Here is a 141,500-nt window from a genome sequence, read left to right as displayed (position 1 = left end):
GTGAGTGAGTGAGTAGGAAATTCTGTGGAACGAAACATTAGACAAATTCATCTGACTCAGACTTGACCTAGATGATGCCAAATACTCACACAGAGGTAACCTGATTCTGCAGCCCGCTGTAATTGATCGGTTCTGAAGGAGGATTTGGTGTACTAGTCACTCCAGACAAAGATATTTGTCTTGTTTCTGAGCCTGAGGAACCATTTGAGGTGAAAGTGTCAATTTTGGAACGTGAACAGCACTGAAAACAGATGTAGACATGGAAGTACGAGGGCAATGATGGTAGACCATCCATCCATTTTTTTTTCAAACGTTTTTCCTCATTAAGTCACACACATGGCACATAGACAAACATTTTTGTTCATGAAATAAAATGAAAATGAAAATGCTGCCAAAAAAAACAAACAAATAAAAAAAACTGAAACTACAACTCACATTTATAAAAACTAACTAGTATAATTATATAAATAAATATCCTTTATTTCATTCACTTTACTGCACCATATTTAGAAAATGTTTTTTTAAATTATGTTACTCTGCATATGGAGTAAATAAAGAACTCATAGAAAACTAATTAAAAAAAACCTAAGTTAAACAGCATTTTTGGAAGAAAAAAACCTAACAAACTTGCTGTAAAAAAACAACAACAATTAAACCTAACTGGATTTAGAAACAAAAGTCAAAATGAAATAAAAACTAACTATTAATGGAAAATCCGAAACCACAGGTGTCAAAGTCAAAGCCCGGGGGCCACTTCTGGCCCGCCACATCATTTTATGCGGCACGCGAAGGCAAATCAAACATGGCAACTTCCATGATGCTTGCTAAAATATGGACCAACATTTTAAGTTCTCATATGTAATAAATAAGAGAGATATTGGAAGCATTTTGTTGTTGCCAAACACCTCATTACAGTAACTTAAACAATAGTTGAATAAATTGTTATTCTTGACTTATTCATATGATTTCAGTCAAAATGGCCCTCCAAGGGAAACGGGAACTAAAATGTGGCCCACAACAAAAATGGGTTTGACACCCATCTCCTAAACTATAATAACCCTTGGTTGTACTTAATTATTTTGTCAGGTAATGATTGTTTTGTGAGTCATTTTGAGGCGACAGTAAATGCACAATACATGTGTGCTATCCACAAGATGTAAGCAGACGACATTCTCACAAAGTGTCATTTCTTCACTGTCGTTCCATATACCTTCCAAAAAATGTACCCGCTTCTAGCTGATAGCGTATGTCCTTAAACAAGCAGATATCCACTGACCTTCTCTTGTCCCCGAGGCAGGAAGTGGCCTAGCTCGCTGGGCGATGTTGAAAAATTGCTCTAGGTCAACGTTGTGTGGTCGTTTGGGTTTCAAGGGAAGGGGTCCATCAGGGGGAAGTGGCTTTCTCAATGGAATGACATTGATTGCGCTCCTCAGTCGCGGTGGGGGGAGAGCAGTCAATCTTGGAGCTGGAAGAGGGACTCTGGTACCCGCAGCCCGCCTCAGCATCAAATTTTCCAGCATCTCACCCGTCTGTTTAATCTTATTACCACGTGAAGACTGTACCACTTCTCTGACTCCTGTATGAGAAGGTGAGTGAGAAAATAAAACTGGCTCGGCCTGGGTGGGGGCTACCGTTGCTACATCTGGATCAGCCACATGTGGAAGCACTGCAGGAGACATTCTAGGCCGGAAAATGTCCTTCTCTGGTGTTGGTGGCATGCCTCTGCCAACACCACGCCGCGGAGATTTTGGAGAATTACTTTCCCGGCTGCTCGTGTGCGACGCGCTGGTGCTGCTGCTGAACCTGGCCCTCAAAGCCTTGACGTCAACATTGTCCCCCTGAGAACAACAAGCCAAAACACATTTGTTTCTCGAGCAGGACGGTAGCCGTTGCATGAATGCCCGCCCAGTGCACTGAAGCCAGCAAACACGTTTGAAAAACAAGAACGCAACAGGAGAAAAAGGAATGCGTCGACACTTTACACCCAGTCCAAGGATTGTGTCATTAGAAGAAAAAGAAAGATGTTTTGAAATGGCCCAGCCAGAGCCCAGACCTAAATCGAACCTGTGGGGTGATATTATGACGGTTGTGCACAGAAGATGCTGTGGCTTTAATTTCTACAAAGGAAACGTGAGCAAACACTATATTGTCAAGTCAGGATGTGGCATACTTGTCCATTTAAACTGACAGACTGAATATTATAGCGAAAGGGGTTTAAACAAATTCTTAGTTTGGTGTAGGTACAGTACCCTACACGAACTAATTTGACCCTTTTGCACATGCGCAACAGATCTTTTTGAATGAGATTGTACTAAGTCACAATAAAGTTCAATGTGGTTTAATTTGGCGGCCCGGTAGTCCAGTGGTTAGCACGTCGGCTTCACAGTGCAGAGGTACCGGGTTCGATTCCAGCTCCGGCCTCCCTGTGTGGAGTTTGCATGTTCTCCCCGGGCCTGCGTGGGTTTTCTCCGGGTGCTCCGGTTTCCTCCCACGTTCCGAAAACATGCGTTGCAGGTTGATTGGACGCTCTAAATTGTCCCTAGGTGTGGGTGTGGGCGTGGATGGTTGTTCGTCTCTGTGTGCCCTGCGATTGGCTGGCAACTGATTCGGGGTGTCCCCCGCCTACTGCCCGAAGACGGCTGGGATAGGCTCCAGCACCCCCCGCGACCCTAGTGAGGATCAAGCGGTTCGGAAAATGGATGGATGGATGGATGTGGTTTAATTTCTCTCACATCAACAAACTTGACCGCAATTTAACATGGACGTGTTGCCTTTTCTTCTTCTTTCAGCTTAATGGAGGATGAGTACATGTTAAAGTGTTAGCTGACACCCCAAACTTAGAAGAGGTAAATAAGGTCCCGTGTAAGGAATCTTTTGTCTGAACACCTAAAAGTTGCAACCTTTAGAGAGCCAGAGTGTGAAGGAAGTGTACGCAACCACATACTTCTTCACCTCAGCCGGCATCCTGCACTGGTTGCTCTAGTAACATTTGTGTGTACTGGAAGCGTTGCACCAAAAAGCTGCGAGATTCGCGGCGAGTCATCTTGCATTCAGAGAACAGAGGAAACAGAGACTGACTTTTCTATCAGTCTACTTGGAAATGAAATTCTAAGCTTTAAGTTTGAGTGGATGCACTCACTGTGGACAGTTCATTAGCGACATCTCCACGATAGGATGAAATGAAGCGCTGGCCAAACTTTCATTTGCAATGCTAATCTTTCGTAGGTGGTCCCAATATTTTTCATTGTTGTGGTTTCTCGTAGCACTGAATCTTTTCATCATTTCAAAAGGCAATTCTCAAGCAGTGTTTTGATGATCTTGTTCGATGAAAGTATGATGCAATGCAGCTCTGTTCAGACTGAAGCTCGTTCTGGTCTACCTAATTCCCCTGTGTGCTTATTTCAAGCAAAATTGAATAAAAATGAATGCATATATTTAAATGTTAGACATTTTAAATGAAGAACACCTAGGAATAAATCATTGCAAATAAATTAGACTGACATTCAGATGTGCTATTTCAAATAAAAGCTTTTTAAATAAGGCAAAATCTTAAACTAAGAAAATTCAAATATTTATTAATTTAAAAAATGTGTCAAAGAAACAAATCAATAAATGTTACCGTATAGCCTGGTTGAGGATTTTCAGCCATTCACGCCCCATTCAGCCCCTTGATCAATCAGGCAAAACATCTATGTTGTATTAGAAGATAAAAACATTGCAAAGTGCTCTTACCATCATTTTGTTCAGAGATTCCAGAATTGTCAGAGCAGGTTGGTGGCAAAGTGCTCTGAGTTGGTCTCGCCAGACTGATGCGACCTGTGTCAGTGCACTTGTTGAAAACCAGGAAGTGACAAACACAAACCACATGCAGTTCCATAACATAGCTAAAAATAAAAGTAAAAACACATAAAAAGACACTTCAACAGGTAGCAAACTGTACTATGCATTATTATGTGTATATCTGTCTAACTATCTATCTATCTATGCATAGATAGATAGATAGATATAGTTGAAAGTAAAATTAATTATAATTAAACTCAACTTCATGATGCTTTTAAATCAAGTCAAACGATAAAGGAGAAAAGAGGCAATCGTGTCAAATGGGGTCATCTGTTAACAGAGTGATTCATGGGGGTGTCCTGGCGTACAGATGTCCGACAATATTTTCTTTTGAATGAGGTTTAGTGAAGGAGGGGGTGGTAGTGTCACCTGGGAGCTGACAGTGTTGAACGGGTGTCTGGCAGACCATAGCAGGCGATGTCATGCCTGCCGATCACCACAATGAACGATTCTCCAGGTGGAATGGACAATGGGTGCCCCAAGTTGACTAGTCCGCCTGTATGTGCGCGCGTACACACACACACACACACACACACACACACACACACACACACACACACACACACACACACACACACACACACACACACACACACACACACACACACACACACACACACACACACACACACACACACACACACACACACACACACACAGCAAGTACTAAATCAATACTGTACTATATTTTGCCCCCTTCTTCATTTTATTAATTCCTCTTCAGCCCTTTCCAAGTAAATCGTGGGAATTGCCCAGCTGAGCAACACAGAAACTGGCCTGTGTGTGGTAACCCAAGCAGGTGTACAGTGGATAAACTTCATGGTTTCGGTTTGCAAGTCAACAGAAATGTTTGTCATGCGACTCACTCAGGTTTGTTGATCCACAATCTGCAAGCCTCGGGATGAGACTTTCAGCCAAATGTTTTGCTTGCCACTTCTCCTTGCAGGTGTTTCCATTTGCTGCAAAGCAAAAGTGACTTTCAATGTTCACACTTCATGCCAGTGGTGTGTGGAATTTGTTTTTTTCATGGGCCGCAAACTCTGTGCTTGTGCTTGTGTGTGTGTGTGTTTTATAGTAAGGTTTTTCATAACTTGAAAGAGTAACATTTTTGAGTTTGGTGTATGACAATTTTTTTGGAGGTAACGGTTGTGTATGAGGTGATTTTTATTTGTACGTCTGAGAGTTTTTTTTCTGGTGAGTGAAAAATAAGTGTGTGTTTTATTTTTTTTTGTGCGTGTGAAATAAGCAATTTATTTATTTTTTTGCCCATAAAGAAACTCATCCCAATAAAACTAATAGGCTTTCCAGTGGTATAACATTCATTAGCAAAAAGCACAGTTAAGATGGAATTATAACCCGCTAAACATATGGTACGTAAAGGTACATTGGTGTTACACTCTTGCAAACAGTGAGTTAAAAATCACCCAAAATGTGTAAAATAGCTAACCCGGTGCTGGGGCCAAAACAGGTATGAGTCAGTGCTAGGGGTAATCTCTACCTAGCGCATTGGGTTGAGGATTTGACAAGCATGTTGAGTCAAGATTTTGATCCAACACGAGGTAAAAAGTATTAAGACTCATGTGAAGATTTCCCTCCTTCATCTCATTGTCTTCAGCTTCACGCAGTTTTCCTTTTCTGCCTTTGCTGACATTTCTCTCAGTGCTTTCTCTTTTAGCTCTTCAATAAATGACTTAGCAAAGCTTAGATACAGACTCATATTCCAGGAAGCTTTTACAATGCTCGCTCTCAGAAAGGATGACCTCTGCGAGATTACTTGGACACAAAAACAAATTCTACTTTTTGAATCGTCACCGCTCATGAATACAAGAGCTTAGCTCGTGTGAAAAGGAAGGTCAATGATCATTCAAATCTCCAAAACATCACAAGAGAATCAACAGCAACGGAACATGCGTTCAATGGTGTCCATGCTTCCTTCGCATGACTTCACTTCAACTAAACAGTTCCAGCTGAGCCCAATACAAAGCTTCCTAATTCCAGTAAAGCTATTCTGTAGAACGTCAGCGGTCGAACAGCTGGAACACATGAACGCAAATACTGTCTCAGATCTGACAAACACCCTGCAAAAGACGGTCAATTAGCTCCCTCGCCACAACCTTACGCACGCTTGCATAGTCCAACGAGGCCCAAAACAAGACTCAGGATAAATCCAAAATTCCTTTGCAATAAATTTCATAGATAATGATCCATTTTCATTTGACCTGTCAAAGAGGTATTCATAAAAAATATGGTTATTATTGTGGTTGTACAAGTGCACTGCAGCATGCCGGGAGTTATTTCTGATACAGTAGTTTGTATCACCGGTGGCTGAATGAGGTCATCAAAATATTAGTTGCGGTGCAGGATGCATGCAAAATCAAAACATATTTTTGGTCAATTCCAGGCAGCTGGAACATTACGACAATGTTCACAGCGACTTATTATCAGCTCTGCTTGTGTTGCTGGTTACAGTATGACGTTATTGTCGACGGCAGCCACGGTGTACCTCTTCTGTTGGGCGGCAGCCATGTTTGGACGTCGGTTTGTTCCAACACAGGACATCCCCCTGCAGACTGCGACGTATCCATCACCACGCGTCTTTCTGGGAAATCCTCAGCCGGTAGTTGCTGGAGAAAAACAAAATCATCTCGAGTTGTAGATATTGTATGTCATAATAATTTTGGGGGAAAAAATCCAGCTTCTGAATTTGTAATTAGGAAGCCTGAAAAAGATAATACAAGTAATACGTTAGAACAAAGTTTGTTTGTTTCACCTGCTTGGAGAAAGTCTGCGGTACTTGTCTTGCCGCAAGGCTTAAATAGCTCGAGGTCAAAGGTTGTCTGAGAATCATTGGTGAAGCATTAACATCCGCTGGGAACTTCACATTCATGGGACCTCTTTAAGAGGATTGGCAGATCATGGTCTGGTCATGTGTTTCTCTCAGGGACTGGCTGGGAAAGGAATCAAAGCCAATGCTCAAAAATGGGGGGAAAAAAATAATAATTGTAGCAAAACAGCATGTTTGTGGTTTTTATCTTATCCATATTTAGTCCAAAATTGTATTTATTTAATTTGATTGTACGATGGCCACACAGAAAATTAAAAAGAGAACATCTGAATTGTATTGAGTGAATGTTGGAATTCCTACCAGGACAAGAGCACAAACCGAAAACAATAAATAAAATGTTAAAAACACTTCTGTTTATGATGTTGTACAAAAAAACGAAAGCACTGTTTCATTGTTTGTGAAACTTCTACTTAAGTGTTATTTGACAAGGTTCTTCGTGTCCGACGTTACAACTTTATTCTGTTGACTTTTTTTCCACGCAATTGTCATTACTTTATTCTCAGAAAAATCCAACATTCTTCTCATCGTTTCATTTTTCTTCTCTTATTCGGTGCATCTCTAATAACTCAAGTTTGGAAGGAACGAACAAGGGTATGCTCGCGAACTCACGAGGCAGTTGCAAAGTGTCCTTTAATTTAAAGGCAAAGTAGTAAACACAATTGATCAGCAGGAAGTATGTTTGATAAAGATATACTGCTGAAGCCTCGAACATTATCTGTCAGCTTCCCTGCACCAGCTTTGTGGCTTGTGAGTCATTTTAGGAGAAGAGAGTGCAAACTCTGCACACAGCTCTTTCTGTTTAAGGAGACGATGCTACATAGGGGGTAAAAAGAAAAACAGTTTCAAGGGTGACATTAAACAACTTTTTTTTTTTTGGTGTGTTTTCTTTAAATATTTTGCTCGAGCATCGGAAAAGTTGAGAAAATGCTTGTCACGTTGAGCCCGAAGCGACAGAATAATCGCTTCGTGCACAACTACTAGGTAAGTGGATCCCCGAAATAGCAGACACAGAAAAAGAATTTTGTCATAAAAAATGAAATTTATTATAACACAAAATCCCCGTCTAAACGGACAACAGAAAACGCTGGTCAAAAGAGGACCAGGAAATAATAACGAAGCAACAGAAAACGCTGGTAAAAAAGAGGACCAGGAAAATAACAGAAAACGCTTGCGAAACAAAAACGGCAAGGAGAAAGTTCTTAAGTAAAATATCAATCAATCACGAGAGAAATATCAAGGCACGCAATATAGTCATGTAAGTCAGAGTTTTAAGCGAGAAGGAATAGACGATAGCAAATGGCACGGCGTGGAATACTCCGGCAGTGAGTTGACTGTCGGAGTGCCTAGATATAGCAGGTGCAATCGTCAACTAATGGGTGGCAGGTGTGCAGGCGGCAAGCAAGAACGCCTGCCCCCTGCTGTCAAATACGGAACGTGACAATGCTAACATTGAGTTGGGCCGAGCTCCACCCCGAGTTTTCATGGTCACATAAGCCATAGTTTTTCACTTGCATGAGACAGAAGCGCCTCTTAAAAACGGGTGTGACAAGTGGATAAGTGTACCGTTATTCTTTATCCCGTCTGCATTTTGTTAGGGGAATGTCATTAAAATAGCTGGGAACGGTTTTAAGTTCCGAAAAAGCATCCTATGTTTCCTTAATGTTTAATAACACAGAACGAGAAGTCCTGTTTACGGACCACTTGTGTGGCGACATCCGGCGCTCCGAAACACTTGGCTCAGAAGAAACAAATGCTCATGTTGAACTCTGTTGAATGAACGTTGCCGAGGAAGACTACCATTCTCATGTTTGTGTTAGCCAAGGGCTTTTCCGCCACGTCTTCTGATGAAACTGAGTTATTTTGTCGTAAATTCCCAGGCAGAGGAAGATGTTTGTATCAGATCATCCACAAATCTTCTCTAAATGAGAAGGATTATCCTTTAATTGAAATACCAAGCAGTGGATATTTGCGCCACTCTGACGGGAAGGCAAACGGAAATGATGCACAACAAACAGGAAAACATTATTGTCATCAGTGGAAAGAAGTCAATAACAGTCAGATAAATACTCGGCAAACAGAAAAAAAACAAAACTTGACGGTGAACCAGATAAAAATGCAACTATGAAGATTTGAAAGATGAATGCAAAGAAAGCAACTTGTTTTCATCATCCCAATTGGAAGAGCACTTCGAAAGCTTTTTTTTTTTACCCATAAAGCCCACCCATCCATCTTTGATCCACTTTATTAAGCTCTTCCAATCAGAGGACATAGTCTTCCATGTATGTCTGGGTCTTCCCCAGAGCCTTCTCTACAAAACTCCGACATCAGTTCTACAGAGCCCTCTCGACCTGTATCAGGGGGTATAAGTCGTGTATACTCCTGGAGAACCCCCTGCAAGACTGTGCGCGGGTCATGGTCAAACGCCTTCTCAGAGTCCACAAAGCACATGTAGACTGGTTGGTGGGTCTTCAATGCATCCACGAGGATGCTGCTTAGGATTTAGAGCCGGTCCTCTGTTCCATGCCGAGAATGAAAATCATAATGCCCCTCTTGAACCTGCGTTTCGATGGCCTACTTCGCCAAGCAAGCAAGAAATGTGCCAGTTATCCGACGCTAACACAATACTGTACAGTCAACACAATTTCCTGCAGCTCCGTTTCGATTTTGGCTTTGACATAACAGTGTGGGAGGTGTGGGGTTTTCAGTGTCTCAGCAAAAAATAGTGTGCTCACATGAAAGTGACTTAGTGGTACAGTATGTTCCATCTTTTAACCTACTTTCCCAAAATGTTTGAGCTCAAAATAAGTGTTTACATTGTGGCATTTCGTTATACGACAGGTAGGCCTGTTTTACTACCACTTTACCTTTCTTCCCTGCTCCTCTCCTGCTTGGAGAGTGAGCTAGTTGGCAATGACCCAATCTGAGGCTGTTGCTGTCTGGATTTTGCACCAACCATCCAGGCGCCAACACTTGCGTCGCCGGGTATAGGAACGGAAGGCAGTAAGACCAGGCCTTTCTGGTCCTGCGGGGTCCAGTATAGGTCGGGTGATTCTGTCACGAAAGCGGTGGTGGAGGACCCCAAAAAGCAGGCGGGAGGACGGACGGACAAGCAGGGTGAACTTGACAAACTGTATTAACAAAACACTGAGAAAACTAAATCCAGACCAAACAAAGTCCTGAAAAACAACAAGAATCCAAAGTACAAACAAAAGCCCACGGCAGAAGCAAAACACTAACAGGAACAGAATCAGCAACAGAAACAGTGACGGTCAGGCCGCGATTCCTTTTAACAGAAAACGGACTAATAACATGATGACTAACAGGTGTGCCGCTGTAGGAGGAGCCCTACAGAGCCACCTGTTGGTCCCAAACAGATCAACCATGACAATCCCTCAATCTGTGGTCCCTTTTCAAGGTGTCTTCATTTTTCCCTCAAATGGGCTTTCAAGTTTTTCCTTGCTCAGTTTGGGCCTTTAGCTCAGGGGATGTGGCTCATCTTTGTCAACTGTGGGCTACTGAAGCCCTTGGAGACTCTTTTGAGATGAAGGGCTATCCAAATAAACTTGACTTGACTATGTCTTGGCAGAGAAACTCAGTATGGGGTTTATAATGTAAATTAGCACCACTGTTGCATAACAAGGGTGGTGGTAGTGAAGAACGGCTCGCTCGTGGAAACATTTTCAGAAATAGGCAGAAAAAAAACGATTTTTCTTGATTTTACAATTCATTATCTTTGGATTAGCATGCACTCCAGAGACCCAAGGATTGTATCGAAGCAATTAGAAAGTAATGATAGTCCCCTTTAAATAAATGAAGCACAACCTGAAAATACACACACAAACAAGAACACTGATGCCTAACAGATGCAAACGAGATTTCTCTGATAACATTTTGCAATCTTCTCCCACGACGGGTGCAACAAATTAGCTAAGATTCAAACTTAACATGGATGACTAAACGGGAAACTGTTAGCTCCAGTGGCATGCCCTAACCTCAGTTGACTTGTCCATGTGCTTTTATAATTTATCCATGGCTGTCATGGTGTGTCTCTTATTTATAAACACACTTTGGCTCCAACTCTGAAAGTTATGCTGAACCATCTAAAAGTCCTGCCCCCTCAGCTTTGGATTGTCTTGGGATTCCCCCATCATCTTGATTTACGTCCTAGCGTGAGTTGTTTGCCTTCACTACAAACCTCAAGTGCCACCAAAAATGTCATTCTGCACGACTGCACAACATCAAATGCAACTTGTTTGCATCCATTTTTATATATGTGTCAGAAAAGCACCTCATATTTTATGTCAAACATCTGTGACATAACTGTTTTGCAGTTCTGTTGCCAGGCTTTGACACAATTATGCAATAAATCTACATTATATTTGTCAAAAAGTGAATTAAGAAGAAGAAAAGAAGTTCACTTTTCCATGCCTTTGCTTTTGTGAGGGATTTGCTTTCATGCTCTTATTGTCACATTTCGGTGCTTTTGGTGCATGTTTAAAAGGTGATTCATAACAGTTGTGGTGCCTGTTTAATGCAGTGTTAAGGCTGGTTTGCACATACCGATTTTTAACATCATAACCATCCATCTATGATCCACTTTTTAAATGGCATATCTCCACAGGAAAAACTCGACAAGTGTGTTCTCACAATTCATGACGTACTCATTGACCGGCAGAGCACACCAGGAACATAATCAATAGGTAAAAAGGAAAAAAAAAATCACTCTTGAGCACACGCAGGAAAGCAAACACAAGACAGTTTAAAAACAAACATGAAGACATAATCTTTGCAAAGTAGAGAAATTGGGAAAAGACTTCCAAAATATGCAGCTATAAATCACTAGAGAGAGAGAGAGATAGAAAGAGATGCATTAGCTATTAAAGACTACCTTTGCAGCATTGAAGGGAACTATAAAGCAAAGCGGGACAGCTTGTTCATGCCATGATTCAATGTTGTCTCTGGGACATTCCAGGTAGCAGTGGAGTTTCCAGGCTTTGGCATCACTTAAGTGCTGCGTTGTCCTAAAACAGGCTGCCAGCTCACTTGTGTCTGGAGCAAAGAGAATGTGAAGTTTACGTCTCGGGTAAGACTTCGATGTGGTCTTTTAAGGCCGGCTGTAGACAGAGACCCTCAGCGATGCTCCTCACTCTAAACATAAGTCACAGCGTATAAACGTGTGATGGCCGCAGAGTCGCACCAGGCTCATTTTGCTGACTGCTCCTCATGCGTTTACTGTCAACTCAGTTATCTTACTGTTCTATGTCGATCCAAATATATGGAGTGCTGCACACTTGCATGTAGTGTATAACAAATGTGAAAGACACTTTTATGTATGATAATATTGATGAGCATGACATGTACTCTTTGGTAATAATTTCCACGTCATCAAGTTTCATCAAGCTTCATCTCCATGACATGAACCTTTAGTCACAAAACGCATGTCATTATATTTATGGTTATTATTGTGGTGTTCAAATTTTTAGCTTTGAATGCTACAAAAAAAAGAAATTCGATTTGCGCAAAAAGTTGCATGTCTCATTCGGTCGGGATCTTAAAACGGATATTTTTCCCAATTGTTTCAAGCTATCACAGTGTTAGATCACATCAGCGCACTTCAAGGTTGTCACGTTGGGCCCGAAGCGACAGAATAATCGCTTCGTGCGCAACTACTAGAGATAAGTGGATCCCCGAAATAGCAGACACAGAAAAGAATTTTGTCACAAAAAATGAGATTTAATATAACACAAAATCCCAGTCTAAACGGACAACAGAAAACGCTGGTCAAAAAGAGGACCAGGAAATAATAACGAGGAAACAGAAAACACTTGCGAAACAAAAACGGCAAGGAGAAAGTTCTTAGGCAAAATATTAAATCAAACACGAGAGGAATATCAAAGCACGCAATAATAGTCAATAGTCATCAAAATCTGTGTTTTAACCGAGAAGGAATAGGCGATAGCAAATGGCACGGCGTGGAATACTCCGGCAGTGAGTCGACTGTCGGAGCGCCTAGATATAGCAGGTGTAATCATCCACAAATGGGTGGCAGGTGTGCAGGCGGCAAGCAAGAACGCCTGCCCCCTGCTGTCAAATACGGAACGTGACAAAGGTGTTTGTGAAGTTCTTATACAGAATAATATGACTGATAATGTTTCCTTCTACTTGAAATAGAAATAACTGCATGCTATGGTATGAAACCATAGTGCACCTCACAAAACCTCCATTTTATATTTTACAGTGGTTAACTTATTTTTACACTTGTGTTATAATTATGGATGTGAAAAAGGATATTCCTCTGACAAAACTGGTCAAGGCTCTTTATGACCCACTCCATGTTTTGTCTTTTTGACATAAAAATCTTTTGTTAGTTTTTTTTCATCGACCAAATACTGTACATACGACAGACAAGAAAAGAACATCCATCCATCCATTTACTCGTCCGCTTTTTCCTCAGGAGGGTCGCAGGTGTGGTAGAGTCTTTCCCAGCTGTCTTCGGGCCGTAGGCGGGGTACACCCTGAACTGCTTGCCAGCCAATCGCAGGTCACACATTAATGAACAACCATTCATGTTCAAATCACAACTAGGGACAATTTAAAGTGCTCCATGAACCTGCCATGCATGTTTTTGTCGTGTGGGTGGAAACCACAGTACCCGGAGAAAACCCACGCAGGCAAGGGGAGAACATGCAAACTCCGTGCCAGAATCGAACCCTGCACCTCTGCACTGTGAGACCGATGTGCTAACCAGCTGCCCACCATGCCACCTAATTTATATTGTTCCAAACGTAAATGTTATAACTTTTTGACAGATTCCCATTGCCCGAGTCTTTGCAATTATTTTTTGCGTTATATATCCAAAGGAAAACTTTTGGAAGGAAGAAAGTGTCCCTTGGCCCCCATAAGACTTGTAGCATTTTCGTACACAACTAATTCATCTGTGTTTGTTTCCCCATTGCTTAACCAGAACTACGAGGCGGGGTACGGGGTTGGGGGGGGGGGGGGTGACGTAATCGCAAACGGATGCCAAAATGAGCCGGAAAAAGGAAAGCAGGGAAATTTTCACGTCCAATCAGAATGCTGACTGGGAGGTCTCCTTCAAAAGTGCGTCCTGCCCCAATCGCGTAAAGACGCAGTGGCATGTGCATGAATGGAACCATAAAGCGCTCACAGTCCCTCAGCTCTTACTCCTCATTACTCTGCCCAAGTGCGAACCTCTCCAAGTCCACGTTGGATCCGAAAGACATGCTCTCAAACGCGAGCTTCTTGGTGCATTCGTACACGAAGAGTCTCAACTTGACGCACGGCTCTCATTTCAGAAACGAGACTTTGCTGGCTCATGCCTGGAAAAAAAGAATTACTTTACCAATATTTATGTTTGCTGGAGGCGCCATTGGGAATATAATAGCAATCGTCGTTCTGTCGATGTCCAGACAAGAGAGGAAAAGTTCCGCTTTCTACACTCTGGTGTGCGGTCTGGCAGTGACCGACCTGCTGGGCACATGTCTGGCCAGCCCGCTGACCATCGCCAACTACTTGGACCGACAGGTGCTCCGAGGCGGGACCCTGTGCGACTTCCACTCCTTTTTGCTGCTTTTTTTCAGTCTGACTGGCCTGAGCATCATTTGCGCCATGGCTGCGGAGCGCTACCTGGCAATCTGCTGCCCCTACTTGTACCAGCGGTGGGGGGTGGACCGCCGATTTGCGCAAACCTTCTTGACGTCCATGTACGCCACTAACGTCCTTTTCTGCTGTCTCCCGATGACGGGCGCGGTGAGGAGCAGGTTGCAACCGTCCCAAACGTGGTGCTTCATTGACTTAAGGACCCCCGAGCCCGTGGCCGCGGTGTACTCGGTCCTGTACGGCGCGGTGAGCGTGCTGCTCATCGTGGGCACCGCCGCGCTCAACGTGGCCGTGTGCGGCGCGCTGCTGCTCATGCGTCGGAGGAGCGTGCGGAGGAGGACCGAGAGCCGCAGGAGCAGCGTGCGGGACAGGTGGAGGGCGCTCTCCTCCGCCGCGGAGATCCAGATCATGACCGTGCTGGTGATGACATCGCTCGTTGTGGTGGCCTGTTCGGCTCCACTGGTGGTAAGTGGTGGGAAGTCCGTATTTACACCTGAATCGGATACTTGAATAAAGTAGGCTACACCAACTCTTTCAATGCCAGGTATTTTCAAATAAGAGAACCTTTTGATCGCCACCCAATTTAGAGAATTCTGATTGATTTTTCGGGGCTCACGGATTATTGTTTTTTATGATGATGCAAACAGAAACTAGCAAGTGAATGACTAGACCGGGGGTCGGCAACACGCGGCTCCAGAGCCCCAAGTGGCTCTTTAGCGACATCTAGTGGCTCCCTGGAGCTTTATAAAAAATATTTGAAAATGGAAAAAGATTTTGATAGTCGTCTAATATAGCTCAAATAGATATAGATACATGTTGTAGCTCCGAAAAAGGGAACTGTGGTGTTGTTTTTTTAAAACCGTACACTTTATTTATGCTTTTAACAGTCTCGACAAACTAGCAAGTGAATGACTAGACCGGGGGTCGGCAGCACGCGGCTCCAGAGCCCCATGCGGCTCTTTAGCGACATCTAGTGGCTCCCTGGAGCTTTATAAAAAATATTTGAAAATGGAAAAAGATTTTGATAGTTGTCTAATATAGCTCAAATAGATATAGATACATGTTGTAGCTCCGAAAAAGGAGAGCTGTGGTGTTGTTTTTTAAAACCGTACACTTTATTTATGCTTTTAACAGTCTCGACAAACACAGACACGTTTGCTTCCGACTCCGTGCCTTCTCTCTACAATAGCGTTCGACTCGAGAGGCATTCAAAGACAGCCTCCGAAAAATGGAATTTAATGATCACTTCACTGACACTAAGAAAAGCGAAAATAATGCACCAAAACAAAAAATCTAAATCAAGCGAGGAAATTACAAAATAAATTCTATGGGGGCGTTTGTGAACAACAAAGGAATGAATAACATAAACAATTCCGCTACAGTCCAGTCTCTGACATACATACAGCATGTGTTTCCTTCATTGTAAGTTTTATAGAAGGCTTTTATTTATTTATTTATTTTTGTGGCTCCAGACATATTTGTTTTTTGTTTTATTTTTTTGTCCTATATGACTCTTTCAACATTTTGGGTTGGACGAGACTGTCTTCTTTCAACACACAAAAAAGTTTGTTTCTAACTTATTCCGTTTTTTTAGTAATCAGCAGTAAAACCTGGGTTGTTTTACCCCCCGCCCCACCCTCCAAAAAAATCAGAAAACAATCGTTTGTGAAAAGATACTGTATATTTAATGGCAACCATCTCAAACCTCCGAACAGTCCTTTTTTCCTATAATATGGCTCTTATTTCATTTACTGACTGATCAGCACATCTGTCTCACAGTTTAGAGGGCTTGAATGTGCAGTTCTGGTCCTCCTGTTTGGAGTTTGCATGTTCTACCCATGCTCGTGTGGGTTTCCTACTACTTTTACTGGAGTCCTTCTCTAAGTATCTGTATTTAGTGCGTGTGACTACTTAGCAAAGTATTCCTTAAAGTTTGGAATGAGACTTTCTGGGGGGCCTCAAGCCTGTATTGAAGCATAGTGGGGGCCCACTGTATTAGAACATCGCCATGAGATTCCAACTACAATAATGTTTTTTTTTCTTTCAGGTCCGTGTGTTCGCCAACCGTCTCATGCTGAAAGATGACTCGGAAGCCGACCTGGCCGCCATCCGGATCGCGTCCGTTAACCCCATCCTAGACCCCTGGATCTACATCCTTCTCAGGCGGTCTCTGTTTCGCAGACTACTAAGTCTGTCCAGACGATGTCGGACTCGCAGCAGTAGCGTCCTGCCCACACGAAGGCGTCTCTTTTATTCTGAACACGCTAAGGACAGTCATGTGTTCAGTCAAATGATGCACGCTAGTCTTAGGATTTCCTTTCCTGATGACTGTCTCAATGCCAGACATTCACATTGTAGCTCTTAAATTCAGAGACTGAAGGCTTGTGCTTTTTATTTAATTTGAAGGAGGCGCACAGACACTTTTGTTACTTGGCACTTTTGAAAAAGGACATTAGGCTGCATGGAAATGATCCCATCCATTTTCTTGAACACTCCGGGTCAGAAGGAGGCTGCTGTCCCAGCTGACTGGGTACACACTGGACTGATCACCTGTCAAATCACAGAACTGACACACAGACAGACAACCATTCCCACCCGTGCTATAAAGTCTTCAGTGTACCTAAGCATCCTTATTTTGGACTGTAGAAGAAAGCTGGAGTACACAGAAAAGCACAGGGGAAAAAATGCAAACGCCACATACAAAACATGCCGATTGTACTAGTATTGGATGTTTAAGGACAATATGATGACATACATGCTTACAGTGAAGTGTAAAAAGAAGGAAAGAAGGTAAGGTCGAATATTTATTTTGTGCCATTCACTGTCACCCAGCATTGTCTTGACTCTAATTTTGCGTGTGTATTTTCCTCATGTTGCATCATTCCTCATCAAGCCCCACGCAGCATATCATATTGTTGAGAATCAGTCGGTTGAGTTGCACATCCCAGGAGAATGACTTTGGTTCATCCTGAAGAGATGCTGATGTTTTAGCTCAAAGTACAAACCGACATCTGTTAGATCTTTACTGGATGGGAGTAAAAAAACATCAACTATGACGTCTGTAGTTTCACCTTCTATATAATTTAAACCACATTAATATAAGATTACAACTCCAAATTTCCTGTGTCGCTCCAGCTTTGGACACACTCTCCAGATCAGGAAGTTAAACAGAGCGGGAGTCCAATACCTCAGGGCAAATCCATGGACATTCTTAAATAAAATCAGATGTTTATTTATGGTACTTAATGTGTCCAGCGTGTCATCCATTCAACTATTATGAAGTAACAATGCTCTCAAGCTTGGTTTGGGGAGGGAGCATTCTGTCGATTGTGTTTCATCTGCATCGTAAAATGTTTTAAAGTGGAGTGATTGAACCAGATGTGCACTCTTAATGTTTTCCTACGAAGGGAAAGAGGTTTGTAGTATTGTTGCAACTCAAACTTGAAGCTGACGTATGGTGAGAAGGGGAACAGTGGTTTCTCAATCTAACAAACCAACTGACATTCAGTGATACGCAAAGACTAAGGTCATTTGTGCGTGCCTTATTTGGAAGTACCTGGTTTCGTTGCCTGGATTATTTTTTTCACAAGTCCATTCTTTTATAGCCGCGGATTGATGTCATTTGTTGCTACCCAAACACTGAAATTGCATTTATGCAAGGAAAAACATTTGGTCGACTTCAATATTCTATTTATTTAGTTTAACATTTAAAAATAGCATTTTTGATTAGAAGCAGAGACAACGGCTCATAGCTGCATTGCTGTAAAACAACATTTTGTACCTTAACAACCATAAATAAAAACCTATAACCTTCGCCGAGTAAAAACCTCACACAAAAAGAATAATCATACAAGTTTACAAACAATCCAACTCGTTATTAACACGGACTGTACATACCAGTGAGCAACCTCGGTTCTGTGAAAATGAGCAGATATCCAAATAGCATCCACGAGGCTCAAACTTGATAATGACAATCAGAAAATTATAGGATCAACTTTAATGACATGGCAAAACGTCTGTGGCCCTTTTCTTTTTGGCAACATGATCAAGGAACACAATATGAGTAGTATTTATAAAACAAAACGAAAAAAAAATAATTCGCTAGTCCATGAGAATTATGCACACTGCATTCCAACACACTGCTCAGATTGTGTCATCACTTTGTTGGCTTCGCTCTCGGTAATTTTGGTCTCCCTGTTTGTTCGTGCTCCCATTTAGCTGGAAACGTTCTACTTTCTTAGACCATTTAGAGAATCACACAAGTATTCATCACCCACAAGATAGAGTGGGCCAGAATGAATGCCCAACTTGAAAAGCTTCACGGTCGTCAATCAATATGTGCCACTCAATAGCCATTTTACTTTGAGGGATTAAAAAAAAAATTCAATTTATGATTGGATGTGGTTTTCCTCATGATTACTTCCTGTTTAATGCAAACATGATGCACACACTCTGGCCACAGGTGCAGGCACACCTGCAGGATCCGAGAGACAAAACAAAACATTCTGACGATTTTCATTTACACATCAACACCAATGCAAAATGAATGCAAAGTTTCATTTATTTTTTCCTTGCAAACGTTTGTCACTTTCAAAGGCGCTTTTAAATAAGCCTGCTTGACTTCCTGCTACGCACGAGTCAAATTGGTCACCTATTCATTTTAAATCAAGAAAAGCCGATCCAAAAACATAGAGAAATCGGGGAAAAAACTTCAAACGGCGACATTCAGATATCTGGAGTGGGCTGTTAAAGGTTTTGCAGACACTTAAGCCCTACACCGCGGCAGGCAGGAATCAACGGACGAGAAGAGCAACAAGAACTACAGCCAATCATATTTGGTAAGAACCAATGTGTACGCACTCGAAATAAATTCACTTCAAACGTTGATACACTTGCATTAGAAAATACAGTAGAGAAATTTGGAGCACACTTGATATTGCTGCATCCAAATGATTTCAAATAAATAAATACGCAGCACTCGATCACGAGATGGAGTGACACTGTAATTGAGTATAATGTCATCCGTGGTTGGCAGTTCAGTTGTTTATTGCACAAACCAAACCTCTGATTTCTTTCCAGGTCTATCCAGTGACTATTCAAGACAGGACATTACACCTTTGACTCACCCACTTGTTCTTTCAATGTGTGCAAATGAGAGACTGCTTGAAGAGAAGAGAGATGAAAAAAATAAGAAACATGACTAAGTTTGGTTCAGGCTGACACTTTGCCTGATAAGACAGAGGATATCCCCCTCTGCCTGAGAAGCATTGGTGATGAATAAATATCAATGAGTAATTTGAATATTCTCAATGGACTGATTCATTTCCCTTTTCCTCGATCTCACTTCTAAGACAGCAATGACCTTTGGAAAGAGGGAACAAAAGTATATCCTTGTAGGTTGCAGCTATTGGCATATTTTACAAGGAAGCTTTGTTTTATAAACCTAAATTGCCCCCCCCCCCCCCCCAAACACGTCTAACCAATGATGACAGATGCCATGAGTTGGTGTATCATAAGAAAAGAGTGGTCACTAACCGTTCTGGGGATAAGAACTCGTCTCGCACTTAATTCTGATAGGACATGATAGCTCTGTGTGTGTGTGTCTGATGCAGTTGGCTCAACTTCATGTGCTAATATTTTATGCACGTCCATTTATTAAAAAACAAACAAACCTCAAAACATGAAGCTTTGAAAAGTGCTGTCTTGCAACAGTTTGTTCCTCCTCTTTCCAAGACACCAGAAAACTAAATGCCTAAAATGAAAATATTAAGGCTTTCCCACTCTGTTTTTGTTTGTTACCAAGAGTAACGTGACAGACGTTGCGTGTGAGGTCCCAGTTGGAAATGACATCGCTCCCTTGGAAAATGAACAATTCAAAATCCGTGTTGTGTACCCATCTGCAAATATCGGATATGAGTGTTGTCGCAAGCCCAGCCACTCAAACAGTCAGGACCAAAGCAACAGACTGGAAACACAGCAAGGTTTGGACATGGAGGAGCATGGGAGAGGTCAAGTCGCTGGCCTTTCTATGACAAAGACGTCTTGCTCTTCCTGTGTGCAACACAGTCTCATGTGCGGAGCGGACCGGAGAAGAATTTTTGCTGCTGCTGCGGCGGCTCCTCCACACGCACAATGTCTGTGAGAGCCTGCCGGAGCAAGGACAGCTTCCCTTTTTTTTTATACCACATACTGGTGGTTGCTGTTGGAGTTTGTCGTGTAGGTTTGGCGATTGTACTGGAAGTGGTCGGTCAGCACGTTATTCCGACTGTGCTGCTGCTCCTGCTGGAGTGAACCATGGGAGAAAGGCACTGACCCGTTGGCCTGATGCTTTTGGAAAGCCGGGTTGTCAAAGGACACCAGATCTTGTTTGCTGCTTGGCAGGAGTTTCTTCTCTTGGTTGGCATCATACTTGGCCTATTGGGGACATAGTTGGAATGATTACACGTGTCCTTAATCTGTGTATCATTCGCTTTTTCCATTTACTACTGGCCATCAAAAGAGCAAAAAGCTGTAACCTTACACAGAACCAACCAAAATGCAAAGACAGAACAGAAAAGAATGGACTACAAGGCTGAAGTTTGAATATCTAATTGGTCATCTTTTTTCTATTTGTGTATCAAATTCCAGTGTTTTCAGCTCACTGAGAGCCGCACGGACCATCACACGTGTACTAGGAGACTAGTAGTGGGGCAAATTACTTCAGCTTTCATCTGTTTTCAACCATCGAGCAATGCTACACCGGGAACTCTTGGTTTGGGAGGGGGGTGTGGTCCCCGAAAGTCAGCGCAGTATGGTGCGTGAATTTTCGATGAGCTCTATTATGAAACGTTAACTGTTCGAGTTTTAATCAAATCTGCACACGTTATTTAGTACTGTGAATTATTCATCTTACAAAAATACAACCAAATATTGAGCGCTGACAGCAGCGTTTTTCAGTCCTGGACTTTCAGGGCTCAGACTGGCCCACTTTTGTTCACATTTTCATGGAGATACAATTTTACTCTCGTTCAACAATGTGATAATAGCACTTCATATTTCATTTGATGAAAAATCCAACTTATATTTGAATGCGCTTACAAGATCACGATCAGTTGTTAATTTGAACAAGTTTGTGAACATAAAGAGTTCAACTTAAGGGGGAGCGGGGAGGACCAGTGAGCAAGTATGCATGCACTAAACAAGGAACATTTGCCAAACGCTGTTAAACTTGCAAGATTAAGGGGGCTAACACTACACTTCCTGTTACTGCTTTTACTTTGAAATCTATTAACACTACCTCTGGTGCACTACTTAGCCAACTGACACTAAGACAGCAATTGTAATCGTAGGAGGCTTTCTTATCATGCGTTGTTGCCATTAAAAGTAAGACTTGTGACTGTTATGCCTCTTTAACGTGTTATTTTTGTACAGACAGCGTGTAATGTAGCCAAGGAAGTGGCTTGACATTAATGAGGCAGGGAGAAAGAATGTAGCGTACAAAGTCATGGCTATCTGTCTCGTGACTCACCTTGTTATAGAGGAAGACCCCGACGATGGCTGTCATCATGCCCAGCACATTGGTGAGCGTGACAGGGTTGCGCAGCATGAACAGCGAGATGCTGATGACCATGATCCTCTTGGTCGCATTTGCCACGGCGTAGCTGAGCGGGCTGACCAGACTGAGCACGCTGAAAGCGATGACGTTCTGAGCGAAGTTGCAGAAACCGCTGATGAGCAGCAGAATGACGGTTCTTGTCCATCCCGACATGTCCCACTGCGAGTGACAGCACGTGACATTCGGACGGTGTTCAGGGTCAGACGATCAAGTCAAAAGCAGCAGAAAAAAGGAGTAACTACGCACCAGATCATCATTCACGAGAAAGATGGAAAGGTCAACCAGCACCCAGGTGGGCAGCATGAATATTACAGCATTGAAGCCCAAAATGTTGAGAAGCCGCAGGTGGTGGATGTGTGTGTCACGCAACACCTGTAAAAGAAAAAGAATATTTAAAACATTCTCCCCCCCAGGGCATGAGCCGAGACAGCTTTTGCTTGCACGTCAAGTCTTAGGCGACATTAATGAACCTCATTCGAAACTATGTCTGAGGCAGCAACTGTGAGAAAGGAAATACTTCAGATGTCTGTTTCAAATTCCTAAAAAGCAAGCAGCCTGATGGAAATTTTGAGGGGAAAACACACGTTTATCTTCAATACAACAGTTATGTCACAAACTATACATGTGTCAACAATTTCAGTGCATACCTTTTTGGAGAAGATATTCTGCAGAGAGAAGCAAAGCGTGGCGGCCAGAGCGCTGATCAGGCCCGAAACGTCAAAGGACAACTCCGTCGCCGTTGCCAGCAGCACTCCGCCAATAATGGGGATCAGAGATACGTACACCTTCCGTGCGGACCGCACACAGATCGTACAAGATGCAAAAAATAAACAGAGTTGAGCTATTTCATCAAGAAAACCATTGAGCGAGTTGGAACGATAATATAAAGTGGCCAAGGTTAATTTGACATGTCATTTTCCATTAGCCCCAAACAACACCACACCAAACAAACCCAGCTTGGCTCGGCACCAGATTGCAGAGCCTCCGTAGCTTTTCCATCACAACATGCACCGAGCAGAAAAGTGGGAGGATTTGGGACAGAATCAAGGACTCAAACACACAGAAGCTTTCACATATAGACGAAAAATCCATTTCTCGGATTCAGCCGGCGAGACGCGGCTGGCTACCCGCCGTCTAGCCCAACATACAATAAATACAGACAGTACAAATATATTGTTCTTAAAAAAAAACTTTACTATATTTACAATTTCATATATACCATGGATGAAATGGACCAGCTCTACACCCTTGGCAGGGTCCTCGAGGGTGCATGGGAGTTCGCCCAACCAGTCTAGTGGACTTGGAGGTATGGGGTACCGAACCCCCTATTACGGACTGTTCGGTCCACCAAAGCCAGAGTTTGGTTCGCATTGCCGGCAGTAATTCGGATTCGTTCCCAGTGAGGGTTGGACTCCACCCTTTGTCGCCGATTTTGTTCATAAATTTGATGGACAGAATTTCTAGGCGCAGTCGAGGCATTGAGGCTTCCCATAAGGAATGGCTTGAACGCAATAAAATAAAATGTGTACTTTCCCGGGTTCCCAGTCATCTAATTTAACTAGCACAATTTGCTTTTAAAAAACAATAGTGTGTGCACATTCTGAACCGGCATCCTCAATAAGAGAGCCGGCGTAAGAGTTGACAGAGCGACAGGCAGGGTAACAAATGTGACACGTCTAACCGACCTAATTTGAGGTAAGAAACTTCACGAATGTAAATTATATGCCGAGAAGCAAGTTTGTTCCCACCTGGTTGCATTTCACGAGGTCATTAATCAATTGTGTCTTTGTAGATGAGAGAAATGTTCGATGTAGCCACGAACTACATAGCTACGTGGATTCGTCATTATCGCTTGCACATGCCAATAAGTAACTACAATTAACTGGTTGGCAGCCAAGGTTCAAAGAGAGTGCTGTCATGATGTCTTAAGGTCATTCATTATTTGATTGCATTTATGGCCGCAAAGTGTTTTTCTATCCCAAATATTGGTCTGTAATTTTAACTTTCCTACTTCGTTAGTGTAGGTTCATGATTGACTACAGCAGGGGTGTCAAACGCAGGTCCTGGAGGGCCGCTGTCCTGCACGTTTTCCAAGTCTCCCTGTTGCAACACACCTGATTCAAATGAACAGGTTCAATGTCAGGCTTCCGCAGAGCTTGCTGATGAGCTGATCATTTGAATCAGGTGTGTTGCAACAGGAGACTTGGAAAACATGCAGGACAGCGGCCCTCCAGGACCTGCTTTTGACACCCCTGGACTACAGCAACACGTTCCATTTTACATATGTACAAATTGGGCTTAAATCCCCTCCATAGCATGGGGACATCATCCCAATTGCCCGCAGGAATTAACTTTTTTTGGTGGAAAAAAAGGCCCTCCTTTAGGGTGGAAGTAAAGTCACATTCTTTCTTTGCAATAATGTACTCGCCGTCACTAATCCAAAGAAGTTATTCTGATTAATACTGCGTTTGTGGGATAAGACTTATGCTGAAAAATCTGCCCGTTTTCACTCATCACCCGGGGCTGGCATTTTGCCCCGCACTGCCACCTGCTGTCAACTGAAATTGACGTCAAAGTGCCCAAGGGCTTGCATTGTGAAGGTCACATGACCAAACGCAGGATACAGCTGAGCTGTAACGAAAGTAAGCTGACCCCGTGGGTACTTTGATGTTAACTTCAGTCGACAGCAGGTGGCAGTATAGGACAAAATGGCAGCCCCCTGAGATGGATAAAAAAAACAAACGAGTGGACTATTCTGCTTAAGCTTAATTCTTCTTCCACAAATGCAATATTAACGATACTGCGTTTAGACTTGTGAGGGCACATTGATCATATTACTGCAAGAACGTTTTTAGCACGACTTCTGCTTTACATGACCATACTAAGAAGGACTATCGCGTAACAAGCAACATGATTAAGGGCTGTATAGTAGCGATAAAGTACTTGTATTAGCTTGCTAGTCATTTCATTTCCAACTATTGCTTGGAGGTTTCTCGCCCCAGTCCAATAGGACTTGTGGACTAACATGTCATATTCAGCTCCATTCCCAGTCTGTGTAAACACTAGTCTCCAAAGTAAACATGACACACGGATGTAAGATGCAACAATCAAGTACATTCATCCACCCTTCTTCCAATAGAAAGAGTTCAGTCTGTATTTGGATAGACAGTGTGAGGCAAAAGGATGCCGACAAGCAGTTATTTCATGTAGTCAATCACATATTGGTTTTGAATTGGGTTGCATTATGCAATCCAAGAAACTGCATCAATATTCAAAAAGCCACTTTAAAAGTTTTGTCTGGTAAAAACATCTGACATTTCCCCGAGGACATGTTAATTACGTCAATGACTAATTTTGTTTCTATAACCACATCACATTAGAGGACAATTTGTCAGACAGGAAATCATGCTTCCTAAGCTTGCAGCACAGACAACTGTCAAGACAAAAGTAATTTGCCATATTAGCATTAACCCCAGTAGTTTCTTTTGTAACGATCAAAAGGGGAACTAAAAAAAAAAAAATCCACACCTGACCTTCAACGCCCAACCCTGACAAGCTAATGTGGCATGGCTGTGATGTGAAATGAGCTGTGGTGCAGTTGCACACCATGCAATGTCACCGCTGCAGAAACAGCACAGGGTTAGATTAGAGCAGGTTGGTTGCACTCCGGCTACTCACCTTGGTGGTTTGCTTCTCCCTCATGATGAGTCTTGACAAGAGCACAACCCAAATTGGCATTGTGGCTTTGACTGCAATGGAGACAAAAAATTAGGAAAAGGTGACCAGGAAGTTGTGAAAATGACACACAGACAATCCTTCACAATATAAACAGCAATTCAAATTTTAAAATATAACTGCTTCGCCACACTGTAGGGATCTTAGGTGAGTAAAACAAATTTAAATTGCAGAGGCGTGGTGGCCATTGGAAAGTTCGGGAGAGTCCCAAATAGCCGGTCCATTTCAGAGGCTGTCGACGATAAGATTTTAGTGCATGGTGGCTGCCGTTCGCTCCAACACCCCCACACCCCCACTATGGTTATGTCCCTCCGCCGCCTCCACAATTATGTTTCGATTCGTGACGGCCACCACGTGTCCACCAGAGGAAGAACATCTGACATCATGACATAGCACTCGCCTGAGCTCGAAATAGCCTCAATAAAAAAAATGAAATATGAGACTAATTGTTGAAAATTACAACATAAATTTAAGCCGAAGGTCTTGTACATGCCCAGACCGCGACCCCCACCTAATTTAAAAATATTTGCAGCCACCAAAGGCCTCCAGGTGTTCTGATTGGAAACTAGATGCTAATCCTAATGTCAAAGATGAGTAAGCTTTTAAATTGTTACTAAAACTAAAGGCCATCAACAAAGGTTATATGACTCGCAGTTGCAGCCCAGGTCAGGAAAACGGATGGTAGGCAGCATATTCTTCAAGGCATGGGTAAGAAGCCATAATTTGCTCAATTTGCAACTGATTTTCACGATACTTTACTTGTTCTCACACACACACACACACACACACACACACACACACACACACACAAGATTAATTAAGCTATGACTAATAAACGTGGCACCACCAGCCAAACTAAAGTACATTCTTCTGAGTGAAGTACTGTTCTGTGATTGTATTACAGCCGTCCTCAGTGACGAATTGATTACGTTAAAATGCTACGCATGTGTACCTTTAAATCACAACATCGTCACAGCTGGACTGTACTGATGTTGTGATTATTTTTTTTGGTCGTCTTTGTTTTATTGTATTGGGAAAGAAAACCATCAGCTCGTCTTTAGAAGCATACAATCTTTGCTCGCGTTCAGCTCAAGGGTGATTATGCTCATTAGCTAACTTGCACTCGTGTTGTTGGGATGCTGGGAAACAAAATCTAGCTAATTTTTAATTTTTAAGCCTGCGTGGTTGTAGCACGCAGGCTAGCATCATCAAAAGTGCCCAAGACTGTTTACAACAAGCAGATCGACTCAAACAAGGCCCACACCGAAGTTTAACATAGTCCCATGTTAGTCGAAGGAGCTAACATCAGCTGATGCTATTCAAGTAGAGTAGTCACTAGACAGACGCAAGCACTTCCCGAAATGTGTACTTACTGGTGTGCGCATATGAAACGGGAACCTTCCATATGCTGAAGTGGGCCGAAACCGATGCGAAGTATTTTCCGAAAGCTAAAGGCAGAATGGTCCACCAGTAGTACCTCTTGGGGAGTTCTGTTTTGGGGACTCCCCATGCCCGCAACAACGGCGGGAGGAAGGTGACAATAGAAAAAATGTGAAAGAGAGACACCGTGACCGGGTACGGGAATCCATTGAGGATTATCTTGTTGATGATGTTGCCGCCCGAGCTGACCGTGTACCAGCACAGGCAAAGAACAAATATCCGGAACCCTTCCCTGACCTGAGCCCGCTCCATCGCAGCCATCTTTAACAGCGGACTCAAGTGACGCGTCAGCGGCGGCGTGATTGCTGCGCCACGGAAGCTGAGGAGGCGGACATGGAGACTTGCAAGCCATCCAGGAGCATGATGGGAAAATCACGTAAAACGCGTCGTAGCTGGGTGTCGTCACACCAAAACCACGCCATGCATGCATTTATGGTGCATTCAAGGAAATGGGAAGTCGGAAATATCACACTCGCAATGCCCCAGATCCGACCTCAATGCGTGGGAAGCGTATGTAAACAACAAAAATGGCTGATTCCTATCAACTGTTTGTTGTTTTGGTTTATCACAAGACATATTACACTCAGGCAAACCTTCCGAATTTCCTTACTTTTTTATAAATGAAGGAATAGTACATCTTAGAAGCATTTCATTCATTTCACCAATTAACTTCATGCAAGGAGATAACGGCATATCTTAACGTAGCACAACGTGATTTGCACTGGCGGCACGAAGTAATTTGAATAACCACATTCATATCATGATAAAGAAATAAAGGTAAATTTACGTTATAATCTTTATAATTATGTTTCGCCATTCACGGTCTGTCTTCAATTAATCGCCATTGTCCAGTGACGTCACATTGAAGTCTGTCGGGTCCTTTTTTCCGATTTCGCCCCCAGTGCAAAGGGGCGTTCTCGTGCATTTTTCCGAATCGGAAGTCGGAAAAGTCCTATTTCCTACCTTCCCCGAATGCAGCAGCACATGCATACTGGTAATCGTTTTTCCTAGAGGTTTTAGGACTACAGTATTCACTAAATGTGAATCAAGATCGTTCTCACTGATAACAAGCTCTACAGGAGCCTGGTAACTTCTTAGGCTTTTGCAAAGCTTGCTGAGGAGTTGGCCATTTGAATCAGGTGTGTTGGAGGAGAGAAACATTTAAAACTTGCAGGAAAGCTGCCCTTGAAAACCAAAGTTTGAGATCCCTGGTCTAAAGCCTTGATGTTCATCAAATCATGATAAACAATCAAATAAGAGATTGTCGACAGAAATATAATGTAGAAATACAGAAATATAATGCATCACAATCAAGTCCTGGCATCCAGTACAAGGACGGGCATTTCAAAATTAAGTTTCAGGAAAATGGAAGACTGAGGCATACAACTAAGAACTGGTTGTACAAATTCTGATGTAATTTTGTTGGGACAAGAGAGAGAAAATGCAGAGGAAAACTATTGTATTGGTTTTCAATTTTCCAACTTTAAAAATAACTAAACAGAAAGAAGATGGTCCATTCATTTTATGCAATGATAGTACAAGAAGAACATCTCACACCATTGAAGCCCATAAATGTCAAACCTCTGGATAGGTGGGATGAAATAAATACAGCAGTCTAAACATTTCTGTAGAGGAGTGCAGCTGAGTGGGGGTTAAGAAGGAAAGGAACAATTAAAGATAAAATGAACAACCCCCGCCCCAAAAACAGAATATCAAGGGATTTTGAGCACCCGTCTTGAAAAATCAGTCGCCTGGTCGTAGTCCAGCTTGAGCCACCGTTGTTCATGATCCAAACAATCTGTGAATATAAAACGTCATTTTTAGACAAAGAGCAAAACAAGTTCAGATTCGCTTTTCATGACTTCTCTCTACAACTGTATTAAGCCACAGAGTATGGTAGGATTGAAAACAAGAAGACTCTGTCTTAAAAATGCACTTCTAAGATTTAATATACCGGTACTGTTAAATAAAAAATCGAGATTGAAGATGACGGCACTTTGTGTTATATGTGCATAGATGTAGGCTATTGCATTGAGTGTTTCTTTTGCAAATGAACTTGTCAATAGGATGCAAGTCACGTGGTGTACGGGTGGTTTATCAGCACGGGAAGTCAAATCCTTTGTTCACTTTGCAGAATGATTTAACTTAACTGTGAGAGGATGATTGGGCACATCAAAACAAAAAATATATTTCTCAGAAATTCCATTTGGTTAAAAGAGTCTCACCAGTGTGGAAATGAAACTACAGTGGGTATTGTGCATTGCTAGTCTTACTCACAGAATCATGCAGAACATAATGAAGATGTTCCACAGTGCAATGAAGATGCGAAAGTATCGCAGGCTGAGGAGGAACTCGCGAATGTTGTCACCTGCATAAGATATATTGACACAAAAACAATAAAACACACCCACGCTTTAAATTTCTGATTCTTTTATACACACCTGTCGTTGGACCTCTGGACTCATCTCCAAATCCATGGGATTCTTTCCTTTTGCTACAAAAGAGTTCACCTCACACTGATCAACGTGCACATTAATTTACAGCAATGGCGTCTGCCTTACAATAAAAAATGACTACTTTTGGTATTGTACTCACAGCTTGAAATTCAGGACAGCCCCTGCATTGATCAACAAGGTCCTGGAAACGGATAAGACGAGCTGTTATTTCCAAGTGTTACATTCGCACCAGATAGCTTGTGCGGTGGCATGAGCACAGAGCTAGTTAGCGACACTTCAGACAGTTAGATCCCCACGTACATGAAAAGCAACTATTAGGCACATATATGGCATCTAAATGTTAAACGTGTACATTTGATTTATTTAATTACATTACCCAAATAGCAGCAGATCTCCGATCATCGTGTCAACATTTAAAGCTAACACATAACTTCCGTATTCGCACCATGAAATGTGACTAATACAATCGAATGGTATATTGCCCTCAGTTTTGTTTCCCAGGCACAGACCTGCTCGTCAATTTTAACCGGGATGAATTCTTTTTTATCATAATACATATAAAGGACACCAGTAAAAGGAAAGCATTTGTGTATTTGCAATTAGTTTTTTAAAGAGGTGAAAAAATTCCAGATGACTGAACACTCATTTTGAGAGTGTATTTATTTTGTAACATGATAGAAGCAGGGCGTCAGTCCTGTCTAATATGAAAAGTAAATATTGACCTAAAAGGCGACACTCAACCATTTATTTTATATGGCAACTTTTAAGTCAACGCGCATATTCATTTTGACTCACACCAAATGTAAAATCGAGTGTAAAATGGTGAGTGTTTCTAAAATTTATTCGGATCCAGTAAGTTAAGATTCATCTCATTTTTGAATTAACAGTGCTATTTTCCACTAATCATAATGAATGGTCGTCAGCATTTTTGTGGTTCGTTCAAAATTGTCAGAATGTCGCCATCATAAATGAAAGTAAAATGTCACTTTTACTTTCTTTTGTATTTACACATTTCAAAATCTGTATTTTTTCCTTTTCCTCAAGTTGAATCAGTACTTCTGTACTTCTATACTTTTAACAGAGTATCTGCACTCCTACTTAAGTAATGATTGTCACTACTTTTGCCACCACTTCTGATGACCTTAAAGTCTTTTTTCATTGACATACAGTATTTCGTGCCCGTGACATTTCCTTTTCCATTTGGTGTTGTACCGCCATCTTGTGTTAATGGCCACGGTTGTTTTGCGAGTAATTCCGTTTGTTGACATTGATAACATGTATCGTCTATGTTTTGTCACGCGGGGGCGAACATCTGATGATATCAGTACATGTGTAGATCTGCTTTGGGATTAGAGACACGCTATGTATTTAATATTTTTTAAAAATCGTCTCAGTGGCGGTTCGATGTGAATGTGTTTCTCCACCAGCCACCCCTCCCCTCCTTCAATATAATATAGGGTGCTGAAGACGTCAGGAGCCGTTTTTGAAGCAGCTGCTGTGCAAACCTGCCGCCTAAAAAATCGGAGCAGCTGGCTCCGCGCACATGCTATGATGAGGATGAAGATGGTGATGCTGTTGTTGTTGTTGATGATGATGATGATGATGATGATGATGATGATGACGACCCGGGGATGAGTGGTATTAATAGGAAGGCTTGAGTGTCTCAGCCTTTCACAGTCGAGGCCTGCGGGGGCTTGGTGGAGAGTCCGTGGACCGGGTTGTGGGGAGAGGGGGGTCTTCCGATCCTGACTGCGCAGTTGGACATTAATAAGAGCGAGGAATCACCTTCATAACAACATGGATGTGCTGGCTGCCCTCAATTTGGGAGATTTAGCTCAAGCTTTCTCCAAAATGGGAATGTTTCCTGTGTTCGATGTGGCTTATTACATCGTGTCCATCCTCTACCTCAAGTATGAGCCAGGTGAGTCAGAAGAACACTTTTTTAAATTTATGAAGGGATGGCTTGTTTTATTCACTTTTTCATTCATCACAAATAGAACTCACATATGGGTTAGCTGTGATTTTCTAAATAAGAGAATTGTATGATTACAATTAACACAAGTGTTTCTTTTTTTCTTTCTTTTTTTTTTTTACTGAAACGTTGGTTTGGCTATCCTATCAGAAATTTAAAATGCAGATGAATGAGTGTTTGTTTTAAAAGTTAATCTGTCACAACCACACTGTTCCAATATCCATACAAGGACTTTCTGATGATTTTATATGGCGAGTGCCTCTTTTCCATAAAGAGCTTGACCTGTTACATAAAGTGTGCAGCTGTAAAAACTCAGCTTGCTTCTGTCTGAAGGAAAGTCGGACCCCGTTCACATACACAGAGGAAATCACTGAATTGAATTAAAGTACTTAGGCTATTGACATTGTCCAAGTTTTAAGTCCTTTGAGCAGCAGAGCCTTAGGTGGATGAAATGTGAGAGAAGGCCTCTGCATGCCAGAAACTTGGGTAAAAAATAGAAGACCCTGAAATAGATGTCAGTGGGCCCCAGGGCGCTTGTAGGCTTCAGGATTAACTGTGTGCTATGTGGACTGACTGTTAAACATGGAACAATTTACTACTCTTAGTACTGAAGGAAAAGTGGCCTCTTAGTTTCTCATTGCTTTTAACCTCAGTGGATCACTGGATGGATCTTTTTTTTTTGTATTTTAATATGAACACTTTGGAGTTTGTCGATTGTTAACATCACTTATTGCATGTTCAAACAGTTAATAGTCATCCTACCAGTCTGCGTGTGCTCTGCCCTGATTTATCACACTATTAAACTGTCATGATAGAAGTCGGGCTGTGATCCATTCATCCATTTTCCCTGGCTGAGCTGGAGCCGATCCCAGATGACTCTGGGCCAGCCAAAGGGCACACATAGTAGAGCCTTATACCTAACATCTTTTTTTTATATTTCAATGTGGGAGCAAGCTGGAGTACCAGAAGAAAAAAATCATTACAGGGAGATCTTGCGAACTCCACACAGGAAAGCCAGATTCAAAACCATAGAACCACTTGGCCATAAAGTTGTCTCCAAATAAACCAGTACATTTGAAATGGGTTTAAAATGCATCATAATGAAATTCAACTTATACTCTCATATATTTTCATGTTGTGCGTCATACATAAAAGCAGTTCACACATATGCAGACATGCAGTGATATCAAAGTTAAGGGTTCCATAAACAGTGCTGGTCATGTCTGTTTATTTTGGAGAAAGTTTGACAGTCAAATTACTCATGCTGCGTTTATTTGCATGCTTTTTTTTAAACATGAGCGCAGCTTCTTTGTAGTGCACGGTAAGACATCAAGGAGGTCAACATTGTCGTGGGAGTAGGAGAGACAAGTGTTGGTGTGAAGGGTTTAAGACAGGGCCGACACATGCAAGGCGGAGGAAGAAGAAGCGTAGAAAAATCTATTCTTAGTATGGCATTTCTCAGCATCAGATTGCTTTCAAAGTGAGCACCACGACACCCTTGTACACCTGTTGTTGGACATTTATGAGAAGCACGCTGCTCACCGCTTAATTGCCTTTGTGTGTGTGTGTGTGTGTGTGTGTGTGTGTGTGTGTGTGTGTGTGTGTGTGTGTGTGTGTGTGCGCGCGTGCGTGTGTGCGTGTGTGTGTGTGTAATCTACCCCCAAGTAATATTACAACCACACAATCTATTAAATTATTCTGTTTTTGCAAGACACTCTCTATGTACAGTAGAAGCAATCAATTGATGCATTTCCGTGTCAATATACTTGTCAGCAATTCTTCCGAACATCATTTACTAGCAACATTTGAATCACATTGTCTTTTCTTCCCAATGTGCATTTGAAACAAATATTGCACAGTTGATCTGTTAAACAGTCAACCCACAAATGAGTTATGATAAAAGCCTCCTATCAGGGGTGTACACTTGATGCTGGTATGGGCGTGGACACAGATACAGCACATAGACACACGCGCCTTGCACCGATAACCTTTGAAGGTCATTGCGTAATATTTAAAGCCATGAGAACTAACAGAAACACCGGGCACCAAAAATGAGCAAAAAGAAGACTTTTTTTCGCTCATTTTATTGTTCTTCTTTTTTAAATTCATTATTTTCCAATAATTTAATTAAATGAATTACATGTGTATAGAGCAGGTAATCCGAGGTCCAATTAATCTCAATTAAAAAGAAAAATACTGCACCACAAGCCCCCACAAATGCAAGCAATGAAATAAGCAAGTTCAACCGCAGCATGTTTACATTAAAATACAATCGCTCCAATGGAGTCTTCTAAAAGGAAAAGATCATTTAACTTCTTTTAAGAAACAGGCCTTGTGTCCGAATTCAATGTTTTTTCTTTGCCAAACACAATACCGCCTATGTTTAAAAATGTGTGTTGCTGAGTTTTTCATTCATTAATTTTTACATCATTTACACGACTAGATCAAACAGAATATACATTGGAATTGTTTATGCCAAATAAATTCACCAGCCTCAATGCCACTTAAATAAGCTTCAATACAAACAATGCTGAGGTGGTTGTAATTTGCACTCCGCTGCATCACACTGAGAAGTGTTTTGAATATTTAGATAACTTTCTTCATTCATTTGTTGTAGTTTTTACGAATACCTCACTCAGTGTCACTCAGAACTGAGCAATGTCAAGGCAACCATTATCATACCGTTTTTATATTGAAAAGACAACCCCTCCATGATAGTCGTTGAGTTGGGTTGGTTAGCATCTTTAGCAACTGAAGTTTAAAATTGGGCACCAGCTTATTACAAAGACAATGCATGCAGAATTAAAAAAAAAGGATATCAATTTCTCAAGATAAGATGATACTATTCCTGATATGCTCTATTCATCTCTCTCTCTGTGTTGTGCAGGCTCAGTGGAGGTTTCTCGCAAGAGTCCTGTGGCCTCGTGGCTCTGTGCCATGCTCTACTGCTTTGGGAGCTACATTCTGGCCGACATCATGCTGGGAGGGAGCCCTGTTGACTATTTCCAACACAACAGCCATATCCTGCTGGCCTCTGCTATCTGGTGAGGAAAACTCACTTTTTATCTTTTAATAACTTCACTTTTGAACAACAGTCACGTCAGATTTCCATGTGGAAACTGCCACCGTTGTTCACTGTTTTTTCTATCTAAAAAGCATCCAGCTATCCATTTTCTTGACTGTACAGCTTTTCACGTTCAAGGTTGCAGGAGCTGGACCCCATCCTAGCCAATAATCAAAAGGAACATACAGTAACAGACAACCTGTCACACTCAGATTCCACACCATTACTGATTGGGAATTGAATCCACACTTCCAGCGCTGTAGTCAGGCCAGTGGCCTACCACACCGTCAGTGACTTGACTGGCAACATGTTTTACCAACATCATTCAAGCTTGGCAAAAGTTCACTAGAGCAAAAAAAAAACAAAAAAAACAACAACAACCCCTCCCACCCCCCAAAAAAAACACTACACATAAATGTCATTGCCCTTGACTGGCTTTGTTGTTTAAATAACCATTTTTGACACAAAAAAGATTTTTCAGGCACATGAACTGCTACACCATCGGTGACTCAAAAAATGATTGTAGTATTATTATGAATGTTATGCATCAAGAACAAAAATGAAAATGTTGTAGTTTGTGGTCATGGGAGTTTAAAACTGAACTGTATTATAGTGAGAAGTATTTATAATAGTTTGGTTAATTAACTTAACCATTGTGAGAGTGAACTGAGCAATATTCTCTTTGTAAAGATAACTATTCATACCGTTCTTGCATTGTATCTCAGTAGATTGTGAAGGTCTACAGTGCCCTTTTAAGATTCAACATGGATAAGGTGTGTCAGAAAAGTTACAGGACTGGTGTCACAAAAGATATTTTACAAATTTAAACGACAGTTTTTCTCTCCGAGAATCTAACACAACTTTTCTGCCAGATCATTATGCACTACTGGACAGATTATTTATGAATCCTTCATAGCTCTGACATAAAAATGTGTTCCACTGATGACAATTTTGAGTTTGGGAAAGAGGAAAACACACACACACACACACACACACACACACACACACACACACACACACACACACACACACACACACACACACACACACAGCCAGATCGGGCGCTGCTCCAGCACAGCAAAGTTTTCTTGACCAGGAACAGTCAGATGCTCAGGGCATTGTGAGCAGGCACGGTGTCCTGCACAACTCTCACCTCTTCTCACACCCTGAATGAAGTAAACACCGCAAGAGCCTTTTGTAGACGAGCCTGGTTCATCTGGTTCAAGGGTTTGAGTTTGACATGTACCCTTTGTGACACCAGTCTTGGAATTTTGTAAAACACCTTGTATAGTAGTGCAACTCACATATATCCTTTTTAAAAATGTCTGCTTCATATACAAACACAGGTACCTCATCTTCTACTGCCCACTGAACCTCTTCTACAAATGTGTGGCTTTCCTACCTGTCAAGTTGGTGTTGGTCGCGCTGAAGGAAGTCGTCCGCACGCGCAAGATTGCCGCCGGCGTCCACCATGCCCACCACGCCTACCACCATGGCTACTTCATCATGGTTATCGTCGGTTATGTCAAAGGTAACAAATTGGCAGGCCACACTATAACACAAATGAGCATTGATCTTGCAATATTGCAATGTCAAATATGCAATCACATGTTCGTCCTTCATTGTAGCCGCTGTGTATCCTCACAGGGTCTGGAGTGGCTCTTATTTCCAACTTTGAGCAGCTGCTGCGTGGCGTGTGGAGGCCCGAGACTAACGAGATCCTCAACATGTCATTGTAAGTTTCTTCTTTCGCGCCTCCCTGTGTGTTGAAACACACACCTTCCCCACATTGGTGGATCCCGTTGGAATAGAACTACGTTGCCAGTTGCTATATTTAGCGCTGTCACTTAGTGTAGCTGTTTAGAATGTTACTAACTGACCATTTATACTGTTCGTACTGTCAAGCTGCTTTCTCGAATTTCGAAAAACTGCCAAAACATTCAGAAGTTTTTCGAAATTCGAGAAAGCAGCTATGATTTAAGAGGTACCAACTTATTCAAAAAACTCAAAACAAGAACAAACATCAAGCAAAGAAGTGTATCTATCAAAGGTGTTAATCTGTGGAATAATCTCGAAACGGACCTGAAAATGAGTAAATCGCTTGCTGAGTTCAAAAACAAATTCAAAAAAATAGTACAAACAACCTACATCAATCAGAGTTAAAATGATCAATTCAAAACATTAAATATAATGATAAATCAGAACTAAGTTGATAAATAGAGAAAGGTATTGAAATATCCATTATGAATACAAGAGAAAACTGACACAAGAGTGTCAGGGTGTGGAAGTATATAATCCCGATACAAACCAAAAGTTGTAAAAATATCACGGTTAAGGGTAAAGTATCAGCCTTAATGGAGACTTCTTTCTTCTTACTTTTTTCTTTTCTGATTGATATAAAAATGATTTATTAGATATAATCACATAACGGGGTAGGACTAGATACGTTTTTTACTTCTTCCTACTCCCTTGAACATAATAACTGTGTTGAATGAAGATTGATTTCTTTCTTTTTACTTTTTTTTATCTACCTTATTTTCTGTCAAATTATTACTGTATATATGTTTTATGTTCAATAAACAAACAAACAAAAAAAGAAAAAGTCTTACTGGAAATCATTCTGATACAACCTAATTTAATCATAAATAATTTTTGATTGGCAACACTGTTGCATGTTGCTTGTTCTGTTGTTCAAGGTTTGAATCTGCAGCTGCAGCCTTTCCTGTATGGAATTTGCATGTGTGGCGTTGCATCAGTTTCTCAGGATAGCGTGACTTTCTCTCCAATTTAAAAAACGTGCATGTTAATTTGATTAAAGACTGTAAATTGTCCATGGGGGTGATTCGGAATGTCAATATATGCCCTCATATTGTTAAGTTAAAGTAAATTGTGTAATTCTGATAATCACAGTCACTGATGGTGTAATGGTCCACTCGCCTGAGTTGTGCGTGGGCACAGCGTGGGATCGTTTCCCACTCAGTGCGATTGTGCGTGTGTATGGATGGTTGTCAATATATGGGCCCTGTGACTGACTGGCAACCAGGTCAGGGGTTATTACACCTTTCGCCCAGAGTCAGCTCCAGCAATTCCCGTGCCCCTCTTCAGGATGTTGAAAATGGATGGATGGATGATGGTCACCAGATTCTGACAAAATATGCCCCCTGGTGGTTGTGAGAGGTAACACGTCACTGGATGCTCGGTACAGTTACATACAGGTGCAGTTGCAAGACTCAAATGTTCCTGATAATTTTGGTACAAAGGTGCTTTAAATGATAAATTTGCAGGCATCACAACACAGTATCATTACTTTGTCCATAATGTCCCTCTTATGTTACATCTGTTTACGCAATAGGCTAATTAGTCACAACTATATTCGTTGTATTGCTAATGTAGGGTAGCTTAAATGCGCAACAAGAAGATGTGTTACAAAATAATGTAAAATAAGGTTCATTTAGCATATATCTAGTGAGGTGCACAGCTCATCTAATTAAATGGGTTTACCTCCAATTTTACAGCCAAAAGTAGGTATTGAATGACATGCAGGTAAAGGCATGTGTGTGAATCATCATAGGTTTTTTTTTCCTTTTGCCTCTGCAGCCCTACCAAAGCCAGCCTGTATGGAGCCATCCTCTTCACCATGCAGGAGGCTCACTGGCTTCCAGTGTCTAGGAGCATGCTCATCATCGTCTTCACCCTCTTCATGGCCACGAGCAAGGTCTGCACTGCGCTGCACTTTCAACACACCGTGACACATTAAAATGAATCATTCCGATTATTAACTAACAAAACAAATATTGGTACCATATGGGATCTTTGGCGTTTTGCCGCATTTAACTAATTCGTCCCGAGATTTAGAGAGTGCTGGTTTTCTATTAGTGCAAATAAAATAAATTATGCTGGGAAAGACCACCAGTGTTTTTGGAATACTATGGCACTCCTCAGTAATTACTAATCTTCATATTTTGCTCCCTTAATTTGAGCAATGTTAAGTTTGATGTTGTCGCTTGAGTATACGAGAACACAAATGACACTCTGGGCTTTATTTTCGTGAAAATGTAAACCCTGCACAACCTCCTTAACCCTGCATGGAGGCAGGTTAGACCTGGTGTTGGTCATTTTGTAGATGAAGGCAGGGCATCGGATCTGAGTGAGGGCGGTCTGCGCCACTGTATGAGTGGTCACAACCGACTTCAATCATGGTCAATCGAAGCAACTTCCGACGGTTCCTTTAAATGCGGCGCACGAGTTGCACCTTGATGATCTCAAAATGGCCGGAGCACACGACTACATCGTGAAGTGGGCATTTGGAGACTTGGAGTCTCTACCTCCCATAGCTGTGTTGGCCAGAGGGAAGATTGTAAAAATATAATCATGACAATAACATTATGCCTTGCGACTGACTGCCGCCCAAAATTAGCTAGCATAGACTGTAGCACCCACCGCCCCCATGACCCTGTTTAGAATAATCAGTGGTGAAAATGGATGCATGGATTATAAATATAATGCATTCAATGAATTCATTTCTACAATGACATCTATCTGCCTGCACCCTGATCAACTTCATCAAAGCGGCATTCGACCAGCGATCTACCCTGTGCCGTCACTTTGACATGGTCTGAGCAGGGTTCAGATCGACTTTCTGCCGCTAAATTTCAAAATACCAAACGTGCGATTAGCCGTGCGCTCGCACGAAAATCTGATCCACCAGCATATGTGCAACTGATTTACCCTCGATGAAAATAAAGCCTTTGCTCTTTGGACACCAGTGCACGATGACAATGGCATGTTTGGTCTTGGGAAGAAATGAACCGAAATCTTTCTTGCCTGTCCCTCAGGTGTGGATGACTGCCCGTCACTCTCATAGCTCTCCCTTCGCCCTCATCGAATCCTGGATTTGCCATGTGCTCTTCCGCTCACCTCTGGGCGGCTCCGAAGAAGCCCATCATCACCCTCCAGCTGCCTCAGTGCCTTCATCACTCAAAAGCAAAGAGGAACTGAGTGAAGGCGCTCGAAAGAGGAAAGCCAAGAAAGCCGAGTAGACTGTGAAACTGCGTCTGACTCGCCGAAATGGCCCTCACTCCACGTTGCCTCTTTCCTAAGAAGAAAAGGCACGTTCACTATTTAGGACGCTTTCTGTTTGAGCCAAGTGCCGCTCTGCGTTTTATATTTTCATTTACATCTCAAAAGGACTGTAAATACAATCATCCACTTCTCAACCTTAAGCGGCCATTTTCTATGTGTTTTTAACGTTCCCATGCACATCTGGTGTGGTCGTCCACATTCAGCCCGAGCCTGCTCCTTGTTGCAGAGTCAGTGGTTCTCTTTTGGTCCGTTTCACTTGATTCAGAGCTGAAAGAAAAGTCCATTTCAATCAGACAAATGTGAAGAAAGTATCATGTGAAAAAGAAAGAACTTTTTACTTTGACGCTTATGACGAATCAAAGAATTTGAATAAAATGAAGAAAATGTTGGTCTTGTCTTTTTTTGCATGTGTTGTGGGTGACGGTTAAAAGTTTTGGAAGTAATATAAACGACTCGTGTTAATTGACAATTAACAATTGGCAGTTTGTCTTTCGTAATATTTGAACAATGACAGAGTTTATGATTGATACACCACCGCAATGGATTTGAAACAAAACAATCGATATGACTGAAGTGAAACGAAGTTTCATTTATGACCTTTCACCAAAATATGTTTTGACGAAACAAGCCAGACCTCACCCTCGCTCGGATAAAAATATATATTTGAGCAAAAAGGAAAACACATAGATGATCAGAAAAATGTGTCCGTCTGACTTCGAGCGTCATGTCGACTGTCATATAATAGGCATTATTATATGAGAAGTGCTTTATGAAAGTTTGTACTGTACGTCATACTCCAGTTGATTGAGAGGTCCCACCTATAAGGGGGAGTTCCAGAAAGTGACTGCGAGCAAGCACACCGCATGTTTGACAACCCTCCATTTTGATCTCCTTTTGGAGAACAAGGTATTTATTCGAACCTCCTTGTCTCACCAAGTGCCTCTCGGATTTTTGACATGTCTTATTCCATTGTGTGTGTGTTCTCCACAGCAGGGGAAATAGCATGCAAGAAACGCAACAGACTGAAATTTAAAACACCGGAGCATCTTATTTTTCTAAATAAAAATTTGTGAAGACGAAGCCCACAAGCATCCTCATTCACATGATTTTCACATTATTGAAACACATTGTTTGAAAGAGATAGATACGTAGAAAAAACTCCTCCACGATGTTCCTTACTGCTGTAAAACAAGAAGAAGTATCAAATATTGTAAAAACTTTTAAAAATAAAAAGTCAACTGATTGCTTTAATATTGATATGACAATAATAAAGCAGATTATAGACTATGTAGTGCGACCTTTCACGCACATATGCAACCTGTCATTTAAAGCTGGTATCTTTCCATCAAAAATGAAAATTGCATAAGTTATTCCAATCTATAAAAGGGGAGAAAGACATCTGTTTACAAATTATAGACCAATATCACTACTACCACAATTCTCAAAAATATTAGAAAAACTATTTTCTCGCAGACTTGATAGCTTTATACAAAAGCATGCGCTGTTAAGTGGGAATCAATATGGCTTCAGGGAAAAACGGACCACCTCAATGGCAGTTATGGAGTTTGTGGAAGCAATAGCCACTAATATAGACAACAAAGAATTTACTGTTGGGGTTTTCCTAGATCTAAAAAAAGCTTTTGACACAATAGATCACAGTATATTATTGAAAATACTAGAAAGATATGGCATTAGAGGTGTAGCTTCTAAATGGATAAAAAGTTATTTAGAAAACAGATATCAGTACGTGCAGCTCAACAATAAAAAAACGAATCAACTGAAAATCACTCATGGAGTTCCTCAGGGGTCAGTGCTTGGTCCAAAACTATTCATCTTATATATAAATGATATCTGCAAGGTCTCAAAACAATTTAAATGTGTCCTATTTGCTGATGATACAACTTTCTACTGTTCTGGAATAAATCTGAAACAGCTCCTGACAACCGTAGAAAACAAATTAAACAAGTTAAAAAACTGGTTCGACAGAAATAAATTGTCACTTAACCTGAAAAAATCGAAGTTAATTGTTTTTGGCACAAGACCAATCAAACACCAAGCTAAAATTATGGTAAACTCAATTGAGATAGATAGAGCGTATGAAACCAAGTTTCTTGGATTAGTAATAGACTCAAAACTATGTTGGAAGCCACATATCGATAACGTAAAAAGAAAAATAGCCAAAACCGTAGGGATCCTCTACAAAGCCAAGGAAGTACTAAATAAGAGATCTTTGTACACATTATACTCGTCATTATTATTACCATATATGACCTACTGTGTGGAAATATGGGGAAATGCCTGCAAAACAAACACACTCCCTATTGTAAAACTACAAAAAAAGCAATTCGAATTATTAATAGATCAAAATATACGGAACCCACAAATCCACTATATATCAAATTAAATACGATGAAATTTTATGACCTGGTTGACATTAAAATCGCCCAATTAATGTACAAAGCACACAATAACCTGCTCTGCCAAAACATTCAGAAGTTTTTCGAAATTCGAGAAAGCAGCTATGATTTAAGAGGTACCAACTTATTCAAAAAACTCAAAACAAGAACAAACATCAAGCAAAGAAGTGTATCTATCAAAGGTGTTACGGACCTGAAAATGAGTAAATCGCTTGCTGAGTTCAAAAACAAATTCAAAAAAATAGTACAAACAACCTACATCAATCAGAGTTAAAATGATCAATTCTAAACATTAAATATAATGATAAATATAAATATAATAATAAATCAGAACTAAGTTGATAAATAGAGAAAGGTATGGAAATATCCATTATGAATACAAGAGAAAATTGACACAAGAGTGCCAGGGTGTGTATGTATAAAATCCCGATACAAACCAAAAGTTGTAAAAATATCACGGTTAAGGGTAAAGCATGAGCCTTAATGGAGACTTCTTTCTTCTGACTTTCTTTCTTTTCTGATTGATATAAAAATGATTTATTAGATATAAACACATAACATGGAGTAGGACTAGATAAGTTCTTTACTTCTTCCTACTCCCTTGAACATAATAATGTAATCATGTTGAATGATGACTGATTTCTCTTTCCTTTTTACTATTTTACTTACCTTATTTTCTGTCAAATTATTATTGTATATGTTTTATGTTCAATAAACAAACAAACCAAATCTGATTTAAGAGCTAATATCTGCTGATTAAATCAGGCCCAAATACAAACATGGCTTTTAAATGGATGTGTAGACTTTTTATATCCACTGCATTGTATGAAAATTTTCCATCTTTCTCCCACCCCTCATTAAACCTAGCTAGCTTTTTACACATTGCCTGACATTGTTGGATTATTTGAGGAAGAATTATTGACAGTATGTTGTCATAACTCTATCCCCAATGTGACATCAACACAACTTTAACATGATGTGTGTTGTGCACGAAAACCTGCAAAATATAATTTCTTATCATTCCTGCAGAGGGGGCTGAGCGCTGCAGTTGGGGATGACGGTCTGGGGAAGTGGTGGTTGTGTTGTTGTTGGGTTTTTTTTGTTGTTGATTTTTTATTTTTTTATTATGGAGGATATAGAGGTATAAAAGCCAAAGCAGGGGGAGGAGATAGTGAGTCTCACGATGAAGCACGTTTGCAGAAAGGTTGAAGAAGGCAGACGAGAGCGACACACACACTGCAGCATGTTTTGTTTTCTGGTGCTGACCTGTGTGCTCTGCAAAGGACAAGCTGCAGGACAGAGAGGTGAGAAAACACTTTTAGATTGACAAGCGCTGGTTGTTTTGGCTTTGGGCACCATTAGAAACATGAATAAAAAATGACACCGATTAATGTGGGAAACAGATATATTGTATTTAGGAAAATATAATTGGGGGTGGGAATCAGTTCTTGGATCAAACATTTATTAACTGTCCAGGCATTAGAACAGAAGTACATTATTACAAGTCTCGACGTAAGTTAACCACTGCTGCCTTAACCTTGATACGAAATGATGACCGTATTACCATATTGGACCATGTTATGGGGACAAAATAAGCCTTTTGTTGTGTCTCATTGAATAAGGGAAAATGTATTGCCACTGCTTGCTGAAGTGATTTGTAAAATTCTTTAGTAGTCAGAAACGTACAATGATAAACGAGATGGATCATAAATAAGAACAATTAAGGTGTATTAATTCCACAATAATATGTGATGTACAGTGCACTGTCAGAAAAAAAGGTTCAATTTGTACCTTTAAGGGTCCAGTGGCTTGTCACTGGGGCATTACCCTCAGAGGTACACACCTACGAGTAAATAATTGCCTACAAAAGGTACAAAATCCCAAAAGGGACAACAACAAAAAATGGTACGGATATGGTCCCTCTTCCCAACAGTGCCTTTTTTTCTGACAGTGAATTTCACAGATAAATATATTGCAGTGTCCCTGAAGTCGTATTCATTCAATAAATAGAGTTGCTGCTAACGAGAAGAACCTATTTGCTGCTATTCACACATACTGGGGGAACAGGTTAAGTAGTTAGAGCTGACATTGGGGTCGTTGGGCCAGTAGTTGCTACCAATAGCTACAACAAATTGCGCTGGGAGATGAGCTTCATGACTTTCACATGCCTTCAGATTTTGTTGTTAGACCAAAAGATTGTTTTTCTGTAAAAATGTTGTTTGGAAGGGAGTGTCGGGCTGTCATCTACCTTGCTTGCTCATTACTTGAAAGTCATTCATCTTAACTTATTGGGTCACACATTATGCGAGTCAAAGTGGGACAGCGCAATTTTGCTAGTTAGCACTGGGTCAAAAAACAAACAAAAAAACTGCTTCAAGATCTTGTTTTGCAAACATAAAGTAACAGAAAGAAATAAAGCTACTATCTGTAAACACAACAAGCCAACATGTTAGCTTTCAGCCAGAGGACACAACAAGACACAAAATGAAGAAAACCCTTTTTCATCTATTTCCTATTCAAATCGGACAGCTAACGTCGTTCATAATTTCAGTTCAATCTTCTGCTCCTTGCAGGATTAAAACGTTCAGAAAAATCTTGCATCATGTCTGCATCTGCAGAATCAATCACGCAGTAGATTTCTGTCTGCGCTTTAAAATGTAGTCACTGCGTAGGTGGTGCCTCTGGAATGTCAGCTATTAAGAGCCCGGTTAGGGAAAACATGTGCGCCTCACACGTACGCACACACATGCACGCGCGCACATAAGCACAATTGTTTTCTAATAAATACATACAATAGATTTAACCATTGTTGTTCTTCTTTCATATTTTAGATGGTGAAATTATAAATCAAATTAAAATGTCAAACCTTGCCCTGTCGGAGATAAAAGAGCTTCTGAAACAAATGGTAATGCATGTCACACCTGACACAACATTTTACACTTGACATCAAACTCGATTCACTGAATGAAAATGAAACATTTGTACTGACACAGATGGGAGAAAACACTCAGGAATGTTTTGTTTTGTTTAAAAAAAAGAAAAAAATTGGATGTCTGAAAACATTTGTGGTTGGTTTGAGAACTTTGGATTGGACTGATGAAAAAAGTTGCCGACAGCGCCATCTCCACAACAATTGTAAAACCGACTCTTTGTATATTCTTATCTTATTACAGATTCAAGAGATGGTTTTCCTCAAGAATACGGTGATGGAGTGTGATGCCTGTGGTGAGTCACCATGATCAGTATTAAACACACTCCAGCAGTGGTTCTCAAACTGAGGTCCCCAGACTCACCGGCGTCATAGCTTGAGGGTCACAAAATAATTTGCAATCAATTATTATCAGATGATTGTAGAAAGAGCATAACTATATGTATATCCAACAAAAGATAATTGACCAATTATTTCTGTGGAACATTTAAAATTCCTGATACAATTGTGATATATCATTGAATAACATCTGGCATCCCTGCATGAATAAAGTAGTTTGTGGGGGATAAAACTCATATTTCTTGAGAATGTAGTCCTTTTTTGGGAGAATAGAGAAGTGTCATGTTATGAGAATGGTGATATTTTCAAATTTAATTCTTTTGAATATGACTTTCTTCCCACATTAAAACTTTGATTTCAATATTTTAATATTGCAATGTTGTCTTGGATTACAATTTTTTCATCCCTAAAAAACAAGAACATTTGTTACATCTTGAAATTTGTCAACTGTAAATGTCGTGCGTTTTAATGATATCCTATAATTTTACCCCAAATTTCCCTAACGTTTTGTGAGGAGTGTTTTGATTTTGCGAGTGCGCTCTTGGGATCGAGTCACATGACCCTTTGACACGGCAGGAACGGGGAGGGGGATGCCTCGCCATTCCTGCGTGCCCAACCCCTGCTACCCTGGTGTAAGGTGTATAGAGACGCCTCGTGGTCCAAGTTGTGGCCCCTGTCCGGGAGGCATGGAGGGTAATGGCACCCACTGCACTGACGTGGATGAGGTATGCAGGCTTGAGGAGTAAACATAAAACCATCAAATGTATCCTGATCTTGGCTTAACTCCAGGTATTCCCAAACTTGTTGGAAGTAGCGTGTGTATCTTAGACTACAAAAGTATCCCAATACCTTGGTCCAGATGCACCTGGCCATGACACTTACGTGAAGTGAAACTTAAAGAAAATGCAGAGTTGTCTCCAATTTGCAGGTAAAATAACTTCCATACATCTGGCAAGAATTTGTCCAAGATGTTTCCATGTGTCTGTGGGATTTTTTTTCCCCCCTTCGGTGGTGTTGACAGTGCTGAGGTCAAGTAAAGCCCACCTACTCCCCATCCTTACCCACCCACCGTCATTCAGTCCACATCAAAACCGTCCAAAATGTTGACCAACTTCAGCTATAGCCTGCCCAAATCTAATCTTCAAAATCAACCTTATCTGCTCAAAATCCACAGCTACCTATCAAGTGGGTTAAGAAAACGACTCAGGATTTTGGAGTGTGGTGTACGAGCAATCAAATGCTCAAGATAGCCACATATTTTCAATTGTCTTGAAATTTGGACAACTGCTGTATTATTGTCGTCGACAGTGTTCTGTGATACCGTGCCACAGGGGTGTGCGGTGCATCAATACTTTGCCGGGGTTCCACTGTGGTCCGTGTCCGTCGGGATACAGCGGACCTCAGGTACACGGCGTCAGCATCGCTTACGCCACTGCCAACAAGCAGGTAAACTATATTGCAACATAGCGTATTCATTGTGGTTTGGTATTGATTTTTAGCCAATCATGTAAACCGGGGGTCGGCAACACGCGGCTCCAGAGCCGCATGCGGCTCATTAGCGACATCTAGTGGCTCCCTGGAGCTTTATAAAAATGTTTGAAAATGGAAAAAGATTTGATAGTAGGCTAATATATCTCAAATAAATAGACCTACATGTTGCAGGTCCGAAAAAAGGAGAGCTGTGGTGTTGGTTTTTTAAAACATACACTTTATTTATGCTTTTAACAGTCTCGACAAACACAAACACGTCTGCGTCCGACTCCGTGCCTTCGCTCTTCTCGTTCGACTCAAGAGGTGTTTAAAGACAGCCTGCGAAAAACGGAAATTCATGATCACTTCACTGGCACGAAGAAAAGCACAAAAAAAATAAATAATAAAAATAATAATAATAATACATTTCATTTATAAGCACCTTTCAAAACACTCAAGGACATTTTACAATCAAAACAAGAACAATAAAACCACAGATAAAAGTATAAATAATAAAAGGAGAGATGAATTTAAACTGAATATGCGATTTTAAATAGCGATTTTAAATAGTTGACGCCGGCAACATCGCCGTCGCGAGGAGCACTAGCCGACCCAGCCAGGCCAGCCAACACGCCGTGGTCCGTGGATCGGCCGCCGTTTCTGCCGTTGTCTCTGCGTGGCCGGCGGGAGGACGACCAAAAGGAGGTGATGCCCCTGGAGCCAAATAGGTGGAAGCCCCGACGAGATCCGCGGCGGACGCACCTCCAGGAAGGACGAGGAGCGAGCACGGGAAGCGGTGCGGCGCAGGCAGGGAGCCCGACCACCGGAAGCGGAGCCCAAGAAGCACCGCCACCGAGCACCGCAGCTGTCCCCCCACGGGCAGACGGAGGAGCGATAGGACGGTCCACAGCAGCATAGACCAGACACAGGCCCCGTCGACCCCCACCACAGGGCGCATAGGGGTGGAGAAGGCACGGGGCACCGTCCAACAGCCGAGCAGGCAGGACGGCGCGACAGCGCGACCGAGGACAACCATGCAATGACCGACGGTCCAAAACCACAACGAATTGCGACAGGAGTGTAGGGTTTCTCCAATGACGAGAGTAAACCGTAGAAACGACAGTAAACCGTGATAAACGCGATAAATAAATTAATAAATACATAAATTGCGGGTGAGCAGCGGCAGCTAGACGCGCCAAAGTTCACTCAACCCGGAAATAATGCATCAATAGGACATCACAAAATAAAGTCTATGGGGGTGTTTGTGAATATACAACAGAGGAATAAATAAACAATTCTGAGACAGTCCAGTACATACAGCATGTGTTTCCTTCATTGTAAGTTTTATAGAAGGCTTTTATTTTTTTGCAGCTCCAGACATACCTGTATTTGTTTTTAGTTTTTTGTCCGATATGGCTCTTTCAACATTTTGGGTTGCCGACCCCTGATGTAAACATTTACAGTCAAGTATTGCATTGAAATTAAAGTATTTTATAACAACTTGAGTATGTCTGAGTATGCCCAAAATTTAGTCTGGGATGTACTCATTATTTTAGAAAGGAGCATGACCGTACATTAGAATATTGTAAAAAAGTTCATTAATTTCATTTACTGTATGATACAACACGGCACAAGGACAGAGTACTTTGTACACTAAACTCACAGAATGGAGTTAGTCTGCTTCCCCCCCACTGCTTGTGTGGGTTTTCTGTGCATACTCAGACCACATTCCACATTCCCGGAATATGCGTGATAAATTCATTGAAGACTCTCGATCAGGAATGGGCAACTTAAAGTATTCAATATAATCCCTAAGAGTTTGTGGTTGTTTTGAGATAAGGATCACTGTAAAATCTTCTGAAATGTTTTACGCTGTGGTTGTTTGTCTTACGAAGGTGTGCAAGGACATTGACGAATGTGACATCCGCACAAATGGCGGCTGTGTTGAGAATTCCATCTGTCTGAATACTCCAGTAAGTATGGATTCTGTGAAACCTCGGTCCAAATCAAAAATATGTGTCAAGTGTTGTTGGCTTGAAGTAAAAAGTAAAAAAACTACCAACGGAAGGCCCAGATACGAAATGCACAGTTTGCCGCTGTTAGATCATCAAGACTAATGGCTGACGCGATGCTTCATCTGTCAGGGATCCTTCAGATGTGGCCCTTGTAAAAGGGGTTACGTGGGTGACCAGCGACAGGGTTGCAGGCCCGAGAGAGCGTGTGGCAACGGCCAGCCGAGCCCTTGTCACGCCAACGCAGAGTGCTCCATCCATCGAGATGGAAAGATTGAATGTCAAGTAATTCCACTTTCTTCTTCTTTTGACGCAACACTGTGAATCATATTTACACTCAGCCGATGCCCTCAGCTCACACTCCATTAGGTACACCTAAGTCAATGAGATGCAGTCTGAGCGCCATATCAAAAAGTCAAAATTTGAAGTACACTAAGAACATTTTACTGAAGGAAAAAAGTTGAATCAGGACTGATGCTTTTACCAGAGACTTTTTTTTCTTCACACATACTTGTACTTCTATACAAGTAAAGCAAATGAGTACCTTTGGCACTTCAGGATCTGGGACCTCATTATCCACCACGTTTGATGGAAATAGATTTGGTAGATATTTAGTCAAACACAACCAAATAAATTACCTCCTGCTGTTGTACAAAGTAAGTGGGCTGGGCAGAACGAGTTAATTGCATACATGTGTGCTTGGTAACTGGACTTGCGAGATCAAGGGAGGGACATTAATTTATTTAGTTTTGGAACCTGATTGTTTTGTTGAATAACTATAATAACTGCATTCACACAAAGATATCACGATTTGAGCACGCCTTGTGGGATAAACTGTGTTGCTGACCATAACTAGTGCATCTGCATTTCTTTTTCAGCCTCTCTCAGTATGATTCAGTTCTTATAGTGCAAATAAATCCACAGCAATATACAGTACTGTATATATAATACTGCTAAATTAATACCTCTGTAATTGTGTCAAGGCAGAAATGTTGAAACACAACTTCATTTGGCATGGCTTGACTTAAAGACGTGATCTAAATTCGAGCTATTGTGAATGGAAGAGCTTGAGTTTAAACAGCAGTAACACTGGGCCATTGAAAACAGTGTGGCCCATAAAAGGCTTGACATACTTTCAGTGTGGAGTTGGATGGGCTGGCAATGGTTTCCTGTGTGGACCTGACATCGATATTGATGGTTTCCCAGATGAGAAGTTGGACTGTGCTGAGAGGAACTGTGCCAAGGTGAGTCACAGGCACTAGGAAATGAATGATATGGAGGCAGGGTTACATTCTCAAGTTGCACTGATAGGTACTCAATGTGATGTGCGGTGGAACCCCGCTATTCACACAGAGAGAAAACAGTCCAGCTTGTGAAAAGTGGAAATCAGTGAAGAGTGGAAATCAGTGTATAATTGCCGTCAATTAAAATGCAATAAAATATTGAAATGCATTGAAAACTCTCTCTCTCTCTGTATGTATATATATCTATATATCTATATCGATATCTATATATCTATATATATACAGTATATAGATACAGTATATCTATATATCTATATATATACAGTATATAGATACAGTATATATATATATATATATATATATATATATATATATATATATATATATATATATATATATATATATATATAGTGCGGTCCGGTGGCCCAGTGGTTAGCGTGTCGACCTCACAGTTCAGACATACCGGGTTCAATTCCAGCTCCGGCCTCCCTGTGTGGAGTTTGCATGTTCTCCCCGGGCCTGTGTGGGTTTTCTCCGGGTACTCCGGTTTCCTCCCACATTCCAAAATGTGAGGAATGCATGGCAGGCTGATTGAAGACTCCAAATTGTCCCTAGGTGTGAGTGTGAGCGTGGATGGTTGTTCGTCTCTGCTGGCAACCGGTTCAGGGTGTCCCCCGCCGACTGCCTGAAGACAGCTGGGATAGGCTCAGGCACCCCCTGCGACCCTTCTGAGGATAAGCGGATTGGAAAATGAATGAATGAATGAATATATATCGATAAACATATAAACCCCAAACCCTCTCAAAAATATGCTAATATAGCTCTGGTATGTTTCCATAGAAAATGGAGTTCCTCACCATTTTTTTTTTTTTTGAACAGGACAATTGTCTCACAGTGCCCAACTCTGGTCAAGAGGATGCTGATCGTGATGGAATTGGAGATGCCTGTGATGAAGATGCAGATGGTGATGGGATCCCCAACACACAGGTTCTTTATACACACACACACACACACACGCGCGCGCACACACACTTTCACGACTTAGATTATTTTTCTTGGCCGCTTGGGGCGGGAGAAATTTTGCAGTTTTATTACAGTACAACCGAGCCAGTTACCAAATATGGTCCTTTGCCCACGAGTCGAGATCCTGAAAATCAACAAGTGCTTGCCTATAGGACAACTGCGTGCTTGTTCCCAACGTGGATCAAAGGAACATCGACGAAGATGACTTCGGCGACGCTTGCGACAACTGCCGTGCTGTCAAAAACAATGACCAAAAGGACACCGATGTGGACAAATTTGGGGATGAATGTGATGAAGATATCGATGGGGACGGTTAGTATGTGTCATGCTGAACTCAGAAGACTTGTGGTTGCAAAGTTATTGTCACAGCGTTAAAGGATATAGGAAGATCCTATATATGACACTGCATGCATTTTTTTTTCAGGAATCCCTAATTACTTGGATAACTGCAAAAGAGTTCCTAATGCTGACCAAATAGATCGCGATAGAGACAACGTTGGAGACGCCTGTGATAGCTGTCCGTACGTTCCCAACCCAGACCAGGTCAGACAGCTCTTTAACATATACTTGGCAGCATTAAAACCTGTTCATCTGTCTGTTACGCTGGTGTACGTTTGTGTCGACTGATTCAGATGTCTTGGCATGAGGGCATTTTAGGCTCGGCTCTGGAGGAATAAAAGCTTTGCATGTTCTTTCTTTTCGATGTGAATCACATCGTCAAATTATTTGAACACAAAAAGGCATAAAATGTACAGAAAAGAGTGAACATAATGGAGTGTTTGTGTGCGATTCATGCATGTGCCTTTAAGGGGCGGCGCCTGGTGGATTGGCTTGAGCGAGTCTGAGCAAGTGTCTGTGCAAGGCACTCAATCATAAACGGCTGAAAAGTGAATCAGCAACTGTCGCTCTCTTCTCCCAAATGCAAGGGAATCTGTAAGAATACTGTAAAAGCGAGGGTTGTTCGATACCACTTTTGTGTTCACTCTTGACTTGACCACTTTTGGAGACTATTGAGCACTCACAGATACCGAATTCCGATACCACTAGTACTTTTCATACATGACATTTAAATAGGCTGGTAGAAAGCCATGAGAGTGTTTGAACTTCCATGACAAGCTCTCCTAAACAGCGGTTTCTGTTGTAAACATGAAACCACCTCCTGCTTCCCAGTCTGATGCGGATAACGACCTAATCGGAGACCCTTGCGACACTAACAAAGACAGGTACAGTGAGATAAAATGACACATAATGCGACCAACACCCTGCACGGGTCAATCAAAGACTATCTCCCGCAGTGATGGCGACGGTCACCAAGACTCCCGAGACAACTGCCCAGCTGTCATCAACAGCTCCCAGCTAGATACCGACAAAGACGGCAAAGGAGATGAGTGTGATGATGACGATGATGACGATGGCATTCCGGACCTACTGCCACCGGGTCCTGATAACTGCCGTTTAATCCCGAACCCCCTGCAGGAGGATTCTGATGGTAGGGATTGCTGCAGGTGAATAAATCATTCCCATTCACATCTGTTTCCATGTATGCTTCCAGGCAATGGCATTGGCAATGTGTGTGAGAGAGATTTCGACAACGACACCATCATTGACACCATCGACGTTTGTCCGGAAAACGCTGAGGTCACACTCACTGACTTCAGGGAGTATCAGACCGTGGTTTTAGATCCAGAGGGTGATGCTCAGATTGACCCCAACTGGGTGGTGCTGGATCAGGTCAATTTCATTTCATTTCATACATACTGTTCACTATTTTGGAGGATGCAATTACATACAAGAGTTAAGATAACTACTTTTTTTTTTTTTTATTTAATCATGAAATGAGCTTCAGATGTACAGCTCATTCTTCTTGGCATAGTTCTGAGGCTTTACATTTTTTACGCTAAATATTCTACCGTAATATGACATCATTGTTTCATTCCAATTTGCTTTCAATAATGAAGTGCTGGAAGTCCAACAATGTACCCAATTAATTATTTTTCTTCGATGACTGTGCAGGGCAGAGAGATTGTCCAGACAATGAATAGTGATCCTGGGTTGGCCGTTGGTATGACTTTTTTCTTTTAATTTTCGGTTTGTCCCATTAAGGGGTCGCTATGGGACATCATCTTTTTCTATGTAAGTCTATCTTCTGCATCCCTTTCTTTAACACCAAAGGCGTCCATGCCTTCCCTCACCACATCTATCAACCTTCTCTTCGGGCTTCCTCTAGATTTCTTGCCTGACAACTCTATCCTCATCATCCTTCCACCATTATAGTCATTACCTTTACTCTGGATGTGCCAAAGCCATCAAAATCTGCTCTCTCTAACTTCGTCTCTCAAAAAAAACGAAACTTTGCTGGAAGGAGGAAGGGGCTTAGAGTTGATCCCTGATGCAGTCCTACCTCCACCTTAAACTCCTCTGTCAAACCTACAGCACACTTCACCACTGTTCTGCTAATCTCACATGTCCTGTACGATATTTCTCTGCCACTCCGGACTTCCTCATGCAGTAACTACAGTTCTTCTCGGAGTCCCCTGTCGCTTTATCTTGATCTAAAAAGACATAATGCCGATCCTTTGGTGGAATTTTACTGTCAATTGAAATGAAAGAATTGATTTAGGCTTATTTAAATATTTGGACTGACTTTTGCATTTGTAGGACAGAAGGAAAGGATGCACTGTCAAAAAATCTTAAGAGCTTCATAGATCCTGCACATCTGGATTTCGTCACAGATCCATGCATTTTTTACGAACAGATGTAGAAGAATGTAAATAATAAGATATTTTTTGAAAAGCCTCATAACGTAAAATGCTCTTGGCTGAGATATTAATGTGTGATGAATACATTTTGTGCACTTTATCTCCCCTCATTGCACATACTAAACAATATGTCAGGGGACTCGATGCTGAATGGTAAAGCAGCACCTTTTCCTTCCCAGGTTACACTGCTTTTAGTGGTGTCGATTTTGAAGGGACATTTCATGTCAACACGGTGACAGACGACGACTATGCAGGATTTATTTTCGGGTATCAGGACAGCTCCAGTTTCTATGTGGTGATGTGGAAGCAGGTGGAGCAGATCTACTGGCAGGCCAACCCATTCAGAGCTGTGGCAGAACCGGGGATCCAACTGAAGGTAATCAGCGGAAAGGCCTCATTTTTCATGGGACTGCTCAATTTCTACACTATATTGCCATAAATTGGCTTTAACTGGGTGGACCGACATCACATTAAATGCACTGAAGGGACATTTCCATGTATGCATCACATTAAATGCATTAAGAATGGGTTGTCACTCAAGTTCATATGCAAATCAAGGCAGGTGAGGGACTACTTTTGCCAATAAAGTGTTACATAATATCCTCCCAACTGAGAAGCTCATGACAAAATCACCACATTGCATCTGCCCATCTTGGTGGCCCCTAATCTGAAATTTTGGGGGCGCAAGGAGACAATTTAGGGGCACACTATAATTCAACCTGCAAAGTCAATATTCACTACACTAATTTTCACTTTACTGTATAAATGGTCTGTAGCGTGGAGCAGAGATTTGTCAGCAACAAAAAATATTCAAGAATAGTAGTTAAAAAGAATTCTGCAATTTTTTCGTTGGACAGGCACGAGTAGATGCAAATTTTAGTTGCACTGTCTCAAATTTTAGGAGCAAAATGTCGCCATTTAGGGGCAGTCCGGAGCCCTGTCCAAGACTATTGTAGATGTTCTCATTTGGATAATGTGAACAGATGTGGAGAATTAACAGAAATAAAGTTTTGCACATTGATATTTTTGGAAGCCAGGCAGTTGTGGCATATGGCATCTGGGATTCAATCACTGAGCCAAGATTCAGTAAAGCAGAGAGTGGCAGAACACACAAAGTCTTCGCTGACCCTTGTGAGGAGAAGAAGCTCGTCCATTTTGTTGGACAGGGAGATTTATAAGACAAATCAATGGAAGTGGTTGACGTAACTTCACCAGCAAGCTGCCACGTTTCAGAGTTGCCGTCTACATCTCCACCATGCGCCATACTGACCTGCTACAACTCTGGTTAATATCTCCCCAAAACTGTGGATTTGTGACTAAATCTTCCGAGTACACTCCCTGTTGCTTCGCAAATGTTCCCACATGTACTTTGTACGGAAGTGGGGTAGGGTAACCAAAGACAAACAACAATGACAAAAAACAAAGACAATACTTGAGAGCACACGACCGGGGTGGCCATCTTGGTTCCATCTAATAATCATGACAATAATTAGTTCGGCCACCATCCCCTCTCCGAATGCAATGTTAGGCTCTCATATGTCAATGTTGGAAAATATTATAACAGAGCTTCGCTGCTATATACTATTTTTCTCAAATTCCATGAACAACTTGATGACAATATGGACTTTCATAAGATGCACAGGGCTGACATTTTCATGTGTGGATTTGGAAAGGCTGTCAAGTCCAACACGGGCCCTGGTGAGAACCTGAGGAATGCCCTGTGGCACACCGGTGACACTAGCGACCAGGTGAAGCTGCTGTGGAAAGATGCTCGCAATGTTGGCTGGAAGGACAAGACGTCTTATCGCTGGTTCCTCCAGCACCGACCCGCTGATGGATACATCAGGTAGAGTGCTCGCGACAAGCTGAAACCAAATAGTCTCTCGCACTTCTACATGCCACTTTTTCCACACCAAAAATATTCGTTCTTTGCTCTTTTGGGGTACAGGGTTCGCTTCTATGAGGGTCCTCAGTTGGTAGCAGACACAGGTGTCATTATAGACACCACCATGAGGGGAGGTCGACTTGGAGTTTTCTGCTTCTCCCAGGAGAACATCATCTGGGCCAACCTGCGTTATCGCTGCAATGGTGAGCAACCCGTTTTTCCTCCCAAGTGTGACTGTGTTTTCTTTCATCTATCAACCCAGAAGAACATTTATTTTGAGTTAGGTTTGACCAAAGGTGTGTGATTGTCTTGAGGTCAGGACTTGCAAATTCCTGCTTACAAAACGCAGCCCCCCGCCCCCCAAAAAAGTAGAGTTAGTCGTTTGAGGTTTGCTGAACTATGGTTTACGCTCAGGTCTCTCATGATGGTAGGAAAGGCAAACTTGTATGACCCGTGCGAGTCTTCTATTCTTTATCAGAAAGACAGCGGTTCATTTAGACAGGAAAACTAGTGTCCAAGCAGCAAAAAAATAAATGGGTATTTCTGTCTCCAGACACGTTACCAGAAGACTTCGACACTTATCGTGTGCAGCATGTTCAGCTGGTGGCCTGAAGGAAATGACCCACGAGCCCTTCAAAGAGTGCCAATAATATTCATTCCGATCTCGGACTGGTTTACACTCATCAGAAGATTCCCAGCAGATGAAAACACAAATGGAAATTCGACAAAATATGTATTTTTTTTTTAGCTTGTTTTGGTTTACAATTTAAGCAAACTGCCACATCAGAATGAAATCGTTTCCTTGTTAAATGATGCATGGAGTCTGCAGGTAACCGTTGATAGAATTTCATTTGAAGTTGCTGCAATTTTCAAAATTCATGTATTAACTGTCAAGTTTGGCAGTTATTTGGTCAAACACTCCAGTTATGGTCCCACGTTTCTGCACATCCATCAAAGGAATGTCCTCTTTTTTTTTTAAAGTTGAGTGCTTTAACATACACACACTGTACAGTACCCCCCCCCCCCCCCCACCCCCCCATTCACATTTGATAAAATGTCCCTGCACGTTTCACTTTGTCACAGCTGGCATCATTCTGGGTCAATGTTTGACTATTTAACACTTCTTGCCAGAATTGGTAGTGTTAATTCAAATTGGACAATTCACTGGCATGGACCACCCTTTTAAGCACAGTCCGTATTTAATAAATTGAATGTCTAGCTCATTTTTCAGGGATGTTTGCACCCCTAAAATGAAAGCGAATATAGATATATTTTAGCTCGCTATCGGCAAAGAGCACGTTGCACATATAACTTGTACCATTCTATACCAACACATTATCATAACATTTCTCATTTTTTGCTGCATTTAATCAAGGCTAAGTGCTAATGTTGTTCGGCGGGGATTAACTGATATTTTCTCAAGCCAGGAAACATTTCATGTGGTCAGACTGACCACTGAGAGATAAAGACCACGTTCTTCTGTTTAAATAGGAGAAGCTAGCTGTTGTGTCCTACACACGTGCTAATATCAAAGCCAAGTACTACTACGTACAAATGAAGTGACTGCATGTTGATTACCATTATAAATGCTATACAAAGAGAGATAGCAGAGCGGAGAGGATTTTACATATTAGTAATTCAAAGTATTCAGAGGTCAACATCTGTTTATGTGTTTTATATGTTGTGCATTGCATTCCAAAGAAAAGTCCCCAAAATAAATCCAGGGTGACAGAAAAAAATGCTTGCTGTTATACATGTGTCTGTAGAGGTGCTGCTGTGTCAAAATGAGGCGTTTGCCCCCAGAAATTGGAGTGATGAAACAATTTGATGAATCTAATCCATTTCTCTTTTGCTGCGGCTCAAAATTGAATTAAACTTTATCAGAAATGGGTTTTATCAGAAACTTACCTAAAAATTGGGAAAGCTTCTTTCTTAAATGTGGGAGAAAAAAGCATTTAATGCGCAAAACAGTGAAGTTCATCTTGCCTCTTACCCTTAAACCTCTGATCCTAGAATGACCGGGTTCCAATCATCCAAAAGCTTAAGGTGAATCTGCTTCAATTTGATGTGATCTTGTAAAATGAAAATGGAAGTCGTCTTTTCTGAAATTATAATGCCATCCACGTTGCGTATTGCACCGGTAGGCTCCCACGGGCGTTCCCAAGAGCATGATTGCTACCACCAGGGTGGTGGGAGTGACTCCTCCAACATCCAAAGCTTGAAAGTTGCCAATTTCACATCTGAGGCTTCTTTCTTGGTCCATAAAACTAGCTTCACTAGTGTTCCAGTAGTTTACAGATCAGGACAGGCTTGAACCTTGGTGGGTCCTGGACATCCAAAGTAATTTGCTGTGATCTGAGGGTAAGCACATTGGCCCTACTGGGTAAAGCCGAGACACATCCAAATACAGTTGCTTACAGTTAGGTGAATTGTATGAGCTCGGAAATTGCAGTTGTTTGGAATCGGCTCCAAAAGACTTTGTTGACTTCTAGAAATCAATTCTACTACTTGGAACTCTGTCAAACATTCTGTTTGTGCTGGCAAAAAAAAAAAAAAAACAGCTCCAGTCACTCATGATCAGGAATTTCGGAAAAAATATATATATATCTAAATTCCTGAACGGCCAGTGTATTTCTGGGCCAGTCCTGGCCATCAAATGTCATCCGCCTTTTTCCTTCAATGATTATGTTTCAGCACAATGACAATTCACGCGCTTAATTTTGGTCCCAGCACGTCCCTGATGACTATGAGAGGTTAAAGGTCGATTCAATTTATACGCCATTCAAGGACCTGCGGGACTACTTATTAAAAGATTTACCGGTATGTGGAATTAGGGTTTTCGCTTGTCTAATCTTCACAGTGTGGATTAGAGACCTTTCTAAGTAAATGCCAATTGGTGCATCCCAAAAACAAACAACAAAAAAAGAAATGGACACAATTGAGTTTCCAGCCAGAAAAAAGAATGTTTCTTATAAGTTAAAAGTCCAAAATGAATGATTCTTGTCCACGAGTGTGCGTAAATCTGTGACTGGTTGCAACAAGAAAGCTGAAACATGCACTTGAAGTCACAAACATACTTTCCGTAACTCAACAGATTTTAGTGGTAATCAAACTTAACATTTCACAAGCATGCACGTATCGAAAATAATCTTTCAGATTTGTATTTGGAAATACAGATTACAAAAAAAAAAAAAAAAGACAAAATACAGCAGGGTTAAAACATCATGCATGTCCACAGCAACACGCTGCCATATTGAAAGTTTCGCAGTCGGAACATTTTGCAAATCAAGACGATGTGCAGAAAAATATGTCATCCACATTCAATTTAATTGACATTTTTCTTTCAGCCTATAAACAAACGGTCACATTAGGAGAATCACATGGCAACGAATAAATATCTACAGATCGGTTACTACGACTTACAGGACAACAGTGATAAAATGCTATTCTCACTAGAAGCTTTAAGAGGAACTTACAGTAACTTGCATTTTTCTGGAGCCTTTGACTTGAATGAACTGTTCAGTTCTTTAGAAAATGGCGTGGAATTAAAGGGACCGTTTAGTCTGACCCAAAAAAAAAAAACAAAGCAACATACAAGCAATAAGGACCGATAGAAGAATCCACCTTCAAAACACAGAATGTCTTTCTCAGCCTTTTGAGACGGTTCACCTTAAATGAACTTTGAAGCCAAAATGAGTGCATGTTGTGCTAAACAGTCCCTGCAGGTAAGACACACCTCAAACCAAAGCATGCAGGTAAACCACATGATCAAAAAAGCAAGACTTTGAGGTGATCTGTACATCCTGCAGTTTCTATCCATGAGCCTGGAGAGTTGCTCCTTTTTCACCACAACCAAATATTGCAAAAGTCACACACCACCTCACTGATGGGTTCCGCACTTAAAAAAAACAAAAAAGGGACAGAACGTTGACGAATAAACAAGTTATCTTTTGCAAAACCATAATTAACCGTGTAGCCATTGTCATTACTTTATAAAGTTGTATTAGCTGCCTAACTTGTGTCTGGTGCACATCATTCATTCTTTTGGTCATTCATTCAACCACACTTTCGATCAGCAAGCAAGCTGAAGAGCACCTCCAATGTCTGACACAAGAAAAACTTGGGACAAAATACGCCATCACCTCACTGGGTTCTTGCAGAAAGCATCCGATGAAGCAAGATTCCGATAGAAAGCGTGCTGCCGTGACATCATAAATATAGCTTTTCACCAACTTTGTAGTTAGAATGCAGCACTGGATTCTGGCAGTTTCTGTAGTGCCTTGGTACTTCCTCAGCCAAGATTTCGTTTTTAGTTTGCCCGACAGAAAGAAAGCTTGAGGTGATTTAGTGTGTGTGTGGGTGTTTGTGTGGCGGGGGTTAAAACGACCTACAAGAATTACATTCGGAGCAACGTTCCTTTGCAACACAAGAGCGCAAGCTGCACCAAAGTAAGCCCTTTCTATATTTGCATCCCCTAAAAGTCTTCACAGATTAAAAACAACAACGAGACAAGCTGAAATATAGTTTACAAAACAAAAATAGAGAATTCATCTTTTCTTTGACATGAAAATATCTCCGGAGTACACGTCTGGTGTGAAACAGTCAGCATTCCAATCAGGCAAATGAGTCCCGGTTCAAAAGCCAGGAATCACAAATAAAGTGCGAAGCAACTAGAGGACTAAACATTGCACAAAAACAGGAAAGGCATGAACAAAACACCTCACGTGGCCCAAAAAACTTGACATGACAGTTAACGATACAGAAAGAGGAACAAATCAAAACAACAATCATATCTGATGTCACTTGAGCAGAGATCGAGCCAAGAATGATCGCATACGCGGGATACAAAATCTGCTTCGTGTGTATGAGGTCATGCGGCCGACTGCAACGCAGAAGCTTCAGGTCCACTAATGCAAAACAAATAATGTGCATGCCAAACTGCCATCTTTCCTCGACAAGACTGCGGCGCCAAAGGGGTTGGAGGCAGTTTTCTGATGAGAATACGTGCTCGTATGCGTTGAGATGCTACAGCAGGAAGCGAGAGAGACCGCAACAAGAGGACGAATGTGGATCCCAGTCCAGTCTGACCAAGATTCCCCGTGTCCTTTGGTGACTAGGATACTGCCACACTAAGTACATTCTTCTTTTTTTTGTTTTTCTTCGAGTCATGAAGTAGCATAATACAGACTTGGAGGTCACTAAAGAGTTAACAAAATTAACTGCTGCACAGGAGAAGCCCCACATGCACCCCTCGAGACTTTGTGACAGCATTACGTTCTACCAAGCTATCAAGGCTTTCATTCAGAGGGTTGACCTGTCAGATTCTTCATGCATTGTATCAGCTATAATGTGTATGTACAATAAGGATTATTCAGCATTACAGACGGAAAGGACAGAGACGTTCCAAAGGCTGCCATTGCTCAGCTTGACTGACTGACTGGATGAATGAAAACAGCAGTTGTAAAAAGTAAAAATCCATCTTAGGTTTTCTTGACATGTCTGGGGTTTTTTTTTGTTTGTTTCATTTTGGAGGTCAGTTTTAAGAGTAAATTTTCAAAGTTCAAAAAGAAAAAGAAAAAAAAAGATTCACAATGGGCCAATTGCATTGTATCACCCTGAAGGAGCTACAGCTCTTGTTCGTCATGAACAGCTTTAACAAACTCGAATATCAAGTGGAAGCCGCGTACACTTGTGCTTGAACAACATGCCCAATCACGTTGCTCAAATCAACCAGTTGGGTCCTTGTGTGCTTGAACACAGCCTGGATTGGCCTTCGAAAGATCCAAGTACTGATCGCAAACTCAAATTGTAACGCTTCATTAAAAAGCAGTTCGCCTCCAAAGCACTTGAAGAATTCAACAGAATGTCCGTAATATACTGTTGCATCTCCGTTATAGTAAATTGAATGTATGGCAGCGACAACTTTTTAACTGATATGCGCCAGACTGCTTGTAGGAACCCCAAGACGGATCCCCCCCCCCCCCTTTCAACGTTATGTTTTAGTCTTCCTTGCATAGGAACCACACACCTGTCCAAAGTACAGCCGACCCATGCGTAACAGTAAAAAGACTGCCGTGAGCCCCACTCGATGGTGGCGCTGGGAACGGATCCCAAGAGTTGAGTAGTAAGCACAAATGATCAGCATGTCTGTACACAAATGCTCGAATAATACCAAACAAGAGCACACACTGCGCAAAAAACACAACTCTCAGGGAAACTCTGACAAAAGGCCACCATGGGTCGTTTTCTGCTGAATCTGAATGTAAGAGCGAGCTGATGGTATTGAAGATAAAACTCTTTGCAAACATGAATTGGGAAAATCTGTAAACAGTTTGTGATTGGACCACATCCCTGATTGTTTTTGTCACCATACTGGTTGTTTGCACCACGAGATGGAGATCAGTCTGGTGAAAAATGGCCTATCAGACACCTAAATATGTGAACCGTTTCTACGAAAGACCATTTGATGCTCGTCTTTCCATTTCCTATGTTAAGACACTCTCAAGAGAGGTACCGTAACAGAAATATCTTCTCGAAATTGCTGAATTGGTAAGAAAACGCCCGTCGGCGCACGCAGTCTCTGCCTCGCGTGGTCATGTTGAACAGTGTTTTTGTTAGAGCTTCCCCTTTAAGGAGCAAAAAGCCTCCCCATATTTGCGGTCCGTCGCATTTATGCACATTTTGACCACCCCCCCTTCCCACACTTCATAAAACGTCAATAATTTGGCTATAAAGTGTACCGCTACAAAATACAGTACATTGATTTGTCAGACCTTACACAACATAATCACAAAGAGCACTGAACAAAAACATATGCCTCTGTCAAATACAAGAAAATGGTTCAAGAATTTACGAAAATACGTCGTTACATTAGACACTTAACAGTAGAATATTCATGTAAGGCAAAATCGGGTGATTTTCACAGTGACGACTTCCAAAAGAGTTAAAATTTGAGAGTTTGCCAGTTACGAAACAGACAGCTTCCTTCCCTGAAAGACCAGTCTGCTGGCTTTTCTTTTCCAGAAAATTCGTTCTGCTTTCCAGTTACGTGGTTATACCTGATCTTCTAAATAATAAAAAATAAAAAAAATAATAATTTTTTTTTAAAAAATAAACTGCTTTTGGAGCCTGTGTGTGTTTTTCGGCATAAAAGTTATGATGAGTTGACCGTCACTTCTGGGCTACAGCAATGAATATGGCACATCGAACACTGAAGAGCAACTATGGGGAGGTTTTGCACTCCTTCAATAAACAAGTAGCCTAAATACAGACACAAGTGAAATATGTTCAAAATTCATAAATAAATTACATCAGTGCAGATTTACACTATGCCTACCGAGAGCATTTTGGCATCGGCTGTATGAAACCCAACGAAAAATATTCTCACAAAGAAAAAATCATGATATACGGCATCAAAAGACAGTGCATGATTAAAAAAACAAAAAATAAACATTTGGTTGTCAAAAGTAAAGCTCTGAGTGTGATAGTTGTTGAAGACCCGATAGATTGCAGGCAGGAAAACCAGCAGCTTTTTTTCCCCCTTTTAAGATGACCAATACATATGCTTTAGTCCAATGTCTGCAGTTTCCCGCTACCAGCAAATATAAAGAAATATCATAACAGTAATATAAATAAAAATAAATATTAAATCGAATATGAATAAGAAAAAAAATGTGCATTTTCGGAAAATATGTGGCATTTAATGGTACACTGTAAACACAGCCGTGCTAGCAAAAGCGCTGAGCGACCAATCTCTTAAAAAAAATTAAAATAAAATCAAAACAGAGGACATCGAGGCCATTCCCCGGAAGCCACAGGACGTCCTTTTCCCTGCATTCTTTTGGTGGCCCGTCGTTGTGTCAAAGAGCTTTTACCGAGTCGAGGGCGAGGTCGGGCCGCTGGATGGCCATGCAACAAGGGAGAGGGCTCAACCCTGCCCTTTTGTCTCACCTCCTCCATTCACACGTTCGAGTGTTTATCCTCCTTCTGGTTGCTCGCCGCCAACAGTCAGCCAAGCGGGTCACGTCACAGCCTGTCCATCCTGAACGTGTCCTCGGTGGCGGGGTCAGCCAGCACCATGTCGGGGTCATTGAGCATGTGCAGCCCATCCAGGGTGAGGGGGTCGATCTTTAGCTCATCCAGAGGGAACTGAGAGTCCGCATCAAAGCTGACGTCGCCGACGCCCGCCAGTGAATTGGTGAGCTCTTTGGAGAGGCTCGGCGGAGACTCACCTGTGACTGCAATGTGTGACATCAAAGAAACAAGTGGGTGTGCATGTGGCGGAAAAACACTGGTGCTGCTTTCACCCTGCGGTGGTGACCATGCATTCATACAACTGTGGAAATGATCAAGATCGTAATCGGGCTTCTGAAAGGCTTGCGCTTGAGCTGATCATTTGAATGAGTGAGAACAGCAGAGGCCCCAGAATTGTGCCCTGTGGAACACCACATGACAGTGGGGCAGTCCGTGACTCAGAGCAGCCAAGGCTAACCCAAAAGGTTCTGTCAGCTAAATAGGACCTAAACCACTCAAGAGCGCTACAGCCAATGCCCACAATATGATGGATGGCCATCATGTCCCAAAAAAGGCTCCAATGTCAGCATGGGAGAGTCATGTTTTGAGCCAGAATCTTGGGGAGAGATTTGGTTGGCCACTTCCACTTCCAGGTCCTTGAAGGTGTGAAAATACCCGTTGAAAGGTATTTGGAGTTTCTGACTGCCTACCGGTAGTTTCTTCGATGATAAAAAATTAAGAACTTAATTTTGCAAAACAAAGTCATCTTTATGGATGACTTTGCACCATCATATTGCACAAGAAGTTCCTCTGCAGCATGTAATCTTGTGGGCATATACAGGGAGAAACTTGTGCGTGGCCCCAATCCTGTAATCCAATCAATGTAAGAATTGCAAAGCTGCTATTAAATAAGAGGTCATACGTTTAAATGTAACTTGACCTGCCAAGATGTTTTTGATTGAAATAGCTTTGGATTTCCGCAAATACAACCTCCTGATGCTGCATATTCAAGAAATGACTTTTTTCAGTTCTTTACGAGCTAGAAAATGTCTCGGAATACTTCTGTGCATAATAATTTAGAACAGCACTATAGACCAAAAAGTTTTTATTTTTGACAAAATACTGCAATTATTGGGAGATTTGTTTGAAATCATTAAAACCATGAGTTAACAGTTGATTACTTGAAAATTATATAATACTGTATTCCAATTTCACACTGATAAATCGATCAGATAGCGCCTGCAAGGGATAAAGCATTGATAACGAACACCAGAGATCCTTAAAAGACTCTGTGGCAGTGCAACAATGGCGCAGTGAGAGGCATGTGCATAACTTACCTGTTAAGATTATGTTGGGAATGTTGCCATGACTACTGTAGCCAAGCTGCTGAGATTCTTGAAGGCTGCCGCCGCTAAGACCCATCATAGCGGCTTGAGTATAGTTGAGGGTGGAGCACTGCGTGTACAGGCTGGTAGAGCTTATGGAGTTCTCGATCATGTTGAATTGTTCCAACTTTAAAATGAAGAAACTGAGTAAATTTAGATGGAAGGTACTGCTTGAGTCTACTGCTATGTATTGGGGATCGTGAAAAAAATCACCTGGTGAGACAAAGCGTTGGTCTGCCTCGATGCCACCTGCTGATCGTAAAAGGAGTCACCAAATATGCTGCTCACCACAGGAATATGCTGCAAGAAGAATACAGGCGCCACACAATTCAGGCTGGATGGAAAGAACAGCATCAATAGATGAAAGTTAAAATGAGTCGTGTGTAAAGTTATCCAGGCCTAAAGCAGACACCCCGAGCAACAGAAAATGCAAGCAAAGGTGAGTGGCACAGCAATAGGACTAGAGCAGTGACAGAAGCGGATAATATTCATGAGGAAGCCGGTCGTGATCTTTCCGGTTGTGATCTTTCCAAAAGAAAATAAGCGATGAATGAAATGAGCGGGTGGTCTCCTGTAATGGATTTACAAGGAGTAAGATTGAACACATCCAACATTATATGACACTGCCAAACTGTGAGGCTATGATGTGGCTGTTAGCGCCGGCCAACTAGCGGAGACCAATCACGGTATTGCAGTGGTCCACTGACCTCAACAGGTCTCTTCATGGCACAGCACGGACATTTCATAAGGGGAAATTCCAGTCCCTCCACAGGACCACTAGCACTACCCTGATCACTACCCTATTGTTTGTGAATGACACAGATGAATAAGTTACTGTCAAAATGAAACCGGACTGAGGGCGCATGAAATCGACCACTATGACAGGAGTCTGAGTGTTGGTAGCTTCAATAGTACAGGTGAGACTGAGAACCAATCGAAAAAAAGGATGCTTTTCATTTCTTTGGATTGGGCTGATGGTCTCACAGTGACCATGTTTGTTTCTTTTATATGTCCTTCATTTATTGTATCACTCACATTTAATACTGTACATTGTGGCCCTTCGGTACACTTAGTAAACTGTCACACCAACTAGAGGTTGCATTTTTTTTCTCGATGAATCTGCCGAGCCCGAGCAACAAACTGACCAATTATGGCCCTTTTCAATCGCACGTGTGCTAGTTCCATCCCCGTGCCCAGTTCTTTCTTTTTCCTCCACCGAAATTGGCTCCAGCTCTGGTGCCTGAAACTGGTGCTTAAGCTAGCCCCAATTATGTGTTGGGCAAGACTCTGGCACCAACTACGCCATGACGATCGCAGATGTAGAGAGGAATGACTCCCCAGACACACAAAAGTTTTGCAGAAACAGGTGAGCGGTGAACTCTGGCACAATTGTGTCCCACCAGAAAAGCGATTGTGGATGTGCCCAGATAGCATGCAATGTCAGATCTCGCCTCATGATCATCTACAATGATTAAGAAAGATATCAGCGTTTGGTGATTGCATGTCCCTGACTGTTGTATACTTCATCCAAGTATAATCGATGCGATGCTAAGTTGCTACCAGATGCATACAGTGCACTACTATTATTGTTGAAGCTGTTGTGAAAGCACAATATAAATAAATATGTATTGTATTGTATCATTATTATTATTATTATTATTACTAAAAACAGTGCAAGTGCTCTTGGGTAAGCGTCAACGTAAGCAATGACGTTTGGACGCTTTCCGATGAAGTAATGATGCAACTCCTACTTGGCTCTTTGCCGATGGAAAACCAAACGCGTTCTTCGTAAGAACTTTTAACCACCAACTAAGCACAGCAGTGGCCCTGGCCCTTTTTGGGGGGTTGGAAATGGGGTATTGTAAACTATGAATTAGGAGCACCACCCTGCCTGAAAAAAAGAATGGAAGTTGACCTTAAGAGATATGGGATGAGGTAACAGTTACAAATAGTCAACATTGGGTGACTGGCTGTAAATAGTAGAGTCCCTTACAGTAAGTACATTACAGCCCAGGCTTCCTCTAAACGTATATTACTTTTGTCCAACTACTACTACAGACCTCACAGTGATATTTATGAGGTACGGTAAGTTTTTTTTGTTTGTTTTTTGGTTACTGTTATTGCTGTTCCTGGACAACAGATTTTCCTTCAATAAAAATAGAAATTGTAATTACATACAGAGGTAGATATTCTTTGAATTGAAAAAAATGGAAGGGTAACAATGTAAAATTTGCCAACAACAGGGTAATCTACCCAACCGTAACTAGTTGTGCCAAAGTTGCTTTCCCTTGTCTCACCCTTTGCTGTGTAAGGATTAAGTGTAAAAATACACGCAACATCCCTGATCCGTCTAGCAAATGTTTTATGGAAATGGTGACGACTTTCTTGGAAAAGAGAGAGGGATGTTTATGTTTATGTGAATAGCAGATGTATTGGACTACTGGGCTCCAATAGCCGCTAAAATACATCTGCCCATGACTTCCGAATGAGAAAGGGGAAAAGATGAACAACTCAGAGGAAGTCTAAAGATGGGGACCCCCATCAATAAACTGGCTGTAAAGTCATGCACAGCAAACAGCGACAAGTGTGAAGAAGAAATGAGTTATGTTACACCACAACTGATGCAAAAGGATAAAAAGCAGCCTATCAAGTATTAGCTTCCCCCCCGGAACAAAGCCCTTCCCCAAAAAGCAGCAAGCTTGGTGGGTGGGCTCTTACTTGAGGCGAGCCGCCGGGGGAAAAGCCTTGATTGGAGACTGGGGAGGTTGGAGACTGAGTGGCTGGTGAGCCAGTCTGATTGCGATACTGTTGGAAGGAAGAGGGTTAGCGAGCGCTTAGCTCCATGCTAGTCACACACAAATCTCAAAGGATGATGCTGTGAGGCAGCTTCAGATAAGCATTCAGTCATTACATTCTGTGTAATGGAACGCTCGCTAAAAGCAAAATGGCTTTGTAGATCCCCACTTCATCTGCAGTCTTTGCAAATGGAAGTGTACAATAACAGCCACTCATCCTTTGGTGTAGAAAAAGTTGTAGTAAGTTAGGATACAGGACAATACTTCATTTTTGTTCTCTGGAATTCTGCAGCACAGGAGGTTTTTTGGGGTTCTTGCGGTCTTACCGAGCTGATGCTGGCTGAGGTCTGGCTGTCCGGGGATGGGCTGTTGGCAGTGGCGGGGCCTGTAGCAGTGGAAAGAGGAGCAGGCAGCGTGATGAGCTGGATACCCTGCGGCGGCTGCTTCTGCAGGTCGCTGAGCAACTGAGCCTGGGCCTGAGCAGTCAGATGGTTGAAAAGAGGGAACTGGGAAAACTGTTGCTCCAGGGTTTGCTGTTCTGTTGGAAATATCTACCGGAAAACCACATAAGGCAAAAATAACTCAGGATTTGAATTGACAAGTTATCTCAGTAATCGGGGTTATGATTCGATTTGTTTTCAGAGCGGTCTGACTCCATTGTTAATAAACTTTGATTGTACACTGTGCGATGACGACCATTCAAATTCGAGTTACTGATAAAAGATTAGTGAAAAGAGTCGTTTTTTTGCTACGCTGTATTGCCCAAGTATTTTGAGCATTTTCAGACAAACGAGAAGCGCTCTAGTTTCCTCAACTCAACCTTTGCGGATTGCCCAAACCTGGTTCGCTGAGAAACTACACAGTCGAATTTTCAGCACTGAGCAGTAAAACAAAAGGCATGAGAGCAAACTGTCACCTGTGTGATGTTAACAGGTGAGGAGAGGGTGGGCGACAACTGCTGTGTGGACTTCTGAAGATGGAGGTCGGTGCTTAGTGTAAGTGGCACCACGGGGGGCTGGCGGCGTTGTTCTGTTACAGTCATGGTGGGCTGGGAGGAAGTAGGGATCCCTTGGTTGTTGGGGGGGACAAAAATGAGAAGCGCAGGTGTGAGAAATGCAGCTCCAGAGCATCCAAATTGAACAATATCACACTCTGGGTTATTGTTGCTCACGACACCCTTGCCACATTTCCCCAGTACTGAGCAATAATTCAGATTTTAAAAGATATGTTCTCCCCTATGTGTTGTGTTGTGTTATTTTTGTTATTTTGACTTCAAAATGGCGCCGCGAGAGTGGCTGCCTTTCCAGCAGCTCCTATATTTTGTTGTTCTACTTCTTCCTTTCATAACTTTGCTGCTGTAAATTGGGAATTTCTCAATTGCGAGACTAATAAAGCTTTTATCTAATGGTTTAAACAGACAACAAACTGCTATCCGTCTACTCATTGATTCAACACGCAGAAATTGCAGTGTATAAAGAGCAAAAGTCAACAGTTTCAACATCAGCTCAAGTGTACTGCTGCTGTATTTGCTCAAATAATGTGCAGCTTATATTAAAATGTATGTACAAAATCTGCTAGTGCTTCGCATTTTTTGGAGGGTAGGGCAGTTGATACCATGACTGGCTGCGCTGATGCCTAGATGGGTGAGGTTGGTGGTGAGGCTGCCTGTGCTGTTGGACGAGCTGAGGGAAGGGAAGGCAACTGTGTCTTCGGGGTCCAGTGGGGTGGACAAAGGAGGAGGGAACTGGATGTTGGTGAGATCAGGCAATGAGCCGCCTGTGTTGTGTGCAGCAGGTAGCACCGCTGGGTTCAGTTCCTGGTCTGGTGATGGGAAAATACTACCCCCCCCCCCCAAAAATTTTTTTTTAATCACTTATAAGAATGTCCTCTCCGCCAAAGACAAGGATTCAATCTTCAAGATGATCATGCAATGTGTGAGAGACACTCACTTGATTCCTGGGACATCACATGTGTTGTGGTTTGGTGAATCCCCCTGAAGACAAGACAAACCTCCATCTCCAATTTGAAGCTTTGCATACGTGGACTAGTACAAAGCATGCAGCCCTTCCCTTTCACGTTAGTACCTTCTTGTCATCCCACAGCTGTTTCTGTGCATCGTTGTCTGCATTTGTCTCCACGCTCTCCGTCCCAGGCACTGTTAGCAGCAGTACTAATTAGTCAAACAGCCAGACACAGTTGCTGGCGATTGCAAAACACCATGTTTCAAATCAGGGCAAGAAATGAGTCATCAATATCCCAGCCAGTCCGGCAGATTACGGGGCTGCACTCATGATTCCAGGGAGCCTAAAAATAGCTAGGTGACCACCAGACAGACTGGGTGGATGCCGACCAATTAAGGTTTCACTATATCAAGGCTTCGCACACAACCCGTAGAAGATCAGTGAATTATTGATCTGGCTCTCTCCATCACCTTGAGTCAGCTCCATTCAGAGATTCCGCTCCTCCGTAGGCGGCAAAATACAGAAGTGGCGGCAAGCTGAAGGAGCGAGCCGTATCTTTGCAGCAATATAAATACTTGATAAATGGTCGCGATCTGCACCCGCTGAAGTAGAACATGTGGCTTTGTGACATTTTGTGTATGAGGACTGCGGCGATTAATTAATCAAAGTAGTCCTGTGTTTTTTTGCCAGCACATGTTCCATTACCTCGTTTGGGTTGAAGCTCCTGTGATCCGCCAGCAAACATCTCTTGGGGTTTGGGATTCATGGTGCTCTGGTGTAAGGCAGAGTCTGAATTTGTCCTGTATGAGAGATGAGGTTTCATCTGAATGGCTTTGAAATCTCAAATGGGCAGCATAGTGTAGGCATTTAAAAGATCCGACAAAAACAAGTGCTGCGTTACAAATATACAATATATCGCCCGTAGCTCAGCTTGTGCGCAGCTGAGTTTCATGTAATTTAATTTTTGCAATATTGTCTGTCCTGGGTTTTATTCTGTAAAATGGCAAAGGGGGAGATTGCTTACCTTCTCCAGCTTGTGTCTGGTGGCGGGGAGAGGTAAACTGAGCTGTAGGGGCAGCTGTCGATGTGAATCGAGTTAGGGCTAATAAAGAAGAAGGAATGAAAAATTGTCCAGAGCTTAATTTCATGCCTCCTGGCTCATTTGGCCAAAGAGAGCCAATCAACAACAGAATTCCTCACAAGTGTTTGCTAGCTTCAAGAACAAATAAAAAGGTTTGAGTCAGTGCCTCATTATTGTCAAAGCAGAATAGTAATAGAAGCCACATGAACATGTACTGTCATGCTAAGTATCACATGACTCTGACAGGAGATGACATTTCATTGATATTTTTTTTCTGTTGAGAAACTACCTTTAAAAATACAAACATGTAATGTACAGTAATCTCGTCTCAGTTAGTGCTGTGTGATATGGACAAAATTTTATTTCCTGACACACCTCATACAGAAATTTCATACAATCCAATAAAAGATCAAAATACAATAAAAACTAATGTGGCAGAAGAGAGTGGCATTACAAAAAAATTCAAGGAATGGAATAAAGAATGCAAAGAATTTAAATAAATACAATAAAGTACTGAAAGTAACAAATATGCATATCATTTAATCGGTAAAAATCCTAATTAATGAACCGTTTCCAAGTTTAGGTAAATACCGTATTGGCCCGAATACAAGACGGTGTTTTTTGCATTGAAATAAGACAGAAAAAGTGGGGGTCGTCTTATATTCGGGGTCTAGACATTATACCCATTCACGACGTTAGATGGTGCCACACACCATTGAAGCGAATGCTGAACGTGACTCCCCAGGCTAAAGCGAACCCGTCACAAAGAATAAAAATAAAAATAGCGGTAGAACGAAGAAGAAAAATAAAAAAATTGCGGTAAGAAAGAAAAGAGAAGAAAATAATAGAAGAGATAACAGAAAATGGAGAAACGTAGCGACAATCTGGAGAAAAGTGGGTCGAAGATCGGCCAGGTTAACCGGCAGCTGAGGAGAAGTTATGTCATTTACATTTCAAAAACCAGAAGCCATTCATTTACGAATGTGATTGCACTTTAGTTTACATATTTAAATGTTCAGATATTAAGATTTGAATAAGGCAAAATAACATGCTTTTTCCCTCAAATATATTGTTTGAATCATTTGTTTCAGACGTACCGTAATTATTTTCTGTATAAAAATTAAATTGGTGTTCAAAAAGTATTTTTTCAAACTTGAGTCTTGAAAAAGAGGGGGTCGTCTAATAATCAGGGCCGTCTTATATTCGGGCCAATACGGTATTTTTGGACATGAAATGAAAACTCTTACTTGCTTTTTTAAACAATCTGTTTCACGTGTTTAACAGGCTGAGAAATAGGAAAAGTTGATCTTTTTTTTTGGAGGCTTGAGAGATCAGAGATCATTTTCCCAAAACTAAGTACTGCTAAAGCATGTGCCATGTCCTGTTCCCCCCCCCCCCCGCCCCCTTTTCATCGCTGTTAATTTGATCGTATGATGAGTGCTTTGTCATAAATTCGTGCTTTCTTAATACAGTACTTGAAGTGGTCGAAAAGAACTTGCGACTTGACGGCAAAATATTTAGCAGATTACTGTTTTTCAGTCGACACATTGACTTTATAAAGCCTGGCATTACGGTTCTCTCTTTTTAGCACCAACTCTGCCGGCTGTCTCTGCTAAACTCTAACATGATTTGTTACAACCATGCTCCGCTAGCCGTGCTATAAAAAAGTATTTGTAGGTGATCTAAAAATGCTACCACAATGTAGAAGGTTTGTTTTGCTGCATTACATTAAGTTTTACTCATTGCTCATAAAATGTTAGCACAGCATCTGAGGTGTAAGGCATCAAAAGACACTTAAAAAAAAATCCCTCAAATTTATACTGCCTTGAAGTGCATGCACACTGCACACACGCCGTTTAATGAACTCATCTCGCAGTTGAGCAGCATGGAGGGTAACTTGTTGCCTTGTCATCCTTGCGTCCCAATCTCCAGACATGACGAACCAACCAATGTATTTACATTCGTGTAACAGTTGGACTGAGTGTAAATCGATTAGTCATGCTTGGAGAGTGAGGCACAAAGATGATGATGATGTTCCGTTACTGCCTCAGGCGCATCATTGTAGCAACAGACCTACCCCAATAGCCTACACACATAAAACTCCTATGTTAACCATCTAGAGTTAGATTGTCGGGTAAACATTTTCATGCCACACTACAATATATTGTATATTGTTATATCACGCAGCACTAATCTTGGTACATTCTTATAACCCATTTGGTACATGACCTGTTACTGGACAAATACAGCTCACACAAATTCAGTCTTATGGCTCAATTCACAGTGGTTTAGCTTTGCTGAATGATGAATACACAAATGGTTTTATGTCGAAATAAATACCTTAACGGTTCAAACAAAGGAAATAATATTTGTCCATAGCGTGAGCTTAAAAAAGGATATTTGGCGTCCATGTTTGTCAACTGAAAGAGGCCGGCGGTGTGGAGAAGTGATGCGATTTCGTTCACGGTAAACACGATCCACCAAACCATGGTGCCTGGTTGTGCGACTGGTGTCCAACACAGAATTCTAGAGTGAACACACCCACAGGTCACTGAGGGCAACAATAAAGCTATCTCATGCAACAACACTCCGAGAAGTACAAGAAAGGTCTCAGGACTAATGGTGTAAATGTGTTCATTTCAAAATGAGTCAAGCCATGGGCCCCATACTGAAGCTTGAGCTGGCAAATGTATCTTAGAATGGAAAGCCATGACAAGCAATGACATACAACAAATTTTGAAAACCAAATTCCATTGCAGTGAAGAACTGATGTAAACATCTAGCTGCCATTTCGTTGTGAACCAGAAGATCCAAAAGAACTCCTTGTCCACCAATGCCACTGATTTGCATTGCCCCACCCCCCCAAAAAAGAAGAAGAAGAAAAAAAGAAACTGTCCAATCTATGACTGGATTGCTTTTTGTATTATTAAACCCAATTATATACATTTATCCTGAGGGTTTCTTTGGACAAAAACAAACCAGCCGAGAAAGGCTAAGGGCTCACCTGAAAAGGCAGGTCAATGTTGCCATTTCCAATCTGATTGACATTGGGCAGTGAGCCTCCATAGTACTGTCCACGATTCTGCCCCAGTTGCAAATACTGGGTCTTCTGTAACTGCAACTGTGCAAAGTAAAATTGCATGACAGCATGAGAGCATGGCGGGTCTGACTGTAGAAAAAGTAAAGCAAAAAAATGAATGATGCCTACTAATCCCCAGTTTAAAATAACACATTGATTACCTGACATGAAACCTAATGACTTCAGGCAGATGAGGATGATGTATGTCAATCATTTCAGACAGCTGTCAATATGGTCAGGATTAGCGGTAATTTGAAACACACCTGACACATTTCCCTTTGGACCAAACTCACTTAGGTTCATACAAACACATGGAGAGTGTGCGCTCCAGCCAGTCAACATGGAATAGTATGATCTAATGCAATGAAATGATGTTCGGTCCAATGGAAACGCAGAGACCAAAAACTGTTGTTTACACTGATGCAATTTCAAGAAATAGAGCTAAAACATTGCCTTTTTGTATACAGGTACACTGATCAGTAATGATTTTTAAAAAAAAGTAAACATCTAGAAAACAAATTAGGTGTTCAAATATGTATCTCGATCATAAATAATCAAATGCAGAAAATGTAATCTAACCATATAGATTTTGCATTTCAAATTACAAGACCATCAGCATAAAAGCCTTTCCGAATGTTTGTTTGTGGATTATTTTATTGAACATGAACCGATAATGACAACGATTGTCAAATATAGGGAGATAGCAGAAATCAGATTTTAAAAATGAATGTCAACTGAAATATTCATTTATTTGCAGTGTTTAAAATGAGTGCTGTGCAGCATACTAGCGTGCTAATGTAGCTGGCAGAGAACGGGATCAAAACAAACCACAGCTGCAGAAAGCGACGAACATTAATGCTAATGTTAGCGAGGCTTGCCAGCATACGCGCTTCACGGTTCTCCATCAATACGGACAGTTTATCGACAAATAAGTGCCTGCCTTGTAAAGTCGTGATTTACAAGCCAAACGATTCATTCGCTAATTAACTGTCAGTGGTGCCTGTTCACATCAGACAGCGAGAGGACAGGTGCACCTTCATTCTAAGGTCCACTGTACTAACTCGGCTAATTAGCGCAAAAGGTGTCGTATTATTATGGGCGTTTTCCTTGCATATTTTCGTTGAAAAAAAAAAGGGGGGGTATCCAGCAGCGGTGTATTGTTGTTGCAACCGACGCGTTCACTTCGCATAAACGTTTACATTAATTTTCACAGCATTCGCGAGCTGCCAGACAGCGTTGCAACAAAATGCGAAAAACGGGTTATGCAAGTCTTACCCGTGCAGCTCTGGTGATATTCAAGTCTTTCATGACCTCTTCGAATGCCGCAGTTTCTTCCGCCTGTTTCTGGTTATGCAAAGCGATTTTTTCGCTAAATTTGCGGGGATTGTTAGAGGACGCCATCTTTCTCTCTTCTCTGAATGGAATGCTACGTTACGCACCACGTCTGGGCCTTCTGGTGTCGTCATCACGCACAATCGGCGCCTACGTGCGCGGGAAGGGGGGGCTCGGACGGAATGTAGCCCCGCCCACCTTTCGTTGTCAATATGCCCACATGTTTTGGGCAACTAAATCTTCGCGAGCCAAGTAGGGTATCAATGTGATGCATCAGTCTTACTCTGTGGAGTCTAAATACTGTCCGCGAATGGCAAACCTTGCACGACAGTGAGAACTGAGAAAATACACAAGGTTAGACCTAAACCAGTTCTTTGTGCTGAAAACGTAAAATACAGAGCAGTATTTCCACACAATTCAAGGAAGATTCCTACAAGACATGGCAAATCATTGTTTCTGTATTAGAAAAGTCTATAGAAGCTTCTTTAAGTTGCCACAAGATGGCATAACAGTCATGGGCAAGATCCCAAACTATCTCCCCTCTCTACTCACCATGCATACCACAACATTAGGGGTGTTCACACGACAAGATTTGGTCCGGTGCTACGCCGGGGCAGCCCCAGTAGGGCGTTCACACGTGCAAATTAGCTCCGGCGTAGCCCCGGAAAACAGCTTACACCGGAGCAAATTTGATCCACCTCAGGGTGGTTTAAAAATTTGCTCCAGAGCAAATGCTCGTTTGCGAAGCAGCACCGATGTAAATTTTCACGTGTGAACGCAACTGGGTTAAATTTGCTCCAGAGCAAATGCTTGTGAAGAGTTGATTACGTACGGCGAGAATGCATTGCTTTCGTGTTCTGTCGGACTTCCGTCATGTGTTTGTTTAATAACGACACAAGACTTGGCTGGTAACATCTTTCCTTTTGTAGGAGACTGGACTGTCTCGGAGTTGTTTGTATAGTTTGTTCCTTTGTTGTGTGTTCACAACCCCCCGCCCCACATATAATTTATTTTGTGATTTCCTCTCTTGATTTTCTGTTTGGCGAATTACGTGTTTGCTTTTCTGAGTGTCATTGAGGTCATCGTTGATTTACATTATCGGGGGCGGTCACTCTCGAGCAGAAGGCGCGGAGACCGAGAAGGAGAAGGACCTACCTGTCCAGTAGTCGCTTGAGTTGTGTATACGTTTTAAAAAGAACCAACACGACAGCTCATTTGTTGTCTGTCGTTTTGCTCCGCTGCAGAAACTGCCGTGTGAACGCAAGTGGGGCTGCACCGACGCTGTGCCGGTGCTGACACACTCAGCGGCTTTGTACGTGTGAACGCTCCACACAATTTGCGGCGGTGTAAAATATATCGCAACAAAATACATCGGTGCAGCGCCGGAGCAAATGTGTGCCGTGTGAACACCCCTAGTTTCATGAAGGAGGTGGTTTAAAAATTTGCCCCGGACCAAATGCTCGTTTGCGGGGCAGCGCCGATATAAAATGGTACATGTGAACCTACAGGGTTAAAAATTTGCACCAGAACAAATGCTCGTTTGCTGGGGGTAGCCTCTCTACGCATGAGAAGAGTTGATTACATACTGCTAGAATGTGTTGCTTTCATGCTCTGTTGTACTTCCGTTATCTTTTCTTTTGTAGGAGACTGGTGACACCAGCAGTAAGGGATGCCGTCAAGCTGAAGAAGGAGTCCTATCGAGCCTTTATGGCCTGTGGGACCCCAGAGGCAGCTGACGGGTATCGACTGGCCAAGCGGAACGCAGCTTCGGTGGTCGCCGAGGCAAAAACCCGAGCGTGGGAAGAGTTCGGTGAGGCCATGGAAGCCGACTTCCGGACGGCTTCGAGGAAATTCTGGTCCACCATCCGACGTCTCAGGAGGGGGAAGCAGTGCACCACTAACACTGTGTACAGTGGGGATGGGGCACTGCTGACTTCGACTCGGGACGTTGTGAACCGGTGGGCAGAGTACTTCGAAGACCTCCTCAACTCCACCAACACGTCTTCCTTGGAGGAAGCAGAGTCTGAGGACCCTGAGGTGGGCTCTCCTATCTCTGTGGTTGAAGTCACCGATGTGGTTAAAAAGCTCCTCGGTGGCAGGGCCCCAGGGGTGGATGAGATCCGCCCGGAGTTCCTCAAGGCTCTGGATGTTGTGGGGCTGTCCTGGTTGACACGCCTCTGCAACATCGCGTGGTCAACGGGGAGAGTGCCTCTGGATTGGCAGACCGGGGTGGTAGTCCCTCTTTTTAAAAAGGGGGACCGGAGGGTGTGTTCCAACTACAGAGGGATCACACTCCTCAGCCTCCCTGGTAAGGTCTATTCAGGGGTGCTGGAGAGGAGGGTCCGTCAGGAAGTCGAGCCTCAGATTGAGGAGGAGCAGTGTGGTTTTCGTCCCGGCCGTGGAACAGTGGACCAGCTCTACACCCTTAGCAGGGTCCTCGAGGGTATGTGGGAATTCGCCCAACCAGTCTACATGTGTTTTGTGGACTTGGAGAAGGCGTTTGACCGTGTCCCTCGGGGAGTTCTGTGGGGGGTGCTTCGTGGGTATGGGGTACCGAACCCCCTGATACGGGCTATTCGGTCACTATACCACCGATGTCAGAGTTTGGTTCGCATTGCCGGCAGTAAGTCGGAATCGTTTCCAGTGAGGGTAGGACTCCGCCAAGGCTGCCCTTTGTCGCCGATTCTGTTCATAATCTTTATGGACAGAATTTCTAGGCGCAGCCGAAGCGTTGAGGGCGTCCGTTTTGGTGGCCTCAGTATTGCATCCCTGCTTTTTGCAGATGATGTGGTGCTGTTGGCTCCTTCAAACGGGGCTCTCCAACTCTCACTGGAGCGTTTCGCAGCTGAGTGTGAAGCGATTGGGATGAAAATCAGCACCTCCAAATCTGAAACCATGGTCCTCAGTCGGAAAAGGGTGGAGTGCCCCCTCCGGGTCGGGGGAGAGATCTTGCCCCAAGTGGAGGAGTTTAAGTATCTTGGGGTCTTGTTCACGAGTGAGGGCAGGAGGGAGCGAGAGATCGACAGGCGGATCGGTGCAGCGTCTGCTGTGATGCGGACGTTGTATCGGTCTGTCGTGGTGAAGAAGGAGCTGAGCCAAAGGGCGAAGCTCTCAATTTACCGGTCGATCTACGTTCCAACCCTCATCTATGGTCACGAGCTATGGGTCGTGACCGAAAGAACGAGATCCCGGATACAAGCGGCCGAAATGAGTTTTCTCCGCAGGGTGTCCGGGCTCTCCCTTAGAGATAAGGTGAGAAGCTCGGTCATCCGGGAGGGGCTCAGAGTCGAGCCGCTTCTCCTCCACATCGAGAGGAGCCAGATGAGGTGGCTTGGGCATCTGATTCGGATGCCTCCTGAACGCCTCCCTGGTGAGGTGTTCCGGGCATGTCCCACCGGGAGGAGACCCCGAGGAAGACCCAGGACACGCTGGAGTGACTATGTCACCCAGCTGGCCTGGGAACGCCTCGGGATCCCCCGGGGAGAGCTGGAAGAAGTAGCTAGGGAGAGGGAAGTCTGGGCTTCCCTGCTAAAGCTGTTGCCCCCGCGACCCGGCCCCGGATAAGCGGTAGAAGATGGATGGATGGATGGATGGTGTCATGTTCCGTTTTTAGTTAGATTCTAGGGGACTTTAATCTCGGCAACACAAACCGGAAGTACCTAGTCCAGTGAAGACTGCATGGTTTCGTGCCAGCTGTTGGCCTTATTTCTTGTTTTCTTCTTGAGTATATGCCTTGGAAAGCATCGTCTGTGAGTTGAATTCTGTTTAGATTGCAATTATATGATGTCTACCAAACCGTTGCTTCAGTTCTAGTATTGGAAATATGCAATAGTAGGAACGATTTTCTGTGTCACATTAGCGTTTGGGTTATCCACATTAGCATATGGGCTACTGCATGCTAGTTGCAGCTATTTTCAATGCCAAGCATGCATATTTTGATTATCTCTGTTCTAGGCCAATATTGCTTTTTGACATTATTATTGTAAAATAATCCACTATTTTGTGGAGAGTGAACCACAAAGCACTATTTGTTAATTAATTTCGTAGTTATTTAGACGTGTGTGTATAGGCACACATTTCATACGCCTTGGTTATTGAGCACGCAGTCACAGAACCGTAGTTACATTAAGTAACTGGCGGCTATATGCACGTTATTTGCAAACGGCTGTACAATTAATGTATATTTTCTATATTTTCTGCTGCATTTATTATACAGTAAGGTAAGCTTATACAAGTTAACATTACAATGTACAGTGACGACACAGAGACATTTATTTTGAACAGTGTTTAATGAAACATCCCCGTTTTGTGTTTCTGTTTCCCTGTACAGTTTTACAACATAAGGAAAAAGAAAACTAAAGCTCCATCTCAACATCTTGGATTCTTGGTCTTTTTTCGTTGTTCGCTATCTATCTGTTCACGTCTCCAACACGGACAAGTAGGGCAGAATAACTGGACTGTCTCGGAGTTGTTCGTGTAGTTTGTTCCTCTGTTGTGTGTTCATAACCCCCCCATAGAATTTATTTTGTAATTTCCTCTCTTGATTTTCTGTTTGGTGCATTATGTTTGCTTCTCTGAGTGTCATTGAAGTCATCGTTGATTTACGTTTTCGGGGGCTGTCATTGAACGCCTCTCGAGCGGAAGGCACGGAGACCGAGAAGGAGGGGGACGTACTGTACCTCTACAGTAGTTGCTTGAGTTGTGTATGTTGCTTGAGTTGTGTATGTTTTAAAAAGAACTGACATGACAGCTCTTTGTTTTCTATTGTTTTGCACCGCTGCAGAAACAGCCATGTGAACGCAAGTGGGGCGGCACCGGGTTTAACACGCTCAGCAGCTTTGTACGTGTGAACGCTCCACAAAATTTTCTCCGGTGTAAGACATATCGCAACAAAATACATCGGTGCAGCACCAAAGCAAATGTGTGCCATGTGAACACCCCTAAACTCCTTCCTCAAGACCGCAGTACTTTTGTCTTCATCCCAAGCGACTGGAACGTGATCATGTACTAGATCTAGTAACTACTACATGATCACTGCACCTGTTGTTAGCCTGTTTAGAACCTGTCGATCACAATACGCTATGATGTAATGTATCATCGTCCGCCTCTTAAAATAATGATTCAGATTCAAATAACTTTATTTATCCCCGTGGGGCAATTAGAGTGATCAGGCCATATTTTGACAAAAAATATGTTTGACCTAATACATACTTGTACATCTCTTCAGAATTCTGGCCACCTCTGTTCAAATCCTTGGTTTAGCAAACAAATACAATCTAATCAGAACTTGGTTCCGTTTTTCACGTTTTCTTTTAACATTTAAATGGCCACTGTATTATGCCTCTTTTTACCAACTGTACAATACTTTCTCTCCTAGTTATGGAAACTGGCATATAGTAATTATTGCAGAGAAAACTGATTATACAATATGCTGAAAGTGAAACGTGGTTCAAATACACACAAAGGTGCTCATTGCAAAAAGTTTCATACTCCATCACAGTCAAGAAACACATGCACACACACATGCACATAAACACCCAGATGTACAGGAGAGCCTTTTTTTCAAACAAGATGCAGCTTTATTGAATGGTTACATTCCCATGCGAAGAGAGTTCCCTCAAAATTGCACTTCAAATTATCATGTGCTTTTGCTGACAGAGCAACATGCAAATTGAAATGTACATCCTCAGCCGATTCTGCATCGTGATTGTCTCCTATCTTTCAATTGTTTCCCAAAAACTACTGCAATATAATGTTTCCTTCTGTTTTGAAAAATGTAGTCAAAATGACAGTATCATTTGAACGAGGGTAGGAAAGTCATAATAACGTAGTAATAATAATACAATTGTTAGACACGGATGTTTCATAGACAAAACAAAAGCACTTCAGAGTAGACATTCACAAATGTGTCTGGTTGCTGCGACAACAGATCCACACACAGGAATTATACCAGGATAGTAGCTTGAATGCGATCTGACCTTCGTAAACACTACACGAGGACAGTGAAAAAGAAAATGAAAAAAGTTAAGGAATTGGTGGTTTTCAGTCAAAATACAGTGCATCACTGATCTACACCTGATCTGACTCAAGGCAATCACGCCTGCCCCTCCAAAAAGCAAAGGAAAGCATACTAGATCAAGACTTAAAACAGTGGATAACCAATTGATCCAAACCCCAAAATTACCTTTTGAAATGCCATTACTTGAGTCAAAGGTTAAAAAAAAAAAGATAAACTTGTCAATTAATAATGTAACCATTGATAATGACTGATTGGAGTTTAATTGCCATTTCAATTTGCCCCAAATCAAATGTGAAATTATCAAAACGTGATGTCAAGTAAAAATGTACGAACGCAGCATCAAAATGTATTTTGCTGTGAAGTTCCATGTGGTAATCAAATTGAAGTCACTTCATCCCATGCCGACCATTTACGGTCCTTGTCTTGAATTATGGGAGCCTGAATAACGCAGATTTTCACAGCCAAGAGGTCAGATATTCTGTGTCTGCGGAAGTGCGATTGGTGTACAGGCAATCCCAAATAAGGATTCGGGAAACTGTAAATCTCCCTCCCACTCATCAGTCTCTGTATTGTACACCTGGACGATGCTCGTGACGTTGTTCAAGTGCCAGTTGTAGCCCCCGACAAGGTAGATTCTTCCGTTCAGTAGGCAACAGCCAGCCTCGGACTGGCCTGCTCTCATGGGGCTGACGGTTGTCCACTGGTCACTCTGTGGATCGTAATGCTCGACAGCCAGCACATCAAAACAGCGGTCCACATGGTCCACACGTCCACCCAAAGCATAGACCCGATCTCGACTGCATATCATGGCATGCAGCACTCTAGGTTCGTTCATGGGCGCTCTGAAGTCCCACTGGTCGGCCACTGGGTCATAACAGTGAAGGATTTTCATGTCATCCAAAGAGACGCCATAACCACCGGAAATGTCTAGCTTTTCTCCACATGGGGTCCCTGCATGACCCCAAATTCTGCGTTTTAATGGCTCCACGTAGGTCCACTCATTTTTCTTCGGGCAGTAGCACTCCACAGATGACAGACTGCCAGATCGATTGCGCCCTCCAGTTGCATACAGTTTTCCGTGCAAGACATTGAGAAGAAACTGGATGCGGGTCTCCTGCATTGGTTGGATACGGAGCCACTGGTTCAAGTGTGGATCAAAGCGCATACAGCTGTCAACAGCACCTTCTCCACTGCGATACTGCAAATGCTGCCCACCCACAACATACACAAAGTTGTCAAGGACGGCGATGCAGGCGTGGCTGCACCCTGTGTCCATCTCGGTCAACTCCTTAAACTGACGGGAAGCAGGATCAGGGAGATAGTACACCTTGGTGCTTACTAGGCGGTTGTTGTAAGTGCACAGGGTCCCGCCAAAGGTGATTAATGATATGACATCAGAACGAATGTGCGTGCGTGGTGACTGCATCTCATGCTGTCGGAATGGAAGAACTTGGTAAGTGAAGGCCTCTAAGAGGTACTGGTGGCACTGCACGTCCTCCACCATGATGTCTACCCTCTGAATAGTGTCCACCAGCTCAGACGAACGCATGAGTGGGAAGCGCACATGGCAGAGGACATTGCTCGCTTGAGCGCGACGAGACTCATCGTGCCGGAGCCATCGAATGGCTGCATGGAAGAGATCAATCTCCCGGCAATTTTTCAGCTTATTGCTCTGCAGAAAGAAGACGAGGCTCTATGGGAATGTGCAGGAAGTCCTCCTCCTCGGCTATTTGAAGGAAGTGGCAAAAAGTGAAGGCATCCACCGACGCCTTGAGGGAAGACAAACTGAAGGTGGTTGCCATCTGGTCAATGTGCAGGCATGTCTTCTTAACACTCATGGCTGACTGGAGGAACTCTTCACAGAGTTCAACAACAGGGACCACCTGGAGGAAGATAGCTGCTCCAAGGACATCCTGAACGCAGTCCAGATCTAAAGTGACTTCCGAACTGTAAGCAAAGTCGATAATAAGCTTCAGGCCCTGGGCAGACAAACCTTCCAGCTCAATGGTATTTATATTGGACTCCTTCATGCCGCCAGTGAACATACTGTAGCTCTGCAACATAAATAAGATAAGATAACCTTTATTTGTCCCACACTGGGGAAATTTACAGTCTACAGCAGCAATACTGTGGGTAGAAAGAAGAAATATGAAAAACAGTGTTTGCATTCACAAAATAAATGTTACAGTTTCAATGTACACCGTTCAATTAAGGGCAATATAAATATAGATATCGATAACACATTTTATTTTTTATTCAGCAGCCTGACAGCAGTCGGTAGGAACGTGCGGCGGTATCTCTCCTTCTTGCAGCGCGGGTGTAACAGTCTCTGGCTGAAGTGCTGTCAGGGCGGGCTAGATGGGGTGGGAGGGACTGTCCATCATAGCTTTTAGCTTAGCTAGCATCCTCCTGTCGCCCACCTCCTCTAGAGTGACTAGGGAGCAGCCCAGGGCAGAACTGGCCCCCCTGACCAGTGACGCAGTGCAAACGTTAACGCTCACGACATTTCGTCTGAAATCACACTCTACAGCTACTTCTGTAACAAAGTTCTCTGAAAAGAAAACAGGATGGGGATTATCCACCTTTTCACAAAGACCTGAAATCTTCTCCACATGTTCATGTTCATGTCAACTTTATTGTCACATTTGCTACATGTGCAACATACAGCACAGATGCAATTTCTTTCCAAAGGAGAGAGAGGAGCCGCTGCAGGTGCCCGCACCGCCATCGAAAGTGCTACATGGTGCTGAATCATCCCACGGGTCAAGACGGCACACACATTTCCGCCCCCAAACACTATGTATGTAGTATGCTTGCCTTTAAAAACATTCCCATGTTGTTTGTACTTCTCAGGTTGTTTGTACTTGTTCTAGATTTTTGTGTTGTGTCTGCGATCTGCTTTTTTTCTACAAATTTAAACAACTAAATGAACATCCTTTGAGACTTGTGATTCCCTATTTTTTCCAGGGCCTGCACTTGGATCAAACGGTGTTCTGAGAAATATTTTGAAAGTGTTATGTGTCTGACAATTTCCAGTGCATTATCTTTTTCTCACCACCAAATTTTCAATTCAATTCAATTGTATTTATAGAGCACATAAAACACTGCCTTCCATACTTATTTTTCATGTCCTTTTTTATGATGATACTAATGCAGCGTGTTATACCGGAGACAAATTCCTTATGTGTTCTACATACTTGGCCAATAAAGACGATTCTGATTCTGATCAGAACCTACTTCTCAACAAATCTTGTATGCCTGAGTTATTTAAATGTTTGCAGCATTTGTTTATAAGAAATAAACCTATTATCAATGTATATTGTTGTTGTTTGTGTTATTATCATATGCAATTGAATAAGTAGACCATTTCAGAATTCGAAATTTGGGACTCTCTAAATGCATAATGGGACTCATACTTGTCTGATCAGCGAGTCCCTGGGACTCGCTGGGGTTAAACTATAAAATTGTCACTAGCTATCAGTGGTATGAGCCAATCACCCGTGGATCTTTACCCTTTTTGTGGAAGGGGAGGATGACAGCACTTCTCCACAGCTGTGGGAACCATGCTTCGAGCCAGCTTATATTTAAGATGGAGAGAGAATTTAAAAAAGAAATACGGACCAACTTAAAACAAAGAATAGCTTTATTAATTGTAGCAGAAAAGATTTAAAGTGCATCTGAAATTCAAAAATAAAATCCTGAATTAAACGATAAACATTTTTTGACTGACCATGTCAAACCATACGATACTGAAAAATAAAAGTACATAAAATCAATAAATAATGCATTCAAACTGATCACCAACATTAACTCAGGAGCACAATATTTAAAAAAAAATTAACCTGCAAAACAAAAATATATAATTTGTGCTGATTTTTTTTAGCTCAAAGATGATGTCTGGATTAATGGCTACAATGAGCACGTTTTGTAATGCACAGATTTTCGAAGCGAGGTTTGAAGCAGGACACAGCAACTCTCAGCTCCTGCTCAATGTGTAGCATGGACCTGTATTTGCTTTTCAGAGCAGCAACAGCAGAGAAGCCAGTCTCACACAAGTCCAACACTTGCTGGTTTACTGAAGTAGCAGTCACAAAGCGGGATGATTGTTTTATTCAGCACATTTTCGCTGAAAAAACTCAAGCAGCTCATCAGCGCGATTGGGGTGTAATGTCTTTAAGTGACGCCTTAAATTATTTGGCTTCATGCTGGCCAGCGCTACATACGCTTTGTCATATTTCCTCGTCTTACCTTTCGGGAGACTTTCGTTTGTCCCGTTATCTCCATCTCTCTCTGCCTGTCTTCTCATCCTTGTAAAATATTTTTTCATGGTGTCACTTGAGGGTCTGCTACACAAGCTCATACTCTGTGCTGCGCGCAACGCGTGGGTGCTCAGTGCAAACAAAACACCCTCTTCCGGGAGTTGAGTGAAAGCTGGTGCGTCTGGCTGCCGCTGCTCACCCGCAATTTTTAGCGTCTTTTACGGTTTACTGTCGTCATAAGAAAAACCCTACGCTCCTGTCCCTATTCATTGTGATTTTAAACCGTCAATCGTCATGCGATTGTTCTCAATCGCGCTGTCACAGCGTCCTACCTGTTCGTCTCTCAGATGAGGCCCTGTGCCATCTCAACCCCTCTGTACCCCATGATGAGGGTCAAGAGGGCCTATGTCTGGGTCATACTGCTATGGCCCATCCTGTCGCTCCTCCATCGACTTGTGGAAGGACTGCTACAGTACTCAGTGACAGAGCTTCTCAGGCTCCGCTCCCAGTGGTCGGGCTCGCCACCAGCGCTACACCACTTCCCGGACATCGCCCTTCGTCCTTCCCGGAAATATATCCATCGTGGGTCTCGTCGGGGCTTCCACCTTGATGGAATATCAATTTGCCCCAAATCAAATGTGAAATGATCAAAACGTTAACTCCAACAAAAGGAAGTAACACGTGCGGCGATGTCAAGTAATGATGTACGAACGCAGCATCGAACTGTATTGTGCCGTGAAGTTCCATGTTGTGATGAAATTGAACTCACTTCATCCCATGCCTACCATTTACGGTCCTTGTCTTGAATTATAGGAGCCTGAATAACGCAGATTTTCACATCCAAGAGGTCAGATATTCAACGTGTGTCTGGGGAAGTACGATTGGTGTACAAGCAATCCCAGCTAAGGATTCGGGAAAATGTAAATCTCTCTCCCACTCATCAGTCTCTGTATTGTACACCTGGACGATGCTCGTGACGTTGTTCAAGTGCCAGTTGTAGCCCCCGACAATGTATATTTTTCCGTTCAGTAGGCAACAGCCAGCCTCGGACTGGCCTGCTCTCATGGGGCTGATGGTTGTCCACTGGTCACTCTGTGGATCGTAATGCTCGACAGCCAGCACATCAAAACAGCGGTCCACATGGTCCACACGTCCACCCAAAGCATAGACACGATCTCGACTGCATATCATGGCATGCAGCACTCTAGGTTCGTTCATGGGCGCTCTGAAGTCCCACTGGTCGGCCACTGGGTCATAACAGTGAAGGATTTTCATGTCATCCAAAGAGACGCCATAACCACCGGAAATGTATAGCTTTTCTCCACATGGGGTCCCTGCATGACCCCAAATTCTGCGTTTTAATGGCTCCACGTAGGTCCACTCATTTTTCTTCGGGCAGTAGCACTCCACAGATGACAGACTACCAGATCGATTGCGCCCTCCAGTTGCATACAGTTTTCCGTGCAAGACATTGAGAAGAAACTGGATGCGGGTCTCCTGCATTGGTTGGATACGGAGCCACTGGTTCAAGTGTGGATCAAAGCGCATACAGCTGTCAACAGCACCTTCTCCACTGCGATACTGCAAATGCTGCCCACCCACAACATACACAAAGTTGTCAAGGACGGCGATGCAGGCGTGGCTGCACCCTGTGTCCATCTCGGTCAACTCTTTAAACTGACGGGAAGCAGGATCAGGGAGATAGTACACCTTGGTGCTTACTAGGCGGTCGTTGTCAGTGTACGGGGTCCCGCCAAAGGTGATTAATGATATGACATCAGAACGAATGAGCGTGCGTGGTGACTGCATCTCATGCTGTCGGAATGGAAGAATTTGGTAATTGAAGGCCTCCAGGAGGTACTGGCGGCACTGCACGTCCTCCACCATGATGTCTACCCTCTGAATAGTGTCCACCAGCTCAGACGAACGCATGAGTGGGAAGCGCACATGGCAGAGGACATTGCTCGCTTGAGCGCGACGAGACTCATCGTGCCTGAGCCATCGAATGGCTGCATGGAAGAGATCAATCTCCCGGCAACTTTTCAGCTTGTTGCTCTGCAGAAAGAAGACGAGGCGCTCCATGGGAATGTGCAGGAAGTCCTCCTCCTCGGCTATTTGAAGGAAGTGGCAAAAAGTGAAGGCATCCACCGACGCCTTGAGGGAAGACAAACTGAAGGTGGTTGCCATCTGGTCAATGTGCAGGCATGTCTTAACACTCATGGCTGACTGGAGGAACTCTTCACAGAGTTCAACAACAGGGACCATCTGGAGGAAAACAGCTGCTCCAAGGACATCCTGAATGCAGTCCAGATCTAAAGTGACTTCCGAACTGTAAGCAAAGTCGATAATATACTTCAGGCCCCGGGCAGACAAACCTTCCAGCTCAATGGTATTTTGATTCGACTCCTTCATGCCGCCAGTGAACATAGCTCTGCAACATAAACACACGTGCAAATGATTTCTAAATCTTTCACGACATTTCGTCTGAAATCACACTCTACAGCTACTTTCTTTAACAAAGTTCTCAATGATAAGAAAACAGTATGGGTATTATCCACCTTTTCACAAGGACCAAACCCGATGTTTGAAGTATGCTTGCCTTTAGCAACTTTCCCATGTTCTTTGTACTTGTTCCAGATTTTAGACGCAGTTGACAGTGAGCAACGAACATCTTTTGCAAAATTGCGTGATGATTTACCTTCTTGAAGAAGTTGGATAATTATCTCATTGTTTCAATTGGCACCTCTTGTGTTGGAGTCATGATTCATGTTAGTTCATATCAGTCCACTAGGTGCAACAACTCTTCAAGGTATGCTAACTGCGTGATGATTTACCTTCTTGAAGAAGTTGGATAATTCTCTCATTGTTTCAATTGACACCTCTTGTGTTGGAGTCATGATTCATGTTAGTTCATATCAGTCCACTAGGTGCAACAGCTCTTCAAGGTATGCTAACTCCCGTTTAACTGCAGACTAATGATCAGATTTAATCTAATGCATTCCAGTGCATTACCTTTCTCTCCCCACCAAATTGCTTTCAGTCTAGCTTTGCTCAGTGTTTTGCTTTGAGTGCGGAAGTCAATTTGAATTTAAAATTTAAATGGAATCTGAAATAGTCCTGTGGTCCACACTGACCTGAAGTAATCACTACAAGCGGCCAGCACAGCTTTGTGGACCTGGAAGCGCTCCTCATTGATGGCCAGCACCACGTCAAGAAGTTGGCCTTGAGCCCTCAATATTGACAAGCCCTGGAGGAGAGTAGCACTGTGGCTGGGTGCTGAAAACGTGCAGCGGAGGGTGCAATTCTTGCTAGCCATACTGAAACAGAAAAAGGCTTTGTCACTTTGAGTGAAACAAGGGATCCTCAACTTTTCTCAGATATAACTTTCAGATTCTCACATGAATTTGGGCACTATTTTAGATCTGCCCAGACAATGGAATTTTGCGTACAGTGGATGAAAATACAACTCTGTCATTACAATTTCATTAGGAATAATTATCCAAATTTGATGAGTGGGCTGTATATTAGGTCAGTAATCTTTATTTTGTGTCACTCAGTGAATAAGGGAATGTTACAACCATGTAGAAATACCTGTAAATGTCTTGATGACACCAATGTTGCTCTACAAATTCACCTTCCTAAGATAATGACCAAAGTCATTGTTTCAATTTTTTCCAAAAAACACAAAAAAAAACTGAACCAAATACCAATTATATTATATTTGTTAATAATGTCATTTTAGATGTAGGATTGAATGATCTGTTTAACTCAGGATGTGGTTGATTTTAGCATAGGTAAAGAGTATTCTGAGGAGCTGCCTAAGGCTTGAATGACTTATGTCATTATGTCATTCTAAGAGGGCGACGCTTGGTAACAGCTGTATTTTCATTACCCACTATTATCTTTCATCTTTAATAATTCATGTGGGCAACATAAAAAATTAACAATATTGTACAGGGAAATGCAAACAAAGGTTGCTCTTAAGTTAGGTCCTAACTTGTGATTCTACACTTTACATGTTTGTTTAAGATACTGTTATAGTAACATCAATTCGTACGAACGTACCGTAACTGTATTACGATGCTCGACCATCAATATTTCCTGCTATTCCGAGCCTAACCACAACAGTGGAGAATAGAGGCCCCGGATAGATCCTCGGTGTTTCCTGTATTCTAGCTCTGGCTCGAAGGCGGGTCGAGTCAAGGGGACGCCGAAATAACCAACAACTATCCCGAGGAATAGCTCCAACATTTCACCGACTCACTCACCTGTTCTGCGAATGTATCACTGCGATAGCGCCACCATCCGACTTCGCCATTTCCTAGCACACGTGAAAACTCATTGAGCATTTTGCTGCAATATCTCATCAGAGATTTGATGGGAAAGGCTCTCAGTGCACGGCATTTAAACTCAGAGCGCTGAGTCGTCACGCACTGCTTCTCAAGCTTGAACCGGGTTAAGCGATCGACTGGTGACGCCTGTTGTGATCGGTGACGACTGCTCGCAACAGCCGTGAGTGCCCGCCCTCCTGATGTCTTGACAGTTTCCGGTCGCTTGGTGGCGCTACATGAATCCGAAAGCCAGAATATTCACCAGGATGAATCAGGATCCCGATTCGCAATTTCTCAGAAAGGAAACGCAGTTTTGGGATAGTCTTGATATCCATGTCGCCAGGGCACATGTACCTCCGAGCATTTATACTACATATCTTTGATATCTGATATTAGTGTCAAATCAAGTCAAGCTTTATTGTCAAATATGCTCTATGTGCAACATACAGCACAGATGAAGTTACTTTTGTCTCAACCAGTGCAAACATGCAGTGGATTGAAACACACAGCTAAAAATAAGGGCAGCAACACTGAACTGCATAAAAAGACATAAATATATAAATATAAACAAATAAAACAATATAGCAACAAACAGACTATCAAGGGCAGCAAGTCGAAGAGGGTGTCAGATGGGTGGGTCGGTTCACCTGCGATCTGAATGGCTTTGCGGGTCAGACGAGAGTTGTAAATGTCCACGAGTGGGGGAAGAGAGACACTAATGATCTTCTCAGCTGCTGTATCAACGCGCTGCAGAATCTCTCGGCAGGACACCATGCAAGCGCCGTACCACACGGTGATGCAGCTGGTATTGCACTAGTTCGGTCTTTTTCAGCACTTGTTGGACACTCACCCACCCTAGTTATGCACCTTGTCGTACTAGTTGCATACAAACTCTGACTAGTCACTCATTTTCGGCAACTTGTCAACTAGTCAAACATGGATGTATTCTAAAATGTTAACTAGTGACCCATGATTTCCTGCACGAGTTAACTTGTGTGTTATGAAATACTAGTTAACTAGTGACGGATAAAACACTGACTAGTTAACTAGTTTTAACCCTTGAAGCCTCGATAATTCACGATCCATCCATCCATCCATCCATCAATTTTCCAATCTGCTTATCCTCATGAGGGTTGCGGGCCTCCTTGGACCCTATCCCAGCCGTCATCGGGCAGTACGCGGGTTACACCTTGAACTGGTTGCCAACCAATCACAGGGCACACAAAGACGAACAACCATTCGCACTCACAGTCACACCTTGGGACAATTTAGAGTGTTCCATTAACCTATGGTGCATATTTTTGGAATGTGGGAGGAAACCGGAGTACCCAGAGAAAACCCACGCAGGCACAGGGAGAACATACAAACTCCACACAGGAAGGCTGGAGCCGGAATCGAACCCTGCACTACTGCACTGTGAGCACGAAATGTTCACCAGTCGACTGCTATATTTAACTAGCGAGTCTCAAAAAGGTTACTCATGAACCAGAGATACCCCAAATATCCACTAGTTACACTTGTGTGACATTTTGATTTACCGGTAACTAGTTGCACGAGTGAAGTCCAAAATGTTCACGAATAGAACGACTGGATGCCAACCTGCTCACTAGTCAACTATCCATCCATCCATCCATTTTCTGATCCGCTTTATCCCCACAAGGGTCGCGGGGTGTGCTGGAGCCTATCCCGGCTGTCTTCGGGCAGTAGGTGGGGCACACCCTGAACCACTTGCCAGCCAATCACAGGGCACACAAAGACGAACAACCATCCACGCTCACACTCACACCTCGGGACAGTTTAGAGTGTTCAATCATCCTGCCATAATAGGCGGGGCCTGCCGCCCCGCCTGTGAGCTGGGCGGCAGCCAAAGGCGGGGACCCTGGCGGTCCTATCCTCGGCTGCAGAAGCTAGCTCTTGGGACATGGAATGTGGTGACATTCCATGTCCCAAGAGCAGGGAAGGAGCCCGAGCTGGTGTGTGAGGCAGAGAATTTCCGACTGGATATAGTCGGACTTGCCTCCACACACAGCCTGGGTTCTGGTACCAGTTCTCTCGAGAGGGGTTGGACTCTCTTCCACTCTGGAGTTGCTCACGGTGAGAGGCGCAGAGCAGGTGTGGGCATACTCATTGCCCCCCGGCTCAGTGCCTGTACATTGGGGTTCACACCGGTAGACGAGAGGGTTGCCTCCCTCCGCCTTCGGGTGGGTGGACGGGTCCTGACTGTTGTTTGTGCATATGCACCAAACAGCAGCTCAGCATACCCACCATTTTTGGAGTCCTTGGAGGGCGTGCTGGAGAGTACTCCTGCTGGGGACTCCCTTGTTCTGCTGGGGGACTTCAATGCTCACGTGGGCAATGACAGTGAGACCTGGAGGGGCGTGATTGGGAGGAACGGCCCCCCCGATCAGAACTCGAGTAGTGTTTTGTTATTGGACTTCTGTGCTCGCCACGGATTGTCCATAACGAACACCTTGTTCAAACATAAGGGTGTCCATATGTGCACTTGGCACCAGGACACCCTAGGCCGCAATTCGATGATCGACTTTGTAGTTGTATCATCGGATTTGCGGCCGCATGTTCTGGACACTCGGGTGAAGAGAGGGGCGGAGCTGTCAACTGATCACCACCTGGTGGTGAGTCGGCTCCGATGGTGGGGGAAGATGCCGGTCCGTCCTGGCAGACCCAAACGTATTGTGAGGGTTTGTTGGGAGCGTCTGGCGGAATCCCCTGTCAGAAGGAGTTTCAACTCCCACCTCCGACAGAGCTTTTCCCATGTTCCGGGGGAGGCGGGGGACATTGAGCCCGAGTGGACCATGTTCCGTGCCTCTATTGTTGAGGCGGCCAATCTGAGTTGTGGCGGTAAGGTGGTTGGTGCCTGTCGTGGCAGCAACCCCCGTACTCGCTGGTGGACACCAGCAGTAAGGGATGCCGTCAAGCTGAAGAAGGAGTCCTATCGAGCCTTTATGGCCTGTGGGACCCCAGAGGCAGCTGACGGGTATCGACTGGCCAAGCGGAACGCGGCTTCGGTGGTCGCCGAGGCAAAAACCAGAGCGTGGGAAGAGTTCGGTGAGGCCATGGAAGCCGACTTCCGGACGGCTTCGAGGAAATTCTGGTCCGCCATCCGACGTCTCAGGAGGGGGAAGCAGTGCACCACTAACACTGTGTACAGTGGGGATGGGGCGCTGCTGACTTCGACTTGGGACGTTGTGAACCGGTGGGTAGAGTGCTTCGAAGACCTCCTCAACTCCACCAACACGCCTTCCTTGGAGGAAGCAGAGCCTGGGGACTCTGAGGTGGGCTCTCCTATCTCTGTGGTTGAAGTCACCGATGTGGTTAAAAAGCTCCTCGGTGGCAAGGCCCCAGGGGTGGATGAGATCCGCCCAGAGTTCCTCAAGGCTCTGGATGTTGTGGGGCTGTCCTGGTTGACACGCCTCTGCAACATCGCGTGGTCAACAGGGAGAGTGCCTCTGGATTGGCAGACCGGGGTGGTAGTCCCTCTTTTTAAAAAGGGGGACCGAAGGGTGTGTTCCAACTACAGAGGGATCACACTCCTCAGCCTCCCTGGTAAGGTCTATTCAGGGGTGCTGGAGAGGAGGGTCCGTCAGGAAGTCGAGCCTCAGATTGAGGAGGAGCAGTGTGGTTTTCGTCCCGGCCGTGGAACAATGGACCAGCTCTACACCCTTAGCAGGGTCCTCGAGGGTATGTGTGAATTCGCCCAACCAGTCTACATGTGTTTTGTGGACTTGGAGAAGGCATTTGACCGTGTCCCTCGGGGAGTTCTGTGGGGGGTGCTTCGTGGGTATGGGGTACCGAACCCCCTGATACGGGCTGTTCGGTCACTATACCACCGATGTCAGAGTTTGGTTCGCATTGCCGGCAGTAAGTCGGAATCGTTTCCAGTGGGGGTAGGACTCCGCCAAGGCTGCTCTTTGTCGCCGATTCTGTTCATAACCTTTATGGACAGAATTTCTAGGCGCAGCCGAAGCGTTGAGGGGGTCCGTTTTGGGGGCCTCAGTATTGCATCCCTGCTTTTTGCAGATGATGTGGTGCTGTTGGCTCCTTCAAACAGGGCTCTCCAACTCTCACTGGAGCGTTTCGCAGCCGAGTGTGAAGCGGCTGGGATGAAGATCAGCACCTCCAAATCTGAAACCATGGTCCTCAGTCGGAAAAGGGTGGAGTGCCCCCTCCGGGTCGGGGAGGAGATCTTGCCCCAAGTGGAGGAGTTCAAGTATCTTGGGGTCTTGTTCACGAGTGGGGGCAGGAGGGAGCGAGAGATCGACAGGCGGATCGGTGCAGCGTCTGCTGTGATGCGGACGTTGTATCGGTCTGTCGTGGTGAAGAAGGAGCTGAGCCAAAGGGCGAAGCTCTCAATTTACCGGTCGATCTACGTTCCAACCCTCATCTATGGTCACGAGCTATGGGTCGTGACCGAAAGAGATTCATTTGATTTGTAAACTAATGAAAGAAGCTAAATTGGTACACTTGCCAGTTGAAATGCCTTTTTACTGCCATAACATCATCTGCTCACGCTGTGTTTTACTTATTTATGCTGAAAGACATCAAGTTTCATTGTGAAGTTTGGTCTGAAATTATAAATGCAATTAGGTCTTTTTTCAGCTCATGCGTGCTATTGACTTTTTTCTTCATCATCTTTTTTTTACATTCTCACCAAAAAGACACATTTGTGTCATACACTTGGCTGCAGGTGGGCATCGTAGGGCGGCTGGTTCGTTTTGTCCTCCTGAAGATTGTAAACAAGACCTCAGGTAAAGAAAAAAAAACACAGAGAAAAAAAAAGTCATTGTAAAGTCATTTGACTCTGTTCTTCTGCTTTGCGCCAAGACGCAGAAGCCACTTGTGCCTCCAAATCATATTTAATAAGCTGTGGCTAATTCTTTTAAAGCACCTCTCAACTGGAATGATCATGGGGGGAGGAAATGAGCTGTGAATATTAAATAAAGAATGATTCAAAGACTGCCTGAATCCAATCCCTTCCCCACCCCCATCATTTATTTTGTTGTATTCATTGTGGTTGAAATTAGGACAGGAACTAACGATTACTTTTTTAAACTGTTAATCTGTTAATTATTTTATCGAATAAACAATGGATCGGATAAAAAAGTATGTTTTAATATCTATCCATTTATGAAAAAACTGGACATTATTATAAATGGACGGTGAGGAAAATGCACACACATAAATTATTTATGGTTCTATTACTGGTTTGGTCCATAAAATGTCAGTAAAATAGACAAAAATGTTGATTGTTGTATTCCAAAATAAAATCAACAGTTTTATTTTGATTCAACACAACCATAATCAATCTGTTTTCATGGAGGAAAAACAGAAATCAGAGAATATCAATCGTTGAGAAGCCGAAACTCAGATGATGTGGACAATTTAAAATAAAAAGCTTTACAGTGATCCTCACTACTTCGCGGTTCGTTTATCGTGGGTTCAGTGCATCACGGATTTTTTCAAACATATAATTAATTTTTTTTAAATATACATGGAGTACAGTACTGTATATGTTGCTCTATGTGACTCGCTGTTGTTTTGCAGCTTCTCGCGGACTGTTTGAGGACTTAAAATTTTTAATTTTTATTTTTTACCTGTTTATGTTAATGGTCGCTACTTCGCGATTTTCGTTAATCGAGGGTTGTTTTGGTCCCCATTAACCGCGATAAACGAGGGATTACTGTACAATCATTTGTGATTCATTATCAAAATGAAAAAAAAATGTTATCAAAAATAACTATCAATTCATTCGATAACCCATTAGTTGGTGATTCATAAATCTATCTATCTATCTATCTATCTATCTATCTATCTATCTATCTATCTATCTATCTATCTATCTATCTACAGCTTTTTCTAATATCCCCGAGTCGTTAAATAAGGAAAATAAAACGTGGATAGCTTTCAGTTTGATGCTGTGCAGTTTTACAGCCGCAACATACAAGCAACATACTAAACACATTTAGAAATGATCACCTCTCAGACAAGTTATTCTTTATTATACTTATAAAAGCAGAAGTGGGGTACACGTCTTTGGAATTACATTTGATTTATTTGTGGGTGAAGTCGCTCATGGTGGAGTGACACACTCCCTTGACCTGTGTGCGGGCAGCATGGGATCGGTTCTCACTCAGTGACGGTGTGGATGTGCCCTGCGACTGACCGTCCACCAGTTCAGTGTGTAGTCTGCCCTTAGTCCGCCGGGATTGGCTCCAGCAACCCCCCGGCGACCCTGTGGTGTATGGATGGATGGATGTTTCGAGGGTGTAACTCTTGCTCTTCGGCTCTGACGCTGGAGATGGAATTGGGGGCGGGGTGTTTCGTGCTTTTTCGCTATTGGACCAGTAGATGGCGCTGATACACTCCAAGGTCCCACCAATGGGTGTTAGTGGGATCCCAGTGTGACTTAGCAGAGAGGCGGGTGAAGAACCGAGCTCAAGTCCCGGAGGAACTTTGACTAAAAGCGCTCGCTTTCCCGGCTTTCGTCGGCTTTCTTCTCTCAGTGTGGATACTAGAGCTATCAAACAATTCCTGGTGCGTAATTACGCACGGAGTCAAAGCCGCGGCGTTGTTGGCTGAGGAAAGCCGCGGACAAAGGGAAGCAGTCTGGACGACAACTGATTTGAGAAGAGAGTAGTTCCTGTCGGAAGAAAACTGGGGGAGTCGGAAGTGATTCTTAGTTCTCATTTGAAGACCCTCGGAGCATGGGGTAAGTTTGACGCCTTCTGTTGCCTCCACTGTTGTATTCTGGGCGATACTGCTCCAATGGAGGACGCTATAACAGTGAATTCATCGGTTGGAAATTCGCACGACCTTGCACGCATCTCTATTTTTCGTCGTTTGCGTTTGTAAATTTAATAGCTTTGACCTGGGTTCTTACAGTTCGACCCGCGTTACCCGCACGAAAGTCAAGTATACTTTCCTGACTGACTGACGGAAAAAGTATTTACCATGTTAGGGACCTCCAGGGTTTTAACATGGATTCGCATTGCTCCAACTTCATTGTCATGTTGATGAAACACACAAGCTGAGGTTACGTACGCATGTGTGCAGTTCACAGCAACTACACTAATTTCCTGTTTTCTATTCCTCTATTTGCATTCACTGCACACACTCAAACACTATTGGAGCGCTTTGCTGTAAAGTGGATACTTGGTTTATTTGCATGGGGAAGCTCAAGCTGTGCTGTGTATCTCTTCAGCTGTAGCTGGTATATTTGGTTTGGCTTATGTTTGCTGCCAATAATTTGGTTCAAACACACGCTCACTCTATGTAGTATATCAGTTTCATCCACAATCATAACTCAAACGTCACATGGGCACAATGGAATGCAATCAGATCTAGTTTTGTTTGGCAATGTGATTTTCTTTGCTGCTTCTGATGATTCAAGTGTAGTGCTGCTAGGACTATTTCTTCCCGTTTTATATTTAACGAATCAAGTCAAGTTAGCGCTCCACCATACAGTACAAACGCAGCCTCCATAGACCCTCTTACATCATGTCGGAGTTCTATCCACAAACATTAAACGCATTAACAGATAATCCACATCCACTGCCATTTGTGAATGCCACCTCACGTCCCAACAAGGCAAATGTCAGCCAGCATTGACATTCAGTTGTTTAAGGCCAGGTACACACATGAAGACAGTTCGGCTGTTTTTGTCCCAATTTTGCCCCTTCCCCAAAGACGTCACATGGCCAACAATCATATGTCGTAAGTAATGAACATGTTCAATAATTTCGCCCACAAGTCTGTGTGGGGGTAGCCAAGTTCCTCTGAGCGAAGTGACTCTGCAAACTGTGTCATGATGGAATGTAGCCAATGAGAGAAGCTTTCTGACTGACAATGACATGAACCGAACTTTGTATACAGCAGTGGTTGTTTTAAAGTGCTCTATAAATACAGTTGAGTTAAGATACATTTCTTCAATCTTAACTGTTAGTGTAAAAGAAAGCACTGCATAATAAAACAAAATAAAAGGGCTCATTACCGGTACTTTCTGCTCGGAGGCATGGTGGAGTGTGGAGGTTTGCTAAAGGCAAGTCATTCACACAGATGACATTTTTTTTGGTGTGCCAATTAAAATCCAATTTATGGGGTAAGTTGACGTTAAAATATTTAGATACAATATGCCAATATTTGAGAGATTTGTGTGCAATGATGGTGTCACAGTTTTAGCAGTACAGTAATCCCTCGTTTATCGCGGTTAATGGGGACCAAAACCACCCGCGATGAACGAAAATCGCAAAGTAGCGACCATTAACATAAACAGGTAAAAAAAAATATTTTTTTTAAAGTCCACAAACGGTCCGCGAGAAGCTGCAAAACAACAGCGAGTCACATAGAGCAACATATACAGTACTGTACTCCATGTATATGTACAAAAAAACAACAACTTTTTTTTGAAAAAATATGTTAATATGTTTGAAAAAATCCGCGATGCACTGAACCCGCGATAAACGAACCGCGAAGTAGCGAGGGATCACTGTACTGCACTGCTGTGAATGTTACATTGTACAAACAAACGTGTAGTTCTTATGTACAGTCTATACTGCTTTCCTATGTCACAATACGTTTTGTTACCGGTTGTATGGCTGTATAGAGGAGGTGACCTTTAACAAAGTATTGTGAGAAATTGTTTGGAATCTTGCATGAAGTTATGCATGATGCCTCATATTTTTGAGTGACTTTTGAGGCTGTGCAACTGCTGAGGCATTTGAATTTAGAGGTTCCACTGTATATTCCTGGACCGTGTGTGTGAATGTTATTCTTTGCCTAACAATCTTAACTTCTTTCACCCTGTTTGCTTGACTTTCTTCTGATCGTGCTGAAGAGGAGTTGCCTTCCAGCAATAAAATGTACCCACTACACCGAGAGAGGTACATACACACCCGTGCCTCCCTTGTCTCACCCCCGTGCATGGTAGGGATGGGCAACGATTGATCTCTTATGATCTCCTACTCTGTTATTAGCTTGATAGTCTCACTGATGATTACGATGGCAGCAGTGATTATGAGCATCGCATAACTTTTAATGATGGTGTTCCATTTATAATTGATAAGAGACTGTGGATGAGCGGCACGTTGATCGACTGGTTAAAACATCCGCCTCACAGTCCAGAGGTCCAGGTTTCAATTCCAGCCTCCGGCCTTCCCATGTGTAGTTTGCATGTTCACTCCGTTCCTGTGTGGGTTTTCTCTGTTCGCCATGTGCCTTCGTGGGTTTTCTCTGGGTACTCCGCTTTCCTCCCTCATTACAAAAACTTGCATGGTGGGTTAATTGATTCCGCTAAAATTATCCATTGGTGTGATTGTGAATGTGAATGGTTATTGTTTGTTTATGTGTGCCCTGCGATTGGCTGGCAACCATTTCAGGGTGTACCCCACCTACTGCAGGAAGATGGCTGGGATAGGCTACAAGACGTGAGGATAAAGCAGTTCAGATAATGGATGAATGGAAGAAACTGTGAATATAAATTATACTTGGCTCTTCAGATTTTACCAACATTAATTTTGCCTGTCCCATATAGCAATGGTCCACAACCACCAGTCTGCAGACTAGTACCGGGCCTCGGCCATTTTGGACCGGGCCGCACAGAGACAGACCTGCAAGCTGTTAGCAGACGTGGTGGAATTGTGCGCGACACTAGCCAGTTGGAGTTCTCCTCCTAACACTGGTTTGTAAGTTCAAATAAACAGAATCGCCCAATAAATGAAAGAAGCAGCAGTACACAGAAAATAATCGTAACAAATTGACCAAACGCACAGCTAAACGTGTAGTTGAAGGGCAGCAATTACTTCCCAAGATGAAGAGATTTGGACAAGAGAATTTCCTTCCTTGGCGACGTGGAGGAGGAAGCTGTTGCGCGTGGTATATCGTCAAAAAAAAGGTGAGACAATAAACCTGTTGAGTTATTTGAACAAGTAGCACCCAAGTCATCATGTGGAAAGCATGGAAATGCGAACACGTAAACATGAGCAGTTTAGTCGCTCCTAACTAGCCAGCAGTCACCCTAGGAAAGTAGCAATCAATTGTTTTGGTCAGTCACATTTGCAAGTAGTAATGACGCTAATGCCAGATGTAGGATCGTAACTTCAATATTACACTATTACGTTTACCTTGTAAGGCGTATTTATAATTCCCGATTGGTCCATTTCTTAGAAGTTTACTGTGTTATTCTACATTAGTGGTAGTAGTGAATAAAACAGTTTGAGAGGAATGAAAAAAAATGTTGAGTTATATAACTATCTTTGTTGTCAGTACCTGTGCTTTAAAACTAGCAATATAAAAGCAATGGTTGCCGGTCCGTGAATAATGTATACTTGTTTCAACTGATCCGTGACACAAAAACGGTTGGGGACCACTGCTATATAGTGCAGCACACAGCACCAACTTCAATGATATCTGTAACTTTTTACGACTCTCCAGAGACAACATTCTGGAGCTAATGGTGATCAGTGCACCCATCCCTACATTTTCCAAACAATGATCTCCCCCTCCCTATGTTGATGTTCTTCACTGTCTGGTGTGAATCTGTGATGTTGGGAATGTGTGATGTGATGTGACTAATACGTGTGTCATTTAAACCTTTTGTCTGTCATTTTCATGTGTTGAAAAAAACCCCCCGATTACGGTACAGTGGTCAATCACCAGTTTTCCTTAAAGTACATGCCATTGCTGTAATAGTTTCTGACCCCTCGTTACCATGAATTTATGAAACAATCCATCCGCCATGTCAGCTTGGGCAAAGTCACCCTATGATGATTAATCTACTTAATAACCATATTGAGTGGTCATTAGAGTCCCTTCATTGACTGTGTTTCCCTTGAGTCAAGTTTTATGTGCTTCTTAATGGGACAAGTTGTGTCAGAAATACTGCAGGCGTAGTATCACAACAGATACTGTAAATTTCAAACCCAAATTACAAACACAAGTTATGCCCCTCAGTGTGGGCTTGGTGACCAACCACCACATCTACAAGGAGATCCTTTGGCATTTGCTTCGTCTAGTGCGTGAGAAGAGGTGAACGTTGTGGCGGCCATGACAATGTGTCTGCTCACAATTCCATCTGACAGTTCCTGGGCGGGAATGTCATTGCTGAGCTGGAGCTACTCGTCCAACTTGGTTCCATGAGATTTTTTTTTTATTTTAAAATCTACCCCCCCCCCCCCCCCCCCCCCAGCCCCTCTTTTACAAGCTCAAGGAAGCTATCAATGGGACCCTAATTGAAGACTTGGGAAACATTAAGATGGTGTGACAATAGAGCTGTGGACAATCCCAGGAGATTCCTTCCAGGAGTGCTGGAAGGTATAATAGAGAAGGCTGGGAAAGTGCATTAGATTCCGGGGGATTACGTCGAAGGGAAAAATGTATTTTGTAATACAATTACACATACAGTGTACCTTTTGTGTCAATAGTCATTGAACATTTTTGACACATCTTGTAATTTGGACTTCATAATGCGTTTATCTGCAGTATAATAACGCAAAAACACACATCACACTAACAGCCGGACTCGCTAAACAGCAGGAGGGCAATTTAAAGACGAAACGTTGTCAGTTGTTCTCTTGCCAATTTTGTCTCTTGCCAATTGTCTCTCCTTGGCTGCTTGAGTTGGAACATTTGTGTGTCTTTTAACTCATCAACAACACTGAGTACCACAGCACATTCTCATTTTTCAGTGCAAATAAATAAATAAATATATACATACTGTACATACATACACTCAAAACACAATCTGCCAAAACAACATCAACAAAACCTCCAAAAAGCCCCAAGTCCTGAGGGACAAGGTTTGGGTCTTCTTGATGCACAGATGGTAAAAAAGAAGCATGCAACTGGTGTGCTCATTTAGACTCTATTTTAGCTGGTATACAGAATCCAGGACAGACTAAGGCTTCAGGGTAAATATAAAGTATGTGATTTTTAATCTGACAACCATAAAATAGGTTTTTCAGTTATTATCATTTAAAGGTCCCATGCCATCAAAATCCCCAAATTTCCACTGTTTTATGCATATAATCAGTGATAAGGAGATTGTCACGTGGTTTGTGTTTGACATCTATGCAGTTTGCCGATTGTACACAAGAACCGTTTGAATTGCAAAGGGGAGCAAAACGAGCTGATTCTATTTAGGTGATGTGGATGCTCTACTCATTATTCAAGTATCTGCCTATTTTGTGGTTGGTACACACCGACTTAACACAACAAAAATGGCCGATCAACAAGATGGGTATATCTTATGCAAAGTGAAACTATGCATCACTGGCCAACCTTAGAGAAGGTGAGAAATAATGGCATTGGGTTATTTTTTGAGAAAATCATAAGCAGAACCAGAACCAATTCTGAAATAGAATTGTGCTATGTTCGGTCATATTTTGTGAAGGATAACGTCATAAACTTTACAAAGGTTACCCGCCTCCCCATCAGCTCTGAGCACTTGTTTTATAAGTAATATTTAACGACATGACGTCACCAGCACATTTGGACAGCGCCTGCATGAAACTTCAAAGTAGCAATTTCAGCGACAAGTAAGCTAACTGTACGCAGTCATATTTAAGGTATATCTTGACGGTTTTCATGTTTATATTTGCAATACATCAGTAGGGTGAAGCCCCTTTCCCTCTGCACTTAGTCATCTTGGTGTTTGCTGCGCCATCAGCGCGCAAGTGCCTGCATAGCATTTTACCACTAAGTCACAGGAAAGCTTTTCTTTGTTGGTTGGACTATTGCCATTAGCGCTCTGAAATCACTCTGCCAGCCCCTCTCTTAGCAAATGCGCCTTCTGACGTCACTGCGGTGGGCTCGAATTGGAAGATTTTATGTCGCATCACAGCATGTGTCAATCTTGTGCTTTGCACTGCAACGTGACACATTCTGTCCTCGTAGCACATACACAATGAATGGGTTTGTCGACACCCCGCAGTGTAAAAAGTCCTAAGAACCATGTCTCACGACGGTCTAACCTCAGCTCATGTTCCCTATTCGTGGGCAAACAATCCAACGCTTGGTGAATTCTGCTTCACAGTGACAGTAAGAGCTGACATTATTGTCAAAACGCAATGTCACTATCAACTCTTGCCCACCACAAGACACCAGGAAATAATGTACTACCAGTCAGGAAAAAAAGCATCATCATATAGTATGTACACTCACATCTGGCATTCAGCTGATAGTAGGGCGAGACGATCATGCCAAGAATAATAATCACGATTGTTTTGATTGAGATTGAAATGACGATGATTGAAACAATTATTCACTGATTTCACAATTTGGTATTTATTCAACCATTCAAACTCGACTACTCAAAACTATCATCATAGCCTCCTGTTCATCCATCCCTGAACGTTGAACACTTTATTCTTGAACAATCTATTCTTTTTGTCAAGTACAAAATGGCCTTGTAAATCTCAAGTGAAACTCAAGCCTTTTGCATTTTCATTCTGCTGCAGCAGCTGTTGAACCAAGACAGCAATAGTTTTGAGTTTCTTTTTTAAATCGTGTTTTTTTTTTTTTCCAATGCATTTTCGCTATGCTGGGGTCAATTGTTGAATAAATATACAAGTTTTTAAGTTTTTTAAAATAGATCTAGAGTTACTTTCACATGAGGAACTTGTAAACTGTCCCGTTCTGGACCTTAATCGTTTCCCTTGAATTATAACCTGTTAAAAATTGAGAGAAGCCATCCAAATAAATTTCAATTAACCGCTCACCCCTGCCTGACCGTTTAGTGCTAATTTATTTCTTCTGAGGGTGAAGGGTGACTAAGAGCCTCGGGCTTATGTGCTTCTTCTGTCGAGTGTCATTTTGAGACACAGTTTGTGACTTAAAGAAAATGTTGATCTTTTGCCTTGAGCTCAGATAAGATAAGATAAGAAAAGTTTTATTCGTCTCACAATGGCGAAATTTCCAATTAAAAAAAGATAGTGCTTGACTTGACCGTGGCAACGTATCAGACAAAGGTTTTCTCAAGGTGAAACTTGAACAGTTTCTTTGAGGCAGAGAATATCATCAGCTGGCACCAGAGCAGCTCATCCAGGATGACAAGCCCCGACTGCCATCGACTTGTGCACCATGATGGAGACAAAAGAAAAGGAAATGTCCCAGAAAGTCATGAAAAACGATTTTCCCCAAATAATTTTACACCACTGGAGGACTCCATCAGGTTCTCCTGTTGGCTTGTCTGAATTTCAATCCTTGTAGAGCTGCTTTGCTATACTCTTTTTCAAACCCTAACTACATGTCAGAGCCCAACTAATCTGAGCGACAGTAGATGTTCTTTTTTTAAAAGAAAAAATGTTTTTTTATACAAAGACTATGAACGACAGTAATATCACTTGCTAGCACAAGTCACCTATATGTTTATATGCGCTAGTATCATGATTATTTCTGTGTTTATAGAGGGCAGGATTTGATCGTTCATGAAAATAGTTGCCAGTGCAGGCAGTTGCTTTGGTTGCTTACTGTCTGTGTCTATCAGAAGCTTGTGATTTTGTCTCGGACCACATAGGAGGCAAACACTAAATGTGATGTTCATACAAAGCAGCATTTACATTTTCGAAGTGCAATCAGTAATCACAGGAACAAACATGAGCACATTTGTTCTTAATCAAAGTGACTTAATGCTATTCTCTAAAGATGGAAGACACCCATAGAAACAATTGCCATAGAAACGTAAGGAAAGGTCGCTATGTTGTCACGTCAGCCTGCTTCCTGTAAGAGAGAGTTCCAGTGAATCACAGATTGTCGTTCTTGAAAATCCTTTTGTCTGACACCAATATCCACGATTATGCTTTAGCACACATACTGTAGACATGTGAAATGGACTGAACATATTTGTGACCCCTTTAATTACCGAGCTGTAATCTTCATGTGCTCTCTGTGCACTCGTGCATGGATGATTAGCAATGAGTGTGTATGATGGAGGAACGGCTGTATGTATGACCTGGAAAAGATGGCAAATGATCGATTCAGATGACCTGTCACAGAATTCAGGCCCGAGGCTCACAGCATGGGGGGTAGACTCCCATAGTGACAATCAGCAATTAGGAGAAAAACAGCAGCAGTGGTCTAACTTTTTTACTTCATTACCCCTGATTTGTGTATTTTCGACAGTGCATAGCCACATTATTGCGAAAGAACAGAAATGGCGGACAGCACATTTATGAATGATAAAAGCAAGTACCGTATTTTCACGACCATTCGGCGCACCGTATGGTTGGGCGCAGTCTCATTAATGGGTGCTATTTCTGTATTTGACACATAGACACAACGCACTGTATTATTGGGCGCAGTTTTACAGTGGTAAAACATACGCCAGTTTAAACATACGGCATGCATGCGCGCACGCTAAAAACACGTTAGGTTGTAGCATACGGTAGCATGCCAAGACATACAGATACAAGCTAAAAACACGTTTTTAAAAAGGCAACGGAAGCAAAACTGAATTCCGTTGTATTTTATTTAGCCATCGTACAATGTACTCACGTTTTTCGATCAATCATCACCCAGAAATCCATCAAAGTCCTCATCCTCTGTATCAGAATTGAACAATTGTGCAAGTACCGGTAATCCATCAAAAGCGCCGTGTTCCCTCTCGTTGTCAGAGTCACTCTCATTGCCATGTGGCTCCACAGAAATGATGCCGGCTTTGCCAAAAACTCGAACAACAGTGCAAGCAGACACGTTCGTCCAAGCAGCCGCAATCCATTCGCAAATTGTGGCGTAACTCGCCCGGCGCTGCCTCTCACTCTTTGTAAAGTTGTGTTTGCCATCGATCATCCATTGTTCCCATGCCGTTCGCAACTTTACTTTGAACGCCCGGTCGCAACTTTGCTTTGAACGCCCGATTGATGCCGATGTCCAGCGGTTGGAGTTCTTTAGTCAAGCCTCCGGGAATAACGGCAAGCTCAGAGTTCATTTGCTTGACTTGGTTTTTCACCGCTGCTGTGAGATGGGCACGCATGCCAAAAGCATAACCGATGGCTTGAAGTTTGAACTGAGCTTCGTAGGCGTGTCTCTTTGTAGAATTTATTTTCGGGGGTTCTTAGAAACCAAAACCGAAGTTGTTTTGCAACAATGCACATAGCCACACTCTATACAGGTGTTGGTACCTGCTTGGGGCGTCCCTTTAGCGTCCACTTACACGCCCACCCTTCACTCATTGGCGGACTTCTTCGCCGCATGCCTGTCCTCACTCACGTCTGCCTTTTCTCTCTCTCCATATATATATATATACACGCCCACCCTTCACTGATTGGCCGACTTCTTTGCCGCATGCCTGTCCACAGTCACTTCCGCCTTTTCTCTATATAAACAGCGTGTCGGCTGTCAGTCAGGTTTTGGAACTCAGCGCATACACAAGACGCTCCGCATCATAAGGCGTCCTGTCCATTTTGGAGAAAATTTGAGACTTTTAATGGCGCCTTATAGTCGTGAAAATACGGTAAATTGTCAGTTGGACTGTGATGTTGCATAGTTGAAAGACAGTTACAATTTCCCAATTTCTAAGCCGCATACTCTTTATATAACTTGTGATGATATGCGGCAGTGTATAAAACTATTTGCATTTCTAATTAGCATTACATAAACACAGAACTTGAACGTTGCAAGGCTGTGAAATTATACATTTGAATATGTACTGTATGTCATGCAAATTAAAACGGTAAGGAATGCAATTGTATTTGTTTAAAAAAACATGGGCCAATACTTACTAATTTAACCATGGAAAATGAAAGATTTGCCTCAAGGTATTACTTTTTAAGACCTTTTGTGGCTCATCACTCCCCTTTTGTGTTTTGCTGCCCTCTGTCAAAGTTGCTCGACACAAGTGTATCTTTCTACCCTGCCATTCAGAATTAAACTCACAGTTGCTGAAAGCAAAACGTTTCGCAATTTCAGGGTATTTGGATCAGATGTGCTGCAAAGTGTTGCTATGTGAAACTGTGGTTATCGAATCAAACGGGTTTCCTGTGACTGTCGAGCTGCAGTGCACTGTTTGCTCGTGCTCACCTCAGGGGAGGTGGAGTGGGGGTTGGGGGGGGGGTAATCCCGTTTGAATCAGCTTGTTTCGTCAAACCTCCGTGTGATGATTCCTGCCTGAGCTGATTAGCTTGAGAGGCTTTCCATGAAGCAGTCACAAGACAAGCCAAATAAATGACTGAATTTCCATCCCCATGTGATTGGGTGTGACGACTGGGAACTGATGAGCTGTCAATCATCACTTCTCATTAAGATAAAAGGACGATAGAGTGGGATTTTTGGCTGAATCACGTTGGCTGGAATGATAATTAATTTGGTTTGTCTTATTTTCTTTTGTCTGTAATTCAGTCAGGTAATTGCTTTTACTGAGAAAAATAAAACACTTTTCATGCTTTTTAAAATTTGCTTCATCCTTGATAATTCGGTATAACATTGCCTTTGTCACTTCTGCCGTCACTCCAATTCTTTTACTGTTCCTTGGTAGCTTTGATGGAAGGAAATCGTAGGGCACACCCCTTAATCAATTAATCCTTTGGCATTATAGATAAATCATGTTACTAACTGTATTACTTTTTTCCAGTTGCACAGATCACTTTTTCAATCACAATAACACCATTTCTGTTATTGTCGAAAAATGCGTCACATGACTTAAATGATAAGATCATTGAAGCAGTTTTATTCCGACCAGCCCGCTTCATTTTAGTTAGTTAAGCTCACAAATTCTCAAAGTAACAAGTTCAGATCGTAGTTCACCATTCAAGACTTTTAACTAACTTCACCATTCCAAAAAGAAACACATTTATAGTTTTTTTTTAATTATTTTTTTTTTACATTTTTTTTAAACAAAATATGATAAGTCATTACCCTCCAAACAGTTTACTGGTATTTCTTCAGTCACTGTGTTTAATGAATAAACAATTGATAGATAAATATAAATAAACAATAAACCTTTCAAAACCCGGGCTGACCTTACTATTTGTGACTTCGCTGTGAGGTAACCGCCATCATCCTCTTGATGACGCCTGTAGCTATGCTTTTTAACCACATCAGTAACCCCAAGACCAGAGATTAGAGAGCCCGCCAAAGAGACCCCTGACTCCACTTCCTCAGGGGAAGACATATTATTTCAGTCGAATTGAGGCGGAGTATTTCCTCCACTAACTCATAGGACCCTCGTTGAGGTCATTTGCTCCCCATCTTCACAATACACAGTGTTAATGGTGCACTGCTTTCCTCTCCTGAGTTGACTGATGGGGGACTGGAATATCCTTCAAGCTGTCTGGAAGACATCGGAAGACTCCTGACATCGTCCGTGAATCTGCAAAGTTGTTTTGAGAACATCTGTTGTTTGAACATTTGATTTGAATTTAATCCCACTTGAAACATTAGATGTGAAGTGGACATTTGAGGTGATGATAGTAATTCAGCAACACAGATGCTTCATTAAATCTGCGCGGCAGTGACGTGACCCCATCTTCAGAAGATGACTCCATTAAATGACTTCGAGGAGAATTGCCTCCCCAAATGATATGTACATCCTCCCACCTCGCTAATATGGTGATATGAGATGATAAAATGAGCTCCTACATGCGGGACCGTGTTTACTTTGGTAATCAGTGTGCCATGTGACATTTGTTTGTGCGTGTGTGTGTGCGTGCGTGTCTCTCTCTCTCTCTCTCTCATATATATATATATATCCATCCATCCATCCATTTTCCGAACCGCTTAATCCTCACTAGGGTCACGGGGGGTGCTGGAGCCTATCCCAGCCGTCTTCGGGCAGTAGGCGGGGGACACCCTGAACTGGTTGCCAGCCAATCGCAGGGCACACAAAGACAAACAACCGTGTGTTCAATCAGCCTGCCATGCATGATTTCGGAACGTGGGAGGAAACCGTAGCACCCGGAGAAAACCCATGCAGGGCCGGGGAGAACATGCAAACTCCACACAGGGAGGCCGGAGCTGGAATTGAACCCGGTACCTCTGCACTGTGAAGTCGACGTGCTAAGCATATATACAGTGTGTGTGTGTGTGTGTGTGTATATATATATATATATATATATATATATATATATATATATACACACACACACTCAGACTCACACACACAAAAGGGGAAGTTAATTAGTGTGAGCCATATTTAAATAACAGTATGAAAATCCAGTTGGCTGCTGGCTCATTAGCTTGCATGTCTTCCCTCTTCAGCTCACTTTTGTTGCTTCTGTAAATCCTTTATCTACAGCCAAAACTGTTGTCCCTTCAGGTTTCATACCAACTCAGTCGTATGTTTATTCCTGCCATCTGCGAGCTGAATTTTGCAGGGAAAACCTGCTCTCAGCAACTACAGACAGTTTTTTTTAAACGTACTTTTCCTAAAAATTTTGAGTCATTTTTATGCAGGGGTGGGTATGTCATTTCGCCAGTCAGCAGGGCGTCATTATTTCACTCTGTCCCTGGTTGTTTACAGCCAATCGGCGTCAAGAATGTACCGACGATGTCACACGCAGTCGCTACACTAGCAGACGTGTAGCCAAATAAAGAAAAATAAAATAAAAAGCAACACACACACACACACTCTAAGTGTGGTGATTGAGGAAATAAAACAATATTAGACAATGTCATTGCAATGTGTAAAAGCAGGTGTATTTATTTATTTGTTTGTTTGCTTGTGTGTCTTTTTGTACCGGTAAACACCACCTCAACGCCGATTGGCTGTCACCGCCAACTCAGACAGGCTCGGCCTGCCTGAAATAATGACGGCATGATGATTGACAGATTGGCGTGCCCACCACTGTTTGTATGGTTACTTCAGCCATCATGCATGCATTTTTCAATCCTTTGGAGCATTTATCGAACTCAATTTTTAACACTTACCAATTCATGTGTAAAGGCCAACTCTGGCCTGTTAAGTTGCATTAAGTTGCTATATATTGTTATATTTTTAACCAAACTCTTTGTTTCATTAATTTCTCATAAAACTCTATCTGGTGTAACAGTGGATGCAAACTACACCCAGGGGTATCTTGGCTCTGCTGCTTTTGTCTGTTATTGCAGCTTCAGCAACAATGACTATTGTTTGTATGCAAATGTTGGGTAATTTCAAGCAAATCCACATGGAACAATGCTTCATATACCCACTGCCGACCCATATAAAGGAACTTTCTTCTCAGTGCTTTTGTGGCCCATATTATCCTCATTAACATCAGAATAGTGCAATAAGGGTGTCTCATTGCCTACATGGATGATAGAGGTATGAAAGCAGTGAGATAATGCATTCATGCATCTTCACTCCCTTATATTTCACCGTCCCTCGAACTAAGAAGATACAGTAGTGCCACCCAGTTTGATCACAATCCATTCTGTAACATCACTTGAACTTTGAATTGCCTTTCGGAATTACTGTATTTGGAGTCGTTTGTTACAATACAAACAATACGAAAAAGCCTTTACATCGAGAACAGATGTTCCAAGTAACCTTTTAACTTATTAATTGGCATTCAAGTATGAACAAAAGTTAACAAGTACCATATGACTGTTTTAAACAAATAAACACTGTCATAAGAACAACTCCTTATTTCAATGTTATGTCGCTGATGCACATCATGGATCTTATATTTTTTACATTTTACACTACCGGTATTATTAAATAGTGCTTTTACACATTTAACATTAACCACTGTGGAAAAACAAACACAGGTGTGAATAAGCTCATAATTCACCTCAGTTCAAATATGGATGGGTATTTTTTTCTATACAGTTACAGTGTATTTTCTCACGCTGTGCCTACTTTTAAAACAGTATTTGTAATGTAACACTTAGAAAGGTTCATTGCAATCTCTGTTTATTCTCCAAAATAGAGCAACAAGAATAGGCCATAATATTGGCTTCATTCTAGGGGGCCAGCAAACAATTTTAATGTCCGATCACTTATCCCCGATCTTGAAAACAGCCTGAATGGGCGATCCTGATTTTTTTTTCCCCCTAATTACCAACAGCACACACCTTCAATGTTCCAATCTTGTTTTATTGTAAAACGTTGGACAATATTTCTGAAACAATACAAATGGGTTGTTTTAACTGTATATGAAGTAGTTTTCTCAAATAAAAATGAAAAGCCTATTTGTCATCTCACAGTTGAAGAGGACTGTGGCTAACGTTTTCAGACCTCTGCGGAGGGTGATGAGCTCTGTAGCGACAATTGGTTTTATTTTTAGGAATCTGATGATCACCAATCCCCCAAAATTAAGGAAATCTGTGCTGATCCTGGCCAATCGATCGATGCACCCCTACTTTATTTACCACACAAACCTATTGTTCTTAAACTTCATTTTTACAATTTTCTGATCTTGTGGAATTTCATACCGTACAATTATTCTATAAAGCAACACATTATCTGCTGTGAAGTTGTATTCAGAATATGTATTTTATAAGAGAGTGTGGTTATAATTAATCATAAAATGTAGCTGAAAGACAAAGTAACAACCATCCACGCTCACACTCACACCTAGGGACAATATAGAGTGTTCAATCAGCCTGCCTTGCATGTTTTTGGAATGTGGGAGGAAACCAGAGTAATAATAATAATAATGATAATAATAATAATACATTTCACCCGGAGAAAACCCACGCAGGTCCGGGAAGAACATGCAAACTCCACTTAGAGACGCTGGAACTGGAATTGAACCCGGTACCTCTGCTCTGTGAGGCCGACGCGCTAACTACTGGACCACCGGGCTGCGTGTCAAAGCTTTTGACTGAATTAAACCATTAACATCCAGTATTTATGTTTTTTAAAGGGAGCAGCCCATCTTCAGCGCCCGAGCTCATGTTTTCCAGATCGACCCGGCGACAAAACGCAATTGGCTGCCGGCCAGCAAGCATGCCGTCACAGTGTCCTTTTTCTATGACGCCACCCGCAATGTCTACCGCATCATCAGTGTGGGCGGGACTAAAGTGAGTGAGATTCCATCAGTAGTATCTGTATGTCTCATGTGCAGATCACACTTCCAAAGACATCATAGATACTGTGAGAGTCACACAGGGTGTTGCTAGAGTGGTCAGATAATTCATCTGTAATAAAGCAGCACAGTGCTTTGACTCATGCATGACTACCTTTCATTGAGTTTGTTTACATTACCGCAGATGACTTCTGGCGCTTGAGAATTGTATCTGCACTTCCACTGTGTAAAGCTCCGTGTCTCTTGTTCACCCTGCTATGAAAAGCTTTTAGCGACAGATTAAAGCAACTGGCATTTTGCTAGACTAATCCCCAACATCAGATGGTTCACTTGACAAAGTTAGTGAACATGTATATAATTTTTTTTACAAGCTTTTTCACTTAGCCTTTTTATCGGATGGTTGTGGGATGGGACTCCGATTCCGTCTCCCATGCCTTTTTTGAGCCGAAATTTCACGGCACGTCACCAAACAAAACTGCCACAAGCAGTGCAAACACAATTATGGACAATCTACCATCTAGTGAAAGAGCATTTCATCGTTCTGCGTGTCAGTGTACATATGGGGTGACTAAGTCCGCTCCTCAAGGGCCCCTATCCAGATGTTTTAAGTGTCTCCCTCCTGCAACACACCTCATTCAAATGATCAGCCCATCAGCAAACTTTGCCAAAATCTGATAATGGGGACTGTATTTCTTCATATTAAAGTATGTTTTAACTGATTCCAATATTGTCCAATACTGTAATTATTTTTGACCAAACACTATTTTTGACCGAACACTGATAAAAATTAAATAAGGTGAATATATCTTTATTTTGGGGATAGAACAGATCAAGGGAAACATCTTGGTTTGTGAACATTACGGAATGAATGAAGTTCGTACAACGGTACTTTCACTTCTGAACTGCTAAACTCACATTCCTTGTTCTTTTGTTCTTCGTGGCGGTAGGCTATCATCAACAGCACCATCACCCCTAACATGACCTTTACAAAAACCTCCCAGAAGTTTGGCCAATGGGCTGACAGCCGGGCGAACACCGTTTATGGCCTAGGCTTCTCCACTGAGCAGCAGCTGCAACAGGTAACAATGAAAAAAATGGACTATTATTTATTAGTTGATTTATAAACAAAATCGATAAGGAAAGGTTAACGATGAGGAACATGATCAATCTCAGTCCAGATTAATACTGACATGTTTGACCACAGCAAATAGGAAAAAATGGCTTCTGTGTTTAACTCATTCAGTACCAGGCCAATTCTGGACCAAGTCTGAAAAGACGTTTAAAAACGTCTTTGGGAGTGAATGAGTTAAAAGGAACCCTGACCATTACGACAAACAGGTTTCAAAAGACAACCACTGACGTCTACTATTAGACAATTTTGTTCGAAATATATAATTTCTCGGCTGTTGAAAAAAAATCTTGTTTGTTTTGAACATAATTTTATACATAGCGGCTGCCGTGTTTTCGTGTGCGTAACGTGTTCTGGGATGATGATGTGATATAGTTGCTGCCTGAACTGCTGCCCTCTGCCACACAGAGCAAAACAATTGCGAACTACTACAAGCAACAGCGAAAAGCTGTCAAATTGCACCACTGCACAGCTTTGGGATGGAATTTTCAATCAAAAAGAATGCGATGTAAGCCTCAATAGCTTTCCTAAAGAAAGAAATTTAAGAACACAGTGGGAGGATGCAGTTGGAAGGGACCACCTGCCCAAAGGCCCTAGGCCAGTTGTTCCTAACCTTGTTAGAGGCACCGAACCCAACCAGTTCATATGCACATTCACCAAACCCTTCATTAGGGTTAGGGTTACGCGCAAGATGTGATTGGCTATTGATCGACTCTAGAATCACTAACTGTCAATGTGCAGTTGTAAAAGTGTCAGCTCCTTAGGTCAACCGCTTGTACGCGTAAATGAGTGACTTGGCTCAATGATTTGCTGTTATTATATGATATTGTTGGTCTCCAAGTTGTGCATTTGTTGTTTTCTTGGTTGTGCATGGCTATGAAAGAAATGCAACTGTATTATGACTCCAACATTTTTTACTATTGTACTATATTTTGAAGAATGAGAATACGATTTACAAACTGTCTGGGTCCTACAAACGCTGTCGAAGTGTGCCTAGACCCACCAAAATACAGCAAAAATGTCTCTTGTTGGTGCGGGGCCAACTCTCTCTCAAGAGGAAATAGAATGTCTGTTTGTAAACTGTCTAAATCTGTAGAAAAAACACGTTAGCCCGAAAACAAAATATTTTAGTTTTTTTTGTCAAGTAGTTGCCTCAATAAAATCGCTGCCGTGAAGAACTGATTGAGGGTTACGCAATGATCTGTGTTTTTATTGCACCAGTGAGTTTGGGGTTTATGCAGACAGGCTTATCGCTGTGTCACCTCTTTGTCCATCTTTAGTTTGCAGAACAATTTACGGAGGTGAAGGAGGCGGCCCGCCTTGCCAGAGAGAAATCCCAGGAGAGGTATGAACTGGCCAACCCCGCTCTCAACATCGCTGCTCCACAGGTGAATCATTAATGCCGATGCAAGCTGACTTACAAGAATGCTGTTGCCTCGTCATAGCTTAGGTGTACTGATATGTGTTTAAATGAGGACATTTTAGTCTTTTCTTTTGCGGCTTTCTGGGTGAATTAGCCTCAGACAAGAGAGAACTCTGGCACTTATGTCCATATCTATACAGTTGAATACTTTGATGACCAAATCGGTTATGAGTGCGCCACCAGAGCTACTGTGCTTCCTCCCCTATTGCACCTCATGAGTCCTGCACAGAGGGAGTGGAGGGAAATCTAGCAGGACACGGGCGTAATGAGTTAGCTTTCCGAGATTTCTGTAACATTTGACAGCTGTGTGACCTGACATAAACACCCATTTGCAGTTTTGCATTTCAGTGTGTTTGATTGAGGTGTGGGGCGGCCCGGTAGTCCAGTGGTTAGCACGTCGACTTCACAGTGCAGAGGTACCGGGTTCAATTCCAGCTCCGGCCTCCCTGTGTGGAGTTTGCATGTTCTCCCCGGGCCTGCGTGGGTTTTTCTCCGGGTACTCCGGTTTCCTCCCACGTTCCAAAGACATGCATGGCAGGCTGATTGAACTCACTAAATTGTCCCTAGGTGTGAATGTGAGTGCGCATGGTTGTTCGTCTCTGTGTGCCCTGCGATTGGCTGGCAACCGGTTCAGGGTGTCCCCCGCCTACTGCCCGAAGACGGCTGGGATAGGCTCCAGCACCCCCCGCGACCCTAGTGAGGATTAAGCGGTTCGGAAAATGAATGAATGATTGAGGTGTGATTTAATTTGATTTTGTTGTTTGTTTTGTTTTCTATTGGGGTTTTTTTAGATTTTCATTTCCATTTGTGTTGCGTCTTTTGTAATATGTTTTTGTTTTTTTCTTTGTGATTCTTTTTATTTTGCATTTGCTTGTTTTTGTGTGTTTGTGATTTGTACTTTAAGGCCACCGTATAGAACATACAGTTCTGCACTCAGTTGTAGTCTCATATAAGAAGCATCATGAGCATTGTAGGATGATAGAGCGTCTAAGTGTTCGTACCTCAACCAGCCACAACATGGTAACCACAAGCAATCAATTTAATGAGGTCTAACGAGGGACATATATTCATGTAACCGTATACTGTGCACTACATCAGACGAGAGGTGTTTCAGAGATTTCTGTTGCAAAGCATTTCCGACTATAATCACAGTAGTAAAAATAAGAATCTGACCACGTCAAGAATGTTTCTGCAAAAGTCAAAATGACTCATAGTTTATTGAGAGGCTTTGAAAAACACTTCTAATTACAACAAAGTATCATTTTAAAAAGTAATTAATTAAAAGACTTGAAAAAGTCATTTGTATGGTTTTAACTTAATTGTACTTATGTATTACATTAGCTTTAAAGTGTATGTAATAAAGTGATCCAAAATATTTGCAGAGAATTGAAAGGATAGCCATAAGTCACATGTTGGCTGCATACAACATCATTTGAAGGATAAAGAACAAGTCACAGCATTCAAGGCTTGAATCAAACTCTACTTTCAAAAAGCTGGAGAGTAGCTTTGGACAGATGCCGTATTTTGTAATAGTGTGAGTGGGAAATGAAATTCCTGCCCCTGCATGTCTGCTCGGCATACAAGAGCTGCTGTAGGCTGGAACAGCGAGTGCATTCTATATACTGCAAACCTGCAGACACAAACATCACTGTTGTCCATTTATTTAACTCTTCCTAGCAAAGAAATGAGATCCATTTCTAAACAGCTGAATACTGTGACTGCCAAAGGCTCCACGGCGGGGCAGGTTATAAAATTTTATCGAAAAAGCATACACTTTGCTGTCTGTAGCCAGGTTGGCATTGGAAATGAGAATTTGTTCTCCATTACCTGGATAAATAAAGCTTAAACAAAACAAACAACCTTAAAAAAAAAAAGAAATAAATACGTAAATGAAAATATAAAAATAGTTTGAATGTCGGCTCAGGCCTTCCTTTGTGGGGTTTGCATGTTCTTCCTGTGCTTGTTTGGGGTTTCTATGGCTAGTCTGGCTTCCTCCTACATCCAAACTACATGCATGTTTGGTTAACTGAAGACTTGTCAGTTTGGTGGGAATGCAAGTGAAAGTGCTTTTTTTTTTTTTTGTCTCTTTTTAAATCTATGTTCCGATTGGCTGATGACCAGTGCAGCGTTTACCCAGTCTCTTACCCAACCTCGGCTAAAATAGGCTCCAACTCACTTGTGACTCTAATAAGTAAAAGCAGCATCGAAAATAAAAAACATCTGGCAAAAAGTAGAACAGCATGCGAAGCTCCCTTATTTTGTTTTCCACTCCACCCAGGGTTGAGATGATCTGTTGCATGAGCAGATGTGTACACTGCAGGCTCTGCGATTTAAGGACAGCAGGCAGTAAGGTGCCGTGTTCAAAAAGGGTCAGAAGCAATTTTAATGAATTTTAATTCTTTATCTTAATTTATTCCTCAGACATTTTAGACAACTCTTTGCTTGAAGCGGAAGTCATTGAGAAATGTTCTTCTCATTGAAATGTTCTGTGTGCCGCCACTAGTCTAAACATGCCATTCTGACTTATGTTGCGTTGCGGAATAAAAATTAAGCAGAAAAAGCCACCTGTTTTTATCCATCTCAGATGTCTGCCATTTAGTCCTGTATTGTCACCTGCTGTATAATGAAAGTGATGTCACAATCCTCATCTTGTGAACATCCCGGCTCACCTGTCTTCTGGGTTTAAGGCTCGAAATAACTTTTTTTCTTTGAAGAAAATTTTTGCTCATCTCTGACTTCACTTGAGGAGCAATCTAATAATTTTGGGGGGCGTTTTTTGCAACGTTAATCCCAGGGACAAACGGTTTTAGTTCATAATAGAAATACGATAATACAATGGCAATTTTGAGTGTGGGCTTGCGAAAAATTCTATCGAATACCAAGTGTTCTGATTAATTATATTTTTACTGAATACATTTCAGACTGTTGATCGCAGTTTTCGGACACTAGATGACATTTATTTTCCTACGTTACACATTTAGACATTCACTGGCACGTGACAGTTCGGCAACTGAAGAGGAAAATATCAACTTAAGAGACGATTGAATCATTTTTATGAAAGCAACGCTGGAGACACAAAGCCTTTGAGCATCTAAAATAAAGATTTACTTTCTTTTCATTTCTGCTGCTCACACCCATTGAATCGTGTGTGCCGTTCATTAAAATATATCATTTTATCTGCAATATTGGATGTGGCCATTGTGTTTGCCATAAAATCGGCAAATAATATTCATAAAATTGAGTTCGAATTACATAACGCAATCAAATGCAGTGGTTCATTTTTAATCCACTTAGTTGTGGATTGACGGTACATTTCCAATTTGCAACTGACCGAGGCATATTCACAAATAGATTCACTTTGCCACATCCAATACAGCTGCAGCATTGACGTACTCAAGAAGAATGTTGTCTGATAATACAGTCAAACCCCGGTTTTCGAACGTCTCTGTTCTCGACCAAATCGGTTTTCGACCCAAAATTTCCAGTTTTTTTTATGCCTCGGATTACGACCGAAAATCGGGTCTCGACCAAACTGAGCACACTTGAATGAGCCACTTGACTCCTCTCAACTTCCTTACACGAGGAAGTGACACTTCCTTGGGTAGACGAGGAAATGGCGTTTCCTCGTGTAGCGTTCCATTGTGAGCAGACGTGTTCAAAAAAGTTTTTTTTTTTTTAAAGCGCGTGGTTTCAGTTTTCGAACAAATCTGTTTTCAAACAGCTTTCTGGAATGGATTATGGTCGAAAACCGATGGTGCTAGCTGAATATATCCAAATATATGTAGCAAAATAAGTGCTGTCTGTTGGGGATTCATAATAACTGCCCAACCCCCCTGGACACATGACCCACCCCCCAACGGGCATTTAATGTGTCCCACTTAAGTTTGGGCTCAGGTGACTGAATTGTTTTGTGTGAATATGCCAAAGAGACAGACTCTTCAGAAGAAGGAGGTATTCCTTAGACATGACCAACTCCATATTTCCTTCCATTATCATATCATGCACTTGTGTCAGGTGTCCCAATACTTTTGTCTCTTAAGTATATGTCAGCTGGATGCAGAATCATCAATCATTTGTTTGCCTCCTAATTGGGACCTTCATCACACAAAGTAGCCCATCTATGTAGATGCAGGCAGAAAGGGAAACAAAATGCCAGTCATCTATATTTTAAAACAATATCTTGGCATTGAAACCGTGCTTAAAAAGAGTGTGTTGTGGCGTGAGGGGCACAGGTGATTCAAGGGAAGCCTTGCATGTACTGATGCATGGAGCCATGAATAAGTAATGGGGGCTTGTGGTCTCAATGAAGCTCTGAATGTGGAGACAAGAGTTTTAGATAAGCTCAGAGAGCAAAATGGACTGAGGCTCAAATAAATAAGTAAATAGTGTCATGTACTTAGAAAAACAGCAGCACAGACACATCACAATAAAAGCTCTCGGGAAAGCAACGTCATATTTAAAATATCCAAGATCTCAGAGATGCAAAGCCTCTTCCCAAAATGTGTCCAGTCCGTTTGTTCACTCAGTTTTGCATTTGACGACAAACCTACAAACACGCACTCATTTGGACGTCATTTATGCTTGTGCATGTCTTTTTGGCTTTCTTATTTCATTGATTTTAGTTTTTCAAAAAAAGCATTAAAAATGTATAATCTACAAAATTTATGACTGTGCTACACTTCCTGGGATCATCTACCAGTCAGCCAGCTTGAGGATCTGTTTCGTTTTTTTACTTCTGTTCTTCCACATCCAGCAAGTACATCATGACTGTTTTCAATTTTCTCCTTTCTCTCCTTTTCACTGATCCATCATGGGATGTCGACACTCTGTCAGCTGTCTCAGGTATGTGAAAGGTCACGGCAATCCCTAAAGCAATATTAAGGCGGGTATGTTATGCTATTCTTAGTTATTCATCTCTGTGTTGCATGGATGATCTTGTTCAATAATTAATCTGCACTCTGACTAAATCTGACTTGAGAGCAAATGTAACTTCATAATGCAGCTTGTGGTTTCCACAAAGAGAACAGTCTTTGTTACCACTGGCAGCATAAGTGCAAATATGATTACCACTCCCTAGGAGATTTTGTTTTCATTGGTGTGGCTTTTCCGTTTCGTTTGTCTTTTTTTTTTTTTTTTTAATCTGTTATGGGGTTGGTGATGGGGCTTGATTTCTTTTTCTTTATCATGGGGAAGTAGGTAGTCTTGCAACGATATTCCCATTCCTTTTCATGGCATGATGATATTAAAAATGTTCAACATGAAAAAAATCATTTATTATGGGTGAAATCGCAAAAAGCATCTATTCATCCATCCATCCATTTTCTGTATCCCACGTGTCCTCATTAGTGGTGAGATGGAGCCTATGCCAGTTGACTGGGCGATAGGGTACCCCCTGCCAATCACAGTACACATTTAAATAAATAACCACTCAGACATATCCACACCCATAGCAGGGTTTTTCCTGGCTCAAACTAAGGCAAAGGTGGTACCATCCAGACCATGCGCCATGACGTGCATGTATTCTGTAAATTCAACGGACTCACTTTCTTTTACCGGAAACATACTGTAAGTTCAAAGTTCCAATAAGAATATGACTATCATCACGTGAAAGCATTCATGTACTAAAACTTGCATAGGAGAATGATGGACTCATAGCTTGCTTTGATTTTTCTGTTTTGTTTCCTTTCGTGGGATGCCATGCTCCTCTACATGTGTGGGCTTTGTATTTAATTACATGCTTCCATATGGACAGGCAGTGCTGGAAAGTACTAGATAATACACCGTCCTCCTTGGGGGAATACGGAAAGACCGGCTCAAATTAATATTACAAGGCTTTTCTAGTGCAGGAGTGTAATGCCTCAGCTGTTATTTGATGCCTGACCTTAGTTTCTGCACAGAAAGGAAAAGAAATGAAATGACAGGGAGTCTAGAAATGTCCCCCCAAAAAAATCTACGTCATCTGGAAAATCTGGGGGGTGGGGGGGGGGACTCATTGCGAATAGCTGACAACCAGTTTAGGGTGTTACCCCGTCTACTACCCGAAGATAGCTGGGATAGGCGCCAGCACGCCACGACCGTCATGACCGTCAACGGATTAGAAAATGGATGGATGGAAAAAAAGTCTGTTTTGGGTAAGAAAATATCTGAGAAAATTGCAGGTCCAGTGCAGAAGAGCCAATGAGTGTGCTGTGGTAATCAACGTATAATTTTCTAATAAACGTAAGACGAGTGCATTCAAACATTTATATTTTATGTTATGCTCCTTACCAAAGTTGTTTGGGAGTCTGCTTAGTCAGGTCACCAATTTATTTGAGACATGTTCACATGCAGTGTTGAGTAAATTTATTAGACCACCAGATTTATACCACAGCTGCTTTCAGTGACAGGCGTTGGTAATTCAAGGGACACTTTATTGGGCTCAACGTTGGCACTTATATATGTCAGGATGTAAAAATGACATCAGCACTAAAATTCACCCCCCTAAAAAAAATTGTTAATATTTGTTGTGATTCAGTACAGTGCAGAAAATGGATGGATGGACTTTGGAAAAATTCAGAGCACCAGTCTTCCAGCAATGAGGCCGACACTTCAGCCGAGTATAGCCGTTTAGGGCACCTCATTCATCGGATAGGCGGTAGAGGGCTTATCCCCTGGAGGTGGACTTGGGGGGTAAAAATTGTCCCTTGTAGTCTCTCATTTTTCTCGTTGCCACTCAATTGCAGAGCACAAATGGACAAAAAGCCATTCACATTCACATATATGGACAATAAAGGCTCTTCAATTAACCTAACTTGCATGGTTTTTGGAATGTGGGCAGAAGCCACAGTAACAGGACACATTCCACACGAGCACAGGGAGAGCATGCCAAGGTAACTCAAGAAAGTTGGAGACAAGAATCAAACCCAGAACCTTTTGACAGTGGCACACTTTCCAGGACAAAACATTAATAAACTGTTTATTTTGGTGACTTACAAAGCAAACAGTTTGTGTCTTTCTACGGGTTCTTGTTGGCATAGGAGCTGTCAGATGACCGTCATTCTCCACCACTGCTGAAAGTTAATGGGCCGGGGGAGGAAAAGCTGTTTCGCAGTAAAAGTGCAGAAGTGGAGCTGACAGTGGAGAAGGAGAGAGTGAAGAAGATGTTGTCTGAAGGGTAATGACATTGACTTTTTTTTTAAAATCTTCTCTTTGACAAGATTTTCTTTAGGGTCTCAATTTCAAGAATTTAGTTATGTTGATTAAAAAATGCATTCACAAATTGAGATGATCTCCAATACAAGAGCTGTAGCAGCCAAGATACTGCTGAATTTTGCTTGACATTACCAGAGAGGTATTGATTTATTCAATACTGTTTGTAATTTGTTGTGATGTAGAGCTGCACTGTCATTCTGTCATGTTTCTAATATTTTGCCATGCCCTTTTTGCTTAATAAGGTAACTAACAGAGCATGCAATTGAAGGGAAACTATTTAATCCTGCACTTGTGCTCACTTCTCAACTGGATGAAACACCTTTTAAGCCATTATAATTCTGAGAATGAACACACTTCAACAAATTTTGCTGAACTGTAACAGTGGCCATGTGATCAAATGTCACTTAACAACTCTTGCGGTTATGCACCCAGAGATGAGCTGAAAGCCAATTTGGTACTCAAATTTTGTTTACCAATTTCAAGGGGCTTACACTGAGTGGAGAGCAGAAAGTGAAAGTGTCCATAACCTGATTAGGTGGATTAATGCAGGTTCCAACAGGAGATTAGTTCCAGAGCCATATGTTTTTTTTATGCACTTGTTAGACTATTTGCCCACCTTTACACACACGGATGAACTCAGAATCCTGATTGTCAGTGATTTTACAGTGGCACATTTATCAGGTCACACACATATCATGCATGCACTGCTCAGAAGTAAAAATGTTACTTCTTGAGCAGATGACTGCACAACAAACCTTGCAGAAGCCTTTCCTTGTACACACATTATTGCACACAGTAAAAGACACACAGCAGAGTGATGTAACACAGCGGTGAACACATTTTTAAGTGGAGCAGACACTGAATGAGGGATCCACTCAAGGAAAAAAAAACTTTGCCTGGAGGAGATTTTGTCCTTGTGTTTTGGAAAAAGCTTCAGACATTTGATTGGCGCATATAGTGGGAAGCTCCAGTTTTCTTAAATGACTTTGAACCTGTGTTTGTTTGTTTGTTTTGTGTGCCTTGGCCCTCCCACTGGTCTGTATTGTGTGTTCTGTGCTCTGATCATTTTAGTGTGGATAAGTACTGCACACATAAACCATAGCATATTAGCAAAAATAAAACATCAGAGGTGTCCAGGCTGGTCCACCAACTTTTGTGTTATACTGAAAGTGATACTCCAACAGGGTCATCATGGCCAATACATGATTCTCTTAATTCCATACCAGTGAGGTTTTGAAGACATTGTAAGGTACAATTACAACATATTGATGTTTTAAATGTATACCTTTGTGCAAGATTACATAATAATGTGTCGCTCAAGTGAGATGAACATTAATGACACTTATTTTCTTGTCATTATGTCCAATCAAAGTTGAGCTCTTGGAGCAGCAGTGTGCGCACATTTTAAAAGGCTTTTTTATTTCAAACACTACAAATGCACTTTGTTTGCCCTTCAGTTTCAAAGCAGAACGAATGACATAATAGGATAAAACAAATACTCAGTGTGCCGAGCACAAGGCAGAAACACAAATTTGTCAGGTTGCTTCATCTCGTATTCAAGATAAGATAATCCTTTATTTATTCCCAAAGGAGAGATTCTGATGTTACAACAGACAGCAGATTGTTTCAAAAATAAATTTTGCTATTCTGATAATATTTCTTGTAAGATCTCTTCTGATAATTCGTTACAACAGTAAATGAACCCTTTCATGCACCCTGTAACCTGATGTAACATGATAAACTGTCCATTGTCGTAACCGCTGCCCCTGAAAGGGTTAAAGAAAAGAATAACGTGTGCACCATTTCCCCTATCCATGTAATTGTCATTAGTCTAAGTTTGAGGCTATAGAATAGATTGTTTTTTGCAATTTAGTTTGGGTTTCAAGTCACAACAGCCAGCCTTTTCCCCCACCAACACGCTATGCTCCAATTTAGGCAGAAATTAGTTCAGTAGCTGAATAAGATAATGTATCTCCAGACCTACAAGGAGGGGAATACAATTATTCACTTTACAAACAGGTTGACAGGGTTGTGTCTTGAAATAACCGAATGAATGAATTTGACGTCAGCTACAGTATGTACACTTAAATGTGTGCGCGCGTATGTGGACGTGTAAGGCGACTGCTCTCAACAAAAACACACTATTTCTGCCCCTAGGTCCATGTGTGAAATCAACCTGGAGGCAGAACTCTTCACATTGCAGGACAGTAACGCCAAGCTGGTGGCAGCGCTGCAGGAAGCCAACGGCAGTGTGGAGCAGTGGAAGCAGCAGTTGGCTGAGTACCAGGAGGAGACGGATCGCCTTCGAGAGCAGGTGGGCAAATTACAAACCTTCATTAGACTGCCACCTGATATGAAAGTGACTCGGATCTGAATGTCTGGAATCCCCTAGTGGTCCTGTCGCAAATACTTAAAACTCTCATATAATTAACCTCCACCCCACAAAAGGCTTATAATTGCCCAGAGATGCCACAAGATGGCTGCAAAGTATTGCATGAAGTTTCTTAACTAACTAACAAAGTAACTAAGGATGCTCATTCAGGCGCACCTTTACCAACGGGGTCACCTGCGCTGAATACAACGGGCCTACATTACGCAAGGGCCAATCAGATTTTAAAACGACAACAAAAAAATCCCAGTTTGTTGATTTTCCCTTCAATCACTTTACATTCTTGTCATGAATTGATCAACCCACAGGCGATTCTTTGCAGCCCTATGGCTCTAATTATAGTGTCTTAAAAGTCCGAATAGTTTCATATTAATCTGCCACTTATTCAACCTTCTGTCAGTCACTTCACTGCTGAAAAAAATCAAGCTTTAAGCTGCTACCTATATGCTTTTAGCTAAATGTCATGTATAGACAGTACTCAATATCTTTACAAATACATTCGAGCGTTCTTGCAGATGTTAGAATGTACTTGAAGGCTAAGTGCGAAAAATGTTTTCCCCGTATTTCCATGAGCTATTGACAAGCGCGAGCACAATTTTTTTTTTAAAAAATCGCATTTGGCATATAATATACCAATAAGGTTGAAAATTAACGAAGGAAGGATTGTTTATTCAGATATTTATTGTTTCCGTTTGGCCTTTTTTCCCATGCCACGGGGAATGCACATGTGCAAGTCAAATCTTCAAGGTGACTAAATGGAGTGATGCAACAACTGGCCTTTGGCAAAAACAACACTCATTTTTTATGCCACACTACGGTTTCTTCCATCAGTGGGGAGTCCAGTTGAAGGTTATCCCTCAAATAGGCACATACATCAACACACACAATGCTGCAAAGTCAACCAGGTGGCTGGAACTAGAGCAGGCCTCCAGGGTTTGGTGGGGGGGAGGGGCTGACACCCTATACTGTCCAGCTTCCTTTCCCTCCTTGCCCCACTTAGAGGACCATGATAAATTAACGTTAAGAATCCCATGTCACATATTTTTCATTGTATTGTGGAGAAATGAGGGGTATATTTTACTGTATATGCATGCAGTACAATCTGTTATATGGTATTGGAATGAAATGGATTGCTGCACAATTTAATGAGATTCAATATAGGTGCTGTTTTAAAAAAAATCCCATTGAAAGGTTAAGAATGCTAGATTTTGACTGTAAGGGACACATTCATTTAACAATGTTCATTGTGGCTCTAGGTTGCAGTGATGTGGAACTGCTCCATGCCATGTTGACACAAATCACAAAAGGTGTTCCGAACAAAATGCCAGCTGAGCGTGTTTAGCTTTCTGTACTTTTTTTTCCTACTGTCCTTGTTGACTGTCACTTTGATAGCGATCAGAGAATCCCCTTATATCCCGTAGATGTAGAGTTCAGAGAAAATTTAGCTTTAGGGTGACTGTCGCTGTCACGTACAGAAAACACAAGTGGGCCTGCATGGCTTTTTTGAGGCTCGATTAGGATTTGGAGTATTACCATGAAAAAAAAACATGTGTTATCATTTCATACACCTTTGTATTCATTCATTATGCATTGAAGCAAGCAATAACATAGATGGCTGCAGTTTATGCATCACAGTGCCCGTAATCAAAATGAGTCATGAGTCATGCCCAGATTTTGAATTGTTTTCCTCTTTGCAAGCTGCTTGGGCAGCTTTGTACAATTGAGAATAATTTTGCACACTCATTTTGCCACCCGCTGTGCAATGCTATGTAACAGCTCGATTTTCTTTAGAAAGCGAATAAACAAACAGCATTATCAATATCTTTGATTGATGTTTTGTAATACCAAATGTTTTGGCTGCGATGATCAATCCTTTTAATTAAAACAGAACTTGAAATTCCATATTGATTTTGTCATAACTCCGAATTGATGAAGACAGTGTAAATTGTAGGCCAAGATTCGGCTCTTGTTAAACATGGCCGATCAAGTTTATGTTATTTGTCTTTCTTTGTCATATTTGAATGTATTTAGACACAGAAACATGCAGGGGGTGGGGGGGGATCATAATCATAATACTGAGAAAGTAATGAAGGTTATATAGAAGCCGATATATTGGTGCTTACAACGGGGAGCTTATTGAATGGTTATTTAAAGCTAATTTGAACCCTAAGTAAACAAGTACTGGATACTGTTTTTTTCCAATTATAGTCATGTGGCACTTTTTTATTATTAATAAACTTCATTCTGATGGAAATTGAATGCTCCGATTGGTGTGAAAGCTTTGGCTGAGCTGTGACGGAAAACTGCAAAGCACTGTGAACCATGAAGTTGACTTAAGGTAGTTGTTTAATAATATAATCATAGCTCACCTTTTTTTGTCTTTTGCGAATGGATGTTTATAAAATAGGAGTACATCTTACAAGAAGCAGCTACATAACCCATCCATCCATCCATCCATTTTCCGAACCGCTTGATCCTCACTAGGGTCGCGGGGGGTGCTGGAGCCTATCCCAGCCATCTCCGGGCAGTAGGCGGGGGACACCCTGAATCGGTTGCCAGCCAATCGCAGGGCACACAGAGACGAACAACCATCCACGCTCACATTCACACCTAGGGACAATTTAGAGCGTTCAATCAGCCTGCCATGCATGTTTTTGGAATGTGGGAGGAAACCAGAGTACCCGGAGAAAACCCACGCAGGCCCGGGGAGAACATGCAAACTCCACACAGGGAGGCCGGGGCTGGAATTGAACCCGGTACCCCTGCACTGTGAAGTCGACGTGCTAACCACTGGACTACCGGGCCGCCCCGCTACATAACCCAAATACCCTAAATTTAACAATGTTTGGCTTAATAATAATGAGAATAGGGATTTAAATATTTCTCTTCTTCTCACTTTTTCCGGCTATGTCATAATTAAGTTTAAACATTATGCTTTGGTTGTCTTGTTTATGTTGACCGCTGCCTAAAATAAATATTATTCATTTATTTGAATGAAAAAAAAGAAGAATAAAGTGGGTCAGAAAAGGAAAACAGCTTACATAAGTGTTCTCAGTGTCACATCTGATGTTTCACTGCTGTGACTACTGCCAGTCCAGACAACGAGGGGCAAAACGGATCAAGAACATTTGCATAATTCATTTAGCGTATCAATGTAGAGTATGCTGTACATCAGGGGTCATCAGTGTGGTGTCCGCTGGCACCAGATAGCCCCCAAGGACCATATCAGTAGCCTGCGGACATGTTCTAAAAATATCTCACCAGTGATGGGCCATTGTGTGTTCTAGGAATGTTGTAGAAGTGACCATTTGATTTTCTCAGCTATTAAAATTACTTTTGGATGAAGACGATCTGTATCTGCAAGTGTGTGGGCAGGCTGCTGGTGACCTTCATAATCATCTTTTGAAGTTTCTGTGTGTGATTTTTAAATTGTTTTGTAGAACCCATTGAGTGACCCGCTGTTCTCCCAGAGGAGACCAGTCGTGTGGGATTTGTGAATGATACCGATCATTAAGGCTGCTTAACCTTCTCAAAGCCCCTCATTGGATAATCACCATAACAAGATCACAGATTGGATGACTTCTTTTAACCATCACCTTCGCATTTGTAATCAGATTTACTAAAGGCTTCCATGTTAACAAAAGGAAAATTCATATATAAAGTGTTATTCAGAGTTAGTGCTCTGTTGTTTTGTGTTTTGTTTTATATTGCTGACATATGACACAGCATCTTAAAAGGTTAAACTGAGCCATGTTTGGGGGGGGGGGGGGAGATCTCTCCCACCTACAAAGTAATTAGGTGATTTATTTTACTGAAGTGCATAAGGTTGATGAAAAATGCCGCAAAATTGAAACTACTTTTAACCCTCGGGTCGACTTGACGCTCTGTGACAACTTGTGAAAAGAGCAAGTAATCAGTAAATAATACGCCAGCAATATACTGTATACAGTTGCCATTTTGTACACTGTCCCAGCAACGCAATGTGTTGTTCTATTAATTATCAGAGCATTGTGTTGTAGGTGTCAGAATTGGAGGCACAGCTTGGCCATCCTGCTGCTGCTGCTGCTCACACTGATAAGGAGGATCTTAGCCGCTCACTGGAGGAGCTGGAAGCCTTGCTTAGTGCCAAAGACCAGGTAATTTATTAGACACAAACCTCCCACTGTGTCGCATGCAGATCCATATGCGCTCGTTATTCAAATTTGACTTGAATTGTGAATGTTCCAAGCAGATATAATTTTTTGAGATGTTGATGTATTGCTGAAGTGAAACTCAGGAGGTTTGCGAGATAGCGAGTTACTAAACACGACAACATGAAAGATGATACTGGAGATAATTTAGCTGCATCTGCATGTTTCAAGACCTTGCTTAGATAATGTGATGGACTTGATCATAATAATGAGAAGAGTAACAACCTGTAGGCAATATCTCACCTATTTCTGACGATTGTATTCTTTTCTGATTACGATTAGGAGTGTCAAATTAATTTTCATCAGGGACCACGTCACAGTTAGTTACTGTTATGATGACTATGAAAACCATGTGCATGTATAAGGATGTCCCAATCCAATCATCTTCTGAGCATCTTCTGATTTTTTTTCTTTTTTTTTTTTAGGTCACAAAGTGACCAAATAATTCAGATCCATAAATATCTTGTTAAATGGAACAGTAACAGTAATTTTAACTAATTCGTTTTTTTTGGGTGGGCGTATAAGCGGTCAGAGTGACAGGAAAGAGCCACAAACAGGCACGTGTCCTCGTGCGCAGTGCTCTCCCTCCTCGCTGCAGCAGAACTTAAATTATGTTTGGAGCAACAAGGAGACACAAAGGATGTGCAAACACTCAGATTAAGCCAAAAGATACTTCTAAAATAGCTTACGTCTGCCTAGACTGATATAAAGCCGCCTCACTGAATGGCATCGTCAGAGTTGAGAGAGCGACAAGACAGATGATGAATGCGATACGTCCAAACGACCTAAATTCAAATGGCAGTTGAACAAAAGTGAATTACTGGGTGACGAGCAAGCTTGTTCCACACTGGTTGCATTTAACAAGGTCATAAATCAGTAGTATCGTTTGTTGATTATACTGTATTGTGATTAAAAATAAGGTGAACAGTAATGTTATGAGAGTAAATTGGAAGTATAAGTTTGTGTGAAATTGGACTGTGTGCTTTACATTGATTTGCTTTTTCAATTCAATAATTATCGATGCTGAACACGGGCATTTCCTGTTCAAATACATGGGCAGGAAGAGAAGTGAAGCATTGTAGGTTACGTGCCTCCAATTACCAAGCACCCATTCATTGCCGGCAGTTGCCGCAAGCACTCACACAAAGAGAGGTTGTTGTTTCTTTCTGTCGTCAATAAACATGCTTGATCACACGTACTGCGCATGCTGGCATTCAACAGTCCAACGTATTTAAAGGTACAGTGTATCGAAATCGGGGTCATTTAGTAGAGAACTAATAGAATGCAACGACCGAAACTCGAAGCGCGTGTGTTTTGAAGCACTGCACTACGGTGCCTTGGAGAGACCATACTTTGCAAAACCTACCACCAATTTCTTCAGTAGAGGTGCAAGCAAAATGTCATCCAAAATGACATGTTGTAGTCATGATGTTGAGGAGCTACGTTTGTTATGTTTTTCTCCATCGGGTATCCATAGCAGAAAGTTGACAGCGAAACATGGCAGCTTCCTGTCGGGGAGGTGCGCCATATCGACTATAATTAACGATTACTTCATCGAATTACATTTAAAAAATATACTGTATGTTGGTGTGATACAACTTTTTTTTCCCTGATTATTGAAATTAATAGTGGGTTTTGGAAATACTGAACACTGAAAAGAGTCAACACATTTTTACACACTATCCCTTTGAAGAATGTGTGTGACATGTATTCTCCTACTGCCAGAAAAGCGACTCAAAGTGCATGTTGGAGACCAGAAATGAGCATGCGGCTGCCAGCATATTGCTGGCAGGTAAATTTATAATCGGGGCGTTTATAACATATTGAAAATAAAGGAAAGACCAAATGCCTTTTTTTTTTAAGACAACGAATATTGACTTGAGTTTATGTTAAATATTATTTTGTTTGTTTTTTGCTATCATAGTGTGGAACCGATTGAAACATGATTAAAAGCTTTCAAAACAAATTCAAGCTGGACCTTCTTTGAATCATATCTTTCATTGAAGGTCAAACTTGAATAGGCGAATGTTCTATTTTGGGTTCATGTTTTTTCATCCGACGAGAGAGGAGCAGTGCCTCACCAGCCATGCACCTCACTGCATGTGACTGGTACGGCACAGCTTTTAATGCTTGATGCACATTATTTATTTCCCTCTTTTCAGCGCAGGTAATGCTCTGTAAAAATGTAGTCACAACAAGAAATGTGGGAAAGAGCTTTTAAAGACACAAATTTTTAAAAATATAATTGGAATGTCGCTGGTGTACAGTGCATTTTCGTTGATATCGCCAATTCACATCACACTTCCCTGGAAATTCTGCTGTATGTTTTACAGCAGGGGCGGCCCGGTAGTCCAGTGGTTAGCACGTCGGCTTCACAGTGCAGAGGTACCGGGTTCGATTCCAGCTCCGGCCTCCCTGTGTGGAGTTTGCATGTTCTCCCCGGGCCTGCGTGGGTTTTCTCCGGGTGCTCCGGTTTCCTCCCACATTCCAAAAACATGCATGTCAGGCTGATTGGACGCTCTAAATTGTCCCTAGGTGTGAGTGTGGGCGTGGATGGTTGTTCGTCTCTGTGTGCCCTGCGATTGGCTGGCAACTGATTCAGGGTGTCCCCCGCCTACTGCCCGACGACAGCTGGGATAGGCTCCAGCACCCCCCGCGACCCTAGTGAGGATCAAGCGGTTCGGAAAATGGATGGATGGATGTTTTACAGCGGTACAAATGTGTTGCCAATCAGTAGCTGTACTACACTTCTCAAGTGAGGAAAGAAATGGAAGTGGACCACTTGTGCCCTCACATAGGCAACCGCTGACAGTGAAATCACAGTGAAATATTCCCTTGAAGTTGTTGCTTTTCAATGTCTGTCAAATTGGATAAGCAAGATGCATAATCCCATTGAGCCTAACTTTAAAGTGCTGTAGTGTGTGATAAATGATCTGTTTTACAAGCAAAAGAACAAAAGGACAGTGACGTTCTGTGGTAATATTAACAGTGACGGTGCTTCCCATGTGACATTCTTGTATAACCGTTTACAGGAGATACACAGTCTACGGAGCAAGAAAACTGACGTGGGGGAGCTAGAGAGGGAGAGAGAAGAGGCCATACAGAGACTCCAGGTAAGTTGTTTGTTTTCTCACTTCTTTTGCCAGGCTGTGTCACATTGCAAATAAACGGGGGAACAGCTTGTGTTGCCGGAAAATGAGGAGTAGCACATTTCCAACTACAGATTAAACGATGTCATTTGCTCAGTGTTTTGACCAAAAAACAACAACAAAACAAGCTTGGTCTTTTTTGATTTTACTTATTTATTTATTTTTTACTTTTACGATGCACACACTTTGCTGCAGGGGAGGTGCATTAAACAGACTGCCAGTCTCACTCCATCTCCTCATTAGGCATCTGATTAGAAGGCAATCCTGTGGGGAAATGGAGTAGTAAAAGCAACTCTATGTTGTAATTGTGCTTCAATCAGCTTTGCCATCAACATGATGCTTCACTGGATTGTCATATCCATAGGGCAGTACAAAACAAAAAAAACCCTTAAAAAACAAAGGAACAAAACAAAAAAAAACTACAGTAAATCCTACATGGCATTGCGACAGAGCCATCTCCGAAAAACAAAACACAAGTAACTTATGCCACGCGCCACACCTGTGGGCAAATTTAGACTCTTTCACCTCACATAAGTGTTTGCACAATTAAAAAAAAAAAATACTGACAGGAAAGCAAACTTACCTGGGGAAGTCTTTCTTGGCATTCTGTATTTGCTGAACAGTGGTGATCTCTGCTGGGACAAAGGGGAATTGCAATATGCAACAGAAGAATATGAAGCAGACTCAAATGAATAGCCTTCCTTCCATCCAACCATGTTCTTCCGCTTATCTGGGATCAGGTTGCGGGGGAAGCAGCCTAAGCAGGGAAGCTCGGATTTCTCTTTCCCCAGCCACTTGGGCCAGCTCTTCCGAGGGATCCCGAGGCCTTCTCAGACCAACCGGGAGACAGATTCTGCAGCGTGACCTAGGTGGTCCCCGAGGTGTCCTCTCTGTTGGACATTCCTGCTGTGAAACACTGCTCTGCATGACAAATTGGAATGGTGCACTTGAACGAAAGCGATGTTTTTATTTTTGAAAAAAACCCCTACTCTTATCATTGGGAAGGTTCTTTCAAAACATTCAAAATTATTCTGTAACAGTTGAAAATTATTGAAATTTAGAATGCAAAAAATGGGGGGGGGGGGGTCAATACATGTAAAATATTTTCCTGTTGCCTTACTAACAAGAATAAACTAATCCATCCAAAGTTTGAGAAACAGGTTTTAACAAACACAAATGGAAAATACGTTCCACTACACCGGGGGTTGGCAACCCGTGGCTCCAGGCTCTTTAGCGCCGTCCTAGTGGCTCCCTGGAGCTTTTTCAAAAATGTTTGAAAATGGAAAAAGATGGGGGAGGGAAATATGTTGTTTGTGTTTTAATATGGTTTCTGGAGGAGGACAAACATGACACAAACATTCTTAAAGTTTTTCAATGCTGTGAAAATGTGTAGAATAAATATTAAATTTCAACATTTCTGTCAACGAGGATTTGCGTCATAGCCTGAGACACATTCTTCTATTAGCAGAGTGAGATGCCAGGCAAGTGGCTGTTGTCAAAAAAACAGCATTTCATGTACAATTCACAGAGGGTACTGGCAAAGAATGGGAATCTCGAGGGCCGAGAGAAGCATTTTTAAACGGTACTCGTGAGCTACGATAGTTAACACGCTGCAAAAGTGCGTCCCATTGCTCGTTCATCTTAGCGGCCATTATGGTTGTTGCTCATTATGGCACGCGTGTGTAAGTGCGTGTGTATGCCCTAGAATAGACTCCAGTTACTCATGACCGTAAGGACAAGTGATGGAGAAAACGGATGCATCCACTGAGTCATGTTTGCATTAAGTTGCTCCACAAAAACAAAAAAACTAACTAGTCATACATCAAACAAGTGAAAAATGCAGTTTCTCTGTTCAGTGCTGCCATTTGTTCAGTTTCCTTGGAAGGCTTTGCACTTCAAGGACAAAATAAATTAGGTGCTTTCCCCACTCAAAGTAGGAAATATGGCCAATGCATCGCCTTGATTAGGTATTCTATCATTTTTAGCCCCGGTGTCAGTTTTGATGCATGTATATTCATGCTTGACCTTGCTGTCTTTGTGCCTATTTCACAAACTGTTCATTGATAATTCACCACGCAGAACTTTTCCATAAAGATTTCAATTGCCAATTTAAATCTGCATTATTACCAGACGAAGAGAGCAAATAGCCTAGAACACCTTGAGTAAAACTTTACCGCAGCCCATTGCAAGATGGGAAATACTGAATTCAAAGCAGCTCCTGAAGTTGCTTATGCTGAAACATGTCTTGTCTATGTGCCAAAATGTCAGTATAATCTGGTGGTATACTTCTGCAATGAGGGCTGGACATTTTATCATGGGGACGATGAGCAAATTCACTGCTTCACTGCCACTTCATTGATTGTATTTATTTATTTGAACAAAATGGGTGAATCTCTGGGCAGCACAGTGTATTAGTGGGTACCATGTCTGTCTCACACGTGTGGGACTCAAATGTGTGTGTATGAGAGTGTATGTGCCCTGTAATTGACAACCAGGCGGAAGTTACCCGGTATTCAAATCCAGCTCACCCACGAACCTAATGAAGACAACAATTATAGAAAGTGGATGGAAGAAGCTCTCTGAATGTTCTGAACTCCGGTTTCCATGGCAGTGGTGTATTGAGCAGAATAATCCTGCTCAGAGAGGAGAGTGGTGCAGCCCATTTCGACAATCACGAACAAAAAAATCGAAAGAATTTGCGATTAAAGTTTGCCCATTTCTTTGCAGGAACTTGAGAGACGAAACACCGAGCTGGAGGGTCAAATCAAGAGCACCGAAAAGACGCTGTCCTCCAGCAGGGAAGAACAGGAGAAGGCCGAGGTGGAGGTCCGGCATTTCCTCGAGGCCCTCGATGTCAAAATTTGCGACCTGAACGACTTGAGACAAAGTCTGGCAAACCTTGTTGATAAATAGTCCCACTGCAGGCAGTGTGCAGCACCGCAGTCAAAGCACATTTCCCCCTCTACTCTGATCTCATTTGTATTTTTCAGACACTGCAGTTTACAGTAGATCTTGGTGAGATCATTGCGCGCATGAGAAACCTCTCATAGGTGCGATGCGCAAAATGAAGCAAAGAAGTGCTTTATATTACAATAGGAACATGGCAGACAAATTTACAGTGGCCACAAACAAGCACGGTAAGAAGAAAATTTCATGCTAGAAAACAAACCGCTGCTTAGAGTGTAATCATTCAGTTCTTTTTGCCAAACCAGAAATTTATAGCAACAACATGGGATTGTTCTTAAGGACATTCCTGGCTTATCATAATATTTGGTTTCATGGACAATGATGTTCATATTTGTGTTTGTAAGACATCATTTAGTCATGATTTCTGAATTACTGCCGGTGTCATTCTCCTAGACTGTGGCAAATGCACCCGGTTTGTACTGCACTGCACTGCAGGTCAGGGAAGGGACAAATGGAGATAAAAAGGCCTGATTTCAAGTCAGCCACAGTTCACCATCAGCAGTCTGGTCTGGACTCCCAGCAGCCAGACCCACACTAACCACCCTGATCTGTCTGTGGAACACCAACGTGCATTATTCACTCGCTTTGTTTCAACTGCTCTTCTCTCCATTTTCTCTAGTATTCATGTTGATCGATGGCGTTACTCGCAGCAAGAGCAATGCGGCAAAATTGAAGCACAAAGGCGGCGCGCTTTACTCCACTCTCCACTGTCTCGCACCCCAATGCCAATCTCAGTTTTACATCATTAATGCTTGTGCCAAGTTTGCTTTTGTTTACAAATATCAGTATTGCAATGATCTAGTTCCGCATCAGTGGTGCATCAACACTATTTCCCACGCTCCTCACAAGATTTGGGCATAAAAGCCTTTCAGCCTAGAACACTGCATGATCTCTGCAGTATGAAGTAATGTGAAACTATGAATTGTGGATATGTGCACATGTGACTGATCGATACAACAAATACAGCTGCAGTAGTTTACGAAATGGGTACTTGACTGACTTGCCTCTCAGCTTTGTAAAATTGCATAATTTTGTATCTCCTCATTTTAATGTAATTTGGGTACAAATAGGTGCAGGCTATTGGCACCGCTCACGGTGCATTTAACTTGCTTTACATGCGTGATTGAAACAGGGTTGGCAAAATCTAAAATTTCACCTCGTTGTATTATTAACCTGTTTAATGGATGAGGAGTTGATTACTTGGGCTCAACTTTCATTATCTCAAATGGTCAGAATAATCACTTGTAACATCTCGTGGCCGTCTGCCTCATGAACAAGATCCACGATGATTTTAGCCTGGTCAGCTACAGCCGACCTCAGTTGCCACTTGCAAGCCTTCTTGAATATTAGCAATAATGTTTCTGGTGTTTGTAACTAGTTTTTCGTTATTTTGGGGTAAACTAAATCTTTATCTTAGCAATGCATGTTTTTGGCATAATTACAAAATGTCTATTGCAGCATTTTTTCACGATTAAAAACAAACCAAAAAAAACCCCCAGAATGGCTTCTCCTCCTGAGTACCACACATTGTCTAACACTTTAGAGCACAAAAAGCCTTTCTGGCTGTACTACTTCAAACAGGCAAGTTTGTCCTACATTTGACCATCATCTCAGAATTATATAGAAAGCAAAAAATATATATATATATTGATTTTCGGACCAATTATTTATACTTGTGATCTTGAAAGCATTACAACAAAGTATTATACAGTACATTCAGTATACTGCATTAGGGTTGTTTTTGACTGCTGACATGAAATAGGTACCATCATCAGAATTCTTCTGCACATTGTCACGAGTTTTTAATAATCTCATAGGTTAATTTGCTTTTATACACCCAAGGTTGATTCCACCTCATATTTTACTCCAGTGAATTTATGCTCTGCGACAAACTGCTAGCAAGGCCAGAAATTAGAAATGCTACAGTAATTTGTTTGCTTTTTATAGACTGCAGTAAGACATCTGAAACATCTGTTGTCAAACAATGCAGAACCAAGTGTTACTACTTAAACTAGGATTAACATGCCATCATAATAAAGGACACTATTCTCTTGTTGTAACTGCATTAATCAGTTTGAGCTTTATCTGTACGTACAAATCGTTATGTTACAAAGTGTTGATAGATTTAAAAAATAAAAACACATATGGAAATGTGGCCCGTTAAGGTCACAATGCTCATTTCTCATGACAATTTGAATATGTTGGTGAGTTTGAATTGCTTATATTTGAACTCAATTAAAATTTATCCTTTGACATGTCATTTTCATTTATTAAAATGTGCATACTGCATTTAACTTTCTATCCCCGATTTGTGGATACTGTAACACAGAGCTGCTGTCTGTTAGTTACAATGTGCATTTTGTACATACAAAAAAGACTAATCTTATTCTAAAGGCAGATCGGTGTCTTCGTGATGTCAGCCAACACGTCATATTTTCATCTACGTTGGTGATTGAAGGTGAGCAGTCAGTAAAGGCTTCATAGAACTGATGTCGTTAAATGGCTTTGAACCTGAACGACAGACTGTTTCGGCTTTCCCAAAGCTGCCCAAATCATCCAGTTATCAAATGAAAATCAGTTATCTGACATCTTTCAAACCTTTTGTCAAGGTTAATATCGCTCTAGGATTATTTTCAGACAATTTATTGCCATCTAAGAAACATGAGATTAATTGAAGGGATTCACTAATGAATTACAGCAACCAGTGGAGTTTTCTTAAATTTATTTAACACAATGTGACGTGCACAGCTGACACAGTAAAAATGTCTACTTCAGCTTCTTCTTGGGGCGAAGGTTGTTGGTGTGTCCACACTTCTTCTTACGGCAGTTGACAGCACGTGGGTGCAAACGGGCATAGCACCTGAGAAACAACACAGCAAGAGTCAGATGTATTTGCGTGGAATCAAGTTTGTTAAATCGAACCCAAGTTATATGAAGCAACCACAGCAATGGGAAATGATTGCAGGGGTACAAAGGGATTTTTCACAACTTACTTGCGGCAGATCATCTTGTCACAGTTGTACTTCTGAGCCAGTTGTCTGAGGGAAGGCTCAATGATGCCGCCACGCAGACGCAGCACCAGATGAAGAGTGGATTCTATTGGAGGACAGTTAGAAATTAATTGCTATCAAAAACACAGCTTTTGCGTGAGGCAAAGGGATTGTTCCGTGGGTATTGGGTCTACAAAGTGTTACCTTTCTGGATATTGTAATCAGACAGAGTGCGTCCATCCTCCAACTGTTTGCCAGCGAAGATCAGACGCTGCTGATCAGGGGGGATTCCTACACACGTTTAATTCATTAGAACACATACAGGGGGGGAAATGAATACACATATCGTATCACGTTAGTGGAAAACGTTTTATCAGTATCCGGAGATTGTTTTCTGAGTTAGTAGGATTTAAATGTCTCTGCTGAATAGTTGTTCACCGATAGGTGCTCACCTTCTTTGTCTTGGATCTTTGCCTTGACATTTTCGATGGTGTCGCTGGGCTCGACCTCGAGGGTGATGGTCTTGCCCGTCAATGTCTTCACGAAGATCTGCATATTGGCAGGCTGAGGAGTATCACAAGTGAGAAGGGACTTTAGCGCCGAGTTTGGAGCGGAGCGGCTTGAACCTCCAACCTCTCGGCTGTGGCAGCTTAAACTAACACGCGTTTGGCGATCCAAACACGTATCTTTGTCATCGTTAGTGCACGTGTTCTATGACACAGTCGAAAGCTTTATGACAAAGGCGGCGTGGACCGACTTGAAGTTTGTAGCATAGTCAGCTAAAGCTAACGTCGGGCCAAAGCTCGTTGTGCTAAATGCGAGCAGGGGCCTCGCCACATGCTGGCTGCTAGCGTGAAAACGATTCCAACGACAAGTCTTTAGTGATGTAGACTCGATTTTGTCACGATCCAGACTACGGTCACGGCGTGATAAAACGAACAAGATGTGTTTTTTTTTGACGAATAATGTGTATTTCGACAACTTAACAGGAGAAGTAAGAGCTGGACAAAATGTGTACCCACCAGCCACTAGCTGAGCCTCAACGAAAAGAGACCGGAAGAAGCTGTCACGGGAGTACGTCACTTCCTTTGCCACATTCCTCCTATTAAAATTCGTTTTTAAAAAATCCAGTCAATGTAAGTGATGTACAGTGACTAAATAAAATAGTTTATGACTACTTCCTTAGAATTTCAAGTCACCTGAGTATTCTTTGACGACTTTTACCATTAAAACACTTTCTATTCGTCGCGTAAAGACACGTTTCGTTTTCAACAACCGCAGATGACGACATTACGTTAAAAATTCGTAAATGGCAAAACGCAAATAACTGGGTGAGATTAACACGAATAAAGCAGGGTAAACCGGAACAGCAGCAAGATGAAGGAACGTGAACTAGTGAGCATGAACAGCAATGACGAAACAGATGCAGAGAACCACGATATTTCCCACCCATTGCCATAAGAGAACTACAAATTGATTCAGGGTAAATGTGTTATGTCTGCCAGCCAAAAATAACTTTTTTTACGTTGACTTAAGTAAATGACTTGAATCGGTATTTCTACTTTTACCTGTGTTTTTAAGTACTGTTTCTAGTACTTAAATCCGGTGTTTGCCACCTATTGAATGCACTGAGGCTACTTCATCTGATAAGAGTTTCTGCTTTTTTTTTTTAAATCTAGCGATGTGAGAAGCAGCACACTGTGGTCAACTGTTTAGCACTTATGCCTCAGTGCGGAGATCCTGGGTTCGCTGGCCCCGACATTCCCATGTGAAGTTTGCACGTTCTCCCGGTGCCTGCGTGGGTCTTCCCCGGGTAATTCGGTTTCCGCCCACATTCCAAAAGCATGCAATGATCACTCAAAATTGTCCGTTATTGTGATTGTGGGTGCGAATGGTTGTTTTGTCTATGTGTCCGCTGCGATTGCCTTGCAACCAGTTCAGGGTGCGCCGCCTACTGCCCGAAGACAGCTGGGATAGGCTCCAGCAGCCTGCAACTCTTGTGAGGATAAAGCAGTTCAGCTAAGGTATGGATGGATGGGTACTTATGTGAGAGTGGCAAAAATGGCAATAGTAGATGATATAGAATATATGATACAGTGACAGTCTAACTATTTGACCGCATACCTTTTTTGAGATCCTATTAGTAAGTCTATCTGATGTGACCATTTGAAATTAAAACACCCCCAGGCAAAGACTAAACACTAAAACGTCACTTAATGTTTTTTCCCAGTTATTTGAGACTATAATGCACTCACATTTAGGCAAATGTATTCTGTGATATGATGTGCTGAGCTGCAATCATTGGCGTATATCAAATACATTACATTTTAACAATTTGTCCATGCCCAAATAATATTTTACAGACCTCTATTCTACATAACAGTGATCTTGGACAACAATGGTGGCCTAGTTATCTATACAGTTCTGGAGTTTGGGGTTTTGAAAGTAATATATGTGTGTTATCATGGTTATGTTGAAATAGCAAATGTGCCTCACAGTCAAGAAGTTCTGGGTTTGAATCTCACCTTTGTGTGGAACTTGCATGTTCTCGTGAACAGTAGTTAAAATGTGCCCATGACCATTCTCGGGTGTATCTAGTCTTTCACTCAGTCAGCTGGGTTATGGTCCAGCTCACCTGCTACCCTAATGAGGAAAAGCTGCTTTAGAAAGTGGATGGATACTGTTCTACAAAAACAGATGTCACGCCACATGGTTAAGAAATAATTAACCTAACTTTTAAAAATGTGTAAACACTAACTACATAGATTTTGAGATAACTATTGAGTTTCAGATTCCATATAACCATATATCACCTTAGAGCAGACATTACTGCTCATATAATAAGGCAGAGTCCAAAATAAATACCCCCCATATAATTAGTAATTGAGACAGTAACACACTTAATCCTTTGATCTGTTTTCTATCATGCTTGTCCTCATTGGGGTCATGCTGTGCCATGTGTCCCAGTTATCTCTGACTTAGGATGAGCGGCACAGTATTAGTTAGCATTAGTTGCCAGCCAATCGTAAGTCACATTTCAATAAACAACACACAACTTAAATTCACTTCAGGTAACATGCAAACTCTACACAGGGAGGCCTTGAAGCAAGATTGTAAGCTATAACCTCTCAACTGAGGCAAATGCGAACGAGTTCTACACTGCTACGCAACACGCATTAAACAATCCTTCCATCCACATGCTGTAAGTAGCATATTCACCTGTATATGAAGGTTTTCTGCAGACGGCTGTCTGCCAGTTCTTATGGCATTTGTGGAGCACTGCTCTGAGGGTTAGGGGTCATGCTAAAAAAATTAGACTCCATACACTAATTGAGTTTTCCTAGATTTTCTAGAAATTAAAATGAATATGTCAGGTCACTCAAATTGTTAATTTATTAAGATGCTGATATTGGGATGTTGACAATCATGAATTTTGAAGGTAGTTTATATGTTTTGTTTAAAAAAAAATCAGCATTTAGACTAAGCATTTGATATTGTCATCAGGGAAACCTAGAATAGCAATCTGAAATGGATGTTTTCTGTATTCATGACCAACTAAAGTTTGTGCTGAATCATCTGCAAATTCCAAATGATGCTGATCATTAGGCATGATGTTGAAATAATACTGACGAGTCAATGCCACTCAGGCTTACAAAGCCTCATCAGAACACAAGTCCAAGTCCTACATCATAACCTTGCTAGAAACCTGGGTGGCGTCCCTAATACTGTACAGAGACACATAATGGGACAAAGAACAAGCTGTTCCTCCTACTTGTTTTGAATGTTAAATGTGAGTGTCTAGAAACATTTTTTTTCATATTATCCAAATGAGAGGTACATATACAGTACACCTCTCCCTGGTTAAGGTGGACTGAGTCCATAGCCCCAAATCTAACAATACTCTATCTTTTTTTAGGCAGAAAAATATTTTGTATTGCGTGTGGGAAAAAAAAGATCATTTTAAAGGGAGATAGCAATAGTCAAATTGAAGAATGAAATCGATTTTGATTACTATATTTATTGCAGGGCATTTGATATGAAGATCATGATGAAATATACTGAGCGCCCGACATGGGGACTTCCCATTCAGGCCAAATACACTGCAGGGTGATTTTTCGTTCAATAAAAATGTTTG

The 141,500-nt window shown here is 42.1% G+C and overlaps 9 protein-coding genes, 1 long non-coding RNA gene and 2 pseudogenes across 17 annotated transcripts in view; 4 read left to right on the top strand and 8 right to left on the bottom strand.

Annotated features, from left to right (window-relative positions):
• Positions 1-4,519, bottom strand: part of pex11g (peroxisomal biogenesis factor 11 gamma) — a 10,138-nt gene extending 5,619 nt beyond the window's left edge. Inside the window, exons 1-5 of one of the 2 annotated variants that reach the window (XM_086116312.1) lie at positions 4,210-4,519; positions 3,733-3,816; positions 3,620-3,667; positions 1,277-1,838; positions 90-192 (exon numbers count right to left, since the gene is read on the bottom strand). In XM_086116312.1, the coding sequence (XP_085972438.1) occupies positions 90-192; positions 1,277-1,838; positions 3,620-3,649 (695 nt within the window). In that variant the 5' untranslated portion in view covers positions 3,650-3,667; positions 3,733-3,816; positions 4,210-4,519. The remainder of the gene's footprint in view (positions 1-89; positions 193-1,276; positions 1,839-3,619; positions 3,668-3,732; positions 3,817-4,209) is intronic. The other variant, XM_086116313.1, reaches the window with a different exon arrangement.
• Positions 4,520-13,839: 9,320 nt separating this feature from the next.
• LOC147202141 (prostaglandin E2 receptor EP4 subtype-like) lies at positions 13,840-17,551 on the top strand (annotated as a pseudogene). Its single transcript, XR_015101388.1, has 2 exons — positions 13,840-14,770; positions 16,353-17,551. The product of XR_015101388.1 is annotated as a prostaglandin E2 receptor EP4 subtype-like (transcript).
• Positions 17,552-17,973: 422 nt separating this feature from the next.
• slc35e1 (solute carrier family 35 member E1) lies at positions 17,974-27,427 on the bottom strand. Its single transcript, XM_086116233.1, has 6 exons — positions 27,008-27,427; positions 25,578-25,648; positions 22,547-22,684; positions 22,146-22,271; positions 21,813-22,058; positions 17,974-20,719 (listed from the first exon to the last, which is right to left on the bottom strand). Exons 1-6 carry the CDS (start codon positions 27,333-27,335, stop codon positions 20,483-20,485), a joined length of 1,146 nt encoding a protein of 381 aa, XP_085972359.1. The 5' UTR covers positions 27,336-27,427; the 3' UTR covers positions 17,974-20,482.
• Positions 27,428-28,516: 1,089 nt separating this feature from the next.
• On the bottom strand, positions 28,517-30,033 carry smim7 (small integral membrane protein 7). Its single transcript, XM_086116712.1, has 5 exons — positions 29,907-30,033; positions 29,670-29,711; positions 29,516-29,568; positions 29,352-29,442; positions 28,517-28,872 (listed from the first exon to the last, which is right to left on the bottom strand). The coding sequence occupies exons 1-5, from the start codon at positions 29,930-29,932 to the stop codon at positions 28,857-28,859; spliced, it is 228 nt and encodes a 75-aa protein (XP_085972838.1). The 5' UTR covers positions 29,933-30,033; the 3' UTR covers positions 28,517-28,856.
• Positions 30,034-30,781: 748 nt separating this feature from the next.
• tmem38a (transmembrane protein 38A) lies at positions 30,782-40,036 on the top strand. The gene is made up of 6 exons (XM_086116519.1): positions 30,782-31,451; positions 34,390-34,546; positions 35,913-36,097; positions 36,214-36,301; positions 38,164-38,281; positions 39,402-40,036. The coding sequence occupies exons 1-6, from the start codon at positions 31,328-31,330 to the stop codon at positions 39,603-39,605; spliced, it is 876 nt and encodes a 291-aa protein (XP_085972645.1). The 5' UTR covers positions 30,782-31,327; the 3' UTR covers positions 39,606-40,036.
• A 3,097-nt stretch (positions 40,037-43,133) lies between these two features.
• Positions 43,134-57,482, top strand: comp (cartilage oligomeric matrix protein). Of its 2 annotated transcripts, XM_086115525.1 has the most exons (19): positions 43,134-43,369; positions 44,897-44,970; positions 45,239-45,290; positions 45,910-46,058; positions 46,642-46,779; positions 48,699-48,776; positions 48,948-49,100; positions 49,955-50,059; positions 50,939-51,046; positions 51,235-51,394; positions 51,507-51,625; positions 52,253-52,305; positions 52,378-52,571; positions 52,635-52,813; positions 53,096-53,144; positions 54,021-54,217; positions 55,515-55,687; positions 55,790-55,929; positions 56,280-57,482. In XM_086115525.1, exons 1-19 carry the CDS (start codon positions 43,249-43,251, stop codon positions 56,336-56,338), a joined length of 2,301 nt encoding a protein of 766 aa, XP_085971651.1. In that variant the 5' UTR covers positions 43,134-43,248; the 3' UTR covers positions 56,339-57,482. The 2 variants fall into 2 exon arrangements, with proteins under 2 accessions (XP_085971651.1, XP_085971652.1); XM_086115526.1 differs by lacking the exon at positions 44,897-44,970 and having other exon boundaries at positions 43,236-43,369.
• On the bottom strand, positions 47,052-50,782 carry LOC147202137 (uncharacterized). Its single transcript, XR_015101367.1, has 3 exons — positions 50,523-50,782; positions 49,949-50,073; positions 47,052-47,142 (listed from the first exon to the last, which is right to left on the bottom strand). It is a non-coding gene; the product is annotated as an uncharacterized LOC147202137 (long non-coding RNA).
• Positions 57,483-58,803: 1,321 nt separating the features above from the next.
• On the bottom strand, positions 58,804-75,442 carry crtc1b (CREB regulated transcription coactivator 1b). Of its 2 annotated transcripts, XM_086115308.1 has the most exons (14): positions 75,316-75,442; positions 73,966-74,082; positions 73,362-73,487; positions 70,905-70,966; positions 70,586-70,680; positions 70,004-70,074; positions 69,869-69,912; positions 69,534-69,757; positions 68,836-68,987; positions 68,246-68,470; positions 67,843-67,929; positions 65,338-65,424; positions 65,077-65,251; positions 58,804-63,963 (listed from the first exon to the last, which is right to left on the bottom strand). In XM_086115308.1, the coding sequence occupies exons 1-14, from the start codon at positions 75,439-75,441 to the stop codon at positions 63,752-63,754; spliced, it is 1,803 nt and encodes a 600-aa protein (XP_085971434.1). In that variant the 5' UTR covers position 75,442; the 3' UTR covers positions 58,804-63,751. The 2 variants fall into 2 exon arrangements, with proteins under 2 accessions (XP_085971434.1, XP_085971435.1); XM_086115309.1 differs by lacking the exon at positions 67,843-67,929.
• A 6,377-nt stretch (positions 75,443-81,819) lies between these two features.
• LOC147202134 (kelch-like protein 26 pseudogene) lies at positions 81,820-83,436 on the bottom strand (annotated as a pseudogene).
• Positions 83,437-85,016: 1,580 nt separating this feature from the next.
• LOC147202133 (kelch-like protein 26) lies at positions 85,017-90,137 on the bottom strand. 2 transcript variants are annotated; one of them, XM_086115307.1, is made up of 3 exons: positions 89,911-90,137; positions 88,785-88,991; positions 85,017-88,081 (listed from the first exon to the last, which is right to left on the bottom strand). In XM_086115307.1, exons 1-3 carry the CDS (start codon positions 90,015-90,017, stop codon positions 86,485-86,487), a joined length of 1,911 nt encoding a protein of 636 aa, XP_085971433.1. In that variant the 5' UTR covers positions 90,018-90,137; the 3' UTR covers positions 85,017-86,484. The 2 variants fall into 2 exon arrangements, with proteins under 2 accessions (XP_085971433.1, XP_085971432.1); XM_086115306.1 differs by having other exon boundaries at positions 88,785-88,967; positions 89,919-90,137.
• A 6,241-nt stretch (positions 90,138-96,378) lies between these two features.
• On the top strand, positions 96,379-136,628 carry homer3b (homer scaffold protein 3b). Of its 3 annotated transcripts, XM_086116155.1 has the most exons (11): positions 96,379-96,708; positions 98,833-98,878; positions 111,776-111,932; positions 112,885-113,016; positions 114,347-114,454; positions 119,323-119,331; positions 121,506-121,642; positions 123,838-123,994; positions 128,089-128,205; positions 131,292-131,372; positions 134,136-136,628. In XM_086116155.1, the coding sequence occupies exons 2-11, from the start codon at positions 98,856-98,858 to the stop codon at positions 134,319-134,321; spliced, it is 1,107 nt and encodes a 368-aa protein (XP_085972281.1). In that variant the 5' UTR covers positions 96,379-96,708; positions 98,833-98,855; the 3' UTR covers positions 134,322-136,628. The 3 variants fall into 3 exon arrangements, with proteins under 3 accessions (XP_085972281.1, XP_085972280.1, XP_085972282.1); XM_086116154.1 differs by lacking the exon at positions 119,323-119,331 and having other exon boundaries at positions 96,380-96,708; XM_086116156.1 differs by lacking the exons at positions 98,833-98,878; positions 119,323-119,331 and having other exon boundaries at positions 96,381-96,708.
• Positions 136,629-137,080: 452 nt separating this feature from the next.
• uba52 (ubiquitin A-52 residue ribosomal protein fusion product 1) lies at positions 137,081-138,467 on the bottom strand. Its single transcript, XM_086116157.1, has 5 exons — positions 138,388-138,467; positions 137,818-137,929; positions 137,570-137,656; positions 137,369-137,471; positions 137,081-137,235 (listed from the first exon to the last, which is right to left on the bottom strand). Exons 2-5 carry the CDS (start codon positions 137,918-137,920, stop codon positions 137,142-137,144), a joined length of 387 nt encoding a protein of 128 aa, XP_085972283.1. The 5' UTR covers positions 137,921-137,929; positions 138,388-138,467; the 3' UTR covers positions 137,081-137,141.
• Positions 138,468-141,500: the final 3,033 nt, after the last annotated feature.

Source organism: Hippocampus guttulatus, chromosome 7, assembly GCF_054856545.1.
Source record: "Hippocampus guttulatus isolate MCC_2025c chromosome 7, RoL_Hgut_1.0, whole genome shotgun sequence".
NCBI lineage: Eukaryota > Metazoa > Chordata > Actinopteri > Syngnathiformes > Syngnathidae > Hippocampus > Hippocampus guttulatus.
The sequence above is the reverse complement of the archived record's forward strand: the minus strand, read 5'-3'. Positions and strand labels throughout refer to the sequence as shown.

What these genes read in the sequence shown, in the direction of transcription:
- slc35e1 (XM_086116233.1), bottom strand. Translation starts at nt 27,335, where the DNA reads ATGGCTGCGATGGAGCGGGCTCAGGTCAGGGAAGGGTTCCGGATATTT. An exon ending in CGTTTCATATGCGCACACCA is followed by an intron (nt 25,649 to 27,007) that starts GTAAGTACACAT and finishes TCTCCATTGCAG; the next exon opens with TCAAAGCCACAATGCCAATT. An exon ending in TTCTCGTGAATGATGATCTG is followed by an intron (nt 22,059 to 22,145) that starts GTGCGTAGTTAC and finishes TGTCACTCGCAG; the next exon opens with TGGGACATGTCGGGATGGAC.
- smim7 (XM_086116712.1), bottom strand. Translation starts at nt 29,932, where the DNA reads ATGATCGGAGATCTGCTGCTATTTGG. An exon ending in GCTGTCCTGAATTTCAAGCT is followed by an intron (nt 29,569 to 29,669) that starts GTGAGTACAATA and finishes ACTCTTTTGTAG; the next exon opens with CAAAAGGAAAGAATCCCATG. An exon ending in GTCCAGAGGTCCAACGACAG is followed by an intron (nt 29,443 to 29,515) that starts GTGTGTATAAAA and finishes TATCTTATGCAG; the next exon opens with GTGACAACATTCGCGAGTTC.
- tmem38a (XM_086116519.1), top strand. Translation starts at nt 31,328, where the DNA reads ATGGATGTGCTGGCTGCCCTCAATTTGGGAGATTTAGCTCAAGCTTTC. An exon ending in CTGCTGGCCTCTGCTATCTG is followed by an intron (nt 34,547 to 35,912) that starts GTGAGGAAAACT and finishes ATACAAACACAG; the next exon opens with GTACCTCATCTTCTACTGCC. An exon ending in TATCGTCGGTTATGTCAAAG is followed by an intron (nt 36,098 to 36,213) that starts GTAACAAATTGG and finishes GTATCCTCACAG; the next exon opens with GGTCTGGAGTGGCTCTTATT.
- comp (XM_086115525.1), top strand. Translation starts at nt 43,249, where the DNA reads ATGAAGCACGTTTGCAGAAAGGTTGAAGAAGGCAGACGAGAGCGACAC. An exon ending in ATGGGATCCCCAACACACAG is followed by an intron (nt 51,047 to 51,234) that starts GTTCTTTATACA and finishes GCTTGCCTATAG; the next exon opens with GACAACTGCGTGCTTGTTCC. An exon ending in TGAAGATATCGATGGGGACG is followed by an intron (nt 51,395 to 51,506) that starts GTTAGTATGTGT and finishes TTTTTTTTTCAG; the next exon opens with GAATCCCTAATTACTTGGAT.
- crtc1b (XM_086115308.1), bottom strand. Translation starts at nt 75,441, where the DNA reads ATGGCGTCCTCTAACAATCCCCGCAAATTTAGCGAAAAAATCGCTTTG. An exon ending in GGAGCTTCAACCCAAACGAG is followed by an intron (nt 70,075 to 70,585) that starts GTAATGGAACAT and finishes TGCTGCTAACAG; the next exon opens with TGCCTGGGACGGAGAGCGTG. An exon ending in AGCTGTGGGATGACAAGAAG is followed by an intron (nt 69,913 to 70,003) that starts GTACTAACGTGA and finishes TCTTGTCTTCAG; the next exon opens with GGGGATTCACCAAACCACAA.
- LOC147202133 (XM_086115307.1), bottom strand. Translation starts at nt 90,017, where the DNA reads ATGAGATATTGCAGCAAAATGCTCAATGAGTTTTCACGTGTGCTAGGA. An exon ending in TTCGCAGAACAGGTGAGTGA is followed by an intron (nt 88,992 to 89,910) that starts GTCGGTGAAATG and finishes TTTCACTCAAAG; the next exon opens with TGACAAAGCCTTTTTCTGTT. An exon ending in GCTTGTAGTGATTACTTCAG is followed by an intron (nt 88,082 to 88,784) that starts GTCAGTGTGGAC and finishes TTTATGTTGCAG; the next exon opens with AGCTATGTTCACTGGCGGCA.
- homer3b (XM_086116155.1), top strand. Translation starts at nt 98,856, where the DNA reads ATGTACCCACTACACCGAGAGAG. An exon ending in CGGATCGCCTTCGAGAGCAG is followed by an intron (nt 123,995 to 128,088) that starts GTGGGCAAATTA and finishes ATTGTGTTGTAG; the next exon opens with GTGTCAGAATTGGAGGCACA. An exon ending in TGCTTAGTGCCAAAGACCAG is followed by an intron (nt 128,206 to 131,291) that starts GTAATTTATTAG and finishes AACCGTTTACAG; the next exon opens with GAGATACACAGTCTACGGAG.
- uba52 (XM_086116157.1), bottom strand. Translation starts at nt 137,920, where the DNA reads ATGCAGATCTTCGTGAAGACATTGACGGGCAAGACCATCACCCTCGAG. An exon ending in AAAGATCCAAGACAAAGAAG is followed by an intron (nt 137,657 to 137,817) that starts GTGAGCACCTAT and finishes AAACGTGTGTAG; the next exon opens with GAATCCCCCCTGATCAGCAG. An exon ending in GACAAGATGATCTGCCGCAA is followed by an intron (nt 137,236 to 137,368) that starts GTAAGTTGTGAA and finishes GTTGTTTCTCAG; the next exon opens with GTGCTATGCCCGTTTGCACC.